Source organism: Aethalodelphis obliquidens, unplaced genomic scaffold (assembly GCF_003676395.1).
Source record: "Aethalodelphis obliquidens isolate GAN/ISIS:26980383/991018 unplaced genomic scaffold, ASM367639v1 scaffold14, whole genome shotgun sequence".
Lineage (NCBI taxonomy): Eukaryota > Metazoa > Chordata > Mammalia > Artiodactyla > Delphinidae > Aethalodelphis > Aethalodelphis obliquidens.
In genome coordinates this window covers 28,345,707-28,489,885 of record NW_020837958.1, presented here as the reverse complement: position 1 = coordinate 28,489,885, position 144,179 = coordinate 28,345,707, and the positions used below count along the sequence as shown (strand labels likewise).

General features: G+C 38.8%; 2 protein-coding genes and 1 pseudogene across 10 annotated transcripts; 1 reads left to right on the top strand and 2 right to left on the bottom strand.

Moving 5' to 3' along the window:
- Positions 1-26,153: 26,153 nt before the first annotated feature.
- On the bottom strand, positions 26,154-29,190 carry RPS13 (ribosomal protein S13). The gene is made up of 6 exons (XM_027115290.1): positions 29,068-29,190; positions 28,875-28,923; positions 28,396-28,474; positions 27,286-27,455; positions 26,861-26,961; positions 26,154-26,233 (listed from the first exon to the last, which is right to left on the bottom strand). Exons 1-6 carry the CDS (start codon positions 29,088-29,090, stop codon positions 26,200-26,202), a joined length of 456 nt encoding a protein of 151 aa, XP_026971091.1. The 5' UTR covers positions 29,091-29,190; the 3' UTR covers positions 26,154-26,199.
- A 6,321-nt stretch (positions 29,191-35,511) lies between these two features.
- PIK3C2A (phosphatidylinositol-4-phosphate 3-kinase catalytic subunit type 2 alpha) lies at positions 35,512-140,564 on the bottom strand. 9 transcript variants are annotated; one of them, XR_003434520.1, is made up of 34 exons: positions 140,238-140,368; positions 109,587-110,726; positions 92,624-92,727; positions 86,763-86,920; positions 85,167-85,287; positions 84,404-84,515; positions 83,173-83,252; positions 82,979-83,042; positions 75,892-76,035; positions 74,023-74,071; positions 73,732-73,942; positions 71,392-71,514; positions 70,135-70,302; positions 64,315-64,426; positions 63,794-63,939; positions 62,023-62,211; positions 61,465-61,558; positions 60,876-60,970; positions 60,338-60,518; positions 56,854-56,958; positions 52,980-53,072; positions 51,581-51,710; positions 48,941-49,077; positions 47,312-47,481; positions 46,357-46,513; positions 45,563-45,672; positions 43,479-43,686; positions 42,162-42,286; positions 41,122-41,239; positions 40,956-41,028; positions 40,512-40,621; positions 40,299-40,424; positions 37,768-37,859; positions 35,512-35,807 (listed from the first exon to the last, which is right to left on the bottom strand). XR_003434520.1 is itself a non-coding variant. In XM_027115283.1 (33 exons), the coding sequence occupies exons 2-33, from the start codon at positions 110,658-110,660 to the stop codon at positions 38,448-38,450; spliced, it is 5,070 nt and encodes a 1,689-aa protein (XP_026971084.1). In that variant the 5' UTR covers positions 110,661-110,726; positions 140,445-140,564; the 3' UTR covers positions 35,512-38,447. The 9 variants fall into 9 exon arrangements, 7 of the variants coding, with proteins under 7 accessions (XP_026971084.1, XP_026971086.1, XP_026971087.1 ...); XR_003434519.1 differs by having other exon boundaries at positions 35,790-35,807; positions 37,768-38,630; positions 140,238-140,367; XM_027115283.1 differs by lacking the exon at positions 140,238-140,368 and adding an exon at positions 140,445-140,564 and having other exon boundaries at positions 35,512-38,630.
- LOC113624958 (phosphatidylethanolamine-binding protein 1 pseudogene) lies at positions 92,985-94,386 on the top strand (annotated as a pseudogene).
- Positions 140,565-144,179: the final 3,615 nt, after the last annotated feature.

Genomic DNA, 144,179 nt, shown 5'->3' with positions numbered 1-144,179 from the left:
TGCAGGCGGGCTTTCTCTAGTTGTGGCAAGTGGGCTTCTTACTGTGGTGGCTCCTCTTGTTGTGGAGCATGGGCTCTAGGTGCATGGGTTTCAGTAGTTGCAGCATGCAGGTTCAGTAGTTGTGGCACACGAGCTTAGTTGCCCCGTGGCATGTGGGATCTTCCCGGACCAGGGATGGAACCCGTGTCCCCTGCATTGGCAGGCAGATTCTTAACGAATGCACCACCAGGGAAGCCCAGAAAAGTGATACTTTTAAACAAATGAAAGAATATTCAACCCCCTCATAATAGGAGGAATGCAGATTAAAATTAAGGTAAGATTTTTAGTATCAGATTGGCAAAAATCACTTTGTAGGGAAAGACATTCTTGTTCATTGTTGGTGGGACTATAAAATAGTTCTCTCACTGAAGGCAATTTGTCAACAGCTATTATAATTTAAATGCATATACCTTTTGACCTAGCAATTCTTCTACGAAATTTATCCTACGTTAATGCTCACACAGGGGCACAAAGACGTGTATACAAGAGTATTCACTGCAACACTGTCAATAGTTACAAAAGACCAGAAACAACCTAAGTGTCTATCCCCCCAAAATGGATTTGTATAGTGACAGATGTTAACTAGATTTATTGTGGTGATGTTTTGCAATATATACAAATATTGAATCATTATGTTGTACGCCTGGAACTAATATAATGTTATATGTCAATTACACCTCAATTTTTTAAAATGGGTTAAATTATGTCATACTCCTACAATGGGTTGCTATGCAGCTGTTAAAAAGAATGAGATAGATCTCTATGTACTGGTATGGAATACTCTCTGAGATATTAAGTGAAATGTAAAACGCAGAACTGTGTATGTGGTATGCTGCTATTAATATATAGGTGCATCATGGCTAAATAAGATACCCTTAATTTGTGTCCTGCCTTCAACAACAAACAATATGGCATCCATCCATGGACAAGAGTGCTTTTATGGGAGCTGTGGGATCCAGCACCATATGCCAAGGGACCCAGGAGGAGTCTCACCCACATATGTTTCAGGCAATAGACGTACAAACCTTGGTCCCAGCTGTGGACCCTGAGGGGCCCACAAACCAACTGCAGCCCCTCTCAGACACAGTCTAGGGGCCGTGGCAAACACTGTCTTAGAAAATCACCCGCAGACAAGAGGGTCTTTGTGGAAGTCCAGGTTTGGTGTAAAGTTCCAGCACACCACTGAAGCAAAAAAATACAAGTTTGGATGCATTGAAAAGGGCAGTTAGTAAAAACTAGAGGAGGAAGCTGCTCTTTCAAATGCAAAGACAGCAACACAAAACTTCAAGGAACATGAAAAATCAGTGAAACATGACACCACCAAAGGATCACAATAATCTTCCAGTTACCAATCCCAAAGACATGGAGATATGCAATTTACCCAGTAAATAATTCAAGACAGCTCTGTTTTGGGACTTCCCTGGTGGCGCAGTGGTCAAGAATCTGCCTGCCAATGCAGGGGACACGGGTTCAAGCCCTGGTCTGGGAAGATCCCACATGCTGAGGAGCAACTAAGCCCATGCACCACAACTACTGAGCCCACGTGCCACAACTACTGAAGCCTGCACACCTAGAGCCCGTGCTCTGCAACAAGATAAGCCACCTCAATGAGAAGCCCACACACTGCAATGAAGAGTAGCCCCTGCTCACCACAACTAGAGAAAGCCCGCATGCAGCAATGAAGACCCAACGCAGCCAAAAATAAGTAAATAAAATAAATAAATTTATTTTAAAAAATAGCCCTGGGCTTCCCTGGTGGCGCAGTGGTTGAGAGTCCGCCTGCCAATGCAGGGGACACGGGTTCGTGCCCTGGTCTGGGAGGATCCCACCGGCTGGGCCCATGAGCCATGGCTGCTGAGCCTGTGCGTCCGGAGCCTGTGCTCCGCAACGGGAGAGGCCACAACAGTGAGAGGCCCGCGTACTGCAAAAAAATAAAAATTAAAATTAAAAATTAAAAAAAATTAAAAATAGCCCTGTTTTAAGGAAACTTAATAAGCTACAAATAATAAATGCTGGAGAGGGTGTGGAGAAAAGGGAACCCTCTTACACTGCTGGAATGTAAATTGGTATAGCCACTATGGAAAACAGTATGTACATTCCTCAAAGAACTAAAAATAGAGTTTACATATGATTCAGCAATCCCACTCCTGGGCATATACCCTGATAAAACTATAATTTGAAAAGATACATGCACCCCTATGTTCATAGCAACACTATTTACAATAGCCAAGACTTCGAAACAACCTAAATGTCCATTGACAGATGAATGGATAAAGATGTGGTGTTTATATATAATGGAATGTTACTCAGCCATTAAAAAGAATGAAATAATGCCATATGCAGCAACATGCATGGACCTAGAGATTATCATACTAAGCAAAGTAAGTAAGAAAGACAAATACCATATGATATCACTTATATGTAGAATCTAAAATAAGACACAAATGAACTAATCTATGAAACAGAAACAGAATCAGGGACATAGAGAACAGACTGGTGGTTGCCAAGGGGGAGGGGGAGAGGATAGGAGTGGGAGTTTGGGATTAGCAGATGCAAACTGGTATATATAGAATGGATAAACAAGGTCCTGCTGTATAGCACAGGGAACTATATTCAATATCCTGTGATAAACCATAATGGAAAAGAATATGAAAAAGAATATATATATGTATAACTGAGTCACTTTGCTATACAGCAGTAATTAACACATTGTAATTCAACTGCACTTCTATAAAAGATAAATTTTAAAAAGAAAATATTCAAAAAAAGTTAAAAATAAAATGCATATGGGGACTTCCCTGGTGGTCCAGCAGTAAAGAATCTGCCTTCCAATGCAAGGGACACAGACTCGATCCCTGATTGGGGAATTAAGATCCCACATGCTGCGGGGCAACTAAGCCCACACACCACAACTACTGAGCTCGCACGCCTCAGTGAGAGAGCCCGCATGCCTCAAACTATAGAGCCCATGCTCTCTGGAGCCTGTGCACCACAACTACAGAGCCCGTGCACCCTGGAGCCCGCACGCCACAACTAGAGAGAGAAAACCCACATGCCACAACTAGAGAGAAGCCCAAGTGCTGCAATGAAGAGACTGGGCGTGCCGCAACAAAAGATCCTGCATGCTGCAACTAAGACCCGACGCAGCCAAAAAAAATAATAATAATACAATAAAATAAAATTCATATGGTACCAAAAAAGACCCTGACTAGCCAAAGTCATCCTGAGAAAGAAGAACAAAGCTAGAGGCATCACACTTTCTGATTTCAAACTATACTACAAAGCTACAGTAATCAAAACAGCATGGTACTGGCATAAAAATAGATATGTAAACCAGTGGAACAGAATAGAGAGCCCAGAAATAAACCCTCACATAAGCTATCAACTGATATTTGACAAGGGAGGCAAGAATACTCAATGGGGAAAGGATGATCTCTTCAATAAATGGGAAAACTGGATGGTCACACCAGAATAATGAAATTGGACCCCTATCTTATACCGCTTACAAAAATTAACTCAAATGGATTAAAGACTTAAACATAAGACCTGAAAACATAAAACTAGAACATAGGAAGAAAGCTCCTTGGGGCAACTAAGCCCACACGCCACAACTATAGAAGCCTGCGCACCTCAGTGAAAGATCCTGCATGCCGCAATGAAGATACCATGTGCCGCAGCTAGACCCGGCACAGCCAAAATAAATAACTATTTAAAAAAAAAAAAAAAAGCCCCTAGAGCTCAGTTGGGATTTCAAATCTCAGTAGGAAGGGCCTGCCAGCAAGGCATCTTCATCTCCAAGGTGATTTCTGACTCTGATGTACACCGAGCAGGACTTCAGAAAGGGGACCAAGTCCTAGATGTAAACAATGTGGATTTCCAAGATAGCAAGCACAGCAAGGCTATTGAGATCCTGAAGACAGCTGGCGAAATCAGCATGCATGTCTGCTGCTTTTCTGTACAATTATCAATATCAAAAAGAGATGACTGTGCATTAGAGCATTGCAGCCCACAGCCCTCCACATGAACCTGCTAGGACAAGCTGGCGAGTCCCCTGCACAGCCACTGGGGAAACTGAACTCTTAGCCCCTCCCTGGCCCAGTAGAGTGGGGAGGATGGGGAGACAGACCACACACTGAGCCAGTCAGCCAACTGCATTACTCAAACTGTGTTGTGCTTTTAATTGCCTAGTTTTCTAGATGACCTTCATTACCTGAAAGGAGAAAGATGATGGTGTCTAGGTACAGCCTAGTCTGTAGAGAACCCTGCTAGAAAAGGCAACTGACATTTATTGAATACCATGTGCTAGGCAATTACATATGTCATATTTTCATTAGATTACAGAAATCAGTAGAAAAAAGAATCTTGGGGGCCTTCTATCTAATCTGCCTGGCCGTCTCATCCCATACTTATACTACTAGTTTCATACACTTTGGAGACTCCAGTGGGACCCTGCTTTCTTCCCCTTACTCCTCCTATCCTCTCCCCCAAAAATAAAATGCAATGTTGAGAGGAAAATATATACGTATATTTATGGATAAAATAATACAGTTCATCAAGAGATCCAATAAGAGATACCATGAAATTATCTCAATAAATGCCAAAAGATGTATTTGAGAAAACCATCACTCATTTTAAAAATTATGTTAGAATCTAAAATGAAAAATAGTGACAATATCAAATGCTGGTGAGTGTGCAGAGAAATTGTCTCTCTCACACATTGCTAGTGGGAATGTGAAATGGTACAGCCATTCTGGAAAAGAGTTGGGCAGTTTCTTACAAAACTTAACATTCACTTACCATATGTCCCAGCATTCCCACTCCTGGACATTCCAGAGAAATGAAACATGTTCCCATAAAAACTTATACGTGATTGTTCATAGCAGCTTTTTGTAATAGCCTCAAACTGGAAACAAACAAAATGTCCTATAGTAGCTGAATGGTTTTAAAAACTGTGGTACATCTATACCATGGAATACACTTGGTAATAAAAAGGAACAGACTGTTGATATATACAACAACTTGAGTGGATCTCAAGGAATTATGCTGAGTGAAAAAAGCCAATCTGAAAAGGTCACATTATATGATTCCGTAACATTCTCAAATTTTAAAAATTACAGAGATGGAGAACTCATCAGTGGTGGCAAGGGGTGAGGGATGGTGATGGGAAGGGGAAAGATGAATAAAAGAGTGGCATGAAGGAGATCTTTGTAGTGATGAAATAGTTCTGTATCTTGATTGCAATGGTGGTTACACAAATCAGTAAAATGACTACAGAATGATATAGTCTGTATTCTGTAAACTATAGAATGAGGTACACATACATTATACCAATGCTAATTTTCTTTTTTCTTTTTTGGCCGCGCCATGTGGGCGTGCGGGATCTTAGTTCTCCAACCCACACCCCCTGCAGTGGAAGAGGGAAGTCAACCACCAGACCGCCAGGGAAGTCCCTGTACCAATGCTAATTTTCTAATTTTGATATGATATTGTCCTGTAGTTATGTAAGATGTAACCATTGGTGAAATGGGTGGAGGGTAAATAGGGACCTCTTTACTGTCTTTGGAAACTTCTGTTTGCAATCTATAATTATCTCAAAAGTTTAAGAAATGTATTAGAAAATTAAAAATAACCAGATGTTTCTTTTGAGAGTATATCTCTCAGACATGCACATTCTTTAACAATGAAACATTTAAAAATATTCTCATTAAAATAAACATTTTTTAAAAAAAGAACAAGCATATCTATAGTGATGCTATTATTTAAGGTTGTTTTAGAAGTTCTTGCCAATACAATCAGACCTGAAACAGAAATAAAAGACTCAAGTATTGGGAAGGAAATAAAATTATCTTCATTTGCAGACAATAAAAATATGGCATAATGCCTTAAAATATGGAGAACCCTAAACTCTTAGAATTAATAAGGAAACTCAGGACCAAGATAATATCACAAAATTAATAGTTTAATAATCAGTTGAACTCTTTCCCCCATAATAGTAGCAGCAAAAATATAAACAATTTAGGAATAACCCTAATGAAAAAATATACAAAACATATGTGTAAAACCTATATGATGAAAACCACAAAGCTTTACTGATAGTCAATGTTATAACAACTTGGTTTCAAATTTAAACCTGTAAATGTAAAAACAATAATAAAAGCAATGCATGCATTCTAATCGTTTTTGTAAGATTTAGAAATTCTTGCAATTACTAGTAACATAATCCAATGAATTACTAGCAAAAATGTTTATATTACCTGGCTCTGCATCACCCCAAACAGCCATTGGCCATGGGAATTATGGCTAGCCTACATTGTCTGAATTGATATGTACTCTAAGTATAAAATATAGAGCAGATTTTGAAGACTTAGTATAAAAAATGTAAAATGCCTCATTCATAACTTTATAATGATTACATGTTGATATAATATTTTGGATACATTAAGTTACATAAAATATATTATTAAAATAGTGGTTACTACCAAATTCAAAACTACATATATTGGCTCACCTTTGCAGCTCACATATTTCAACTGGACAGCTAGTGCTGTTTGAGCATTTTCCTTTTTTTTTCTTCCAGCTTTATTGAGATATAATTGACATATAGCACTGTATAAGTTTAAGCTGTACAGCATAATGATTTGACTTACATACATAATTAAGTAATTATCACAATAAGTTTAGTGAACATCCGTCATCTCATAAAGACACAAAATAAAAGAAATAGAAAAAAAGTATTTCCCTTTGTGATGAGAACTCTTAGGTTTTACTCCCAACTTTCATATATAACATACAGCAGTGTTTATTATCTTTATCATGTTGTACAGTACATCCCTAGTACTTATTTATCTTATAACTGGAAGTTTGTACCTTTTTTTTTTTTTCTGTCCGTGCCACGTGGCTTACAGGATCCTAGTTCCCAGACCAGCGAGCCAACCCGGGCCCTCGGCAGTGAAAGCATGGAGTGCTAACCACTGGAAGTCTGTACCTTTTGATCACCTTCATCCAGTTCCCCTTTGTGCCTCTGGTAAACACAAATCTGATCTCTTTTCTATGAGGCTGTTTCTAAAGTATAATTGACCTACAACACTATGTTAGTTCCTGTTATACAATATAGTGATTCAGTATCTCTATACATTTCAAAATGATCATCACAATAAGTCTAGTTACCGTCTGTCACCATAAAAAGGTATTACATAATTATTGACTATATTCCCCACAATGTACATTTCATACTTGTGACCCATTTATTTTGCAACTGGAAATTTCTACCTGTTAATCTCCCTCACTTACTTCTCTCCTCCCTTGCTCCCCTTCCCTCTGGCAGCCACCTGTTTGTGCTCTGTATTTGTAACTGTTTCTGTTTTGTTATATTTGTTCATTTGTTTTTTAGATTCCACTTATAAAAAAAAATGAAATAAAAAAATGAAATCATATAGGATTTATCTTTCCCTGTCTGACTTACTTCATTTAACTTAATACCCTATAGGTCCATCCATTTTGACAATAATGGCAAGATTTCATTCCTTTTTATGACTGAGTAGCATTCCATTGTGTGTGTATATATATATGTATGTATCATATATATATATATATATATATATATATATATATATATATATATCTCACATCTTCTTTATCCATTCATCTATTGATGGGAACGTAGGTTGCTTCTCGGCTATTATAAATAATGCTACAATGAACATAGGGGTGCATATATCTTTTCTAATTAGTGTTTTCATTGGATAAATACCCAGGAGTGGTATGTACTTATTGCCATTTTGTTAATTTGGGGGTTGTTTTTGTAGTTCTTTTTTGTTCCTTTTTTCTTCTTTTGCTCCCTTCCCTTGTGATTTGATGACTATCTTTAGTGTTATGTTTGGATTCCTTTCTCTTGTGTTTGTGCATATATCCGTTACAGGTTTTTGGTTTGTGGTTACCATGATGTTTATATATAGCAATCTTTATATATACATGATTATTTTAAGTTGCTGATCTCTTAAGTTTTAATGCATTTTTACAACTCTGCATTTTTACTCCATCCCCCCTCCATGTTTACCGTTTCTGACATCACATTTTACATCTTTTTGTTTTGTGGATCCCTTAACCACTTATTGCAGACATAGATGAGTCTATACTTTTGTCTTTTAACCTTCCTCTAGCTTTATACATGGTTGATTACTATCTTTACTGTATATTTGCCTTTACCAATGAGATTTTTCCTTTCATACGTTTCATATTTTTAGTTGTGGCCTTTTCTTTTCTGCTTAGAGAGGTCCCTTTAACATTTCTTATAGAGCTGGTTTCATGGTGCTACATTCTTAGCTTTACCTTGTCTGTCAAACTTTGTGTGATTTTGTGTGCACCCTTTAAGAGTGGAGTCTCTTTCCAAAGACAGCCTCTTCAATAAGTGGTGCTGGGAAGACTGGACAGCTACATGTAAAAGAATGAAATTAGAACACTCCCTAACACCATATACAAAAATAAATTCAAAATGGATTAAAGGCCTAAATGTAAGGCCAGACACTCTAAAACTCTTAGAGGAAAACATAGGCAGAACACTCCATGACATAAATCACAGCAAGATCCTTTTATTGACCCACCTCCTACAGAAATGGAAATAAAAACAAAAATAAACAAATGGGACCTAATGAAACTTCAAAGCTTTTGCACAGCAAAGGAAACCATAAACAAGACCAAAAGACAACCCTCAGAATGGGAGAAAATATTTGCAGATGAAGCAACTGACAAAGGATTAATCTCCAAAATTTACAAGCAGCTCATGCAGCTCAATATCAAAAAAACAAACAACCCAATCCAAACATGGACAGAAGACCTAAATAGACATTTCTCCAAAGAAGATATACAGATTGCCAACAAACACATGAAAGAATGCTCAACATCATTAATCATTAGAGAAATGCAAATCAAACCCACAATGAGGCATCACCTCACACTGGTCAGAATGGCCATCATCAAAATATCTAGAAACAATAAATGCTGGAGAAGGTGTGGAGAAAAGGCAGCACCCCTGCACCGTTGGTGGAAATGTAAATTGGTACAGCCACCATGGAGAACAGTATGGAGGTTCCTTAAAAAAATAAAAATAGAACTATCATACGACCCAGCAATCCACTACTGGGCATATACCCTGAGAAAACCATAATTCAAAAAGAGTCATGTACCACAATGTTCATTGCAGCTCTATTTACAAAAGCCAGGACATGGAAGCACCCTAAGTGTCCATCAACAGATGAATGGATAAAGAAGATGTGGCACATATATACAATGGAATATTACTCAGCCATAAAAAGAAACGAAATTGAGTTATTTGTAGTGAGGTGGATGGACCTAGAGTCTGTCATACAGAGTGAAGTAAGTCAGAAAGAGAAAAACAAATACCGTATGCTAACATATATAATATGGAATCTAAAAAAAAAAAGAGTTCTGAATAACCTAGAGGCAGGACAGGAATAAAGACACAGATGTAGAGAATGGACTTGAGGACACAGGAGGAATAGTAAGCTGGGAAGAAGTGAGAGAGTGGCATGGACATATATACACTACCAAATGTAAAATAGCTAGTGGGAAGCAGCCGCATAGCACAGGGAGTTCAGCTCGGTGCTTTGTGTCCACCTAGAGGGGTGGGATAGGGAGGGTGGGAGGGAGATGCAAGAGGAAGGAGATATGGGGATGTATGTATATGTATAGCTGATTCACTTTGTTATAAAACAGAAACTAACACACCATTGTAAAGCAATTATACTCCAATAAAGATGTTAAAAAAAAAAAAGAGTGGAGTCTCTTTCCTACAGCCCTCTGGCTCTTCTGAAAGCAAGCCCTGCTGGCTTTCAAAGCCAAATGTTCTGGTGTCTTGTCTTCCTGGTGCAAGACCCCCAGTCTGGGGATCCTTATGAGGGGCTCAGACCCCTCACTCCTTAAGAAGAACATGTGCAATTGTAATTATCCTCCTGTTTGGGGGTCACCCACCTGGGGGTCTTGACTGTACTGTGTCACCACCCCTCCTACCCATCTTGTTATGGTTCCTTCTTTATATCTTTGGTTGTAGAAGATCTTTTCTGCTAGACTTTGGGCCTTTCTCATCAATAGTTGCTCTGTAAACAGCTGTAATCTTGCTGTGCATGAGGAAGGAGGTGAGCTCAGGGTCTTCCTACGCTGCCATCTTGGCCACTCCCCCATTTCAGCTTTTCTGTGTCACGCTTTCATGTACCTATAGACCTTACTACCCATTAGAATTACTTGGGAGCTTTAACAAAATGCCTGTGCCCTATCCCAAGTAATACAATTGGTGTTGGTGGCATTGGTATGACCTTAAATCTCCCCAGGTGATTCTAATATACACCCAAGATAAATAAGCACCACTACTGACCCCAAGCTATCAGGCCCTAGAGAATTCTTTTTCACATTTTTCAATTTATATAATTAAGAAAAGGCACTCTGCAGGCTAAGAAGTAACATTTGAATGTGAGTGCAAATATGTGGTGCCAGTTGCATTCTGGATCGATACCTCCTGTGATTGATCAAAACAAGATGGGAATTTTTCCCAGACAATCATTGCCTAGTCACGGCAAATGTTTCAGTTTATAAAAACAAAGTAATGAATTTTTTTTTAAGTTCTACATGATCCTCGGCTGAGTACAATTACAAATATTTGTGCTGGATGGAATTTAAGACACAGAAGTTTTGTGTGCTTTCTCCCCTTTTCTGATCATAGCATCTCTAGGAGGTGGGCAGAGCAAGAGTTTTTATCCCCATTTCTAAAGGAGGACACAGAGACCCACAGAGGGCAAGTGGGTCTCCTAAGATTGTGTGGCTAGTAATGTAACATAGCCTAGGCTCCAACACACCTCTCTATATCTGTCCAAGGCCCTTTCCAACCTAATTATCAGGACAAATCACCACCACCTGTGACAAAAGGCGATTTGTCCAGAGGATCTTCCCCTTGATTGGCCCTGGGGAAGGACTTTAGTTTATACCAGACAGTCCTGCTGAAGTACATGACACTAAGCCATCAACTTAAATGCAAGATAGTTCATGTTCAAAGATGAGCCAAAATATGATTAACTCAACGAAACATGTGCCCAAGAATTTTCAGCTTCCAAGAAACCAATAATGCATTATTCTCCAGTAAAAAGTCTGCTTTACTATCAAGGAGACAGTATGTAGGAGCATGAACTTTGGGGTCTAACAGATCTGCATTTGCCTCCGGGTGCTGCCCCTCACTAAGCTGTGTGAACCTGGGCATCCCACTTCTCTTATTATTGAATGTAATAACTGTCTATCGGCAGTAGGCACTGCAAAGTCCTTGAGCTTCTACAGAACATACATCATGGTCCCTCCCCTCAAGAATTCTCAGTATTTCGGAGAAGTGGGTCTTTAAATACCAGAAAACCAGAGCTGCTCTGAAGCCGCTGGGAGAGCACTGCAGGAGCCTGAAGACCCTGGTGCAGGAAAAAATTATATAGATTTATAGAGAAAGATAAAGCAAATGTGGCAAAAGGTTAACAACTGGTGAATCTAGGTAGTTGGGTATTCATTGTATATTTTGCAACTTTTCTATAGGTTGGAAAATTTTCCAGATAAAAAGTTGGTGGTGTAAGAGTTAAAAAAAATTAAATATTAAAATATTTAGTAATAAACTAGTGAGAAGTATGAAAGTTTATTATGAAGAAAACTCCTAAATATTACTGAGGTTTATAAAACATGACTTGAATAAATAGGAGAGACATGCCTTGGATAGGAAGACTAAATTGGGGGTGGGGACAAGAATAAGAAGTATTATGGACTGAATTGTGTCTCTGTGCCCCAAAATTCATATATAGGAGCCCTAATCCCCAATGTGACTGTATTTGGAGACAGAGCCTTTAAAGAAGTAATTAAGGTTAAATGAGGTCATAAGGGTGGGGCCCTAATCCGGTAGGACTGGTGTCCTTATGAGAAGAGGGAGACCAGAGCTCATTCTCTTTACACCCACAGAGGAAAGACATACGAAGACTCATCAAGAAGACAGCCGTCTGCAAGTAAGGAAGAGAGGCCTCACCAGAAACTAACCCTGTTTGCACTTGGATCTGGGACTTACAGCCTCCAGACTTTAGGAAATAAATTTCTGTTGTTTAAGCCACCCAAGCCTGTGGCACTTTGTTAAGGCAGCCCAAGCCCACTAAGACAAGAAGTAAAGTGCTTCACCCAGGGCCAAGGTCCCACAGTGAGGAAATACTGGAGCCTAGATTTGTACCCGGAGCTATCTGGGCCCTCTCTCCATGAAGTGATTGGGTGAGTCAGGTCAGTGCTTCTCAAATGTTAGTGGGTATCAAAATTGCCTGGGGTGGAAAATCAGGGATTTTTCCTTACCCTGATTCTACGGGGTCTATGTGAAGCCTGAAATTCTGCATTTTAATAAGCGATGTCCCCACCAGGTGATTCTGTTGAAGGTGGTCCCAGACCACATTTTGAGAAATGCTGCTCTAATCTGAGCCTGGAGGTTCAGAAAGATGCAGGAGGGGGCAGATGACCCTCAAGGGACATGCATGTAATATTTCTACAAAGATATGCAGAAAATATTGTTAGCCTCTGAGAAGAAGGCTTATGGGTCTGATATGAGAGTGAGACTTACTTTAAAATTCTTGTTTTGTTTCATATTTTTTAACCTTAAGCATGTGTTCTTTTTCAGTCAAAAAACTAACTTGAGGGACTTCCCTGGTGGCACAGTGGTTGAGAAACCGCCTGCCAATGCAGGGGACATGGGTTCGATCCCTGGTCTGGGAAGATCCCATATGCTGCAGAGCAACTAAGCCTATGTGCCACAACTACTGAGCCTGCGCTCTACAGCCCGCAAGCCACAACTACTGAGCCCACATGCCACAACCACTGAAGCCCACGCTCCTAGAGCCCGTGCTCTGCAACAAGAGAAGCCACCACAATGAGAAGCCTGTACACCGCCAACAAAGAGTAGCCGCCCCTGCTTGCTGCAACTAGAGAAAGCCCGCGTGCAGTATAGAAGACCCATCACAGCTAAAAATAAAAAATAAAAAAACAGTGGGCTTCCCTGGTAGAGCAGTGGTTGAGAATCCGCCTGCCAATGCAGCGGACATGGGTTCGAGCCCTGGTCCGGGAAGATCCCACATGCCGCAGAGCGACTAAGCCCGTACACCACAACTACTGAGCCTGTGCTCTAGAGCCCGCGAGCAACAACTACAGAGCCCGTGCGCCACAGCTACTGAAGCCCACGCACCTGGAGACCGTGCTCCGCAACAAGAGAAGCCACCACGATAAGCCCACGCACCGCAACGAGGAGTGGCCCCCGCTCACCGCAACTAGAGAAAGCTCGCGCACAGCAACGAAGACCCAACGCAGCCAAAAATAAATAAATTAAATAAATTAATTTTAAAAAACCCCAAAAAACTAACTTGAAAAAAGAGATCATAAATTTAAAGAGCTTATTATTAGGGTGCTGCCCAACATATAGTAGGTGCTCAGTAAGTAAAAATTCCTTTCTTGTCTTCCACTCAAAACATTTGCCGTTCCTTCACTTTCCTCCCTTGTCCCTTCCAACAGTATCTCCATTTGTGCATTTGATCAATATATATTAATTTAATGCATATTATATGCCAGACATGGGTCTAAGAGTATAGGTGGTTGCATAAAACAGACACAGTCCCTCCCTGCCTGAAAGGAGTGTCTAGTCCCCATCCTCACCTCTGGCAATCTTTTTTTTTTTTTTTTGCGGTACACGGGCCTCTCACTGTTGTGGCCTCTCCCATTGCGGAGCACAGGCTCCAGATGCGCAGGCTCAGCGGCCATGGCTCACGGGCCCAGCCGCTCCGCGGCATGTGGGATCTTCCCGGACCGGGGCACGAACACGTGTCCCCTGCATCGGCAGGCGGACTCTCAACCACTGCGCCACCAGGGAAGCCCACCTCTGGCAATTTTGACTTCTTAACTCCTGCCTACCTAGCTCTATACAGGCCATCCCTCCACACAAGCCTAAAGTAGCTTTCCCACTCTCTTCCTTCAGAATCTGACCTAAATTCTTCTCCATGGAGCCTCTGGACCCCCAGTGACATTCTCAGCAGAGGGACTCACTGGAGCCTAGGGCCAGCTTCCTGCTGCCCTCTGGTGGGGCTCCCTGGGGCTCACAGTCCCTCTAAATTTCTAGGACCCAGGGCTGGTTTCCACAGCACCCATGCATGGCCTCTGCGTGTGGCCTCTGCTCTCTCACAGCTTGGAGGCTCAGGGTCAGCCTTCCTACCCCGAGCATGAGTGATCCAGGTAACAAGGCCTTTTCTGCCCTAGCTTCAAAAGTCCTAAAGTCACTTTTTTTGAATTCTAATATTGATAAGCAAGTCACAGGCCTGGCAGATTGATAGGGAGGACGATTAGACCCCACCTCTTGAGTGGAGAACAAAAAGAGTTTGATATAGACAATCTCCCACACCCAGGGTGGATCCAGGCACCCCACTTACTGCCCAGCACAGGACAGTGGGCCTGAGCGGAGCCCAGCTAGAAATGGGGTGGAGGTAAGATGGGAGAGAAGGTGGACTCATCTCTCCTCAGACAATTTCACTTGACCATGGCTTCAGGTTCTACTCCTCCCTGAAGATGCTACATCTCCTGCCTAGAGCTTTTTTCTCTGAGCTTCAGACCAGTATGTTCAACTGCCTGTCTGCTTTCCCTTTCTGTGCCTTGGTGTCTTTCGGAAAATGGAGATGCTGATGCTCTCTACTCATAGAGTGACTATCAGAATTAAATGAGATAATACTGATAATGCCCTTAGTGTAATGTCTCACACGTGTAAGTGCTCAGTGTTACTATTATTTGACCTAATTGGATATCTCATAGACAGTTCAAACTCAACATCTCCAAAACTGAACTCATTATGTACAGCCCATACCTGCCCCGCTCCACCCAGTGTTCCGTCTTCATGAATGACTGCCACCCCTGCTTCTGCCCGTGCCAGAGACTGGCAGTCATCTTTCATACCTCTTTCACTCCCCACATCCAACCCAACGCCAAGTCTTAACAGGTTTATGGTCTAGATGTTTCTCTAACTTCTCCACTCTTCTCCACCTCTACCCTGACACCTTAGTCCGAGGTGCAGTCATTTCTCCTTTGGACTCTGGCCTCTCTGGTCTCCCAAATTCACTAGGTCCAGTTCATCTTCCACCCACCCTCATCCATTCTTCACCCAGTGGGCAGCCAGAATATTTAAAAAATGTAAAGCTGATCATGTCACTCGCCTTAATTAAAACCCTATTGCTCTAAAGAAAAGACCGTCCCTTTCAAAGGCCTACAAAGTCCTGTGGGTCTGGCCCCTGCCTCCCTCCCCCACTCACTGGGCTCCCTCTGCCATAAGGCCTTTGTATGGGCCATTTCCTGTGCCTGGAATGCCCACTGCATTTCCCCACTTCACTCCCCCTTACGTCAGACAACAGCTCAAGAGTCACATCCTCAGGGAAGCCTTCTCTACCCACCTTGGTGAGATTCCCCCACCAGACCACCCGACCACCCATAGGCTCTTGTAGCACCAGACCCATCTCCTTTGTAGAACTTGTTACCATTGGCATCTGCATTTGTATGGTGATCGTTTAATTAGCATCTCTCCCCTCCAAAACCCTGTAGGCTCCATGAGGGCAGGGACCGTGTCTAGTTTTGCTCACTATTGTATCTCAAAGCCTAAAATAGCAGCTGACACACAGTCCAATAAACATTTGTTGATTGGATGGATGGATGGATGAGAGAGGAGAGGAGAGGGGCCAGGGCCGTTGTAATAAGCACCTAGAAAATGTTGCTGAATGAAGAAATAAATGGGCAGGTTGGGCAGAGCCCAGGAAATGACTCACAGCCGATTTTCCATCCTTCAGGCACGCCAGAAAGGAATGTTATGATATAAGAAAAAGTGATTTAGTCAGGACTGGAAACACATCCTCCCTGCCCCAGGGCCTCTCTTCTGGAGGTGCTGGAGACTTGAATAGTTTCACCTGCTTCCAGAACTTAGCATGGCATGGGCGGGGCAGGGGGGGGGGGGGGGGAGGTGGCTTCCAGTCTATCTGGTCCAATCTCCTTCTTTTCTAGTAAGGATCAGCCAGGCAGTGAGACTTGCCAAAGTTCACACAGCACCTCTGGGGGCCAGTGCAGGGATGGAGAAAACAGGGCTCAGGCACCGACAGCCTGGGTTCCATTCTGGCTGTGCTATTCACAGATGCCCTGTCCCAGGCTCTTTGCCCAGTGGTAGGAGGGGACCTAAGTCTTATCACCTGAATGGCTAACTGACCACACCCCCAAATCCCAGTTCAGCTTCCTCGGTGACCCTCCTGCCATGCATTCTGGGTGGCATCCCACACCCACCCAAATGACTACTTGACTTTCCTTTCCAGCCCTACCCAATCTTTATCTTGCTTTCAAAGGTCAGAGACCTATCCTGGTCAGACAGTAATCCTTCCACAATGTAGAGTGTGTCACACCCCAAGCTGCTTTGAAAAAATAGGAAGAAATAAGACTTTGTTTCTAAAATCTAGTGTCCAGTCTCTGTGGCCTCATATTGGTCATGTGACCTTGGGCAAGGGATTTTACTTCCAGTTTACAAGAGGAAGCTGAGGCAAAGAGAAGTTTAATAATTTCTGTGGTACAGGGTTGCTGTAAAGGTCCAGTGAGATTACTGAGGCAAAACTGTTTGTGATCCATAAGTTCCTGATCCCGAGTTAGAGGTGGTTAGAGCTTGGGGTGACTTGCACTTTAGTTACTTTAGTGTAGGGCTTTACAGTTACAAAAGGCAATCAGGCCCTTCGAATCTTTGTGAATTTGTTAATAGATAACTGTTCCGAGTAGGCTCTCAAGTAATGTGCCAGACCCTCTAGGAAATGTATGTGTCCAATGATGAGATTTCAGACACTGCAGTAAGTTAGCTGGAGAGATTTAGGGCAAGTGGGGGTGGGGGGGTCTGTCTAATGACCCTCAGAGGGTAAGGTACCAAATCAGTCTTCCATGAAGACCAGTCTGGCCCCAATCTTTGAGCCAAAAGCCATGCTGGTGAGGTGTGAGGGCCAGTGCTGATGGCCCATGCTGAGAGACTCCCAGATCAGTCAAAAGCCCCTTCCCTGGACTAGAAGAGTGGATGGTGGCAGAGCAGAACCCCCAGTGACACAGGACCATCCCATACCTCCAGCACTAGATTGTCTCTGTCCCAAGTCCCCGTTGCATTCCAGGCCCAGTACCATGGCACCCCTCCAGAGGCACCACAAAGGCAACCCAGTACCTCCAACCTCCAGCCTGTTGGTCAGTGCCTGAGTGGAGAAGAGCACAGCCTCAAAGCAGCCCTTCCCCCCTTGGATCCCCCAGCCCGGCTCATCCTCACGCACACTGACTGCCAGAAGCAGAGACAGTGCCCTCACAGATAGCATGCTTTGTGCTTTTCCAAGTTCTTCCTCCTCTTCCATCTCCTCCCCCCTCACCACGGCCCTGTGAAGTAGAGCTCCATGTGAGACCCAGCAACACACGGGGAACTGCTACCCAGCAGTAAAAACCATACTCCTTTTGAGTGATGAGCTTCCCATCCCCGGAGGAGTTCAAGCAGAAACTGAACAGCCACCTGTAATGATCCCAACCCAAAGGAAACAGTAGGTCCTGTGGACTCTACTGTTGTGATCTCCCACCTGCTCTCTCCAGATCCTGTCTGTGACCACCCAAGCTCTATGAGCAACCTGCCACTCTCCTGCCCTCCTGGCCTTACAGCAAATAGCTCTATGTCTCCTACAGAATAGTCTAGCAGCTTGGCCTGGACCTGGGCCCTCTGAGAGTTGATCTAACTTCTTTCCTAGGCTTTTCAGTGCCTACCACTGTGTTCATCAGCCAAACTAGAATACTCACTGGACCCTCACACTGCACACGCTCCTACCTCATACTCTGCGCGTGCTGTTCCCTCTGCAGAGGAGGTCCTTTTCCTGGAGTGCATCCCTCCCCTTTCCCAGAATGCCCTTCAAAATGCAGCTCATCTGCCATCTCCTCTGTGAAGCCCTCCCAAATTCTCTGTGATTTTTCCTTACCACTTTATCTGCACCTCTCTTGTGAAGTTAACTTCAACCTTGTGAGATTAATGACTAATGTGCCCTACCTCACACTAGTCTAAAACTCTTTTTTAAGGTGCAGGATCGGGTGTGGGTCATCTTATTAACATCTGGCATAGCACATGCATGTTGAATGAATTAGTGATGAATCTAGACCCTAAATTGCTGTTCACTGCTGTCTAGAATGCTTGTCACGAAAGTGCTCAATAAATATTTGTGGAGTGAATGAATTGCGTTTATAGCTCTAGACCCTGTAGAGACTTTTAAAATGAATTATGTTGGGCATACAAAAAGACAGAATATAACAAAACCCCTTGTACCTATCACCTAGCTTATGAAATAAAACCTGACAGACGCAGTTGAAACTCTCCGTGCAGCCCTGCCCAATCTTGCCCACCTCCTTCCCCCTGGAGGAATCACTATCTTGATTTGGAGATTCATCATTCCCAAGCTGCTGCTACGCGTCACAGCAACAGGTTTACAGTGTATGAAGCAGTTTGACTGCAGGTGAGACTGGGAGCCGGGAACAGCACTAGCTTAGACCTGAAAGACAACTCTTATCCTTAGCTTAAGAGAACTCTAATTTCTATTCATAGGTAAGAAAACGAGAGGGAGAGAATTCCCTGGCGGTCAGTGATTAGGACTCCGTGCTTTCACTGCAGAGGTTGTGGGTTCACTCCCCGGTCAGGGAATTAAGATCCCGCAAGCCTTGTGGCGCGGCCAAAAAGAAAAGAAAATAAGAGAGAAATAATAGTAAAAACTGCTTATACTGAGATTTCTGAAGATTTAAAATTTTGATTTCTCTAATGGATATATTGTCATATATTAGGCATTAGCTAAAATGTTACTCAATTTTTTAGCTGGTTTGTCTAGAACACGGGTCTTTATTATTTGCACTTCTCTTAAAAAAAAAAAAAAGAACAAAACCTGAGAAAATGGATAAGAGGCATCAGTTGTAGTGACAGGAACACCAGGCATCTGAATGGCCTTAGTTTGAGTTACCTTTTCTGAGCCTCAATTTCCCCATCTTTAAAATGGGGGTAATTTTCTCACATAAATGAATTTATGCCAAACCTCCTTCCAAAAAAATCTAGAATCAACTTTTTGGGAAGTTGTGAAAATCAAAGAAATAACAAATGTGAGAGTACTTTTAAATTATAAGAAGCTGCTGGTATAGGGTACTGTTAGCTTCAGCAACCACACACACACACACACACACACACGCACACGCACACACGCACCTCGCCCCCTAGTGGTAGAAAGAGTAATTGCATCTGGATAGAATTCCATATTGTCTATATACTATACTGTATAGCGAGCATCCCAATTCAGATCCTTACAAGGATTACTGGACATTTGAGGAAAGCTTTTAACATAAAAGACAAACAAACAAAAAAGGATCTCAAAGAAAATATACAATGTAGAGGCAGAAAAAGTTTATCTGTGAAAGAACAGGTTTCTATGAAAAGCAAGTTCAGGGAACAAAGATGAGCTCTGAGCAGTGATGAGCTGGATCTGGCTCATAAGGGCTAACAAAACCCAAATGTTACTTTCTGAGGAATTCTGAAAGCTAGTTAAGCACAGGGCATTACTCAAAATTAAATTATATAAACTCAAAGGTAAATAAATTATTTTTAAAACAATTTAAGAAATAAAGCTCATCACTTCTAATTATTTTACATCATTTTATCATCTATAGTCTTGAAGTCATTTATGTTTACTGTTTCTGTATAGGCAAAATACTATGTACTTGGTCTACTGCCAAGTATCTCTTCCCAGCTCCATCCCACTGGTAGCTTGAAATTGGCCATCATGGGATTTTTTACATCACAGGATAGGTAAACACTACAAATCAGTGCCCAACCCCCCCCCAGAGATTTAAACATTCACCTACATATACGTAAATATTATATATATATATATACACACACACGCCATCCAGCATACATATAACATTTACCAATATACCACTGGCTCTGGGAAATTAAAAATATAAAGGTAGAAATGGAAAAACTTAGTAAGACTGGAAGATAAAGTGGAAACCTCTCAGAAGGAAAAGCAATGGACAATAGTTGGTAAAAGATGAAAAAAAATAGAGGATCAGTCCAGAAATCTAATGTGCAAATAATGAGTTCCAGAAAAAGAACACAGAAAATAGTGTGGAAGAAATATTAAAGGAGTAATTCCAGAAAATTTCCCAGAACTGCAAGACAATTTTGAAACTGAAATAGCTCACTGAGTACCTTGCAGAACAAATGAAAAAAGATAAAACCAAGGCATTATTGCAAATCTCAGAACACTAAGCAACAGAGACAATCCTAAAAGCATCAGGTCAAGAAAAGAAGAAAAAAAAAACCCAAAAGAAAAAAAAAAGGTTATAAACAAAGGAGTGGGATACGGAATGACATCTGACTTCTCAACAACAGTTTTTGTTCGTTTTTAGTTTAAAACAGTAAGCAGTGCTAAAACTCTTTAGGAAAAATTATTTCCAATCTAGAGTCTACTCCCAGTCAAATTCTATCACTCAACAATGAGAGCTGAAAAGACTTTTTCCAAGATCTCAAGTTTTTTCATCTCTGGTGTGCATTCATTTAACCAATATTTGAGAACCTACTATGTGCCAGACACTATTCTAAATTCTAGGGATGCAGCAGTGAACAAACAGGTCCTTGCTCTATGGGGCTTTCTTATAATCTGAAAATATCAACACAGCATGTCAGGTAGCAATCAGTACTCTGAAGAACAGCAGGGCTAGGGGGATGGAGTGCTGAGTGAGAGGGAGCTCTTTCAGACAGGGCCTCTGCTTGAGGTTACAGTTGAACAGAGACCTCAATGAAGGAGCAAGCCATGCAGATGTCTGGGGGAAGAACTTTCCAGGCAGAGGAATGAACAAGGGCAATGGCCCAGGGAGGAGTGTTTGTGAAACCAGGCTGGTGTGACTGGGAAGGGTGGCAGGAGATGAACGCAGAGGCCACACCACAGGGGCCCTTTGAGTTGGATACTTCCCTTTTGTCCCCGCACACCCACTTGCCACCCTGTTCTGCCACCTGGGAAGCTGATGTTTATGGCCCATGTCAACAAGCTCCCCTGACCTCTGGCTTCCTATGAGATTTGGCCAATGGGAGGCACCTGCAAGAAATCAGAGGGCAGGAGTCATCTTTACCCAGACGACCTTCAGCAGCTTGGAGTTCCCCTGTGCACTTCAGGTTGGGGGTGGGTGTCCCTAATGCCTCTCCAGGGTTGCCAGCTCCAGGAAACCAGATAGCATGCCTTGTGGCTTCCCTAAACCCCACTGGCACCTCTGTAAAGAGTTCCTTTAGTACACACTCTCCCAATTCCTCAATTTGAGTGTGACATCCACCTGTTTTCCTGCCAGGATCCTAATACTCCTTTGTAAGGCAAGATAAGGATTTTAATCTTAAGGAGATGGAAACCACTGGAGGTTTTTAAGCATGCGGGACACCGTGTGACTTAGATTTTAAAAGACCACTCTAGATGGATGCAGTAAACTTTGGTGGGGAGTAACAGGTGGTAAAGAATAGTTAGGAGGAGGCTTTTACAATCGTAAGGGTAAGAGAAGGTGACTCAGACTAGGGTGTTTGTAGTAGAGGTGATAAGTGATCAAACGTGGGGATACATTGTTAAGATCAAGCCAAGAGGATGTGGTGACCAAGTGGACATATGGGTGTAAGAGAAAAAAAGGCAAGGCTGATTCAGGTTTTTGGCCCAAGGATGAAATCAAGTTGCCATTTATTAAGACGTAAATGTCTTCGGAGAGAGCAGGTTTGGGCTGCAAAAGTCAAGAGTTCAGTTTGGGAATAAATAAAGTCCACATACGTATTAGAGATCCAAGTGGGGATGTTGAATTGGTGGTTGCATATCTAAGACTGGAGTTCAGAGAAGGTCTGCGCTGGAGATACGAATTTTAGTGTACTTAACATCAAAGAGAGCATTTAAAGCTAGAAACTCGATGAAATTACCTTGGAGTTGGTATAAACAGGGAAGAAATGAGGTTCAAGGATTGAGCTCTTTCTTCAGGAGCTACCAGAGGATGTTTCACCAAAAGGAAGGCGTAAACCAAGAAAGAGGAAGATACATGATATGGAAATCGGGACTCTGACACTGGTGGCAGAAAGAATCCCATATTGATGGCAAAAGGAGACCCCAGAACTATAGGTCTGAAGAGTAATTTACCTGAGTTGGAGCTAGCGGATGAGTGCCCTGGGAGGGATATCACCAAAAAACGAGAACAAAAGTAAACCTGATTGAACATATTGAGATTTAAACTACGGTTCAACAATTGGGGATGAATTAGAGATAGGAACACAAAACACTAAGCAGATGGAAGAACAAGTTAATTACTAACAATTTCTGTAAATATATGTATTTATAGGAAATGTTAAGTATAGAATTATACATATTATATATAAACATTATATGAAAATTCCAGATGAAGAGGTATAAACTAAAAATCAAGAAATCATAGTAGGGAGTTCCCTGGTGGCCTAGTGGTTAGGATTCCGGGTTTTCACTACCATGGCCTGGTTCAATCCCTGGTCAGGGAACTGAGATCCCGCAAACCATGCAGCACTGCCACAAAAAAAAAAAAAAAAAAAAAAATCACAGTATAAGAATGGTGCTTAGAGCAATTCCATATACATCCAAAAGAACTGAAAACAAGTACACGCACATAAACGTTCATAACAGCACTATTCAAAACAGCCAAAAGGTGGAAGCAATCCAAATATCCATCAACTGATGAATGCATAAATTATGGTATATACATACAGTGGGATATTATTCAGCCATAAAAATGAATAACATAGATAAATGCTACGATGTGAACGAGCTCCCAAAACATCATGCCAAGTGAAAACCAGACATTAAAGGCCAGCCATACATAGTATGATTCCATTTATATGAAATATCCAGAATAGGTAAACCCTTAGGAACAGAAAGCAGATTGGTGGTTGCCAGGGGCTGGGGGGAGGGGAAAATGAGGCATAACTACTTTATGAGTAGTGTTTTATTTTGGGGTGATGAAAATGTTTTGGAACTAGATAAGGATGGTGGCTGCACAATGTACTAGATGCCACCGAATTGTTCACTTTTAAATGATGAGTTTTATGTAAATTTCACCTCAATTTTTTAAAAATAATGTTATTTAGAAATAAGAAGGCATATTATATGTCAAAAAAACAGCTGAGTTGCAAGTGGTTGCCCTAGACTTTAGGCTGCAAAACGGAAGGGACTGTTTTTAGTTATAAGCCTCATAAAATAATCACAACTTTTAAAAACCAGATATATGCATAACTTCCAGTTAAAAAATAAGATGAACACCTGTCACTTGAAGAAAAGATGATTATTAAATGAAAAGAACAGTTGTTGAAGGAAACCTTCAGATACTACGAGCACACATATGGGTAGATCTGGACAAATTACATGCATATGCTGCTTCCAACTCCATCAAAATAGATGTTACAAAGAAAAAGCATATGGGAACTTTTATTTGAAAAGAAAGAATAAATGTCTAAGTCTGGAAGACAGATGAAGACAGACCATACTATATTTAACAAAAGGGAGAAGCAGAAAAAAATTTTAAAAATTTAAACAGACTAATCCATTTAAAAAAGAAAAAGATGATTAGGGAAAAACATCAGGGACAGTATCAATAAAGTTCTTAAAACTTCTATAGCAAAAATACCATAAACAAGATCAAAAGACAGAATAAACTGGGGAAAATATTTGTAACACATGATAAAGCATTAATAACAATGTCCCAAGAGAAACAGAGCATAAATAGGCAATTCACAAAAAGTAAACACAAGATACTCATTACTAATCAAAGAGGTAAAGCAGAATATCAGTCTCTTTTAACAAAGATTTATAAACAAAAACAATTTTCAAAGGATGTAAAGAAATGACATTCTCATACACCTTTTGGGTACTTATCAGTACACATTTGAAAGGCAGTTTGGGGACTTCCCTGGCGGTCCAGTGGTTACGACTCTGTGCTCCCAATGCAGGGGGCATGGGTTCAATCCTTGGTTGGGGAACTAAGATCCTGCGTAAGACTTTAGCAGTCCCAAGCCCTGAAAAAAATGAGTGGAAAACACACACACCCCCCACACCCCTTGCCCGTGTGTAATCCAAAATAAAATGTTATTTTTAAAAAAGGCAATTTTACAAAATACAAAATATACACACTGAGAGATCCCATTTCTGGGAATTTATCTCAAGATAACTACAAGGCAAATTAGAGTACAGTCCATGGAATACTAAGTTCCCACAACCTGTAACAAGTAAAGATTATGGGATGATATATGCAGTATATCATCATATAGGCAGCATATAATGCCCATGTGCAAAAAGTGTCGGCAATTATATAAAGTGATCTGGAGAGACTTAAGGTTTTCTCTGAAATGTTTAACTACTGCCGCATATTAAGAACATCATGTGATCCTCACAGTAATTTAGAGAGTCTTGAGATTTGACCCCCAAACCACACGGCCTTTAAGTAGCAGGGCTGTTTCTGAAAGCCAAGTTTGAACCCTCTGCCTAAAGGACTGCAGATGGTTTTTACATTAATATATTATTTTTTAAGGTATTAAAAACCCTCCCAATATGTAGTCCGATTTAGTATTTGCAGTAATTCTGTTGGCTTGATGGCAAAATTATAAATAGGTAAATACTTCTCCTAATTGAAAGAAACCTAGAGATGTTTGGAAACATCAAATGTTCCATGTACTATTGACTAGTTTTTGGTCCAAAATCATCAATACCCAACATTTGCCTAGCTTACCTGGGGTTTGCAAAGATCTTGCTGTTACCTTGTTTTACTTGTTCATCATTCTTGGAGATGTTTGCCTTATTACAGTAAATTTATTTCTTGGTTTATGACAGTTACCCACTTTTAAGACCTGAACATAAAAGCACAGGGATTAGAAACTTACATCTAACACTATGTAAGAATTGGGTAGAATTTCCACACCTGTTTCCCATATTTGTGAGCCCATTAGGATGTGGGGCTGAGTCAGTTTGTACACCCAGCAGGGCACAGAGAGCTGCATACCCAGCAGAGCTGGGGAGGCAAATATACAGTGTCCTGAAGAACAAGGGAAGTGAAGGAGGTGTCTGTGCCCCCAGAGCCCATCATCCCACAGGGACATCAATGCTACTTACGATACTGGTCTCTTGAAAACAAGGGACTTTGCCTGAGAGTGTGATTTCGACCACAACTTTGATTACTGCTTGGGGAAAGCTTAAGTAAAAAGAATAAACATTTATTCAAGTGATAAACACTTAGAAAAAAGGTGGTACATACACATGGCTTGCTTGAATTTTCTGAATTCTGAAGGAGTAAACCAGCCAGACATGCAGCTTCTCATTTACTGGTTTTACAGCCTTGAACACCTCACTCCAGCTGTTCAAGACTTGCCTCTTTCAAACAGGGTTACCCATGTACCTCATTAGGTTTTAAGAATTAATTAAATGAATATTCTGACAACACCCAGCTAAATAAATTTTGTCCTAACCCATCCAAAAGTTGCAAGGCTCAGGGAGCTAAGCTCATCTCATAGTTCCTCCTGTTCCCTGAAGCCCTTCTTCCTCATCTTTAAGCCTCACCCACAGGAATAGGATCAAATATTGCTTCCTAAGTCCCTCCATACTAAAGATGCCCTCCCCTCCAGATGCTTTCAAGTGTATTTCTGATATTTCAATGTAGATAACATCACAGATCTACCTCAAATACATCAAATGTATCAAAATTACTTAGAAACATTTTTGCCATGACATCAAAACAGTAAATCACCACCTCCTAGTCTCTTCCAATACCTACCCACTTTGTACACAGAAATCACCATGAAGTTATAAACTGCCCAACTAGTTTGAGCAGTGAAGGGATGTAACGGATAGATGCTATCTCATTGCTCCCTGTGGAATCACCCAGTTCTAATTCTGCTAACACACGTCCACGTCAAAAAAGATAAACACACAAACCACTGAATTTTTTTAGGGAAAGAAATACAAAACATGTTTCTAGTTAAACAATGATTTTATTGCTTGAGTACAACATACAATTTTATGCAACCAGGGCAGAAGCTGTGGATGACTCGCTGAAAAGGAAAAAAAAGGGGGGGTGGTGAGAAGAGCTAGATTAATAAAAGTCCTCCATATTCATTCCAAGAATCTCCAAAAACTACGAGAGCTATTTCCTAACAGCTAAAATAAACCCCAAATATATAAATGCACCAAACAGCTCAGTTCCTGAATCAGTTCATTATGATCAAGCATAATATGAAGATGATCACTTAGACATCCAAAGAAGAACTGGCCAACATAAGGAAAAACCTTTCTGGTGGAAACTCCGAATGTCTGGAAATTAGTCATTATAGTGAGCAATCTATGCAAAAATTAAGACAGCATAAGCACCTGGGAGCAGAGGTAAGAACTGAAACTTTACCCACAATCTAAAAGCGATTCAAAGGGCTTGCTTGTGTTCTAAATCAGTGGTCTACAGAATTATGGCCCTTTGTCTTTGTAAAAAGTTTCAATGGAACACAGCCACGTCTACCTGTTTATGTATTGTCTATGGCTGGTTTCTTGCTATAATCAGAGTTGAAAGAGTAGTTGACCATAGAGCCACAGTCTAAAACATTTACTGTCAGGCCCTTTACTATAATTATCACTATTTAATATCTGGCCAACTCCTGTTCTTGTTAACAAAAGGGGTCAATACTTACTATTTCCAATTGGGGGGGAGGACTCGTTTGGTCTTGTAATATCGAGCCAATCGGTGAATACGGCTCTCAATCAGAATCAGACGGAATTTGGCATCTTTATCCTAAAAATAAAAATTGACAGAATTCAGGAAAACCACTCAAAACTAAACACTATTTTAACAGTAGAATATATAGACACCATGTACTTTAATGAGAAGTTACCCAGTGTCCCTTAACAGAACCACAGGCTAGGGTTCATATGGCTAGATTAAGTCCTTAAGGGAATTTAGGGAGCCAAAGCTCCCCCTGCAAATCTCTCCCAGTGGAACTTTTATTTCAAAGCAAACAGTGTGATTTGTTTGTGCCCTAACCCACCTTGGATAATCCAAATCACATGCATTATATTTTACTGAAATGAATTAGTACAAGTAGTCCTCTTCTCTTACCTTTCTGTTTCTCTCGAGATGCTTTCGAACAGCAACAGCTTTCTTAATTAAATGATAAAGATCCTCAGGAAGATCAGGAGCAAGTCCTTTGGACTTAAGAATTCTCAAGATTTTATTGCCTGTCACAAAACGTACTTGTGCAACACCGTGTGAGTCTCTCAGGATTACACCTGAAAAGGGAATAATATAAATTCCCACACCAAACATACAAATTGAAGCATGTGACGTCAAGGCTCTGAGATCAAGTCACTTTCCAAGTTTCCTATCTGTAAAACAAGGCTTACTTTTATACATCAAACACCGACATTAGACTACATGCAAAGCTCACTCAGACAGCCAAGGAAGGTTTACCCAACACTAAGGAAAACCCTTCTGGTGGAAACTGCGAATGTTGTTAAGACCATCATCATAGTCAGCTGTTGCATTACAGGCCACCAAAGGAATCAAGGAGATTCTTCAAAACAGCACCATCTGACTACTTGACAGTCTATCATGTATCTCCTATTGTGTGCAATACCTCCACTAGTCTGTAAACTCCAGAAGACTAAGTTGCCCTTTTTTTGATTACTTTATTCTCAGGATCCAGAATCACATAGCAGGCAAACATTCACTGAATGAAGCCATTTGCACAAAGTCACACACAGCTGAGGTTCAAACCACATCTAACTGTGAGAAAGTGATGAGCACTCTGAGGAGCCAATCCCAATTCCTCCATTAACACCTGTGTGATTTGGGGCATGTTACACAGCTGCAATGTGCCTCAGTGCCTCAACTTAACATAAAGAAAACTAGTATTTATTTGAAAGTATGGCTGTCAGAATTAAACAACGTCATTATATGTAAAGTGCTTAGAACCATGCACCTAGGAGAGTGCCTAGCCCAAAGAAAATACTCATTAAATTTTGGAGCACATTTTACTCACTTTACCGCCTTCCAAGTAAGAACCTGAGAGTTCAGCAAATGAAGACTAGGCCTCGGTCATCATCAACAGTAAAGCAAGGAAAACGAGCAAAAGATTTTCAAGCCACGTGTGAGACGTTTGCCCCGAGTCTTCTTCAGCAGGTTACACGAGGGCAAGCGGAAGGGGCTGCATTAAACAAAAATACTCACCTATTTGCGAGGGAGTCAGGCCCTTCTTGGCCAATTTGTAGATCTGCTCCTTCACGTCGTCAGACGTCAGCTTCAGCCACTGTTTATGGTAAAGAAAGCGGCTTTAAGACGAAAAACCAGAGATGGAACCGAAACACAGCGGTCCCCTCCACCTTCAAAACCGCGCTCCTGGGCTTCCCTGGTGTCGCAGTGTTTGGGAGTCCGCCTGCCGGTGCAGGGGACACGGGTTCGTGCCCAGGTCCGGGAGGATTCCGCATACCGCGGAGCGGCTGGGCCCGTAAGCCATGGCCGCTGAGCCTGCGGTTCCGGAGCCTGTGCTCCGCAACGGGAGAGGCCGCAGCAGTGAGAGGCCCGCGTACCGCAAAAAAAAAACAAACCGCGCTCCTCATGCACACGTGGTTCCCATCCCCGCGCCGCTTCCCCCAAGCAACGAATGGCACCCCCTCCCGGCCTCTCCCCGGTCCCCGCGCGCTACTTACAGTGGGGACGCTGCGGCGGTAGGGTAGAGCCGACTGGGACAGGCCCTTCCTGGGGAGAGAAGCAGTCTCGGGGTGAGGAAATCCCTGCCACAGCAGCCCAGAACCTAACCCCCTCGATCCGCTGCCCACAGTCTCTCTTTCCCCCCAATTCCCGGGCCCAGCCCTAGCAACCCGTTCACAAACCCGAGCTTACCCGGGAGCATGCATACGGCCCATGATGGCGGCGGTGCGGTACCAAAAAGGAGGGAGAGGGCGGGAGCGCCGTAGGAAGCCACCCTACACGCCGGAAGTGACCTCACACGTCCTCGCTTCCTCGCCGGCAGGAGGCGGAGCTGCGCTGCGTGTTTCCCGGCGACCGCGTGACTACATATCCCGAAAAGCACTTCAACGTGGACTACACGTCCCGGCATGCATCGGTGTTTGAGGCGGTGCTAGACTAGAGAAGGGGAAAAAGAGTCCGCTTCCAGCCTGGGCTGTGGGCTAGTTAGAAGTGCTGCTTGCGCCGAGGTTGTTCAGGTTCGGATGCCGGACTGGGAGTGCGAATGGAACAGATACAGCTGCAGAGAGGTTGGTAGACTTGGTCCCCGCCCTTAAAGAAGGCCGTTATCTGCGCCCCCGCCGCCCAGCGAATTTGGGCGTCAGAAGTTCAGCCCTACACAATTGTTCATCCACTCACCAGTGCCAGGCCTTGCCTTGGCATTGGATACCTCAGAGTCTGTCCCTGCCCTTAAAACATTCACATGGGGGAATTCCCTGGTGGTCCAGTGGTTAGGACACCGCCCCCTCACTGCCAAGGGCCTGGGTTTGGTACCTGGTCGTGGAACTAAGATCTCACAAGCTGCGCTGCGGAGCCAGAAAATACATACATACCAAAAATTCGCAGGTACAATACCATCGTGATAAGTGCTACATTGGAAGTAATGGTAGTGGCTGCCGCCTAGCCAAGAGTAACATTTCTTATTTCTAATCCTAATCTTTCAGGGGAGGGGTCACTGACTACAGAGAAGTCAGATCCTGGCCTCTGTCATCTCAATGAAGCCCTCCCTGAGGAAAACCATTCCCTTTAAAGTAGTTATTTTCCCTCCCAACACAGTATCCTATTGATTATCCTCATAACATATAGTCTGTCATTTTCCTTTATTTATTTATTTTTAAAATCCCATACTCCTTCCCTCTGCCTTCGCTATTGGTAACCATGTTTGTTTTCATGTCTGTGTTTCTGTTTTGTAAATAAGTTCATTTGTACTATTTTTTAGATTCCACATAAAAGTGATACCATGTAATATTTGTCTTTCTGTCTGACTTAGTATGATAATCTCTGGGTCCACCCATGTTGCTGAAATGGCATTATTTCATTCTTTTTTATGGCTAACATTCGATTGCGTATATAGATATATATATATATAGATATAAAAACATCTTTATCCATTCATCTGTTGATGAACACTTAGGTTGCTTCCATGTCTTGGCTACTGTAAATAGTGCCACTATGAACATTAGGATGCGTGTATCTTTTCAAATTAGAGCTTTTGTCTTTTCCGGATATATGCCCAGGAGTGGGATTGCTGATCATATGGTAACTCTATTTTTAATTTTTTAAGGAAACTCCATCCTGTTTTCCATAGTGGCTGCACCAATTTACATTCCTATCAACAGTGTGGGAGGAATCCCTTTTCTCCGCACCCTCTCCAGCATGTATTATTTGTAGACTTTTTGATGATGGCTATTCTAACCGATGTGAAGTGATACTTAATAGTTTTAATATGCATTTCTTTAATAATTAGCGGTGTTGAGCATCTTTTCATGTGCCTGTTGGCCATCTGTATGTCTTCTTTGGAGAAATGTCTGTTTAGGTCTTCTGCCCATTTTTTGATTGGACTGTTTTCGTTAGAGTTGTATGAGCTGTTTGTATATTTTGGAAATTAAGCCCGTGTCAGCTGCATCATTTGCAAATATTTTCTCCCATAGGTTGTCTTTGGTTGATTTGGTTTATGGTTTCCTTTGCTATGCAAAAGCTTGTTTGATTAGGTCCCATTTGTTTATTTCTATTGCCTTGGGAGACTGACCTAAGAAAATATTGCTATGATTTATGTCAGAGAATGTTTTGCGTATGTTCTCTTCTAGGGAGTTTTATGGTGTCATGTCTGATATTGTCTTTAAGCCATTTTGAGTTTACTTTTGTGTACGGTGTGAGGGTGTATTCTAACTTCATTCATTTACATGCAGCTGTCCAGCTTTCCCAGCACCACTTGCTGAAGAGACTCTTCTCCATTGTATATTCTTCTTTCCTTTGTCGAAGATTAATTGACTGTAGGTGTGTGGGTTTATTTCTGGGCTCTCTGTTCTGTTCCATTGATCTGTATGTTTGTTTTTGTGCTTTCATTTTTCCTTTCTAGTTGTTTGTTTGGTTGTCTGCCTCCAATAAATGTGAACTCTTAGATTGTTCATTGCTTTCACCTCCAGCACCAAGAACAGTGCCTAACTAGGCCGTCAATAATATTTTTAAAGAATGAATCTAAATAAGTAATTTTTTCCTCATGAAGATGTGTAGACTACAAACTTTATTTCAGGAGGCATAATGGGAAGAGTAAGATTTGGCAATCTAGACCTGGATTACCATACATCTGTGTGTGATTTGGATCAAATCACTTTCTTAGTTATACATGAGGTTTTTGAGTACTCAAGCATTGCCAGAATGATTTGCCCTCAGCCCGCTAACTTATCACACTTATGTCTTGTAGTAGAATGATTTGAAGGATATCTGTGATATAACCAATATTAGTATTGGATTGTTTTGAGAATACCACTCTGGTTTAAAAAAAAAATCATTAAAAAAAATCAGTTGTTAAAAAGACCATACAATTTTTCTAATAAGGATATAGGAATGTTGACTCAAATATTTATTCATGGTATAGGAATTATAACTATTGTTTCAGGGTTTTTTGTTTGTTTTAGTCATGTTTAAGCCCTCCACTAGTTTTCAGTTCTTTATCTGGCCATGTTTGTATATTCAGTAATAATAAAGATAAAATATGATGTGTATAAATTTTAATCAAATGATATTTACCTTCTATTGCCTTTAAATGTGTCATGCTTTTTGGAGAACTTGTTAATTAAAACCTGATTTTTCAAAGACAAAAAAGGGGAAATTATAATTTCACTATCTAAAAAAAGTCAGTGTTAACACATTTATTAAAGGCAGAGGTTCCATGATCAAATGGTTTCTAAAAATTGATTGTATGAGCTTCTAAACATTTTATTGAGGTAAAATTCACATACCATAAAATCCACTAGAGTAACCATTTTAAAGTGTATAATCCAGTGCCTTTTAGCACATTTACAGTGTTGTGCAACCATCACCACTAATTCCAGGAATTTTCACTAAAAAGCTTTCTGGGCTTCCCTGGTGGCACAGTGGTTAAGAATCCACCTGCCAATGCAGGGGACGCGAGTTCAAGCCCTGGTCCAGGAAGATCCCACATGCCGCAGAGCAACTAAGCCCGTGCGCCACAACTACTGAGTCTGCACTCTAGAGCCCGTGTGCTACAGCTACTGAAGCCTGCGCACCTAGAGCCTGTGCTCTGCAACGAGAAGCCACTGCAATGAGAAGCCCGCACACCGCAACGAAGAGTAGACCCTGCTCGCTGCAACCAGAGAAGAGCCAGCGCACAGCAACGAAGACCCAACGCAGCCAAAAAATAATAATAATTTTTTTTAAAAAGCTTTCTATTCTAGACAAATACCATATGATATCACTTATATGTGGAATCTAAAATATGACACAAATTAACCTATCTATGAAACAGTCAGGGACACAGAGAATAGACTGGTGGCTGCCAAGGGGGAGGATAGGAGTGGGAGTTCGGGATTAACAGATGCAAACTGGTATATATAGAATGGATAAACAACAAAGTCCTACTGTATAGCACAGGGAACTACAGTCAATATCCTGTGATAAACTATAATGGAAAAGAATATGAAAAAGAATGTATATATATAACTGAGTCACTTTGCTGTACATCAATAACAACATTGTAATTCAACTATACTTCAATAAAAAATAAATCTAAAAAAAGCTTTCTGTTCTTTAAGCAATCACTCTTCAGTATCCCGTCCCCCACAGTCCCTGGCAACCACTAATCTGCTTTGTCTCCTTGGATTTGCCTAGTCTGGAGTTTTCATATAAATTAAATCATACAGTATGTGGCTTTTTATATGTTGTTTCTTCCATTAGCATGTTTTCAAGGTTCATCCATATTGTAGTATGTATCAATGCTCCATATCTTTTAATGGCTGAATAATATTTCATCATATGGATATACCATTTTGTTTTATCCATTCATCAGTTGATGGATATTTGGCTTGTTTCTACTTTTTGACCACTATGAATAATGCTGCTATGAACATTTGTGCACAAGTATTTGAGTACCTGTTTTCAGTTCTCTTGGAGATTACATACCATATGAATTGCTGGGTCATAGGGGTAACTATGTTTGTATGTATGTATGTATGTATGTATTTTTGGCTGCGTTGGGTCTTCGTTGCTGCATGCAGGCTTTCTCTAGTTGCGGCGAGTGGGGGCTACTCTTCCTTGCAGTGCGCAGGCTTCTCATTGCAGTGACTTCTCTTGTGGTAGAGCACGGGCTCTACGCGCGTGGGCTTCAGTAATTGTGGCACGTGGGCTCCAGTAGTTGTAGCTCACGGGCTGTAGAGCACAGGCTCAGTAGTTGTGGCACACGGAATTAGTTGCTCCGCAGCATGTGGGATCTTCCCGGACCAGGGGTCGAAACCGTGTCCCCTGCGTTGGCAGGTGGATTCTTAACCACTGCACCACCGGGGAAGCTATGTTTAACTTTTTGAGAACTACCAGTGTTTTCCACAGCAGCTGGCACCATTTTACATTCCTACCAGCAGTGTACGAGGGCACCAATTTCTCCACATCCTCACAAACACTTAACTTTTTAAATTCTAGCTATCCTAGTGGGTGTGAATTGGTATCTCAATGTAGTTTTGTATTTCCCTAATGACTGAGATATTGAGCATCTTTTCATGTGATTGTCGGCCATTCTGGAAAAACGTCTGTTCAAAAGTCCTTTGCCCATTTAAAAATTGAGTTTGCTTTCTCTTGAATTTTAAGAGTGCTTTATGTATTCCAGATACCAGGTCCTTATCAGGTATATGTGAATATTCTCTCCAATTCTGTGAGTTGTCTTTTTACTTTATTAATAGTGTCCTTGATGCACAGTTTGTAATTTTGATGAAAACCAATCTATTTTTCTTTTGTTGCTTGTGTTTTTTGTGACATAAGAAACCCTGTCTAATTCTAGGTTACAAAGATGTACACTTATGTTTTCTTCTAAGAATTTTATAATTTTAGTTATGTTTAGGTCTTTGATCCATTTTGAATTGATTTTTGTATATGTTGTAAGAGACCTATTTCACTTTTTTGCATGTGGTTATCTAATTGTCTCAGCCCCATTTGTTGAAAAAGAACTATTCTTTCCACACTGATCCTGGCAGTCTTGTGTCTTTTCTGGATCATGATTCAAATAAACAAACAAAAAAAAACCAAATAGAAGTGAAAAATACAATAACCCAAATTAAAAACTCAACGAATGGGTTAAACAGTTGAAGAGAGAAGTAGTAAATTGGAAAAGAAGTCACAATAAATTATTCAGAACTGAAGAAAGTTACTGATCCATAGACTTAAGAATCCTAAATAGAAAAAAATAAAGATATCTACACCTAGGCACATCATCATTAATATAGATCAAACAAAATTAGCCCTAAGGTAATAATTGTTGAAGGTGTGTGACAGGATTCATTCATGGAGTTCATTATACTGTTGTCTAACTTTGTCTAAAATTTTCGTGATAAAGTGTTTCAACACAGTAAGGGTAAAATAAAGTTGTTTTGTTTCTGACACAAACTGAGTTTATCAACCAAAGAAACTGGCTCTAATTAAGTTATTGCTTTTTCATGGTCTCTGGCCCTTTTACATGTTATCTCTAGGATCAGAGAACCACAACCTCACTGGTATCATTCCAGGATGGCGGTATGGTATTAAGAATCTACATTCTCTGTTCTGAAGATAGTATAGTAATAGCCATGCTATAGACATAGTTAATATTTAAGTAAATTACCAAAGGCCAGGGACCGTATTCACAGAAGCATTTCACTTCTATGAAATGGTGATGGGGCTCTAACAAAGTGGCAATCCAGACCTTCCACAAACCACACTTAGAAGTCAGACACTCTATTTGGACATTTTTAGGGGCAGATCACAGGCCAGTTCTGAAATTCAGGATTATCTGAATCTAATAAACTCCTGGGTTGGATGCAAAGAATAGCAACAGTGAGCTCATACCAGATTTTTGAACCAAAAATGTTAATATGTGGATGAGGAAAGAAATCATAGCATGGGGACTTCCCTGGTGGTCCAGTGGTTAAGACTTTGCCTTCCAATGCAGGGGGTGTGGGTTTGATCCCTGGTCAGGGAGCCAAGATCCCACATGGCTCACGGCCAAAAAACCAAAACATAAAACAGAAGCAATAATGTAACAAATTCCGTAAAGACTTTAAAAATGGTCCACATCAAAAAAAAAAATCTTAAAAAAAAGAAATGATAGCAGAGTTCCTTTGTTCCAGAAATATTTTAATACAATTGTAGTACAGTTATGAAGTCACATTCAATCCACTGAATATATTCAAGGTATTAATAAAAATATCATACATCTTTATTAACTACCTTAACATAATTAAAGTATTTGGTTCTTACAGATGAGACTAACTGCCATATTTATTCATATTTGCATTGCTAGTCAAACAGCATGTAAGTAAATCCATGGATTATGGTAGTGGGGCTTGATTCCTTTTTGATCTGAAGTCTAAGTATCAAATTTAATGTTTTCTTTTTTAAATGCCACATGAATCCTAGAAAGAACAGTCAACCAATTTAAGGCAAGATATTGAAACTTTTACACAACATTAATTTGAAAAGATGAAAGAATACTTTATCAAAGATCATACATGCCTTAACATTTAGATACCTACAGATTCTTATAAAGGCAGTAATAAAAACATCAGTGCAAGTTCTACATTGGGTTCCTCAGTAGAGAAAATAATAGGTTCTTCGAGTAAACCATTATTTTCAAATCCCAAAACACTGCGAGGGTAAAAAATTCTTTTGGTGTACGACTTAAGCATAACTATTTTTACTCAGTAAAGATAGGTATAAAACACTGTGATTATACATAAAAATTAGTGTCTTGGCTAGTTTGTTTAAACTTTTGTTTCAGATTTACTTTAATGCAAGCTTTAAAAAGTGTTTAAAAAAACATTTAAAAATTTACTGATAGTAAGTAGTGCAAAGAGGCGCCTCTGTCATTTTTTGTTTGTTTTTGGTAAGGGCTGAAGATTAGCGTTCACAAAGAAATAACTTATATTTAAAATATATTTAACGTGTGTTTTTTTAATGACCAAAGAAGGCACATAATGAGTTAAATTAAGAGAAAGATTACCACTTGTTTTGAACTCTGGTTAACTATACAGAGTGTGTAATATACATTTTTGGTTAAAAAGTCCATATTTCTTGTAATTGAAAAGTGACATCACATTCTCTAACTCTACTATTTGTATAAAAGACACTGCTATAACAGATTGCAAACAGGCAGTATACACTGAGTCCAAGTAACAGTGACCTTTTACCAAGACAGTACTTTTTTTTCTTTTTTTTCTTTTTTTTTTTTAACAGTGGCTAAGTGACAATTCATGGAATGGAATTAGGTCTTAAAAACAAGTGAAAATATCTAGTACTTCTTCACATTTGCAAAGCTACTTACACACTTTAAGGAAATGTTAACTGTATGTGGAAAAAGCAAATAAACAGCGGTGTTTTGATCTGCCTTTTAATTAACTTATTAAATAGACAACACATTTTAATATAAAAAAAGACATTCATATATCATACGGGGTTTCCTACAAGTGGACCATTAGTGTTAGGCACCAAAAATTTCAAGTTTTTTTTTTAACCTGTCCCACTGATACATTCTCAACTCTTCTTTGTCTGCTCTGCAGGTATCACCATTTACATTAAACATTTGCACAGTTAATAAAAATTCTGTTCTGGGCAACTGAATCGGAGATTGTCCTTCCTTTCTTGGTATTTTTCATTGAGTATTTTGTCAGTTATCTCACAGCAACTAGATTGCTACAGTCTCTTACCACTTAAAAGTGAATTCCTATTCTAGCCATGAGAATTAATATTATATATACCTATTTATCCAAACTAAACACAAAATTATGTGTGAAGTTGAATGAATAATAAAAGTGAACCCTGTTCTTAATGGTTACTATAGAATGATTTCAATCATGTCCCTTATGATTCTAAATCTCATTATATTAAGGAAAGTAATTCATGCGAATGTAAAATGTTTACAAAGGTAAGTAAGACAGTGTACAAGACAAACTGTGCCATAAAGGTCTACATTAAAATTTAGTCTGGACCCTAGAGTTCTTGTCCTGGGCCTCTTGTGAAGAGTCTGCCCTACTCATGGAGTTCTTCTACCGAACAGGAATGGACACTTGAGGGAATATTTTCTCTCGTTTAATGAGGGGTGGAGTATAGATAGATGGAGGTAAAATTACCAAACTTCAGTTCACCCTCCTGGGAATAAATGTAGGATTATAATGGAATGATGGAATATAGTGTACATCTATGTTGATTAATCTCATTCAGTTACTGGGCAACGAAAACATAGAACAAATGGCTGATGTTTAAATAACTAATAAGTCACACATCTTAAGTACAGAAAATGATCTATCTGTGGGAAAAGCATTAGTAAATTTACATTAATTTCTTGTCTTTAGTAAAAAGGGAGTCAAAACTACTTACTATTAAGTCAGGAAAAAACTCAGAATGAAGTGCCAGAGAAGCATATGAAGTTAAGGCACCATTATTTACAACTTCAGTGATTGGCACTTATTCTGAAAAAGGTTTTAAAGACGTGAATAATAAAAAGCAATGTTATTTTCCCCTACTTCTATAAACTACTTAGTAGTTCTTAACATAACTATTTATTACTTGTGCTTTGCTTTTCAGCCCTGTGAATAGCAGCTGCATTTTATGGTAACACCCTGCACCTTTCCTCTCCTTTGGTGTTTGTGAACATACACAGTGGTAAAGGCTGTAAAAGGTGCAAAACAGGAAAACAAACATGCTATGTCTGTGTAAGAAACAATGCAAAATAGATGGTTGAACTGACAATACTATCAGACCACACTAAAGCTATTACTCAAGAAAGGATTAACTCCTTCACCAACTCAAAGTCTTTTTCAGGACTTATTATATATTAAGTTTAGGATTTACAGCATTCTATACAATGACTTTAAAACAGCAATGGAGTCAACAAATTCATAAAAGTTAAGTAACTGTTGGTCCAACAGATGTGTTGAAATGCAGCAAGTACATTTACTTTATAATTTCTGTCCAGTATAAAAATATTATACAAAGTTCACGTGTGTCTGCACATGTTTGTAACTATTCTTGCTTCCAAAGCTCAGAAATTCACTAGCTTACAAATAGGTTGCTGCAGTCAGCTGATACCACTTAACTGTCTCTTTGCTTAAGTTGAAATCTTTCAAAGGCAGGGTTATTCCACCCAAGAAAAAATTCTCCCGCAGAGATTCTGCACTGAGTACACTTAGCTGAAGTTCTCTCTGTCTTAGGGTTTCTTTGCTATATCCACTGTACACAAGCTATAGCAAAGGCAAAAAGAAACAGCAGATTACAAATTATTTATTTGTCCGGTTTCTAGGATTATTTTACATAAAAACATAAGTGAGATTATTAGTCAAAGAGTGACTACAACTAAAGACATTGATTATGACATCTGGTAGAATATGTCTCATACTTTAGATGCACATTTTGTATTTCAGGAGTCTTGGATTGTATTATCATTCCTCTGAGTGTCTGACAGGAATGCACAAAGCAGAAAATTATTATTAGCTAAAAACTAAAAACATGGTTTTTCTGAAATGGAGACATGGGGAGGAAAATTACATGGCAGCCTGCCTTAAGATAATTTAATAGATCATCTTTAAAAGAGAAATGGAAGGAAGAGAATGGAAGAAAAAGAGAGTAGAAGGAAGCAAGTTGGGATAGTGTAATCGTAACTATTTTACAGAAAGTGAGGGACTAAAATTTCCTTTTGTTGTCTTTCTTCTGTTGGATTTTATATACCATGAAGTGATAATTTCTGATTATCCATAATTCAGTGCAAAATCACCAATTACAAATGTAGTTTATAGCAAATCTGGAGTGTTGTAAGGTTATTCTCTTTCAAACACTGCATGCAACACAATTTTTTTCTTTTCAAGAAAGCCGCACCATAACTTCTGAGCAACATCTCCTTAATCTAGTTCTCACTGTTTGACTAAAAGAACTAAAAAAATGACCACATTTCAGTTTCTTGAAAGTATAACACTAACTAGAAGAAAAGCCTCTACTACTTTTTGAGAATAATACCAATTGGTCTTCTCCAAACATTTTATATGCTTTTAAAAAGGGCTGAAAGGGTATTCTGTGGTTTTAATAAATTTATAACCTTGATGAAACTTCAGAATTATTTGCTTCCAAATCTCTATCCAGACATTTTTGTGTGGATATAATGTTAATGTACACAAATAATGTGGTTATTATCCCAAACTAGTAGTTGACTAAGGGTTAGCGCATTTTAATAGATTAGTAAATTTATAAGTTGACCATGAGTGGCTCAGCAAAGTCACAGTTCTGCTCCCCACTGTTCAGCTGATGTTTCGCTTACTGCTTTCAGTTCAGATCACTCTATTTTGCAAGAGTTGTTGACAGACTAAGACAAATTAGAAGGAGGATGATTTTGAAACTACCTCCTATCAAACCAAGGTGAAGGTCCTGAAGATGTTTCAACAGAATAAAGAGGAAGGGCATTTGAACTTCAGTTATCTCAAGGGCTGCCATGTAGAAGGAAGAACAGAGCATTTGTGTGGTTTCAAGAGGTACAACTGAGACATACAGGTGCAAACTAGAGGGAGTGAAGATTTCAGCTCAGTAAAGAAAATGATCTAAGAGTTGGAGCTGCCCAAAACAAACTGGATGGCCTGGAAGTATTTCAGCACAGATTAGACATCCACTTTTTGAAAGGGTTTAAGCACTAGAAGGGTAGTTGAATAATGGCCCCTAAGATCTTTTTAAAGCCTAAGGATCTATGATCAAAGGTTCAATTCTGCATCATTTTGTTAAACACCATTGGACTGCTAGTGGTTTGCCTTACTAGTACAATAAATAGTTCAGCTACTGATAGCTAAAAAATTTTAATTTAAAGTGCTTAAAATTAAAAATCTTAAAACAACAAGTCTAGGAAATTTTTAGAAATGATTTTAACTTACCATTTCATTGAATGTCGGATTCCTAGTTTTTCGTGAAATTTTGGTTTTACGTTTGGATGTTTTGTGGGTATCTGGAAGTAGGTATGTCTTGACATATGGATTTGGGTCAGCCCCATCTTCAGTAACCTATAAAGAAAAGCATTCCCTTAACAGTAATGTTTCCTACCAAGGTATAGGTTTCCTCTACAATCATCATTATTTGTAATCACTCACAAGATCTTTGATGTGCATCACCATGATGAAAAGAGTGCCATTTCGGTAAGAGAGAGATAATTTCACTGCTCCTCCTATTTGGCCTGGAGTAGGACTGAAGGAACCTGCATCTGAAAATATAAATATGTTCATCTTTATTTTATGTTGCTTGCAGTGGTTCAAGCTGCAACAAAAGTTTTTGCTCTAATTCCAGGACCATCACATGTTGGAGAAAAGAAGGTAAGAACCTGGTAGAACATTGATACACACTTCTTTAGTAATCACACTCCATTAGGAAAATTATGTTTAGCCAGAAATCAACTGGCTTAGAAAGAATACCCTCCTCTCATTCTCACTGTTTACAGACACTAACCCACTGTCACTCTACCACATCCATCGAGAAGTTACAGACTTGCAGGTCATAGGGAAGTCATGAATTATCAATAAAGAGAAAAATATTCTCACCGGCAGACCTAGCTACTCCTTCAGCTTTCTCATCACGAAGTAAAGGGTGGAAAAATGTACAAACAAGATCACACTAAGGTGGAAGAGGAAAAAAAAAGACTCATTAATTTAAATACTATGCAGCACAGAAAAAAGTATGTTATTATTTTTCAGTTAGGATAGTCACCTCTGCTACATCCGTTGAAGCACTCATCAAACTCTGTAAATAACTGTTTAACTCAATTTTTCTTTTGGCTGCTACATCTTTTATGTGTGTTCTCCCTAGAACCATCCTATTAGGAAAGCTACAAAAGAAAAAAAGGAGTGGAATTTAAATTATTTCATCTTGGAGTATTTATAGAATCAAGTATAATACTTAGAAATATTCTTTTATACACTTAAATACAAAGTGGAGTCTTAATTCACTATAAAGTTATTTTTGGATTTCTTTTCCAAGTACTAGAGACGAAACAGTTCAAGTATATATTATCCTTTTATGACCTTGGTACAAAATGTACATTGCTAATATGCATATGTATTACTTATTTCCTACTTATTTCTACTCAAGATTAATCATTCACAAATTTGCAGACCTTATCCTCCAAAATAATCATTATGCAATCAGCCACAGCTATCATTGATACCAGTAAAATCCACAAATGCCACAGGGCTCAAATCAAGTTCATCTTAACTCTGCTTATTTTGGTGGCAGTGGTGAAATGAGACTGCACATGGAAATAAACTCTGATACCCACTTTGCTGCCTCATTTTCAAAATCTAATCTTGAGAAGAATGGGAGCAATTCAACACAGGACATCTACTGGTCATTAGCTACCTTAAAAATTGAAGGTTTCCAAAGGGTATCAAATACAAACCTAAACACTAACATTTTGATTAGTGATCAGTATCTCAGTTTATTGTTTTTCAGAGGAGCTCAATATGGCCGTAATAGATTATTCCTGCAGTGATTTAGAAAGCTAGAAATTTACACAAACATGTAAACTTAAACATATTTTAAGTTTAAGATCTTAATCATTCATTCAAGAAAAACTCAGTTCCTTATGTCTAGTACTGTGTCAGGCTCTTGTGATACAAAGGAAAATTAGCTGCACACGGTCCATAGTACAGTATCTTACACTAGCTTAACACAAAGCTTTTGACCTAAACTTGGTAATAAAGAAATTGTTTCCTATAAAACAAGATTAATGTACAAGGATGAGAACATACCCTGGTAACTTCCAAAGTGGAAAAATAATACTGAGCTTATTGTGAAGTTCCTGAAACTCGTCAAATGTCCGGAACACAAATGATGGCTCAAGCTGTCCTTCCCTCAAAATTCGGACTACGTAAATCTGAAAAGAAATCACACCCCTGACACATTAGATTTATAATATAACCTTTCTTGATAGACAGTTTTCAGCTTGACCATTATATGTACCAAGTGCTTTTCACTTTGCAATATATATGTCACCAACAGGAAACAGCAAATATAAAAGTCAAGGTATTTATAGCATATCTAACTACATTCTAAGAGTAACCTTAACTATTGTCTAAATAAATAAGAACTGGAATGTGAAAGTCATTCTATTTCTAGGGTTAAATATAAATGTCCTTCCAAATTTGTAAGTGTAGTGCATTTTCAGTGAAAATATTAAGTTAATTCATTTATGAGAGCAAATGAGAAGGCAAAACTTAGGGCGACTGGGAGATGGGGGAAAACATGTCTTACTGGATATTTACACTATCAACATATTATAAAGTACTTAAAGAGTAAAATGCTGGTGCACAGAGAGTCAGCTATATCTGCAGAAGACCAGAAATAAATGCAGGGATACAAACTTACTTTATTTAAAGGTGGCATTATAAATCATTGGGGGGAAAGAATGGACTATTCAGTTAAATGGTAACCTAAAATACTCAGTAAACATAAAAATTTACTAAGAATAGGTAAAAATCAAAATAGTGAAGTCACTTTTAAAATCTAGCAATTTGTCAAAAATTTAAAGGCTGACAGTGCTGTAAAGTTATCCAACAAAAATATTAGCACAAAAATAACAGCAAAAAAGATGATAATGCTATACTATTTGGGGCGGGGGGAGCACACTAAAGATCCTGTTTTTGTTCAAAAAACCCAACTTTATGTGCATGTTTTATAATCATCCCTGGAGAGTGGAATGAGAACTTAGATTTTTACTTTACGTGCTTCTATATTGGTTGAGTTTGTTACACTGAGCAAGGTTTACCTTTGAAATTAAAAACGAAGATAAGGAAGGAGAAAAGCAAAATAGCACCACCCTTTCAGTCTTGTCTCTGAAAAGAAGAGTATCGTTTGTCCTTCATGCTTCTGGAGCAAATTTACCAAGAAATAAACACCAAAAAACAATTAGGGATGCTCCAAGTATACTTATTAATTTTTGGACCATCCATGGAAGAAAGAAGTATGAAAAGAACAAATGCTTGAACTTTAGCAGAATCCGTGAAGTAAGTAGGAAAGGACAAAAATAATGCACGCATGAGTGTCTACAGATACAGAACCAAACTTACATAATGTTTATCTGGGTTGTACTTCTTATGGTAAGTGAAAACAGAGACTTCTTTGATTCGACCATCTTGTCTAAAGGAGTATGTTTTGGGTGAAAATGAAAGGATGGGCTCATCATTGGAAGGAAGACCAGAAAAACGCAACTGAGCAAGGTTGTGAATGAAGAAGTTAAACTTTGTGGCAATGCTTCCCAAACTTGATTCAATCAGCCTACGAGATAATCAGACAATGTGTTAACATTAAAGTTCATAAGAAAACATTCTCAATTATTTTAACAATAAAAGATGAAAAACACTTTTATTCATTTAAAAATATTGAGTAGATTCTCACTTTGTCAAGGAATGAGAATCAAAAAGACAGTCAAAAAGTAAAGGTCAGGGAACCTCACACAAAGATTTTTGCCTTGCTATGGAACTGAATGTTTGTGTCCCTCAAAATTCAAATGTTAAAGCCCCAACCCCACAGGGCCTTTATGGAGTTAGTGTCCTTATAAGAATGACTTTCTTCCTCCGTTTTCTTCTCCTCCCTCCTTCATCTTCAAGCTTGAACCCTCACCAGGAAGCAAATAGGCTGGCACCTTGATCTTGGACTTCCCAGGCTCCAGAACAATGAGAAGACTAATTTCCTTTGTTTAAGCCACCTTGTTTATGGTGTATTGTTATGGCAGGTCAAGCCGACTAATACTTACATGCCTGCTTTATAGTTTTGCCCAGGGGAGCCAACAAATCTCAAAAAAACAAAACAAAACCCATCAATACCTAAATTATCAGGATTAGTTTGGAAGGCTATATAAAAGTCAGCTTCCTTCAATTCAATTCAGCCCAGACTCTTGAGACTAGGGAAGTCCAGTCCAGTGTTTTCTACCTCTTCTCCACTGAGAGGAAGAAGGCAAGAGAAAAAGGAAAGAAAAGAATATGAGCTCATGTGCTCCTCCCTGCTGTGGCGTTTAATGATGTGGTACCACTGGTCTGTGACCAACCTGGTCACCAGACCTTTAGAACATATTTGCCAGGAAGATCTGCTTCTTAAGTAATAATCACAAGTTCAAATGCCACTTGTTGGTACATGTGTTTCAAGTACTACATCATATAACAACAATTTACTACAGCAGTGACCCAGAGTTCACTGTTTTAAGCACTTATGGTATCCATGAAAATTGTTATGGCAGAATCCTGAAAAATACATTAGTAGAGATATCATTTTAGAAAAAAACCTTGTATGTGATACTGTAGAAAATATGTTTTGCAGAAATGATTCATAAATGGGATGTTTAGAATTGAAATCATATACTAAATAAAACTTGAGATCTTTTTTTCCCCCCCCCGGTACGCGGGCCTCTCACTGTTGTGGCCTCTCCCATTGCGGAGCACAGGCTCCGGATGCGCAGGCTCAGAGACCATGACTCACAGGCCCAGCCGCTCCGCGGCATGTGGGATCTTCCCGGACTGGGGCATGAACCCGCGTCCCCTGCATTGGCAGGCGGACTCTCAACCACTGCGCCACCAGCGAAGCCCCAAGATGATTTTTTTTTTTTTTTTTGCGGTACACGGGCCTCTCACTGTTGTGGCCTCTCCCGTTGCGGAGCACAGGCTCCGGACGCGCAGGCTCAGTGGCCATGGCTCACAGGCCCAGCCGCTCCGCGGCATGTGGGATCCTCCCGGACCGGGGCACGAACCTGTGTCCCCTGCATCGGCAGGCGGACTCCCAACCACTGCGGCACCAGGGAAGCCCCCAAGATGATATTTTGAGAGAAGTAAATTTTTTTTTTTTTGGCCGCGCCACACGGCTTGCTGGATCTTAGTTCCCCAACCAGGGATTGAACCCAGGCCACTGCAGTGAAAGCACCGAGTCCTAACCACTGGACTTCCAGGGAATTCCTGAAATAAATGTATTTTTTAAAGTGCTATTGCCGATGCTTCACATTTATTCAGTAAATAAACTTTTGATAAACCTATTTGCTAGTACTGTGAATCACAATTTTTTCCTATAAATCAGAATTTTGATATATAGCATTTGTTTAAACTAAGGAAAACAAATCAAGGTTAAACAGTGTGTGCCTTCTCTAATATACTTAAATATACCTTACCTAGTAAAGAAAATTGTAGCTTCTGCATCTGTAGTTTGGGGTTGAAGTGCATCTCTAACATATTTCAAATCTTGAATACTTGTAAGTTCTGGTAACCCTGAAGGAATCATCTTTAGAAAGGATAAAAGGTTTGTGAGTTAAATTTTTTAAAAGTCTGTTCCTCACCCCTCCCTAAAAGCTGGCCAAGTAATCAGAAATAAAGCAAACAAACCAAAACAATCACAGTTTTAAAGAGTCTGTTAGTGTTTTAGGGACTGATTCTCTCATAAATAAGAAAAATCTTGGCCAAGAAGATCAATTGTTGCAAGTCACAGCCAGTTTATGGAATAAACGCTGTGAAATCCAGGTCTTTTGTGCAGTCCTCTGTTTCTACATCAATTTCAGTCACAATAATCATAGGGGTTTTTTTTGGTTTGTTTTTACTTAATATACAACCAGAAAAGCACGGAAATCTTAAAAGCACAGCTTAATGAATGTCCAAAATTTGAATACATCCAGATTAAGACATAAAACATTTACCAGCATCCCAGATGATACTCTCAGGGTCCCTTCCAGTTACTATTACTGCTCATCCCCAGGGTACCCACTCTATCTAGTGACTTATTTTTTTATTTTATATAAATGGTGTCTGGCATATTTCACATGGCAGCAATTTTAAAATATTTCGGTAATAATATGACACTTGAAACTACAATAGATTATATTCCAAAAATCACAAAATATCTATTTTTAGATACTGAAACACAGAACCATTCATTTAAAATTAATTAAATGCTTGTAAAGAACAGAGTTACCAGTGAAAGCAGGTTAAGAAAGAGGTTTGTTTGCTTTCTTATCAAGTTGTAGGCTTGACAGCAGAGGTCCACAAACAACTGGAAACGAATGGTGGGCTTCTCACCCCCATTAATGACATATGCCATATCAGAGGTCAGCACAAAAGGAGCCCGATCCCTATTTAAAAAGAAAGTACATACAAAATATTATTTACAGAAGATATTCAAATAAGTGCTATTGCTATTACATGGCTATTGAACTAAAGCTATCTGAGCCATAGCAGTTTCTAAGTGGGTAACTTAGTATCAGGCAGTTCTGAATTTGCATAATTCTTAAAAATTCACATTTCCCCAGGAAAGCCATCATATAATCTCATTATTTAGGTAGAATTTATATATATTTCCGAGGTGATATTTATCAATCCACCCACAGCCAAACAGAGATCAAATATTAGTTACAAACAAATATAGAGAAAAAATTTGTACTCGTTGCCGTTATATAAATGGGAACATTTCTAATAGGTACCACTAACTAGATAAAATAAAATACACCTTAACTCATTTCAAAGGTTACACACACATACTCATTCTTTCTGTTACATGGTAAAGTCATCTTTTAGAGCCTTTTTCATCCCTAGTTACGCTCAAAGGGAGCTACAAGGCAAAGAACAGCAAGAAAAAAAGCAAAGTTTGGGGCATTAACTTGGTTTTTTTTGAAGTTGATTTTTTAAAATTGTAGTTGATATACAATATTATATGTTACATGTATAATATAGTGATTCACAATTTTTAAAGATTACACTCCATTTATAGTTATAAAACTGGCTATATTCCCTGTGTTGTATATCCTTGTAGCTTATTTTATATGTGTACAAGTATATCCTTGTAGCTTATTTTATATGTAATAGTTGGGGACATTAACTTGTGAAATAGGAAGTGCCTCTATTTTCTTTAGCAATAATAACAATATTAGTACCTTTTGAAGCTACCAAACATCTGTGCGTGGCCCAAAAACTTTCCAAAGTCAATGTGAAACATGTGTCCTGTGCTTCGAAGCATTATATTGTCATTGTGTCGATCACAGATACCTAAAACATAGGTGGCTACACAGCATCCAGCACAAGAATAGATAAAATTCTCAGAAGCCTATAATAAAGATACAAAATTATCTTAGGAAAAAGATTATTTTTAAAGGAGGCAGGGTAACAAAGATTAAAGTAATTTATCACTCGTTGAAAACACTATTATAATCCACTTTCTCAATAGCTTAAACTGGGTTATGGTAGCAGAAGCCAGTTTTTCAAAAGCAAACACCCTTCTAAAGGTGGTTATTGCCCCTTCTCTCTAGCTTTTGTCTTTCAACAAACAGGTAGAGATCCTGTCAGTCCCTACTTAGGGTACACTCTGCCTTTGACCGTCTTTTAAGCATCATGTTTGTGGAACCCTGCTCTTCACAGACTCTGCTACTTACCACAAGTGGTAACATTGGGACAAAGATTAATCTAAATAAAGGAATATTTTTTCCCCTTTTTTGGCTTGTAGGAATGGCATGTGTAAAGAAAGTAAGCTTATATCTTTAAACATCCAATAATATAATGAATGTGTCTTGCTGTCCATTTAGTGACTCCTTATGTGTCATCTGCAAGTTTCTCAAAGCTGGAAGACCTTCTTTCACTTTAGTCCTGCCTGTCCTGGGGATTAAATTAATAATATAATATCACAAAGAAGGATACAAGTTGCATACAATGAGTATTTGTAAAGCAAATACTACAGCAAATGCATTTAGTTTATTCTCAAGATACTACATTTCTGAACGGAACAGTCATGTGGCTCTACAGGTCCATGTGATTAATTTTATTCCATAACCCCCTAGAAATCTTTAGTGGTGATGATGATGATGACGATAACAGCATATGTTTACATAGTACTTATCACAAAACCAGGCATTGCACTAGTCTCTTTCTACACACACACCAGAGTATATGTGTGTGCGTATGTACATATTAAACTCATTTAAAATGCCACAACAAAACAATGATGTAAATACTATTATTACTGCTATTTTACGTATGAGAGAAACAAAAACAGAAAGATTATTTGCCCAAGATCACATCACTGTTAAGTAGCAGAGCCAAGATTCAAACCCAGGCAATGAGATTCCACTATGTTATATTCCCTCTTATTTAGCAAAGCACACAGAAGAGCCAAGTGCATGAAAGCCATTCAAAGTATGTTACTTGACAATTATTTTGGGTCAAATAACTTATTCAGAATCACAGAGCCAATATTACTGTAAACAAATATTAGCTTCTTTCCCCAAACCACGAAGAATTAAGAAAAGGGAGAGCTCTTAAATAGTGTAAAAGACCAACAAAGAACAAAATTCCTCTACTTTACTTTCATAGGTCAACAGATAGCATTTGTACGTATCTATCTGTAAATACGATACATTAATGATTTGACATAAACTAGGATCTCATTAAAACTGAGAAAAATTCACAACTTAAACTAAATGACTAGTCACCAGAGCTGGAAAATGAAAGCACTTAAGACCTATGTAACACATTTTTGACAGTAATTTAGAATACAGAGACTAGCTAATCACCTTTTCATATTCCTCTTCAGAGGGATTGTATTTCCTCAGCCACTCTGCAAGTGGTTTATCTTTAAAGGATCCAGTCACACCATATTCCACTTGGATTTTCCTGAGGGTATCTGAAGCAGGAACTAGCTCCACCATGCCTTTAAAAACAAAACATTAAGATATATGAAAATGTCTCCCCCCCCAAATTTATAGCTTTTGATGTATGACATAAGATACCAGCTAACAACCAACATTTAAAAAAAAAGTCAACTCTGGCAGCCCATGCTAGAAAATGTGAGAAATCAAAATTATTTTTTATTTTCATAAGTACCCAAGATATAGGGCTTCCCTGGTGGCACAGTGGTTGAGAGTCCGCCTGCTGATGCAGGGGACACGGGCTCGTGCCTCGGTCCGGGAAGATCCCACATACCGTGGAGCAGCTAGGCCCGTGAGCCATGGCCGCTGAGCCTGCGCGTCCAGAGCCTGTGCTCCGCAACGGGAGAGGCCACAACAGTGAGAGGCCCGCATACCACAAAAAAAAAAAAAGTACCCAAGATATAAAACTGAATTTGACTATTTCAGACTTTGTCTGTACATCCATGTGCTACCCACACAAAGAATAAGAATAACAACTTTAATTGCAAACTAGATAATACTGACCTCATCAATAAAGTTACTTACAAGATATATGCTGTCCCATTTTGCACAAAAAGCTTTCTCTAGTCATGTACTTGCGCAATATAAGAGTGTTTCAGAGTACATTAAGCCCTTTCAAAGGGAAGAACAAATGAAGATTGTCTTTGTGATATGTTTGAGTCTCAAGTACATGTTTTGTCTTCCTTACTGAAATGTAAATGCTGTGCTTAGGTAGAAAAATCTCAAAAATATGTTTTTAAAGACAAAATCCACATAGAGAACTGTACCTTTTGTTTAAAAGAAAGTATTATGCATGTTGGAATATATACAAAATAGTCTCAGAAAGGGAATTCCCTGGTGGTCCAGTGGTTAGGACTCTGCATTTCCACTGCAGGGGGCACGGGTTCGATCGCTGGTTGGGGAACTAAGATCCCGTGTGCCGTGTGGTGTGGCCAAAAACAATTTTTAAAAAAGAATAAAAAAATAGTCTCAGAAAGCTATGTAAGCAGTTATATTTTGAGAGCAGGCTGCCTAGGAGGTGTGGGAGAAAACTAAGATTTACATTCCAATTTATTCTATTACATGCTATGTGGATATTTTACTATGTGCATATATTTTTTATATATTTTAAAAATTAGTTTTATATATTTTAACAAATCAAGGAGATGCACTGTTATCAAAATAAAAGATACAGACACAGAGACCTGCTTTGAAGAAAGGACTGGAAATAACCAAGAAGGCCAAGTCCTCCAGGCCATCCCAAAAGAAAGCATGCAGGGTCAGGCTGTAATCCTAGTAGACTGGTCACACATGGCAGAGTGAACTCATTTGGATCCTTTGTGTTGTTTTGGTTACATTATCTGGTTTATAGTTCACGGTGACATCCTTTTTCAATGAATACCTGCATCTTGATTCTATGAGTATGTTTAATCAAATTTTTAATATACAAATTTCTAATTTCATTATCAAACATACACATGTAGAAATTACTGTGTACAAAACAGTGGATAAACGTTCATAAATATACAAAGTACTACCACCCCCTGAGGGAACTTAAAATCAATCCAGCAGAGATGACGCAATGTCTGGTAAGTATTAAAGACAACTGCTGAGTCTGGAGAAGGGAGGATTACTATAGACTAAGGTGTTTGTTAAAAACTTCACAAAGGGGCTTCCCTGGTGGCGCAGTGGTTGGGAGTCCACCTGCCGATGCAGGGGATGCGGGTTTGTGCGCCGGTCCAGGAGGATCCCACATGCCGCGGAGCAGCTGGGCCCGTGGGCCGTGGCTGCTGGGCCTGCGCATCCGGAGCCTGTGCTCCGTGACCAGAGAAGCCACAGCAGTGAGGCCGCGTACCGCAAAAAAAAAAAAACAACTTCACAGAGGATGTGAATGTGATTTTTCATTTGAAAAATAACGACACAGTGAGATAACACGAGTGAAAAGCTTTAGCACAGGGCAAATCACAAAGTAAGCACTCAATCATTAGAAACAACATAAAAAAAAGAGGGAGTTGACTGCCTACAGAGTTACATAGAATTCCATAAGAAGAAAGAAGAGTTCAACTACATGAAATAAGTATAGTGACAGAAAAACTAATCCAGTGAAATGGTAGGCTCTTGTTGATGAATGAGGAATCTTGCTTGATAAAGTGACTTCCATCTTATAAAACTTATTGTCATGCAAGCATTTATTAGGGCTACTCATTGAGTTACTATATAAAACCAGCAAGAATTCTTAAACTGACTTGATTTCCCTTTTTTGGCCATACCGCGCGGCACACAGAACTTCCCCGACGAGGGACGTATCCTATGCCCCCTGCAGTGGAAGCCTGGAATCTTAACCACTGCACCACCAGGGAAGTCCCTGACCTGATTTCGTTTTGACAAGATAAAGTCTGCACATCCTTACCTATGAAAGGAAAGTGATAAGGCTGAGATCATAGTGTACCAGCACCAGGACCCTTAGAGCAGGTGCACTCTGAGCTAAATTCAAGGAATAAAATAAGACATAGCTAACATATTTACCTCGATCTCTGCCAGTTGAGAGACATTTGAAAATTACCATCCTCAGATCTAGCCCTTCTTTAAGCCAGATCTTGTCCATAATCTTTATCATTTGTAAAGCTAACATATCTTGCCGAAGATCTTCACCAACCTTGAAATCAAGGAAACAAAATGAAACTTGTACATTTCCAAAAGACTTAATAGGTGACATATAATAAAAGGGGGGTGGTGGGGAAGAGGGAATAGTGAAAAGAGTAAAGAAAGAATAAGATGAACAGAACCACATTTTTATTCTTCTGCAGCATTCTAGAGAAAGTTACTTAACCTCTTCATGTCTCAGTTTCCTGATCTGTACACTTTAAAAGGCTGGGTTTTATGGTATGTGAATTATGTTCAATTTTTTAAAAGGGCAATATGGAAGATCTTTGTGTTGATCGAAATATTTCATATCTTGACTGTATCAATGTCAACATCCTAACTGCAATATTGTAGAACAGTTTTGCAAGATGTTACCATTGGGGGAAACTGAGTAAAGGGTATATAGGATTTCTGTGTAATTTCTTAAAATGAACTACAGTGAACTGCAAACTTCAGTATACAATGATCTCAAATTAAAAGTTTACTTAAAAAAAAGTTAGCTCTCCCCAAATGAATTCTAACTGGATCACATCAAGTTTTCATTTTCTTTTTAAATTGGATAAGTTTAAAACACATAATGATGAATACATTTTTGAGACTGGCCAAGAAAATTATGGAAAAAAAGAGGTGATTTGCCTTAACAAATATTACAACATATAAAATTACTGTATTCAAACAGATGATACTGTTTTAGGAAAAGGCAAATACATCAACACAATAAAATGGAATCTAAAACCAGATCTGAGTATATGGGAACTTGCTATAGACATATCAAAGGTGGTTCAAGAGAAGCTATCTTGATGAACCTCCACTAAATGAACTCACTGAATTAACTAAAACTCTCCATTCTTTCTTAAAAGTAATACTAATTGTGATCACAACACACAGAACTTTGACTGGTAATAGATTACTCTAAAGTACTCTACTCCTGCTGCTTCCCACAGGTAAGTTACACGTTTCCAAAAAGAGTGCCCCTCTCATAGTTTTGCAATATTGCCCTGCACGTCTCTAGGGCATACCATTTCACCTCCAGGTGAAAGGCATTACCTAGAGCTATGATGTACTAACACTTAACTAGCATGGCCATATACAGCAGCTCTAGCCCAGAGTTGCATTTATTACCAAATCCATTTGGGAACAGTTTATCTCAGTAATAATTTTTCACAGTTATTCAATTTAATTAAATTCTAAATAAACAAAATTACTGTTGCAATTTTGAAAAAGGAATTTGAGAAAAGAATTTTTAAATTACCAAAAAACAAAATCACCTTTCTCTGCTCACCTTAAACATGACATTAATTTCTTCCCCCATTGGATCAGCATTCACCATTGTGACTTTCAGGGGCACAGCATTAGAACTGAAGAAGGAACATGACTACAAATACAATATGTTAAGCATTAGAATGATAACACTGAAATAAAAACTTAAAAAAAATTTTTTTTTGTCCAAGGCATTTCTCCTTTCATTTTTTCCTTTGAATTAGGGCAAATGAAATAACGCACGTGAGCTGCTTCTTAGATTATCTGGCAGATAAGAGGTATATAAAGATACTTTTTGAAACTTAAACATAACACATTGTCTAAGCAGAGAAGCAATACCTTAAAAACTTGAGACAAAAACCATTAAAAATTTGAAATATTATGACACTTTAAAAGTGTTATAATCCTTCAACAAAGCACAAAATTTTGTATATGCTTACCTTTCCTCTAAATCAGTAAGATTTGGAATGAGATCTCTACTTCTATTCATGGTACTAGTAAAATTGATAATTAGCCATGGGATCAAATAGTGACACTAAATTGAACAATTTCATTAGCAAAGATCAAGTCTAATATTAAAATTAAACTGGCTAAAAAACTAATTTAAGAGAGCGAGAGCAATTTAAAGGAAACAGCAAACAAAATCCAAGGGGTAAATGTAACCCCCCACCACCTCCAGTGACAGAATTATACAGCTCAAGCACCCACTCTTATATTGAGTTGGCCAAAAAGTTCCTTCGGTTTTTTTGTTTGTTTTTTAATGAGAATGAGCTACTTGCTGATTTTTTTTTTAATTAATTTATTTATTTTGGGCTGTGTTGGGTCTTCATTTCTGTGCGAGTGCCCTCTCTAGTTGTGGCAAGTGGGGGACACTCTTCATCGGGATGCGCGGGCCTCTCACTATCGCGGCCTCTTTTGTTGCGGAGCACAGGCTCCAGACGCGCAGGCTCAGTAGTTGTGGCTCACGGGCCCAGCTGCTCCGCGGCATGTGGGATCTTCCCAGACCAAGGCTCAAACCCGTGTCCCCTGCATTAGCAGGCAGACTCTCAACCACTGCGCCACCAGGGAAGCCCTCCTTCGGTTTTTAAGTAAAGACAAAAGACACATTTTTCATTTTCACCAAGAACTTTTTGAACAACACATTCACCATTTTGTTCCACCACCTTCTGCCATTTTTCAGGCAACTATATAATTCCATCTCCCCAAAACTTTTTATCTTCTTGAGCAAAGAACTGTTCCAGGTGCCTTTTTTTAATACAATATTTTTTAAATATAAATTTATTTATTTTATTTTTGGCTGCGTTGTGCGCAGGCTTTCTCTACTTGCAGTGAGTGGGGGCTACTCTTCGTTGTAGTGCGTGGGCTTCTCACTGCGGTGGCTTCTCTTGTTGCGGAGCACAGGCTCAACGCACCGGCTTCAGTAGTTGTGGCACTCGGGCTCAGTAGTTGTGGATTGCGGGTTCTAGAGCACAAGCTCAGTAGTTGTAGCACACGGGCTTAGTTGCTCTGTGGCATGTGGGATCTTCCCAAACCAGGGCTCAAACCTGTGTCCCCTGTATTGGCAGGCGGATTCTAAACCACTGTGCCACCAGGGAAGCCCCCAGGTGCCTTTTACAGTCTTCCAGGGAATTGAAATTTTTTCCACTCAGAGAATTTTGTAAAGACTGAAATAAATGGAAATCTGAAGGTGCAATGTCTGGTGAATATGGCGGATGAGTGCGAACTTCCCAGCCAAGCTGTAACAGTTTTTGCCTGGTCATCAAAGAAACATGCGGTCTTGTATAATCCTGATGGAAGATTATGCATTTTCTGTTGACTAATTCTGGATGCTTTTCGTCGAGTACCACTTTCAGTTGGTCTAATTGGGAGTAGTACTTACTGGAATTAATCATTTGGTTTTCCAGAAGGAGCTCATAACAGAGGACTCCCTTCCAATCCCACCATATATACAACATCACCTTCTTTGGATGAAGACTGGCCCTTGGTGTGGTTTGTGGTGGTTCATTTTGCTTACCCCACAATCTCTTCCATTCCACATTATTGTACAGTATCCACTTTTCATCTCCTGTCACAATTTGTTTTCAAAAAACAAATTGGGAAATGGGGATTGACATATATACACTAATATGTATAAAACAGATAATAAGAACCTACTGTGTAAAAATAAATTAATTTAATTAAAGTTTTAAAAAAGTAAGTTACAAAATAGTTCATATAGTAAGGGCTTATTTTTATAAAAACATAGTTCATGTAACTAGAAAAAGCCTGAAAGCATATAAACCAAAGTGTATCCAGTCATTTTATGTGCATGGGGAGGTTATAAATGATTTTTTTGTCAGGAAAAAAAAAAAGAAACATTTTCATTACGTTTAAGCAGAGAATTGCATGCGGAAATACAGTCAGGGATTTTTTTCGGACTTCCCTGGTGGCACAGTGGTTAAGAATCTGCCTGCCAATGCAGGGAACACAGGTTCGAACCCTGGTCCAGGAAGATCCCACATGCTGCGGAGCAACTAAGCCCGTGCACCACAACTACTGAGCCTGTGCTCTAGAGCCCACAAGCCACAACTACTGAGTCCGCGCACCTAGAGCCCGTGCTCTGCAACAAGAGAAGCCACTGCAACAAGAAGCTGCACACCACAACGAAGAGCAGCCCCTGCTCACCACAACTAGAGAAAGCCCACGTGCAGCAACGAAGATCCAATGCAGCCAAAAAAAAGTAAATAAATAAATGCATCTACTAAAAAAAAGAAGATTTTTTTCACTTAACTTAGGTGGAACCCAAACATCAAAGCAATGAACATAACCAGGCTGGTGCAAATGATTTTCAACGCTTGATTTGGATATTTTGAGTATGTCGGCTATCTCCCACGTGGTAGAACGTTGATTGTTCTCAATTACAGTCTTGATTTGATCGCTATCGACTTCAACTGGTCTACCCGACCATGTAGCATCATCCAGCGAGAATCTCTAGCACGAAACTTTACAAACCACTTTTGACACGTTCTATCAGTCACAGCACCTTCTCCATACGCCACATAAATCTCTTTTTGCATTTCAGTTGTGTTTTTACCTTTCTTGAAATAATAAAGCATAATATGCCAAAAATGTTGTTTTTCTTCCATCTTCAATATTAAAATGGCTACACAAAAATTCACCAATTTTGATGTTTTTTTTTTAAATGCTCGCTGATATGACAGCTGTCACAATACAATCTAAGAAAATTGTTTCACATGAAGTTAAAGACAACTAAGTGCTACTAGAGCCATCGTACGGAAAAAAACCAAATGAACTTTTTGGCCAACCCAGTATTTCAATGAAGAGTAGCCATATGTCAATTTAAAAAAATTAAATGTAAGACTCCTTTATGGATAGTTGTACCCTAGACTTTCAAAATCACAGACACTAATGGATGAATTAATTGGCTGCTTTTGCTGAACTCATGTTAGAGAAAAATCCACTATTTGTGTTACTATTAGCCCAATTAAAAATATAGTTAACTCAATTTTGATGATTACAACTACTTTTTGATGACTCTAAGAAGTGTTATAAACCTTGGAAGACTCCACCTGGCCATTCACAAGAGAGGAAAAAAACTGCCTACCTGTGACTGGGTACTTTTACCACTGGAATTACAACATATGCAGCTATTACACCATAGCAAAAAATAATTTCAAGGCAGTAAATAATTTTACACTGCTTTTTCTTTCAGGAATGGTGATTAGATAAGAATATACTGAGATAAATATGGATCTTACACAAACATACATCCATAAGTACTTATAACCAACCTATGCAGATATTATCTGCATTTGCCTTAAGCATACCTGCCCATTTGCCTTCTTCCTACACATTATTTGAAAATATAATATGAACTTATAAGCATTCTATGTCACCTTAATATTTAATTCTTTTGCCACAAGACTTGGATTGAGAGGGAGACGGCATTTATTTCTTAGAAAAAAGGACTGTACTCGTTCCATACTCCTTTGGAGGACAACCTATGAAAAGAAACCGATACTGTTAAGTACATAATGAAAATGAAGACCTTTTTATATGACAACATAAATATGATATGGACCCCATTTTTTAAATGCCCAATTGTCAAATGGTCAAAAAAGTTGCTAAAGAGAGTTTATTTTTACTATAATAATTAAAATTATAGCAAAGGCTATAAACATAGGGGGGAATTACATAGGGTCATATTTAACATATTAGTTAATACTCACTAACAAATAGAAATTAAGCAATAACGAGACGCCAATTTTTATCTAAGAGACAAAAAATTTAAGATAACATCCAGTGCTGGCAACAAGGTGGGAAACAGATACTTTCATAATCTACTGGTGGGGAGGGAGGTGTATACTGGTAAGTTTTGTTTTGTTATTGCAATCTAATATAAACTATTATAACTAAAAATATACAAAGCTCTTGATTCAATTATTTCATCTGTAGGAATATCCTATGAAGAAATACTAGCACTAGTGGGAAGCAGCTGCATAGCACAGGGAGATCAGCACAGTGCTTTGTGACCACCTAGAGGGGTGGGATAGGGAGGGTGGGAGGGAGACGCAAGAGGGAGGGGATATGGGGATATATGTATATGTATAGCTGATTCACTCTGTTATACAGCAGAAACTAACACAGCAATGTAAAGCAATTATACTCCAATAAAGATGTTTTAAAAAAAAGGAAAAAAAATACTAGCAAAGGGGCAAACACTTATATATTAAAATTCATCACAGAACTGTCTGGGAAAAGAAAAATGTATAAACAACCTACATAGAGGTAATAGTTCATAATTTATGCTAAGATACCTTGTAATACCATGTAATACCATGTACTCATTAAGAAACATGAAGTGTAACTATATGTACTTACATGAATTCTCCAACATAAAGTAAAAAAGAAAAAAGCAATTTACAAAAAAAAAATCATTGCTGAAAGAAATTAAAGATCTAAATAAATGAAAAGATATCCCATGTTCATGAACTGTAAGACTTAATATTATTAAGACTGCAACATTTCCCAAATCGATCTACAGATTCAACACAATCTTTATCAAAACTCCAACTGCCTTTATTGCAGAAATGGGCAGGCTGATACTAAAATTCACATAGAATTGTAAGGGACTTCCAAACAGCCAAAACAATCTTGAAAAAGTAGAAGTTGGAGGACTCAAATTCCTGATTTCAAAACCTACTACAAAGCTATGGTAATGAAAACAGTATAGCATAAGGAGGGGCATACAAATCAATGGAATAGAATTCAGAGTCCAGAAATAAACCCATATAACTATGGTCAACTGATTTTCAACTAGGGTGCCAAGATCATTCAACAGGAAAGAATAGTCTCTTCAGCAAATGGTGCAGCAACAACTGGATAACCACATGTAAAAGAATGAAGTTGGACCCTTAACTCATAGAATATTAAAAAAAAAAAAGAAACTCAAAATGGATCAAACACTTTTTAAGAGTGAACCTATAAAACTCCTAGAAGAAAACAAAGGTGTACCTCATTGTGACCTTCTATTTGACAACAAATTCTTGGACACGCTAGTAAAAGCACAAGCAACAACAACAAAAAAATAAGTTAGACCATAAAATGTAAAAGTTTTGTGCATCAAAGGACATTATGAAGGAAATAGAAAGATGATACACAGAATGGGAGAAAATATTTGCAAACAGTACATCTGATAGGGGTCTAGTATCTAGAATACATAAAGAACTCCAACAATTCAACAACAAAAAGACAAACCAATTAAAAAGGACTTAGAAAAGAAATTTCTCCAAAGAAGATATACAAATGGCCAACAAACACATGAAAATGTGCCCCAAATCATTAGTCATTAGGGAAATGCAAATCAAAACCACCATGAGATACTACAGATACTACTTCACATCCACTAGGATGACTACAGTTTAAAAAAATGGAAAATAACAAATTTTGGTGGTGATACGGAGAAACTGGAATCCTCATACATTACTAGTATTATACTGGAATTATAAAATGGTGCAGCTACTTCGGGTAACAGTTTCAAAAAACATAGAATTACTATATGATACACTAATTCTACTCCTAGGTAAAGTGAAAACATGTTCAAACAAAAACTTATACACAAAAATTTATAGCAGCACTATTCATTAGTGGTCAAATAATAGAAACAAGCCCAATGTCCACCAACTGATGAATGGATAAACAAAATATGGTATTATCTATACAATGGGACATTGTTCAGCCATAAATACACATGCTAAAATATGGATGAACCTTGAAAACATTAGGTTAAGTGAAATCAGACACAAAAGGCCACATGTTGCATGATTCCATTTATATGAAATGTCCAGAATAGGTAAGTCCATAGAGACAGAAAGCAGATTAGTTCTCACCAGGACCTGGGAGGAGAGGGGAATAAGAAGTAAAGGGTTAGTGGGTGCAGGATTGCTTTCTGTTGTGATGAAAATATTCTGGAATTAGACAGTGATGGTGGTTGCACAACACTGTGAATGTACTATCAATAACAGCCAATGGACTGTACTCCTTAAAGTGGTTAAAATAATGAAGTCTAGTTAAAAAATAACATACGTTTCTATAAAAAATTTTTTTTAACTCCAAACATTTGTATATATACATGTATATATGTGTAAAGTCATATAAAATGACCAAGCAGGACATAAAGCAAACTGTGAACAAGATACCTACAGGGAGAAAATGAAACTGGAAAAGTCCTAATTTTTTAATCCATAAACTTATTCATTTGGACTTCTTAAACATTAGCATCAATTCATACTTCTATTACCTTTACAATTACAAAAATGTTAAAAAGCAAAATCGTGAAAAAGAAACTCAAGAGAACAATTTTGATCAGAAAGGAATTAATAAGCATGGAAATGAAAGGGAACTGAGTTAGGATATAAAATCTTTTCCGACATGTTTTAAGCAACTGTTGAATTCAATCTGCCCAAAACAGCATAAGTGTGTTAGAGTTCTATTGGATGTCTATTGAAAAAGAATAACAACCGGGACTTCCCTGGTGGCGCACAGTGGTTAAGACTCCAGGCTCCCAATGCAGGGGGCCTGGGTTCGATCCCTGCTCAGGGAACTAGATCCCACACCCATGCCGCAACTAAAAGTTCGCATACTGCAACTAAGGAGCCTGTGCGCCACAACTAAGGAGCTGGTGAGCTGCAACTAAGAAGCCAGCTTGCCATAACTAAGGAGCCCACGTGCCGCAACTACGGAGCCCACGAACCACAACTAAGACCCGGCACAACCAACCAAATAAATAAACAAATATTAAAAAAAAAACAACAACAACTTGTCAGCACTGTAAAGATCCTTTAACATCAAAATATTTATGTTCCCTCTATGGGTACATACCTGTCTGGCTGATCCACTAGCCTGCCTTACTTTTTCTGCCACTCCTCCTAAAAGCTGTACAAGTTTTGCCTGCTTCAGAAGTTCTTCTCTGAGTCCTTTTCCTCCTACTGAGAGGAGAGCACCCAAAACATGTTCATATCGGGCACCAAACTGTGCATCATGCAGGGCATCCTTGAGGAGCCTAATACAGCAAAATATTGATGTCAGCCACTTCTGAGAAACAGATTAATGTCTCTCAAAATCAATTTAACAAGTTCAATTTTTGGTATCCAGGAATTAATTTTAAGCTATATAAGCAAGTAAAAACTCAGTCATTATTATAGAGCTCTAACATGCCAAATAATTTTGTAATAGAGGGTTTTGTTATTTTCTGGTTTTATTTCTAAAGACATAAAAATTTAGCTTCTTTATAATAATGACTTCAATGAAACAGCTGGTATCAACAGTAAATAGTCCGAGCATACAGTTTAGACTTTGAGTGTCATCTCTGTAAATAACAGAGACAGAAATAAAGTACTTAAGAAAATTTAAATCTTACCAATATAAATTGTGTGCTATCTGTATATTTCCCAATGCCCTGGACAGAAGGAAGCGCACTAATGAACTGTTCAAGTAAATTTCATATTTCAAAGCCTACATGCAAAGAAAAATAAGAATCACTAGTGGTCAAACCCATACTACGTTGTTAGGATAAAATTATCAAAAGATAAACTATATAAATCAAGGATGAAAGGTGATACTGATAAAAATGAAACAGATGAATTAACTTAGGTGAAATTAATGAAATCAAGCAGAAAAGTACAGACCTGGGAATAACATTCATTAGCTATGTTTAAAAGGCCAATTAAAAAAAAAAAAAATCAAAGAAAAGTTCAAGTCTGGTTTGTTCTGAGAATTAAAACCCGAGAATTAAAAATCCAGGTATATATATATATAGTTAGTATTTTAGTAGGGCAGCTGATAATAGTGGAAAAAATTCACACTAAATCCAAATGCAATACACCTCAACATTCCCACACAACAAAAGTACTTTTAATCAAAACAGAAAGGGGATCCCTTAGCAAAGTCCCTACTCATACAAACTGGGGAGAGGGTAAGGAGGGTAGGTAACCTCGTAAAAAACTCACCTGCACAAACTGTGGAAGAAGATCTGTTAGCTCATCATCACTAATAGCCTCAATCCAGGTCACAGCTAGGGACCTCACTTCCTGATCAGCAAATCTAGAAGCATACCACAAAAATCAAGATTTGACAGCGATTTCTTTCTAATGCAGCTGTTTTTCCTGAAAACACAATCTCAATCTATTCCTGACAAAGAATACTCAAATAGCTATTCAAAAGCAATGCGTTTCTTCTCTTTTTCTAGGAAGAAAATCTTATTGTCCTATACACAAATCCAATTTTGTGACTGTTTAGAAACCTTATGAAAATTAATTCTGACCTACATCATAAAAATATAACAAAGTATTCAAAATTTACAACCTCTCTAGATTAGTTTTAAATGATATGATATCCCTTTTTAATAACCTCAACACAAAAGATGTGTTTATAGAAATATGCATTTACACATTTATACTGAATCGAATTGCTTTCATGTTAAAACAAAGGGAACTAATCCTGCAACATAATATCTTACTGGAAAAACAATAAAACAGAGCAAATAAATTCAGCCACAGTTAACTTACTTTGAATCAAGAAGCTCCAACGCAGTCAGTGGGTGCAATGGAGGCCACTGCCGAAGCAATGAGTAAGTTCTGGCAAGATTAACCCATTTCCAGTTTGGGGCACTTGCTAGTACTTTAGGAAGACAATTTGGGTGTTTGAGGCAATAATAACGTTTCTCCCACAGAAAGGCTTTATCTTCTTTAGAAAGTCTGAATATGTAACAGAATTACATCATTTCTTAGTGATATCATAATGACAGTTATAATCTCAATGATTAAAAATACAAAGAAGAAATTTATTCCTTTTAGGACAGCCACTTCTTGGTAGAATCATTAATACTAATTTGGAATAGAAAAATGCAATGTACAGCAAACACCACTAATTTACCCTAATTTGGGGGATGGAAAGAAATCATTCTGCCTTGATAAAAGAGTCTTAGTTAAGAAAAAGAAGGATAATTCAGCACAATAAAATTTATTGAGCTCCAACCAGATGCCAGGCACTGGAAATCAGAGTTGGCTACGCAGAAGCTACCCTAAGAGACAGCAAGGATTTCATCATTTTATGAAAGTAAAATCAAATGTCATGCCAAAAACAAATGCTATTACAAAATTTTAGAAGATGACTATATAGCTCATTTGAGGAATATTCAAAATAAAAAGAACTTGTCTTGGAAATTCTAATTTACTGTTAATGACAGATGTTTATGTGAATGAAATATTTCATTACTCATCTATCTACCCTTGTGTATATAATCCATGCATTGAATTGAAATGTATTTCACATGGAATACTAAAAAACAAATCAAGTATTGCAAAAAGGTACACAATTAAGTTTCTCCTTCCAATTCCCCTCCCAGTGGCAACTGCCTAAGCTCGTATATTCTTCCAGAGGTAGTCTATTCATATAGAAGCATACACAAAGGTGTATGTAGATTCTTTTTTTCCTATATGTTAATGGTAACACACTATACACACTATCCTGCTACTTATTTTCTTCATTTAACATCTTACATATTAGTACATATAGCTATAACTTCATTCTTAATAGTTACATAGTACTGTTGGATAAATGTACCATAATTTAACCCATTAATGAACATTCCCTATCAGTTTTATAATAACCCAAATAAACACTGCAATGAATATTCTTGTCTCCACAAGCAAATATAAAAGGGTTTTCTCTAAAATACACTATAACTAACTGGAAGTGGAATTGTTAGGTCAGACTATGGACACTGTGACCTTTATAGATTTTGCCTAATTGCTCTCCAAAAGCTTTTAGAGTCCTGCCAACAGTATAATTCCCATTTTCTGTATCCCATCAATACCTTATATAATGAGACATTTTAATTTTCAACAATCTGATGTGTGAAATGGTATCTTGTATTAACTTATAATTCCTTGATTATTGAGAGGTTGAACATATTTTTTCAGATGTTTAAAAGGTACTGTATTTCTTTTCCAAAGAATTACCTATTCATATTCTTGTCTACCACTGTGTTGTCCGTTTTTCTACTTATATGAAAAGGTCCTTCATATATTAAGGATACAGATTATAGTTCCCAATCTATCGTTTGCCTTTTGATTATGTAAAAAAATTGACCTGTACAAATTTCTAAATTTTATGTAGTCATATAGTCTTTTTATACAATTAAAAAAAGAAAAAAAAAAACTTTCCATATCAGGAACATTGCTAAATCATGAACTAAATCAGGGCATTTAATAAACCATTAACTTGAACTTTACATTGTAAGAGATACCCAGGCAAAACAGAATCAAAGGAATGTACCCAAGTGATGAGTCTCTGTGAAGAATATCAAGAAGTTTCCCTTTTACATCATTCTCCAATGTTTCTAAGTTGTGTTGCTGTATAATGCTTCTGTCAACTTGAGGAGCGGTATAAATGATATCAAATGTAGGAGAAGGAAAATCAACCTTAAAAATTAACAGAAGATTAAATTATAGCTGAAAAGTCCACATATTTGCTACATTAACTTGTTTTTGATTGTTCTTAGCCAACAGGGTGATAATACCAAATATTAAATTAATGCTTCTGTCCTTTTATTAAAAGTGATTACCATTACTGGTAATTCTCAATAGCACGTGTACTACTTGGGATTGGTGTAAGTGCATCTTTTACTGTTTCTCAGAAATAGGAAGTGGTTTATTGACATTTAAATTAAATATAGATTCTAAGATCGAAACAAGATCAATTAGGCTTCTTTAGTAACAACCCAGATCATGGTACACATATACTTTTCATAAAGAATTCAAATTTGAACCTTTCCACGTGTCAGGAAGTATCATTACCTGTAACACTATTCTTTCCATCACATATCCTTTTTTGGGGACTGTTCCAGGAACAAGATTTGTATGTGATGAAGTCCAAAGATACAGAAGTTTAGTTCCACATGTTAAAAACCTTCATGAATGTAAACAGAAGAATACTGTGGATTTCATCTTAAAAATTACTTCAAAACTCACAACACACGGTAATGAATTTGAAATGTTAATAATCAAATATTTATTAAGCATCCTCTATATAAAGAGAACATATCAGAAGGAGTCACTCTCCATAGTGTACTTTCACTTCAGTATTTAGGTACTGAAGTATGGGAGTTAGAACAAAAGGAGGGAAGATGAAGCAACATTATCTTGGGAGAATCGGGGCTCAGGATAGAAGACAAGATGGGTAAAGTCTCAGAGTCACCTGTCCCCAAAACAACTTCTATAAATAGGAAGGTGAAGGATAGTCTTTGAAGATCATCTACAGAGGAACACATCTCAAGATGGTGGTTTGGATTTCATAACTGCTCCTTGACTTTTACCATAACAACAAAAACGCATGCCAAGAAAACCAGTATCTACTTTGTGCCAAAGCACTAATCATTTGAGATGAGAAGTTTCATCTGTTTGTGACCAGGGGTCAGCAAATTTTTCTGTAACGGGCCAGACAGCAAATATTTGTGGCTTTCTGGGCTATACAATCTCTGTCAGAGACTCAACTCTGCTAGTATAGTGCCAAAGCAGCCATGAACAATACATTTCAAAAAATGTGTGCTGTGTTCTAACAAAACTGTATTTACAAAAAACAGGCAGTGGTCCGGAGTATGCTGACCCTTGCCCTAGACTACCAATTTACTGTCTACTGAAACTAAAAACATTTACCAATAAAGATACTGATATATCTTTACACAGAAGAAATTTCTGAAAAATAACATGAGACATAAAAGCAGGAAACTATAAACTTCATCACACTTTGCTCATTTTATTCAAACAGCAAATATCCTTTCCAAAACTAGACTCCAGTCTTAATGTTTTCTCTAGCAGGTTAACAGCCTTTGAATCTTTGGCACAGGAATTCCCTGGCAATCCAGTGGTTAGGACTCCGCGCTTCCACTGCAGGGGGCCTGGGTTCAATCTCGGAGAACTGAGATCCTGCAAGCTGCGCGAGGTGGCCAAAAAAAAAAAAAAATCTTTGACACATACATTCTGTCTACTTTAGAACCACCCTCACCCTCAACTAGATTATTTGAAGGCAAATTCTGATATTATTTTATCTGCAAATACTTTTATGTATCTCTAAATGATAAACACTTTAATTTAAACATAATTGCAACAGAAACTTCCCTGGTGGCCCAGTGGCTAAGACTCCGCACTCCCAATGCTGGGGGCCCGGGTTCAATCCCTGGTCAGGGAACTAGATCCCACGTGCCACAACTAAGAGTTCGCATGCTGCAACTAAAGATCCTGCATGCCGCAACTAAAAGATACCGTGTGCCACAACTAAGACCTGGCGCAGCCAAATAAATATTTAAACATAATTACAACAGAATAATTAAAAATAATTACTCAAAGTTATTAGCTATCTAGTCAGCACTCAAATTTCTCTGATTGTCTCTAAAAAAAAAAATTTTTAACAGTTGGTTTGTTTGAATAAGGATACAAGCAAGATCCAACATGTGCATTGGTTGATATGTCGTTTAAAGTATCTTTCAAATCAAGGGTCAACAAACTCCAGACTGTCACCTTGTTTTGTAAATAAACTTTTACTAAAATAAAGCCACACTCATTCATTTACATATTGCCTATCTATCACTGCTTTTGCCTTTGCTTTTACATTTGTGACAGAGACTACATGACCTACAAAGCCTCAACTACTTCTATCTGGTCCTCTTAACAAAGTTTGCCAACTCTTGTTTTAATCCATACATTCTTCTTTTTTATCCCCCGTTATCTGTTGAAGAATCCAGGTCTTCCGTTCTGAGAATTTTCTACATCCTGGATTTTACTGATTGCATTCCTCTGGTATCATTTAGCATGTCCCTTTATCTCCTATATTTTCTGTAATAGATCTAAAGGTTTGATCTGATTCAGGGTTAGTTATGTGGCAAGAATACTTAATACTTTGTAGGTGGTATTGTATACCACTAGTTCCTGATGCATCAAATAAAGAAGCACACATTGATATATCTCTCCTTCTGTGATGTGAAGATAATCGGTTTGTTCAAGTGCTATCAGTCTAAATCATCCATTATAAAGTTCCAGAAAACTTAATCACAATGGTTTTAAACAAGCATTAATAAATCACTGCTTAAATCAATGTCAACCAAGAATGCTTTTGACCACAGTGGATATTTGGCAATGTCTGGAGACTTTTTTGTTGGCAACTAGGGGGTACTACTGGCATTTAGTGGGCAGAAGCCAAGGATGCCACCAAACATCCCACAGTGTACAGGACAGTCTCCCACAGCAAAGAATTACCTGGCCCAAAATGTCAACAGTGCCAAGACTGAGATTTCCTGGCCTAAATCTATTATTTCAGTAGGGGCTGCAAAACTGTAATATTCTGTCATTCCTTCTGCATCTATTAGCTGGAATTTTTCTGTAAAAAACTTTCTCACGTCAACTATTTGGTAATCCTGAGACACAACTATAAAGGAACAGCAGCTTAAATGCTTGATTCAGTTTATTTAAAAATGAGTTAAGAACTCATTTATCATTGAGGTTGACTGAAATGCCTGTAAATCATTTGGCTTTCATGATAGTAACTTCATCAGGCTGTATGCAGGTTATACCTTAAACATAAATTAATTTTAAAAGAATTTCAAGACCAGGACTTCTGATCACTGTACTACAGTACGTTAACAGACTAAATCATTAACACTTTCTCTATATGTATTAATATAAAATCATCTCCCCTCTTAATTTCTGAGCATTTTTTGAATGTTAAATCCTAACATTACCTAGATTGACTACACTACTTGCCAAAGTCTCAAGATTAACGGCATCAGCTCACTGTTTTAAACAGTAGAGTGCTGGATGCAACTATTTAATTGTCTAACAAAAGTCGGGGCTTCCCTGGTGGCGCAGTGGTTGGGATTCCGCCTGCCGATACGGGGGGCGTGGGTTCTTGTCCCAGTCTGGGAGGATCCCGCATGCCGCGGAGCAGCTGGGCTCGTGGGCCGTGGCCGCTGGGCCTGCGCATCCGGAGCCTGTGCTCAGCAGCGGGAGGGGCCGTGGCAGTGGGAGGGCAGCATACCGCATAAAAAAAAAAAAAGTCAACTGCCCTTCCCCTTACTCTTTTGAATTTTGAAAGAATGTCATTCATCCAATAAGAAACATTTATTAATAGTCAAAAAAAAGTTGCAAAAAATGATAGTACTTCTCAAATGAAGTAAAGACTCCTGGTGCTTTCAAGAGCACGAAGGTTTTCAAAACTGACTCATTTATAAAAATTAATGATAATGATATAATTACATTTAATTTTCTCACATAACTATTCCCTGACACTAATTTATCAAAGACAACTGAGGACTTCCCTGGTGGAGCCCTGGTTAAGAATCCGCCTGCCAATGCAGGGGACACAGGTTTGACCCCTGGTCTGGGAAGATCCCACATGCCACGGAGCAACTAAGCCCGTGTGCCACAACTTCTGAGCCTGTGCTCTAGAGCCCGCAACCCACAAATACTGAGCCCGAGTCCCACAACTACTGAAGCCCACAATCCTAGAGCCTATACTCCGCAACAAGAGAAGCCACCGCGTTGAGAAGCCCGTGCACCGTAACGAAGAACAGCTCCTGCTCATTGCAACTAGAGAAAGCCCACGCACCGCAACGAAGACCCAATGCAGCCATAAATAAATAAATAAATTTATAGGGGTGGGGGGGAAAGACAATTGAGAACACAATTCTCCTCCTTTATGGGGCCAATACTCTGTTTTAGAGTAGTCATGGATTATATTTAGCAAACGGTTCTAAATATACATCATTAATAGCAATTTCTTTTTTTAAAATTTTTTAATTTTTTGGCCGTGTTGGGTCTTGGTTGCAGTGTGCGGGCTTTCTCTAGTTGCGGTGAGCAGGGGCTACTCTTCGTTGCGGTGCGTGGACTTCTCATTGCAGTGGCTTCTCTTGTTGCGAAACACGGGCTCTAGGCGCACGGGCTTCAGTAGTTGTGGCATGTGGGCTCAGTAGTTGTGGCTCGCGGGCTCTAGAGCACAGGCTCAGTAGTTGTGACGCATGGGCTTAGCTGCTCTGTGGCATGTGGGATCTTCCTGGACCAGGGCTCAAACCCAGGTCCCCCTGCATTGGCAAGTGGATTCTTAACCACTGTGCCACCAGGGAAGTCCTAATAGCAATTTCTTCAACTGCTTTTATCTAGCCTTTGGCAGTTCAGAATTATGTCAGGTGTCAAATAAAATTTGAGCCCAAAAGAAGTTATAGAATAAAAAAATCTTAAACTGCCTCCTCACATATAGGGGGAGTGACTATAAGAAAAGAAAAATGTGTGAATAAATGCTATATTTAAGTACATAAGAAAAGAATATTTCAAAAACAAAACTTATGAAGTCAGTGTTTCAAACACCACATGATTTTTAAAATGATTACTGGAAATTCAAACTGTGTTTGTCATTTAAGAGGAAAAAGGAAGTAGAACTAGATTAGCAGAATTTTTTAACTCATTTTTTAATTGTTTTATTGTAGGTTAAATAGATCAGTTATTAAGTCATTTCCCCAAAACTGTCCCATGGGACACAATGTTTTAAAAGATGTATTCTAGAACAAAAAAAGTACTATGGTATCAAATAAGTCTGAGAATGGTAATATAGGATAATGTTAAGAACACAAACCCTGGGGCCAAACTGCCTATATTCAAATCCCACTTCTGCCACTTACTAGCTAAGCGCCCAAGGGCAAGGCACTTTGATTCTCCCCTCTGTAAAAAGGGATAATAATAATACCTACCTTCATAGGGTTGTTGTGGGGTATATAAGGCTATGTATACAGCACTCAGACTAATACCCAGCATACAGTAAATGCTATGCATTTATAATTACAGTAATATTATTATTAAACACAGTAGGCTTCTTGACTGCAGAACTTTAGAGATTCTTTAATATGCTAATGTCCTTTATCATGCTCCAAAGTGTTATCACGTGCTATATCAAACATTCCAAACTTATTCAATTAAATTTTTTTTTCATTTAGGAAAACACTTGACGGTCTCATGGAACATATTATTACTTAAAACATAATCAAAATAGCTGAAAGGCCAGCTACATTATCCCAATGGCTATTAGTAGACACAAAGTTCAAAAGGAATTCCTTTAACCCTAAGGATCAATTAATTTTGCATACATGTGGGACTTTTGAAGATTAAAGGCCAGGGGTCCATAGCAGTAAGGGTAGATCAGTTAGGTAAAGGGAATAATATGCAGTTGTAGACTCTCTTAAACTGGAGAAGGATGGGGAAGAGATGCGAAGAGGGAATTCGCATTGTGGGTTTTTTTTAAATGTATCAAAGGAACTTGTAAGACCACGAGTATTATGTCATAACATAATGCTTTCCATAAATTACAATTAAAGAATGAATTGGCTGCTGCTTTTCTTCTGGAATAGTGAGTGGCAAACAATCCTTTGAATACCCATATAGATATGTTCAAACTATAGCAGTACAACTTTGGTTTCCTCTGTGTCTCTGAAATGACCTCCTTTAATCACATCAGAAAAAATGAGGCAACTCATTATCTCATCACGTACGTCACTGTTCCCCACTCCACTCTCTACCCAATTCTCATGCTGCAGGTGTGTCCACAGTAACTCACCATTACAACTCAGTAACACTTACCGTTTAAAGTCAAAAAGAGGTAAAGAAACTTTGCCCAAAGCTTCTGGCCCCTTTCTCTGCTTATTAGAATCAGGGGAACTTCCACTGCTCTGATTTAAAATTCCAAAAAGAGTAAGGTGAAGTAGTGATTCTAATGGCAATTGTGATATCTGGATGGGAAAAATGATTCTATGGGGGGAAAATGTATTAATAGAAAAAACAAATTAGACTGAATATGAAGTTTAATGCTTTAACGAGACTGACAATCTTAGGTATTTTATTTGACTCATCAAATAATCTTTAATCCTGAGTAACCTTTACTTAAGCAGTAAGCTTCGCTAACAAATACTATAAAAATCTTAAATAAATTTCATTATAATTTCAAACACATAACATTTCTCTCTTCAAAAATTTGTTAATACCTTTACTTAAGACTGGCAATGTCAATTTCTAGGCAAAATAATAATCATTTTTATTTCCTTTAGGAAAAGCTAGATGAATGTTTGAGTATTTCTGATTCGAGATTTACGTGTGCACATACATACACAGACAGACATATATGTTTACCAGTGTTTTGTTTTTGTTTTTTTTAAATCTGAAAGGACACATAAGGCCAATAGTGGTCACTCTGAGGAGCGATGAGATGGTTAAGAGTGAAAAATAAAGTGACACTTTCCACCCCACATGCATTTTTGTATTATTTGATTGCTTTCACAGACATGTGCTATTTTTATAATTAAAAAAATAAAAGAAAAATAGGAAACCATTAAATAAATGCAGAAAAAAAGTAAAAAGTTCTGCAATTGCCTCCTTGTCTAAATAATGAAAGCATTCCCTTAGTTTGAAGACAATATTTTAAAAATATTAACAGTGCAAAATATCATCTTGTACATGGATTTAAGATAATTTTAAAAATCTGTTAACCAAGAACTAGGCTTCCTATATACAGTGTTACAGAATAAATACTGAGCTAAAGCAATGTTATAAAAAACCATCTTTGTAGAATTATACGTAACTTTAACTTGACAAAGCCCAGTAAGAATTGATGGCACCTTCTGCAATTTAACAATATGAAGATTTAAAAGAATATTTCAGAGTTTTAAATGAGAATTTCAGTCCATTCGATAGAATTGTATCTAGAAGAGACTTTAAGATATCAGTAAGAATTTAATGAATTTTAATGGAACTTATAATTAAAACTGAAAGCTGTATGCATAAATGAATAAAAGTAAAGAACACGGCATACTGAAAGAATAAAAAGCCAGAAATTTCACTTACAGTTCATCCCATTTAATAAGATAGAAGAAATTCTTATAAGTGCCAACCTTCTTTGATTGAATAGGTTTAAAAAGATCCTTTCCATTGTAAGTCAGGGAACATATCAAGAAGTATTTTTCATAACTGAGAAAAGAGATTAATTTAATTTTTATTTGATAATACAAATTAGTTAACTAATCAAATATGTATCATTAGCCATTCTTACCTAAAAGTGACTATTATCTGAAATAATTTGGTTACCATTCACTTGAATTTATGGAAAAACATCTAAAATTTAACTATTGCAAATCCTACAAAAATAGAGGCATAGCAAAGGCATAGTTCCGAAGGGAACATATATCACTAGGTGCCAGTCTAAAGGAGCCGTATTGATACCAGCTGGAGAATTTATCTCAATTTTGTGCTCAGTTAGTTACTAGCTTTAGATTTTAGTTAAATGACACTGAATAATTCTTCATTTCTAGGTAAATTCTAGGAAGTAATAGTACAAACATTTATCTCCCCTAGGTGCTATTTTCCTTTGCTAAGCCACTGAAATAGAGTCGGTTTAGCATATTAATGGTGCATGGGCCTGACTTGCACTGAGCCAGTCTTCCTACTCTATTAGGAGGCTTCCATCCAAGGGGACAGATGCTATTGCATTCTTTCACTGGACAGCAATGATTTAGCCCCTAACTGCTACAAGTACAAAGCCGGGTAATACAGTCAGGCAATCTTGTAGAGCAGGAGTTTTAGGTTCAATAAAACTGTATTCTACTAGTACTCTAACCTACTGCTAGGCTTACCCATTAACCATTTTGTTCATACAATCTGTTAATCATTCTAAATATATTTCAAATCTAATCTCACTGGTTCACATAGCTAACTATTTAATTGCTTTTCTCAACCTTCTCCTTTTTTTTTTTTTTTTGGCCACGCTGCTCGGCTTGCATCATCTTAGTTCCCCAACAAGGAATTGAACCCATGCCCTGGGCAGTGCAAGCACGGAATCCTAACCACTGGAACCACCAGGGAATTCCCTCAACCTCTTTTTAAATCAGCATTGTATTGGGAGTTCCCTGGTGGGCTAGTGGTTAGGATTCCAAGCTTTCATTACTGTGGCCCAGGTTCAATCCCTGGTCAGGGAACTGAGATCCCGCAAGCTGTGCGGAGTGGCCAAAAAAAAAAATCAGCATTGTATTAACTTTCTTTCCATCTTAATTATCACTGTGTTGTTTTCTACTGAGTATTTGTTCTCCTCATTAGTGTCGCTAAATTTAATTGTGTGTATACATGGTTTTGTATGGAGGATGTGGAGGGTATTATCTCTGTAACTATTTAAAAGAATGAAATACCTTTAGACACCAATAGTACCCATTTAAATGCAAGTTCCAAGAGGGCAAAGATTTTTTGCTGCCTTGTTTACTGCTGAATCCCTAGTACTAAGAATACTGCCCACAGATGGTGCTCAGTAAATATTTACTGAATGAATTAATATACACTTTCAAGTCATTATATTATATATTACCTAATGCTCAGTTTATGTTCTAAAGCAGAATTTATGTTTGGTATCTATAACTAGGCTTTATTTTATAGCTATTATATATATATATAGCTATTATAAAACAATTTCATTAAAAATATTCAATTTGGGGGCTTCCCTGGTGGCACAGTGGTTGAGAGTCCGCCTGCCGATGCAGGGGACACGGGTTCGTGCCCCAGTCCAGGAGGATCCCACATGCCGTGGAGCGGCTGGGCCCGTGAGCCATGGCTGCTGGGCCTGCACGTCCGGAGCCTGTGCTCTGCAACAGGAGTGGCCACAACAGTGAGAAGCCCGCGTACCGCAAAAAAGAAAAAAAAATTCAATTTGGGCTTTTCAGTTTATACTAGTCTTTTCCTAATAAGTTGAAGGTGGCAAACTTTTTGGCACTGACAAAAAAATCAAAAAGGAAAAACCCATATTAAAAATTCAATAGAAGAAATATGCTCTTGCATACTTCAAAGTCTAGCAAAGAGTAAATTGTAAACTACTAAAGAGGGACAAAAATGTGCTATAGTCCCATTACCCTGGTTCTAAAGGAAAGGCAGAAACAGCAGTCATAAATTGACTAATTTATTAACTAGCATTTGCCCTTGTAAGTTTAAACATATTTTCCTGCCTTTTCTGTACGTAGTGGGGGTGATATATTTTATTAGAACAGCATCAAACATCTCTGTAATTTTTAGGAAAACCACAAAGGTATCTGGTGGATCACGTATCATCCATTTAAATGCCAAGGTAACAGTGGATGCTGACATTTTTCAAGATTAGATTAGCTTCTAGGTGAAGCTATACATATCTCCTTTTAAATAGTTACTTACTTTGATACCCAGTTACTCGAAATTCCATGTGCAGCAAAAATTGTAAACTGGAGCTGTTCCATTGTGGTCCATGCTTCCTTGATGTTCCTGTTACTGTGGGCACAGTCTACAGAACCCCTACCAGAATTTGCATGGAGTCTGAGAAGATCATAAATTGCTGCAGTTAACTGGTCCATGCTTACTTGAACAGGATTTTCAGGATTCAGTGAGCCTAGGTTTAAAGAAATTGTTAATATAATTCTCTGAAAAAGCAACAATTAGTCCTAAAATTTAAGGAACTTCAATACATACCTCTAGTTGAACTCTTGCTAGTGTCTCCTCCTCCAGACACTGAAGTCACCTGCTTACATACATACAAATTAGTGAGAAAATCACCCATGAGGTAATATAAAATGTTTACCTTTTATCTCAATACATTCATTAAATTCTATATCAAAGAAATCCTTCATAGGAGAAACTTCCCAAGTGTCTGCAGAATAAAACAATAAAAAAAGACTGCAAAAAGAAAATGAATATCCCAAATCAAATAAAGAGATGATTTTTTTTTCTTTGCGGTACGCGGGCCTCTCACTGCTGCAGCCTCTCCCGTTGCGGAGCACAGGCTCCAGACGCACAGGCTCAGCGGCCACAGCTCATGGGCCCGGCTGCTCCGTGGCATGTGGGATCTTCCCGGACCAGGGCACGAACCCGTGTCCCCTGCATCAGCAGGTGGACTCTCAACCACTGCGCCACTAGGAAGCCCAGAGATGACTTTTAATATGAAGAAAATGCATTTCCATTACTTGCTCTACTATTAGCATGATAAGCATATCCTTAAAGAAACTAGACTCTACTTATTACCCTTTAGTGTCTCAAAAAAAGCTCTTATAATTATTCGAATTGAGCTCTCCTACTCTCTGCTCCTTTATCCAGCAAATGAATATAATGAGTAGAAGCCTCAGACAACATTAGGACCATGGCAGTTTATCACCTCCAAGTGATTTCAGACATATTTTTTAATTTATAAAAACAAGCACATAATAAGAAAGGAAAAAACAAACAAACAAAACACGAGAGATCCAAATTTCTATATACCATAAGAATAGGCTCTCTGTGAGAATGAATGGATTAAGCTAGCTCCTAAACATTTGTTGAGGAACATGCCAACAATATAACTTTTCCTTTCTTTAAATTTATCATGTCTTGTGATCCTTCTCTCATCCTTCCAATCAAAGCTATGAACATCCCTCTGAAAATAGTTAATTAAATCCCGGTGGAAACATCATGGGGAGAACTTTTACTAAATGCAACAGTATGATGTCAAGTGAGGGCTCCTAACCTGGTTGCCTCTGAGGCAATTTAAGTCACTATTACTGAGGCTCCTGGGTCTTTCCAATAGGAAGGAGGTATAGTCCAAAGTAGAACTTCCCCGTTGACAATCATGAACACTTCCATCCAGAGGGAGGGAAATGTTAGCTATTACTATCCAGGTCCTTCAAGCGTAGTATTACCTTAAAACCCCAAACCAACTCATTTTTGCCAGAGTTACTCTCTACACACAAAAAGTTCAGTTGGGCATCCACCTATTCAGTGTCAACTCTCACAAAGTTCTTCAAGGCAGTCCATCTCCTCTTAGGAATTCTCCACCTTACCAAGTAAGTGACCAAATCAGCTCAAAAGTAAAAGCCAAAGTTAAAACGGTAACACTTGGGCTTCCCTGATGGCACAGTGGTTAAGAATCTGCCTGCCAATGCAGGAGACATGAGTTCAAGCCCTGGTCCGGTTAGATCCCACATGCCGCAGAGCAACTAAGCTCGTGTGCCACAACTACTGAGCCTGCACTCTAGAGCCCACGAGCCACTACTACTGAAGCCTGTGCGCCTAGGGCCCATGCTCTGTAACAAGAGAAACCACCGCAATGAGAAGCCTGCGCACCACAACGAAGAGTAGCCCCCACTCGCCGCAACTAGAGAAAGCCCGCACGAAGCAAGGAAGACCCGACGCAGCCAATACATACATACATATATACATAAATAAATAAAATTTATTTTAAAACTAAACAAAAAAAAAAAGGTTAACACTTTGTCTAGCAGTAGCAAGAATCTCCCAGTTTAAGTGATAGATGCTCACTTAAGTACATATTTGCGCGTGATAAAATGCTAATTACTAAAAAATACTCACTTCAGCACTTTTACTCCTTGGAAGATTAACTGCTCTCTTTAGCTTCTTTACTGATTCTGTAATGGCAGGAGTCTCCACACCATCTAAAGCACTGCAGATTTTTCTTACAGCTTTAATTACTTGATCTACCACTCTATGTTGGTTCTTTAAAAATAAAAAGTAAAATAAACATAAGCATATGAAATTTAAAGGATCTATTTCAGAGATGAAGTAAAAAACCAGACATTTCAGATGTGCCTAAGAATAGATATCCTTTACTCTTTTGTGATGAAAAAGAAAAGAAACAAGATAGCTTTTCAATTACATAAGTTACTTTGAAATAGGAAAAAAGCAGGCCTGGTTAATTTTCACTCTGCCTGTACAATTATTCATATGCAAATGCCTTTTATTTCTTATTAGAATCAGAAGCAAAAGCAATAAATCACTAACAAATTATGAAATCACTTAAAAAAGCTAGAGTTCTTTTTAATTTTCATTTTGTGAATAATTTCCACATTAAAAACATCAACACTTCTCGCTCTCCTGCAAAAATCTGGTATCAAAAACCAGGTTGTTCAGAGACTGGTCACAAATTAATAACACTGGGCAACAGTTACTAAAAGTGAGTCAACTTTTCAGCATCATTTGCATCTATACAACCAACACTTTCTAAGTCTTGTCTGATGAAAAAACTTCTGTGAGGACAATCCCTCCTTACTATTCAACCACAGATCATTTCACCATGTAAGTATACATGTACAAATATATTATAAAATAATTTTCCTGATGAGGATGATTCAAAAATCCTTCTCCACTCCCCCATCATCGTTTTAAAGTACATATCTCATTAAGAAACAAAAACATTCTTATATAATGGATTAATTCATCAAATATTTACACCAAACTTAAATGCCAAGTACTGTTAGAATGGGCTGAAACTCAGTACTGTTCCATCCCTTAAACATTTAAAATTTTCCACCTTTGAGGCTTGGCTACCATAAACCAAATGTTCTCTTCATCTTCACGTGTAAATGAAACCACCTCATTTTCTCAAATACCCAATTACCTTGCAGTCCTCAGATCCCGAAGGTCCCAATTTTTGCTTACTTGACTTGTATTTCTTATTTTTGCTCTTCCACCTTCATGCAAAAACCTTTCCAGTTTTGAGGCTCATGCCATTCTCCTATACTATTCTCCATCATTTTTTATATGCCAGTTATCAATTTATTGTCTATCAGTTCCAAATCCACCCTTCTTTGCTCTACTCTGTGATACAAGAACTTGACCTTACAAACATTTCTCCTTTGCCAGCTAGCACAATGTTAGGTTTTGTCAATAGAGGGCACTGAAAGGACACTCAAAGGCAATAACAGCAGGAAGGTACTTCTCATCAGGGTTCCAGTCCTCTATTTTTAAATTCAGTATGGAAGCCCAGTGGTCCTCAACTACCCGCTCCAGCTGTACCCTCAAGCCATGCTCCTCCAATCTGACAGCTCTACCAAATTTCTTTGCCATAGGCAACCTGTGTGCTCCTGTGATAGCCATACCCTCTTCAAAGAGGCCAAATTTCAGCCTGGGGCTGAGGGAGAGGCTCTATCATAAGTCCTCAAAGTTCCTTCACTATCCACATTACTCCTCAACGTAGAATTGATAATTGCGCTTCTTTGCACCTGTTACTTCTGGACCCCTCAGAGCAAGGCTGGCACTTTTTTAAGGCCTGACAGCAAATGTTTTAGGCTCTGTGGGTCAAATAGTGTGTCACAATTCAACTCTGCATGAAAACAGACACAGATAACATAAATGAATGAGTAAGGCTGTGTTCCAATAAAACTTTATTTACAAAAACGGGCCAGATTTGTCATGTGAGCCATAATGTGCCAACTCCTGCTTCAGTCCTCTTTTACCCCTTATAGTAATTAATTACCTTTTACTAATTAACAATTCTTTAAATTTCCCTGTTCAAAAAACTACACTATAGTTTCTGTTGCCTGACTTGGCCCCTGACTGACTGATCTGCCTTGCCACTGACATGTGGTCACTTCCCCTACTACATGCCTTATTTTTGCTCTGGACGTTTATCTCTATATTCTATAAGAAGCCTCAGTTACACAAATGTCCATGTGGGGCTTCCCTGGTGGTGCAGTGGTTGGGAGTCCACCTGCCAACGCAGGGGACATGGGTTCAGGCCCTGGTCTGGGAAGATCCCACATGCCACAGAGCAACTAAGCCGTGAGCCACAACTACTGAGCCCTCGTGCTACAACTACTGAAGCCCGTGCTCTGCAACAGGAGAGGCCACCGCCGTGAGAGGCCCGTGCACGGCAACGAAGAGTGGTCCCCTGCTCGCCGCAACTGTAGAGGGCCCACACGCAGCAACAAAGACCCAACACAGCCAAAAAAACCTGTCAATGTTGAAAAATTCACAGCATCTTCAACCCCATAATTGTACCCTATCAGAATCTTAACCACAATACCATATTCTGATCATAATCTCCTTTGCTTCCAGCCCTCACACCCTCATTCTGACCAAACCTGTTCTCTGAGCTCAGAGACTTCTCTGCTTCTTCTACCAGGCAGCTAGTTCTTCTAAAGAAAATCTCACAACCATAAAGATCCAACAGTCTCCAATTTCAGCAGGCATCTGCATGCCATTTAACGTTCCTTTTACAAGCCCTGGTCAGCTCTCTTTCCCATTCCCCTTAGAAGATGAAGCCAACCATTATTCCTTGCCTCAAAACCCCTACTTGCCACCCTAACTTCATTTTAGTGAAATAAATTAACATCTTATCCCTAGAAAACTAAGACCAGGAGGGATCAGAACTTTTCAACTTCCTGACCTCTCCCATAAACCTACCTAAGAGAAATCAAGACATACATCCACACAAAGACTTATACATGAATGTTTATAGCAGCATTATTCATAATAATCAAAAACTACAAACATTCAAAATGTCAGTTATTGGGTAACTGGATAAATAAAATGTGGTATATCCATACAATGGAAGTATTCAGCAATAAAAAAAAAAATTGTGGATACATACTACATGGACAGAGCTTAAGAACAGTATGGTATGTGAAAGAAATCACATGTAAAAGATTACATAAGGTATGATTCCATTTACAGGAAACCTCCATTAAAGGCAAACCTACTGAGACGGGAACCAGATCAGTAGTGGTTTGGAGCTGAGGATGGGAATGGGGAATGACTGGAAAGTAGTACACGGAAACTTCTGGGAGTGATGAAAATATCCTAAAAGTGGACTGTAGTGACAATTATACAACTCTATGCATTTGCTAAAAGAATCATTGAATTGTACACATCCAATGGGTAAATTTTACAGTATATAAATTATACCTCAATAAAGCTATACAGAGTCACTATTATTTCTGATAAGATGGTCAGTGAAGAGCTCTCTGATTAGACAACATTTGAGCACAGACGTTAATAAACTGACAGGGTAAGTCATGCAAGTATCTGGGGAAAGAGCATTAAAAGAAGGGATAAGCACAAGGGTCCCAGCTGGGGAGCATACCTGCAGATCAGCTAGAACAAAGGAAGAAAGGGGAAGGAAGCCAGATCAGAGAGGTAGTGGGTCAGAATGTGTAGGGCCTTGAAGCAACAATTAGGGATTTGAATTTTACTGACTGAGGTGGTAAACAGTATTTTGAACAAAAGAGTGGCATGATTTAATATTTTTAAGGGTTTACAAATTTTATTAATTTTTTCAAAGAACCATCTTTTGGCTTTGATTTTCTCTTATTTTACATTTGCTTTCTGTGATTATATTCATTTTTTTAAATTTTTTTTTATTTTGGAACAATTTTAGATTTACAGAAAAGTTGCAAGAATAGTAAAGAGAGTTCTCATTCAACATTAAAGGAAAATGGGTTAAGTAACTTCTTACATAACCATGTTAAATTTGTCAAAACTAAGACATTAACACTCATTAAATTACTATTACCTAAACTGCAGGCTTTCTTCAGATTTCACCAGTTTTTCCAGTAATGTATTTTTCCTCTTCTAAGATACAATCCAGGATACCACATTGCATTTAGTGATATATTTTTAAAAGATAATTTTGGTTGCCTATTGAAGACAGGCTATAGAAGGACACGTAGAAGCTGGAAGACCAGTAAGGAACTGCTGTTAACTACTATAGCTGACTAGGAGTATAGTTTTGGTAGTGATGAAGGGTGGTCACATTCTGAATGTATTTTCGAGGCAGAGCTGACAGGAATGGGACTGCATATGGGATGTGAAATATCTTTTTCTTGAGAAATAAAATATGACTACAAGGTTTTGGCCTGAGCAAATGGAAGGACAGAGTTGCCATTTATTAAGAAGGGGAAGACTGATGAATAGATATGAAGGATAGCATAAAAATTCAGTTTCATATATCTTAAATTTGAGATGTCAGACATTCATATAAAAATATCAAGTAATAGACACTTGAATCTGAAGTGATGATCAACATATGTAGGGTATTTAAGGACATGAGATTAAACGAGATCACCTACGATGTGAATACAGAGAGAAGAAGAGGTCCTAGAGCTGAGCACCCCGGGCATTCTAATGTTCTGGAGGTCAGGAAGATAAGGAGATGATAAGGAGCTTCGAAGCCACAAGTAAGAGTGAACACAGAGCAGACACTGGAAGTAGGAGAACCAAGAATGTGGTATCCCAGAAGCCATGTGAGTGTTTCAAGAAGGAAGAAACGATCAACTCTATCAAACACGATAGAAAAGTTGAGAAAAAGAAAGACTAAGAACTTATTACTGGAATCCTGATCATTGAAGTCCTTGATGATCTTAAGTGCAGTTTCAGAGAACCGTTGAGAATGAAAGCCTGGTTGGAGTGGGTTCATAAGAGAGTGAGAAGAGAGGAAGTATAAGCAGAAAAAACAGATTAACTTTCAAGTTTTGTTATAAGGAGAACAGAGAAGTAGGGTGATTGCTGCAGGGGGATGTGGATTTTTTGTTTTATTATAAGATGGGAGTATACCCATGGCTCCATCCTTGAACTTTTTTTTTTTTCTCTACCTGCAGTGGTTTTCTTGGTGATCTCATCCAGTTTTATGGCTGCAAAATATTTATATTCTGATGATTCCCCAGTTTCTTATCTCCAGCCTGGATCTCCTCCATTAAATTCCACACTCATATCCAACTGCCTACTCAATATCACTACTTGGATGAATAACAGTCATCTCAAACAAAATGTCCAAAACTGAGTTCAGGTCTTCCCCACAAACCTGTTCTTCTCTCAGTTTTCTACATCTCACTAAAAGCAACTCCAAATTTCCAAATGCTCAGGTAGAAAACCTTGGAATTATGCTTCTCTCTCTCTCTCATGCTCCACATCCAATCTATTGGTAAATCCTCCTAGCATTAACTTCAAAATTGTCACAGAATTCAACCCCGTCTCATCACTTCTGGTCCAAGCCATCATTCTCTCTCCTGTGACTAAAAAAAAATCTTCCTCATTCGTTTCCACTATTGCCCCCTTCCTCACTCTATTCTAGCCTAGCAGACCTTATACATACCAGGCACACTTCTCCCCCAGATAACCAGGTAGCTTCTTCCTCTCCTTCTCCAGTTCTTTACTCAAGTTCATTTTCTCAATGAGGCCTTCTCTGGTTACCTTATTTGAAATTGCAACATTACCCTCCTCTATGTTTCTCTAATAGCACTTACCACCTGATATAACATATACCTTGCTAGTTTATTTTACTCTGTTTCCTCTAACTAGAATGTAAATTCTCTAAAGAGCAAGGATTACAGTTTCTTTTGTCCCCTGCCACATCCTCAGCACCTACAACAGTGCCTTGAGAGAGGAGATACTCAGTAATATTTGTTGGATAAATCAACATAATTATATATTGATAAAAAGTATAACAGTAGCTAGAAATCTGGAGGTCATCCTACACTATTTCTTCTTCTCTTACATCTCATTACCTATCAAAATCTAACCAATTTTATCAACTAAATATTGTTAATCAGTCCCTCCTCTTTACCTGTACCACACTCACTGTCTTTTACCTGGACTACTATCAAAAACTTTCCTCTTTTACCTGGACTACTATCAAAAACTTTCCTAAGTAGTCTCCCTGAAACCAATCCTGCCAAGTTTAAATTTAACTTCCACAATTTGGCCAGAGTGACTTCAGAGCTCAAGACTAAACAAGTCACCCACCCCACCCCACTCCACTTCCTACCCTCTGCTTAAAACACCTTGAATGGCTACAGGAGGGGTCAACAAACTCTTCCTGTAAAATGAAAATAGTAAATAGTTCAGGCTTTGCAGGACATATGGTCTCTGTCCCAAATACTCAACTTTAGTATTAGAGCACAAATGCAGTCATAGAAAATATGTAAACAAATGGATGTGGCTGTGTCCCCCAAATTTTTCTTTACAAGAATGGGAAGTGGACTGGATATGGCCCCCGATCTGGAGAATAAAGTAAAACTCCTTCACATGAATTATATGGTGGTAATTTATATCTGGCTATTTCCAATTTCATCTTTCAACCTTCACTTCACACTTTGTATCAGAGAAGTGCTTACACTTCCACATATGTATCGCACCTATGTACTTTTGTTCACATGCCCTTCCCAACTATCTTCTAGCTAACTCATACTGTTTAAGACTTGGCTCCGGCAGCATCCCTTCTTAGAGGCCTTCCTTGAACCTTCAAGTTGGGAGAAGTGCCCCTCATCAATCTCTCAAAGGACGCCAAAACATACCTCTATTCTACATTTACTATGCTGAAATTCTGTTTAAATCTTTCATGGCTAGTTTTAAGTTCCTGGTAGGTGGGGATTAGGTCATTCATTCTCATAACTCCAGCATCTAGCATATAGCAAGTATTCAATAAATGCTTTTTGAATTGAAGTGAAGGTTCCTCCTAGTAATAAAGCTCAGGTAACTCAAGCACTACTGAGAATTTTTGTTAATATGTTGGGTCAGAAAACAAGTTATCAAATATCAACTTCAAGAATATAGTTTAAATAGTCCTTCTAAAATATTTAATCTAATTCCAACATTAGTATTTAAGAGTGTACAGAGAAAAGAATCTTTAAATCATCAAGCCAAAATGTGAATTAAGACTTACTTCAATTTGAAGAGCCAGTTCCACTTGGTTGTGATAAGAATCTAAAAGTTCTTCAACAGGATGTCTGAAATAAAGAAGTTATTGTGGCTGAAAGATACCATATGCAAAAATGATTGTTTTATTCACCAAAATAAGTGCATTCACATCCAAAAGTAACGTCTGAAAACCTGAAATTAATGTTTTAGATGCCACACCTTGTCGTGACTTCTTTATAAGGTTTTTCTATTTGATGCAGGTGTTTGTTTAAATCCACAGGTGTTTCATCATCTTCTGCCTAAATAAACATACAGACAAATGTTTACCAAATAATGAAATCCATTCTTTGGTCTTTCTATTGCCAAATTAAGTAAGGTTAAGCGTATGATAAATTCTTGAAATGAAAGTGACTTTTGAGAACCGAGGCCTCTGCTATAGAGAGAGAATGGAGAGCTAAAAGCACTTTTAAAGATGGCGGACAGCCAAATGAAGGTGGGGTGGGAACCAGATGAGAAGAGATCATCTGAATTTCTGCATTTTTTATAATGATAACCAAATTTCCTTCTACCTTACCTTCAATAAATAAGGCACTGGTCTCTTCAACCATAACCCTTATTATTCAAAATACTCAAAAACATCATGCCTTAAGAAACTGAAAAGAGAAGTTACTAATGATTGTTAAAATGTACTGAGTTTTGTGAAATAGTTTCCACCCAAGTGAAATAAATTCTACCTAACATAGGAGCAAAACCTAGGAAAATAAAGAAAAGAGAAAGTAGAAATGATTGATATTTTTCCTCCTAAAATTCTACCAAATGAATGATTCTCTTTAGAGGTTAAAAGTCATCAAGTGTTTATACAGTAATAAAATGGCCTAATTTCTTGCATTCTATTTTGCTTTAACCTCAAAAGAAAGTACTATAGTTTTAAAACAGAGAATTAGTTTTCATTTTGTGAAAAATAATATATTTTTCTCAGTTTGGTGCAAAGGTCAATGTGGATCTTTTTCTCCCCAAAACCATATTTAGCATTCAAAATCTTTCTTCTTCCTCATTTCTCCTTGACTGACCCTGATGTTTTCATTGTGTAACTTGTGTAAAACTATTACAAGCCAAACTTTTATAATTCCTCCACTTTGATTTTCAAACATGCCTCCAACTCTGAGTAGTATGCTACCTAAACCTCCATGATTGAAAGTCTCCCCCCGGTCTGCTAAAACTCTCCCCACATCTGCTTTATCCTGTAGGGGATAAAGCGTGCCTCACTCCCAGTCAAACCCAAAACTCTCAGAGCACGTACACATTGCAAATTGGCTGATTAGCAATTATTTAGAATTACATATTAATCCAAACTAATATTAATCTAAAATTAATATTTAATAATATCTAAATTAATCTAAAATTATTTAGATTCAACCAAATGCCATTCAGTTACAGGGTACACACTCACTGTTCGGGCCAGATTTTGGCACATTGCGCTGAAGGTCAAAAGTTGTAGTTTAATCTCCGTGTCCCATTTTCGACAGTTTTGAATATGTTCATGACTTCCAAGACAATGATTACTGTTAAAATATATCAATTATTCGTCAATGTTATTCTCCTCAAACTAGAAATTATACAGGTGAGAGTAAAATGTAAATTTTACTCATCAGGAATTGAAGAGAATGGTAAAATACAGAGACTTTTTTAACCAAGTGTGAGCATTTAAATAGAGAAATAATTCTACATGAGAAGAGTTAAAGCAAAGAAGAAAGAAGATGAAGACAAACAAGGAAAAAAAACAGGGACAGAGCATTTCTAGTAGGTTCAGAAAAAGATTCATATAATGATTATTTCAGGCAACTAAAAGGAAATCACAACTAAACACTGTGTATAAAGTAATACTGCATGCTACAAAGGGAAAATGGAGTCCCTAATGATGTAACTATTTGCCTCTCTGCAGAAAGAAAAACAACTTTAAATTCACTTGTCAACCAATTGCCCACCATTCTTCCCATCTAAGACTATCAGCTTCTTAAGGGCAAGATCCTCTACTGTCTTAGACACAATGTCTTGGACAACGTATATCTTAATATAAGTTAACTGATCCAATACACCAATTCACTAGGACCCAATGTGGTTTTAGATTATAAATTTAACTTGAAATTTTTCTAATTTAATCCATTAAAATGAAATTTCCAAAAATGTTGCTCAATAATTAAATGAATACTTACTTCTGTAGCACTTCCTCTTGACCACAAACTTTAAGAACATAGCTGCCAACATCTACTTGATTCAAGTCATCATGTACCCAGCAAAGGGCTTGCATTATTATGATTTCTACAGTAGAACTCACTGTAAAAGAGTTAGTCATCATTTTCATTGTATACATTCAACACTAAGTATATACCTATTCAGACTGTATGTCTTACAATCTAAAACAGCACTATATAAGAGAACTATAATGCAGGTCACATATGTAATTTAAAATTTTCTAGTAGCCATGTTGAAGAAAGTAAAAAGAAACAGATGAATCTAATTTCAATAATATATTTTATTTAACCTAATATATCCAAAATATCATTTCAATATATAATTAGTATTTCAAAATTACTAATGGGATATCTTACATTCTCTTTTCAAAGTAAGTCTTTGAATTCCAGTGTGTATTTTACACTTATAGCACATCTCAATCTATATTAGCCATATTTCAAGTAATCAATAGTCACATGTAGCTAGTGGTTATCGTATTAGACAGGGCAGATCTAAGCTAAGAAAGCCACCTCTGTTTTACAGACTCCTCCAAAAAGGATGACATTTAGCAGTGTCTAGCAAACAATTATTTAAACCAAATCATAAGGAAAAAGAATCACCATTTTAAACATTTGACATTTGCCTGGTGAATTATCCAATGAAGAATAAAAATATAGAAAGTAGGAAGTATTATTCAATTATCATTCTTCACAATAGCTGGATACTAAGATTACAAACCATTAAAAACTAAAGTAACCTATTTCTATACTTAGAGCTTTTATGTTCAACTTAGAAGACAGTGACTACATTCAGAATTCATGAAAATTAACAGCTTGGCAGAAAAGGCCATAAAACCTCTATCTAATACAATAGCTACATTTCTGAACACATTTATATGTATCATAACAGTTATTATTTAAACACACAAAGCACTTCTACTATAAAATGGTTACATTTCTTAAAAGAGATGTACACTATAAATGTGCACATTTATGAAGCATCAAACAATAGGCATTTGATATATTTTTAAATGAATCAGATCTTGATATATCAAGTCAAAATTTGATACAAATCAAAACATTTGCTATCAATGCTTATCCATGCTTATTTCAATCAAGAAGCTTATTGACCTTACTTTCCTTCAATTTTAGTATTAATTCTTACTGCATACGATTCCCCAAACCAAAATTTAAGGTATGTTTAAAGAGAATAAGTCTTCCTTTAGAATATAAAGAATAGGACTATAATTAGCCTTGCTAGCTAATGCTTTTGGGCTTTGGCCAAGAGCCACTGATTAACCAAATTACTCAGCATCTTTCAGAGAAATATGTAGTTATAAAAGTAAACTGTTTTTTCTCTAACCCAAACCACAGAACTATCCATATGAACGCCAATTTCTAGAAAGGGATAACTAATGCATGTTAAGTATTTTACCCCCCCCCCAACACACACAGAGATTTTTAAAGAATACCTAATGATAACTGAGTCAGTTTATTAAAAGAATGATAACATTAACATTTTAAACATTTTCTCCCTAATCAGAGCAAAACAAGATCGTTGGGGAACTATGAACCTACCATCGCATGTAAAGGTAACTGGTAGCTGAAATCCTTCAATTTCAATGGAGACCTTCACGCTAGCATTTTCTCCACATATGTTTCTTTGCACTGTGACTGGACTTAACAAATAGCCTGGATTTGTGCAGTGATTGGTATATGGAAAACTGGTCTTCAATCTATTCACAAAAAACAAGAAATTAAATTCTTTTTTTGAAAGCTGCATTTGAGAGCTCTGAACAAGGCTTTGCATGCTTATAGCCATTCAATTCTGTGTTACTGTCCAATTCTAGAGCAGCTCAGGAGAAATGCAATGAATGGACCCCTGTCAAAACTCCAAAACACCGGCATTTGCCTTTTAAAAAACAGAATCCAAGGAAAGAGATTAAGTACTGCCAGGACCGCTTTGGTAACACTATCAACATCAACAAAACACACACTGGATACACAGCATTAAATGAGGTTCTCTGCTTCAGATTTTTGGCTAAACAGTATAATTTCACAAAATGTACATTTTTAATGAACCACTGACAATACAGGTGATAGACCTAAATTGTAATTGCCAGAGGGATGAAAAGTTTGTTGTCTTTTTAAAATCTTTTTTTCTGACATCCTTTTTCCTACACAGTTTTTGGTTGTTAGCATGATAGAAAAACATAGACAATGGGTTTTTACAGTGCTATGAGGCCTTTATTCCCTCAAAGTGATTTCTAAGACTTAGGGAATGGCAAAAAAATTGCCTGTGAAGTGTTCTTGGTATTCATAGTAGCAAAATAGTTTAAATTTAAATATATAAGGCAGGTGTATGGCTCATCTCCAGATAGCACTTCTATTATCTGAAGACAAAGGAGGATTTGATGCCTTCTTTAAGCCTGTGGGCTTCCCTTAACTGACTTTTTTCTGGAAGTTAGAAGACAAACTCCACTTCTCCCATCTGCTTTTCACAGGGCTATAAACGGAATGAATGCTGGAAGTTTTATCTATTCGCTTCTGTAGAGATTAAAATAATCAAGTTATAGGAACAGAATAAAATAGTTTGAGTTGACAATAAGAAATGTTCTGGAGAGGCAGGCAGCAAGTGTAACTATTTGTGCACTACTGCTAGAGTCAGACTTCCCAAGTTTAAATCCTGTTTGTACTACTTACTAGCTGTGTAATCTTAGGCAAGTTATTCAATCTCCTTGTTGCTTCAGTTTCCTCTTCTATAAAATGGGGATAATACTACTACTAACTTCATGGGGTTGTTGTGAGAATTATGTGAATTAAGTTTATAAGGACACTCAGAACAGTGTCTAGTACATGGTAAGCGTTATAAGCATCTCGTCAAATAAATGAATAAATGAATAAATCTGGTTTCTGCACTGTGATCTTAAGTGCCACAAAGGATCCAATATTAAAAAGAAATGTAATTGAAAAAAAAGGTAATAGAAAGTAATAAACTTAAATTGATGTTGGAAATGCACCTTTAGATATGGACACATTACCTTCAAATATTTGATTGCTGCCAAGCTTACCCCTCTGTAACACAATGACAAGACCTTCACAGGACCCAGCCTAAGATTTTTTATTGTTTCTCACATACTTGGTATTCTTGTTTCCTATGAAACAAGAAATACCACATGAAATAAGATACTCACAGCAAATCACGTAGCTAACTAATATATAAAACGGTAAAGAACTTTATCTATATCCAAGGAAGCCTTCAATTTTCAGAAATCCTTAAGGATGATAAAAGGAAAATCAGAAATTCCTGATGACAGTTCAGAAAACAAGAATTTACTGGACAAAAATTCTAGTGATAAAAAGTTACATATAAAAATGAGGGTTTGGGGCTTCCCTGGTGGCACAGTGGTTAAGAATCCACCGGCCAATGCAGGGGATGTGGGTTCGAGCCCTGGCCCGGGGAAGATCCCACATGCCACGGAGCAACTAAGCCCCTGAGCCACAACTACTGAGCCTGTGCTCTAGAGCCCGCGAGCCACAGCTACTGAGCCTGCGTGCCACACAACTACTGAAGCCCGTGCACCTAGAGCCCATGCTCCGCAACAAGAGAAGCCACGGCAATGAGAAGGCTGCGCACTGCAACAAAGAGTAGCCCCTGCTCACCACAACTAGAGAAACCCCACACACAGCAACAAAGACCCAACGCAGCCAAAAATAAATTAAAAATAAAAATAAATTTATTTTAAAAAATGAGGGTTTTTAATTGAATTAACACTACTTTATAAGAAACTTGAGTCAGCGTCATTTAGAATAAAATTAACTAAATGCAGAGGTGAAAACCTACAGGGAATCCTTGGGATCAAGACATTTTTGTAGAATATAAATATTAGATTGGAACCATATATGAGGAAAGGAAATTAAAGGCTATTCAGAATGACAAGTGTAAAGTGTAGTTTTTCATCTTACCCTAGGGGACCACAAATGAAGCAGAAAAAATTTCCACTGGTATCTAACATTCCTCTGAGAACTTTCTCTGGACCTATGTAACTAGTAGATACAGCAAGTTTTGTCAATTATGATGAGTGTGAAAGGAAAGAAATAAAAGAAATAAAAACAAGAAAAATGCAGTAATAATTAAATGTCCCGATTCAAAGTATTTTACAGAACTTTAAACTGAAAGTGACCCTTGAGATCACTAGTGCAACTCCCTGATTTCACAGAAGCAAAAAAAAAACAAGGCCTAGAAGTAGGCTTAACTGTAAACAAATATCATCCTGACAATCTTACACTAATGTCATAGCTGAATTAAAATAATGAAATTAATCATTTTAGGAGATTTCAAAAAATGAGGCATTTACTAAGAGTATAAACACTTGTTTTTAAAATCTGCACACTGGAAAAAATAGAAAGTGACATTAATTTCTTCAAGACATCAAGACTTCTCCTGACTCCAATCTCCAAGGTCAGAGGGGAATGAAAGAATTTTCTAGAACATGGCTTCAAAAACACCTCTCCCTCTTACTTCTCTGAAACATTTGTTGCAATCCCACTCTAACAGAAATAAATTACAAAAAGAATTCATTGTCTCTAGTTCATCTGAGGTTTTAATATTACAGAAGCCATTTGTGTGTGTGTGCGCGCGCGTGTGCACACATAAATAAAAATGATCATTTTAGCTTAGTGGCAGAGTTTGTGTAAATAACACTAAGATTCAAATGCAGAAAAAAAGGCAGATCACAGAGAGCCTAATTTCTCAACATGCAAAGCTTAAATGCAATAGTCACTCAACACAGTCTAATAGACAAGGTTTGTTTGGAAAGAAAATTTTAAAAACTCGATGAACACATATCAGATTAATACCAAACCATTAAGATAAAACACATACCAGATTAATACCAAACCATTAAGATAAAAGATTATTTCTAAACTGTTAACCACACATACATAATGGTATAATGGAATAAAGGCACAGGTAATTTCTAACACATGCAATTTGCATTCTCAGTCACCTAAATGTCTCTTCTATTTTAAACGTCTACTGAAAAATATGAGTTTTAAAAACACAGTTAAGAGTAACCTTTGGGCTTCCCTGGTGGCGCAGTGGTTGAGAGTCCACCTGCCAATGCAGGGGACGCGGGTTCGTGCCCCGGTCCGGGAAGATCCCACATGCCGCGGAGCGGCTGGGCCCGTGAGCCATGGCTGCTGAGCCTGCGCGTCCGGAGCCTGTGCTCCGCAACGGGAGAGGCCACAGCAGTGAGAGGCCTGCGTACCGCAAAAAAAAAAAAAAAAGAGTAACCTTTTCAGGAAAGAAAAAGTGACTCTACTGATATTTTTCTTCTTTTTTTTCCCTAAGGTATCCTGAAGAAAAGGAATGCTGGTTAAAAGGTGACACACAGGAAGATAGAATTTTAATGAAATGTTACCAATAGTCTAGAAAATCTAGTTAAATATAATAAGTCCCATATCATAAAAATGATGAATATACTCGAAAATGATCTGGGAACCCCCAAACTCTGCTTTGCTTAAACCACACTGGGGAAAATACTGGATTCAGAATAAATCTCCTAGTAGTGATCTACTTTTCCTTCTTTTTTAAAAAAATAAATTTATTTATTTGTTTGTTTTTGGCTGCATTGGGTCTTTGTTGCTGCGCACGGGCTCTCTCTAGTTGCCGTGAGTGGGGGCTACTCTTTGTTGCGGTGGGTAGGCTTCTCATTGCGGTGGCTTCTCTTGCTGCGGAGCACGGGCTCTAGGTGTGTGAGCTTCAGTAGTTGTGGCATGCAGGCTCACTAGTTGTGGCTCACGGATTAGTTGCTCCGTGGCATGTGGGATCTTCCCGGACTAGGGATCGAACCTGTGTTCCCTACATTGGCAGGCGGATTCTTAACCACTGTACCACCAAGGAAGTCCCTACTTTTCCTTCTTTTGATAACAGATCTCATCCAGTTGGCCACAATGTTTGTTGTTCCACTCCCTTCTTCCGTGGGATTTTTCTATCTGGTGCTGACTGAAAGGACTCTCTCCTGTCTGTTAACAAGACCATTAGAATATCAAAGTCTAAGCTATCGGTGGTTATATTCCCTGCCTTCAAAACTCCATCTCTAGTAGAAGCCAACATGCATGGTGAAAGGGCCCAGGGAGAAAAGGGAGGAAGAAGAAGAGTCCAAAGGGAGTAGGGATCAATTACAGTGTGTGAATTCCTGGATCTTGCTGTCACTGAGCTCTGCCCCATCCTCCCTCTTTCTGCTATACGGGTTTGTGAACCAATACATAACCTTCCTTGATTTATGCTAGTTTAAGATGGGTTTCTTGCACTCATAACAGAAGTCCTCACTAATACAGTGAAATGATGGAAAGAAAACACACCAAACCAGAGGTAATGGAGACCTCGCTCTGTTACAGACTAGCTGAGTAAACTTTGGTAGGTAACTTCTCTGAGTCTCAGTTTCTCCATGTATTAAGAACACTGGACACATTTAGGATTAAAAGAACATTTTAGAAATGCATTTTTCTAACCTTCAGAAAATATATTTGCTCCTCTAATCTTGCTTGTTATATCATCTCTTAATTCTAAGTAGGACAATATTTTGAATGCTAGAAAGTTTATGGCAAAACTAAGTCTCCCTATAAAGGCAAAAAAGGCAGGGACTTCCCTGGTGGTCCAGTGGTTAAGAATCCGCCTGCCAACGCAGGGGATACGGGTTTGATCCCTGGTCCACGAAGATCTCACATGCCATGGAGCAACTAAGCCCGCACGCCACAACTACTGAAGCCTGTGCGCTGTAGGGCCCACGCACCACAACTACTGAGCCTGTGCACCTAGAACCCGTGCTCCGCAATAAGAGAAGCCACTGCAGTGAGAAGCCCACGCACCTCAACGTGTGCAGCAATGAAGATCCAGCACAGCCATAAAAAAAAAAAAAAAGGCATTTTCTGGGCTTCCCTGGTGGCGCAGTGGTTGAGAGTCCACCTGCTGATGCAGGGGACACGGGTTCATGCCCTGGTCCGGGAAGATTCCACATGCCGCAGAACGGCTGGGCCCAGTGAGCCATGGCCGCTGAGCCTATGCGTCTGGAGCCTGTGCTCCGCAATGGGAGAGGCCACAACAGTGAGAGGGCTGCGTACCGCAAAAAAAAAAAAAAAAGGCATTTTCTAATTCTAATGAAACTTCTATGTTTAAGCCATATTCTCCCTCGGTAATAGACTATCAGAAATCTACTGTCTGACCTCAATTTTTTCTTCTAAATACTCAGAACACTAACAGGTTCAACTGTAGTTTGTGTTAATGTACCAATTAACTGATTGTTTTGACATTTTAGCCACAGGGAGAAAATAGTTAAAACTTAAAAAATTTTATAATTAGTAGCACTAAGCTGGTTAAGATAAATTTTTAAAAATTACTTAATAAAAAATAATCTTTATAAAGAAAAATTCCTTACTTTGTAATGGATTGACAAAAAGCTGCCACTTCCTCATTCTGTACTTCAATTTCTTGTAGAAGAGAACTTTCAGCTGGCAAAGTACTGGTCCCATTTGGGCCTTTCTGTAATGAAAAAGAGTGTTTTTATTTTAAAAGTAAAAGATCCCCCAAACGCTAAATAGCATATAGCACAAACACATTTTTATAAAAACATGTACAAAAATATGGAGGTAAAATAAATCATATCAGTAACAAAGTTTTAAAGTATGGATTTCTATCTTTGTAAAAGTAATGCCAACTAAGTCTTTTTTTTTTTTTTAATTTTGGCCAGGCCGCATGTCATGTGGCATCTTAGCTCCCTGACCAGGGATTACCCTGCGCCCCCTGCATTGGAAGCGCAATCTTTAACCACTGGACTGCCAGGAAAGTCCCAAGCCTTATTTTAAAGTTCATTGGTTTTACTTGCTCAGAAGTAGAAATAGGCCTGGGAGTCTGGACTACTACCCTGCACCAAGTCCTCCCGCTGCTTTCCCTGCTGTCCGCCCCCCTTGGCTCCGTGATGCTCGTGGACCTCAACAAGCAGTCTGGGCCTTTGAGCCTGCAGGAAGTGGATGAGAGGCCGCAGCACCCACTGCAGGTCAAATACGGCGGGGCAGAGGTTGACGAGCTGGGTAAAGTGCTGACAACCACGCAGGTGAAGAACTGGCCCACCAGCATTGCATGGGATGGCCTTCATCCAGGTAAACTGTATATTTTGGTCTTGACAGACCCGGATGCTCCCAGCAGGAAGGACCCCAAATACAGGGAATGGCACCATTTCCTAGTGGTCAACATGAAGGGGAACGACATCAGCAGTGGCACAGTCCTCTCCGATTATGTGGGCTCTGGGCCTCCCAAGGGCACAGGCCTTCACTACTACATCTGGCTGGTTTATGAGCAGGACAGGCCACTGAAGTGTGATGAGCCCATTCTCAGCAACCGATCTGGAGACCACGGTGGCAGATTCAAGGTGGCGAATTTCTGCAAAAAGTATGAGCTCGGGGCTCCAGGGGCCGGCACATGTTACCAGGCCAAATGGGATGACTATGTGCCCAAACTCTACGAGCAGCTGTCTGGGAAGCAGAGGAAAGCCAGGAGATGGACATCGTCCCAGAGTTCCCAAGCAGTGTTTCAGTTTAGTGATGCATGTAGATTTCTTCTCTTCCCCCTGCCCTGAGGCCTGAGCAGTAAGATTTAGGTTTAGGGTGTCTTTTCCTTCTGCCTGTCCTCTATAATTCTAGGGGGTTTATGTTTTGATCAAATTTGAACTCCGTTTTGGTGGGGGATACTTTGGTACTAGGATGGGGTCATCAAAATGTTAATATAACAACCCAGACGTTAAAGAGGAAAAAAATTCTGGTAAAAAGACGAGGTCTGCAGTATTAGAACAGAGCATCAAAGAATCTTTAAGGGAGGTTGAAAAAACGAAAAGATTGATTGCCTCTGCCTTTGTGAGCCCGAGCCCAGGGCTGTGTGTGATGGCATCTTCTGGCATTTGTTTTCAGGGCCCTGTCTCTCACTAAGACAACCAGGGGCTGGCATGTCCACTAGCCCCCAACGTGATACATCTCAGGCTGGTTATTGGCTGTCAGTGTCCCGCTCTGGTTCCTTTAAAGAGCAATACTGGAAAAAGCAATAGGGAGAGAGTCACTTTGCTGTTAAAGCTTGGCCATCCAGATGAGCTGCGGGGCTGAGTGAGAGGTCATCAGAAATCCGAAAGTCTGTACGTGTTAAATTGATCACTCGTCGGTGTAAGAAAAGCTGGTCTGGAGTTGCTGAATGTTGTGTTAATTCTGCTACTTGCTTATAGTTGAATAAAAATAAAAACATGTGTAGATGGAAAAAAAAAGTAGAAATAGGCTGTACTTTGTATCAGTCAATAAGAATGGAACGCTAAAGACATTTCCATTCAAAATCTTCCAGAAATGAACACTTCAGAAAGTTAACAGCTGAATGAAATTAAAGGACTAGGCTCTGTTTTAAGAAAATGAAGATATCAAGTCCATTTGGGACTCCTCTAATAAACCAGGAATTCTATATATTCAACTTAGGTCTCAAATTCCAAGAAAGCATCTGGTTCTTTATATAAGAGAATGAGTTTTAGGAGTTAGTGGGCATTTTCTACGTTAATAAACTTGTACAAACACCCTGACATTCCTTCAAAAGTTAAGTTTATGTCTGATCAAAATTTGTGTGCAACATTTAGGAAGATAAATTCACTACCCAAGCACAGCCAAGCAGCAGAGTCCATTTAGAGGTGTTTTGACTTACTACGTAAAAATGCTTGATTTAGCACAAATTCCAAATGTAAATTTCCTTTAAAATTAAAATGGGAACATTCTCAATTAAAACTTGAGTGAATGAGAACATAGTGTATAAATTTCAAGAGTTGTAATGGATTTCCATAACCATGACAAACAAGAAGGTTTTGTCAGAAAATTAAACTGAAAATTCAGGACAACAACTCCTTTATTAATTTACTGCTTTTATAATGTGGCAGAGCCCCTTCTGCTAGAATGTGATATGTACATGGGGAAGTGGCCAGCCCTGAGTTCTAGAAAAATCGCTACTACAAATAACAGAGCTCATGGGAAAAACAGAGTTAAGGCAGACTACTCAAAAATCGGTGTAATCGGGCTTCCCTGGTGGTGCAGTGGTTGAGAGTCCACCTGCCGATTCAGGGGGCACGGGTTCGTGCCCTGGTCCAGGAAGATCCCACATGCCGCAGAGCGGCTAGGCCCGTGAGCCATGGCCACTGAGCCTGTGCGTCCGGAGCCTGTGCTCCGCAACAGGAGAGGCCACAACAGTGAGAGGCCCGCGTACCACAAAAAAAAAAAAAAAAAAAAAAAAAAAAAAAAGTGTAATCAAAGCCCTAACTAAAACAATAAGTCTTTACAGAAACACTAGTGCAGTTAAATCTCCACTTGAATTTGCACCTTGAATTATGGTCTTTGATCCTCTGAAGCCTCCTTAAACCCTGGAGCTCCTGCTTCCTAATTTGTTATATGGATTCTGAAGGGCATTTGCTTCTAGCGAAGACCAATTTCAATGAAGTTAAAAATATACCCCAGGATGTACACTTCTTCACCAAAGTTCTTAATGCAAACAGAAATGTCTTCTCAGCTTCTCTGTCTGCACTTACTGTTTCATCAGAATGCTTAACCCTGTGGAATGTGGAACTGTTCTTGTAGCCACCATTTTCACTTCTGCAGAACTTTCAGTGTTTTCCTAATATTTTCCTGCATTACTAAGATATTCCCTTTAACTATGAGAGTTTGTTCTAGATTGCTTTGAAATGTTGATATGCTGGGAAAGATTATTTTTGAACGAATGCTACCTCCCCATTATACTGACATCAATCCCATATTTACCAATTACAGAAGTTAATCTGTGTTACATAAACAAGTATCGTAGCAAATAGACCATACTACCTGAAAAATGGATTTTTATATTTCTAAAGAAATCCTCTGGTTTGCCACTCCAAGTTTGCCACAATCTAATCCAATAGTATTTCCCAGAACTTCCCAAGTGAATATTATGTCCAAGTTAGTTTGACTCATATCCTGTTCCTATGAAACACAAACTGAACTATCTTGCCTCTGAATCTGTTTGTCTTCAATGTCTTCCTCCTAACCTTCCCTCACAACACAAGTCAAAGATCTATTAATTTTTTAAGGCCCAATGGAATGCCACTTCATCTACAATGTCTTCTATGAATATTCAGTATGAAGAATTTCTTCCCTCCTAGAATTTCTAAGTACTTAGTCTGAACCAAACACCAGTATCATTACATCCTGTTTTATATTTGTCCTAATGTGAAAGCTCCTTGAAGACAAGAATCAAATTTAACTGAATTTCATATTTTTGTAAAACTTTATATCCAGTTCATAAGGAACCCAACCATTGGTTCAATTTGTTAAATGTTCTGCTCCCTCTAAAAACAAGTTAAAATTTACTTCCATAGAACCAATGAATTTGCCATAGCAATCATAAAACAATGAAAAAATATAAGGCACTATGTAGTTCCTTCAACTGTCTCCTAAAAAGAACAGCAGTAATTTTCATAATTAATATCTGATTCTATAAAATAAGTATTTTTCTAATTATTATTATTATTAAAAATAGTATCTAAATTACAGTGAGATACCACCTCACACTCACTAGGATAGCTACTATTAAAAACAAAAAACAGGGCTTCCCTGGTGGCGCAGTGGTTGAGAGTCCGCCTGCCGATGCAGGGGACACGGGTTCGTGCCCCGGTTCGGGAAGATCCCACATGCGGAGCGGCTGGGGCCGTGAGCCATGGCCGCTGAGCCTGCGCGTCCGGAGCCTGTGCTCCACAACGGGAGAGGCCACAACAGTGAGAGGCCCGCGTACCGCAAAAAAAAAAACACAAAAAAACAAAAAACAGGACTTCCCTGGTGGCGCAGTGGTTGGGAGTCCGCCTGCCGATGCAGGGGACATAGGTTCGTGCCCCGGAGCGGCTGGGCCTGTGGGCCATGGCCGCTAAGCCTGCGCGTCCGGAGCCTGTGCTCCACGGCGAGAGAGGCCACAATGGTGAGAGGCCCGCGTACCCCAAAAACAAACAAACAAACAAACAAACAAAAAAACAGAAAACAACAAATGTTGGCAAGGATGTGGAGACACTGGAACCCTTGGGCACTGTTGGTAGTAATGTAAAATGGTGTAGCCTCTGTGTAAAACGATGTGGTGGTTTCTCAAACAATTAAAAATAGAATTACCATATGACCCAGCAATTCTACTTCTGGGTCTATACCCAAAAGAATTGAAAGCAGGTATCAAAGAGATATTTTTACACCCATGTTCATAGCAGCATTATTCACAATAGCTAAAACATGGAAGCAATCCAAGTATAAACCAACAGATGAATGGAAAAGCAAGCAAACTGAGGTATACAGTGGAATATTATTCAGCCTTAAAAATAAAGAAAATTTTACAATATGCTACAATATGGATGAAACTTGAGGACATTATAAGTGTATAAGACTGTCACAAAATGACAAATATTATATGATTCCACTTATATGAGGTACTTAAGAGTATTCAAAATCATAAAGACAGAAAGAATGGTGGTTGCCAGGGGCCAGGGGGAGGGGAGAATGGAGAGTTACTACTTAATGGGTATAGAGTTTCAGTTTTACAAGATGAAAAGTTATGGGGATGGTTGGTGGTGATGGTTGCACAACAATGTGAATATATTTAATACCACTGAACTGTACACCTTAAAATGGTTAATCTGGTAATTTTGTTATATGTATTTTACCACACAAAAATATATCTAGCAATTACTGAGCATTTCTTACATGTAAGGTTCTGCTGTAAGAAATTTAGTCATGTATGTATGTGTGTGTGTGTGTATATATATATGTATGTATATATTATTTATTTCTCACAAAGCTCTAGTAGGTGGGTAACATTACTATTATCCCCATTTTACAGATTAAAAAATGAGGCACAGAGAAGTTAATGAGGCACATGAGGTCACATGACTAATATAATCAGAGTTAGGATTTCAACCCAGGCAACCTAACTTATTCACTATGCCATTCTAGTACCTCACAACAAAGTCTCCTGAAAAAAAAACCTTTAAAACACGAGAGAAAAACAGCATTGTGACCTTTGCAGGAGCAATGCTATAAAAAATTCGTATTTTTGTTGACCTAGTAACCATCTTTCCTTCTTTAACTCTGTTTTTCATGTTCCGCTTATTAATAGATTTTGAATCTCCTTAGTGGCATTTCTAGATGCTTTTTTTTTAAAATCAAAAAAGTATTTTTTACAGTGCCTTTCATGTATTAGGTCCTTCCTTTCAAGCAAGTTATAAGTTTCAATTGATGGTGACAGAAATAGATTATAATAACTAATTATCTAGTCATACATCAAGGTAATAATAGAATCTGGAAAATTAACACAAATGTTCTGCTCACAAAGTAAAAAACAGCTGGGCTGCCAATGATTTCATCTTTACATTAACATTAGCATTTTTTTTTTTTTCCCACTCTTTCTGGAACCAAAAACAATTTTTTTAAAAATTTCACACCTATTCCCTCAACTCTTGCTCCTGATCCCTTCCTCAAACTCCAAACAACTTAAGCATCAAATCATCTCTTTCCTCCACTGATCTTGCACAAACTTTTATGCAGCACTCCCGGCTTTCTATTACATACTGCAGTTATATGCACATACATTTTGTCTCCCCCTTCTAACCCGAGTTCTTTAAGGATGAGGTCTGTGAATGGTTAATATTTGTAGCCCACACATTTTGTCCTCAAATTTTTTTTTAATTTTTTTAAATAAGAGTCTTTCTTTTTTTTAAATATTTAAACATTTATTTAATACTTATTTAAGACCCAGCTTTGCCGGGTCTTAGTTGTGGCATGCAGGATGCTCATTATAGCACACGGGATCTTTTAGTTGCAGCATGTGGGCTTCTTAGTTGTGGCATGCGGACTTCTTAGTTGCAGCATACAAACTATTAGTTGCGGCATGTATTCAGGATCTAGTTCCCCAACCAGGGCCCCCTGCATTGAAAGTGCAGAATCTTACCCACTGGACCACCAGGGAAGTCCCCTCAAATATTTTTCAATGAATGAAAGAGGCAAATGATAATAAGAAAAAATCACTAATGTCATTATCCAATATATGAAACAAAGAGGTTTGTGGGGGAAGATACTGAGTTCTCTAGTAAATATTTTGGGTTTGGAAATCCATGGAGATGTTTGGTCATCATCTAGAAATACTCTATTACAAAATTCTATTCCAGAGCTAAAGACAAAGAACTGGGAATCATCCAATTTCTGCACTTTTCTACAGGGAAATTTCTCTCTGCTAATTGTTGTCAGCATCTATATGGATCACTGACAGAGCAATATCCCAACCAAACGGACTTTGGGTCCAAGTTCCATCAAAAGGAAAGTCTCTTCAGGAGGCTGAGGAATACCTAAGGGACTGCACCTACTGGACATCAAGCTGGGACATCTCTTTATACACATATGAATGGAGAGAGAGAGATTTATTATAAGAAATTGGCTCATGTGATTATAAAGGATGCCAAGTCTCAAGACCTGCAGTCAGCAAACAGGAGACCCAAGAGAGCTGATGTTATAGTTCTAAGTCTGAGTATGGCAGGCTCAAGACCCAGGAAAAGCCAATGTTTCAGTTTGAGTCCAAAGTCAGGGAAAAAACCCCAATGTTCCAACTCAAAGGCAGTCAAGTTGAAGGAATTCCCCTTTTTTGGTGGTAGGGTCAGCCCTTTTGTTCTATTCAAGCCTTCAACTGTTAGGGTGAGGCCCACCACTTTAGGGAGAGCAATCTGCCTTTACTCAGTCTACAAATTCAAATATTAATTTCATCCAGAAGCATCATTACAGACATACCCAGAATAATGTTTGACCAAATGTCAGAGCACCCCATAGCCCAGTCAAACTGACACATAAAATTAATCATCACTGCATCTCAACCATAGACAGCCAAGGAGTCTAGATCAGTAGCTTTCAAACTCTATCTCAGAGCCTCAAGAATAAAGCACTGACCGAGAGAGAACAGATATATTAAAAACAACCAAAAACAAAACCTTGGGGGAGTGCCTATATTTAGAAACTAGACAAGGAAAACGATTCAAAGATTACAGGAGGAAAACTAGGAAGTAGATTTAACTACGGCAATACAAGAGAAGTTTCAAGAAAGGAACATGGTCAATTGTTGCAAATGAAGCAATAAGGATGGACAGTGAGTATGGTCACTAGATTGGCAATTAGTATTCATACTACCAGAAACAAGTTTCTGCAATATAGTAGGAACAAGAGAGGATGTTGAGGGACTGGAAAAGCAGTAAGTACAAATTCCACTTTGAAGAATAATCGTAAAAAATACTTTGGGGAGACAGGAACAAGAAAAGAGGTGAAAGAGTTAAGTTTGAGAAAAGAGAAGGAATATCTCTTCCCTGCAAACCAGAAAGGAGAGGCAAATAAATCTGAGGTGGGCAAGTGCATACAAAGAATAACCATAACTTCACTATTTAAAAAAAAAAAAAAAAAAAGGTAACTGGAAGTCCTAGCCAGAGCAATCAGACAAGAAAAAGAAGAGGAATCCAAATTGGAAAGGAAGAAGTAAAATTGTCACTGTTTGCATATGACATATGATACAGAGAAAATCCTAAAGATGCCACCAAAAAACTGTTAGACCTAATAAATGAATTCAGTAGGATACAAAATTAATATATAGAAATCTGTTGTATTTCTATACACTAACAAGAACTGGCAGAAGGAGAAATTAAGAAAACAATCCCATTTACAGTTGTGTCAAAAATATTATAATAAAATACCTAGGAATAAATCTAACCAATACAGGTAAAAGAACTGTACTCGGGAAACTATAAGATACCGATGAAAGAAAGTGAAGATGACACAAGTGGAAATATATACTGTATTCATGGATTGGAAGAATTAATATTGTTAAAATGGCCATAATACCCAAAGCAATCTACAGATTCAATACAATCCTTAACAAAATACCAATGGCAGGACTTCCCTGGCAGTCCAGTGGTTAAGACTCTGCGCTTCCACTGCAGGTGGCACAGATTCGATCCCTGCTCAGGGAACTAAGATCCCGCATGCTGTGCAGCACAGTCAAAAAAAAAAAAAAAAACCAAAGGCATTCTTTACAGAACTAGAACAAACAATTCTAAAATGTGTGTGGAAACACAAAAGACCCCCCCAATAGTCAAAACAATCCTGAGAAAGAAGAACAAAACTGGAGGTATCATGCTCCCTGATTTCAAACTACCCTACAAAGCTACAGTAATCAAAACAGTATGGTACCAGCACAAAACCAGAAACATCAATTAATGGACCAGAACAGACAGCCCAGAAATAAACCCACACTTACGTGGTGAATTAACCTATGACAAAGGAGGCAAGAATATATAATGGGGAAAAGGATAGCCTCTTCAATAAATGGTGCTGGGAAAACTGGACAGCTACATGAAAAAGGATCAAACTGGACTTTCTCTCACCATATACACAATTAAATTCAAAATAAATTAAAGACTTAAATGTAAGACCTGAAACCATAAAACTTTTGGAACAAATCAGGCAGTATGCTCTTTGACATCAATCTTAGCAATATTTTTTTGAATATGTCTCCTTAGGCAAGGGAAACAAAAGCAAAAATAAATAAATGGTACTACACCAAACTAAAAAGCTTTTGTACAGCAAAGCAAACATCAACAAAATGAGCAGGTGGTCTACTGAACCGGAGAAGATATTTGTAAAGGATACAGCTGATAAGGGGTTAATATTCAAAATATACAAAGAACTCATACAACTCAATATCAAAAAAACAATTTGATTTAAAAAATGGCATTTTTCAAAAGAAGGTATAGTGGCCAACAGACACATGAAAAGATGCTTAACATCACTAACCAGCAGGGAAATGCAAATTAAAACCACAATGAAGTATCACCTCACACCTGTCAGAATGGCTATTGTCAAAGAGACAACAAATAACAAGTGCTGGTGAGGATGTGGAGAAAAGGGTACCCTAGTGCACTGCTGGTAGGATGTAAATTGATACAGCCACTATGGAAAACAGTATTTTTTTCTGCAAAAAATTAAAAATAGAACTACCATATGATCCAGCAATTCCACTTTTGGGTATTTTTGTGAAGAAAACGGAAACAGTAATTTGACAAGATACATGCACCCCTATGTTCACTGCAGCATTATTTACAACAGCCAAGATATGGAAGCAACCTAAGTGTCTACTGACAGATGAATGGATAAAGATGTGGTATATACATACAATGGAATATTACTCAACCATTAAAAAAAGAAAAGAAATCTCACCATTTGGGACAACATGGATGGACCTAGAGGTTATTATACTAACTGAAATAAGTCAGAGAAATACCGTATGATTTCATTTATATGTGAAACCTAAGAAGCAATACAAATGAATAAATATAACAAAACAGAAACAGGTTCACAGATATAAAGAACAGAGGGGAGGGACTTCCCTGGTAGTCCAGTGGGTAAGACTCCATGCTCCCAGTGCAGGGGGCCCAGGTTCGATCCCTGGTCGGGGAACTAGATCCTGCATGCATGCTGCAACTAACACTTCGTATGCCACAACTAAGAAGTCCACATGCCACAACTAAGTCCCAGCACAGCCTAAATAAATAAATCTTTTTTTAAAAAAAAGAAGAAGAAAAAGAACAGAGGGGAGGTCAGGGGCGGGGGTTGGGAGTGGGGGAATGAAACAGGTGAAGGAAATTAAGTGGTACAAACTTCCAATTACTAAATAAATGAGTCAGGAGGATAAATGTAAAGCATGAGGAATACTGTCAATAATATTGTAATAACTTTGCATAGTGACAAATGGTAACTAAACTTATCATGGTGATCATTTTGTAATGTATAGAAATGCCAAGTCACTAAATTATGTTGTGCACCTGGAACTAACAGTGTTGTAGGTCAATTATAATTCAATTTTTTAAAAAGGTAGTGAGGTCAAGGAGAGGTGGAAAGGGTAAATTAAGGGTTTAAGGAAAGTGATGCAGGTTTGCAATAATTCACAAAAACTTATCAGTGCATACTCTATAAAGCAGTTATAAGAATATGGGAGGGCCTTCCCTGGTGGCACAGTGGTTGAGAATCTGCCTGCTAATGCAGGGGACACGGGTTCGAGCCCTGGTCTGGGAGGATCCTCCCACATGCTGCAGAGCATTTAGGCCCGTGAGCCACAACTACTGAGCCCTGCGCGTCTGGAGCTTGTGCTCCGCAACTAGAGAGGCTGCGAAAGAGAGAGGCCCGCGCACCGCGATGAAGAGTGGCCCCCGCTTGCCGCAACTAGAGAAAGCCCTCGCACAGAAATGAAGACCCAACCCAGCCAAAAATTAATTAATTAAAAAAAAAATGAAACCATGTCCAAAAAAAAAAAGAATATGGGAAAGCTTTACACCTAAACAACTCCCAGGTTCATGCCATCTTACCCCAGAAATTAGATGGAACACCAAGTTTTCAATAAATGTATTTTAAGCATTAAATATAAACATATCAGCTGCTTTTCAGAACAAAGTTGGTTACTTCGTTACCAAAATTTTATAGAGACTTCAGTAATCTACTCAACTAATGTACTATATTCAGCTAGACAATGAAAAACCACATTTTATTCAACTTTACCTCTTCTTTAAAATTAACGTTAGACATTGTGCTAATGGGGATATACATGTTTATAGTGTTAATATAATCAACTTTTAGAAAAAGTCAATAGCCACAGAACTTTGCAAAACCATTTCTATGAAAATAATTTCATTCACTACTAAAATCTTTGGGATCTATTCAAAGTAGCTAAATTATAGCTATTAACTAAAAGTGTGTTTTAAACTTAAATTGCCAGAAGACAGTTTTAAGTACTATGCCTTTTCCTGGTTTTGAAAACAAAAATTTGAACTAAAGTATTTAGATTATTATGGACAAAAGACACTAGAAGGAAATAGGAAGTAAGACTGCTGAGTGAGAAGAAAAATACCCTTCAGAGTTTTTACCACAAAGCATAAAATTCTTACAGGAAATGAACACTTAAGTATGTAAAGTAATTATAAAGAATAGGCATTGCAATCTTATTTCCCAACAAAAAATATGAACCTCAGGGAAAAGTTTTTAAATAGAGATGAATGGTGTGTGAAAAATTAAAAGTTCCACGCCAATGTTTGTGTCACAGACTTCTTAAATCAGCCTATTATTAGTGTTCTGTTTACCTCCCCCTTTTGGTCTAAATCAAACCAAACTTTATCTTCTTGTACACAAACAAAATGATGAAATTTTAGTGTTAATAAAAGGGCTTAGAACTTTTCTTTGAAAATAAAAATCCTTTTATAGCATTTGTAACAAGTGCACACTAAACCTCTGATTAAAGACCTCCAATAACTATGCACTGACCACCTGAGAGGAACCATTACCAAATGGCTATTTATAAGTTCCTTTATTGATATTTAACTGTATATCTGCCTCTTTGAGTTTTATTCCCCATTGGTCCTTGTTCTACTTTTTGGGACAGTGAATTTTAAAACTAAGTTACTAAACTGAATTTCTCAATTCATAGAGAAAAATATAAACAACTAGGACTTGCGTAATTTTAAGCTTTCTATGAAAGGTTATTTTAACTTTTACACCTGCTACCACTTGTCTATTAAAATCTAGCACAGGGCTTCCCTGGTGGCACAGTGGTTAAGAATCCGCCTGCCAATGCAGGGGACACGGGTTCGAGCCCTGGTCCGGGAAGATCCCACATGCCACGGAGCAACTAAGCCCATGTGCCACAACTACTGAGCCTGCACTCTAGAGCCTGCGAGCCACAACTACTGAGCCTGCGTGCCTAGAGCTCATGCTCTGCAACAAAAGAAACCACCGCAATGAGAAGCCTGCGCACCACAATGAAGAGTAGCCCCCGCTAGCCGCAACCAGAGAAAGCCCGCGCACAGCAGCGAAGACCCAACGCAGCTAAAAATAAATAAATAAATTTATTAAAAAATAAAAAAAATAAAAGAGCAGAGTATAACAGAATGATCAACAACTACATACCTCCTCAGCCATGCCACAGTTAAACTCCTTTAAGGAGCCTAAGCCACCTCAATTCAGACACTGTGCCATTTAGTAAAGCTACTCATGTACACTGTAGTAATCTAGCTCCCGTCTCTGATTGATCAGCTGATCAAGTCATGTTATTTTTGCTTACCTGGCTTTGACTCATGTCTCTCGCAACCAATTTGATTACTCCTTGATCCTTCCCCCTGTACTTTAAACAAAATCTAAGAACATGTTTCTGCTAAAACTTGCCTAGAAGCCTAATTCCTAGAGTTTGAACAAGCAGTAATTCTCTGCAACTCCCATGTGATCTGATTTCCCAGATCTTGTTAGGGGAATTCTTTTCTTATCTTTAGGAAACTACCTATCCTCATCAGTCCTGCAAGATGATTTCTGAAAGTACCCCAAATAGGGAAAATATCAAGATGATACTGTGACAAATATTAAAAATGAGTAGGAAAAGATGTATGCAGAGAGACAATGAAAGGGATATAAATGAGTATCACAGCCCTGCCCCCACCAAAGGAAGGGGTGGAGAAAACATCGGTTGAACCAGAAGTGACCAGTCTAAACTATAGAGGGCAACAGGGAAAGGAAGCAAGTGTTTTGCAGCAAAAGCACTGGCAATCTATGCCACAGGTTTTAAGTTACAAAGAAACTGAAGAAGAAAATATTAATTGGAGATAAGTCACCCTCTGGATCTAAGTTTCTTCATTCATGAAATAAAGTTGGTTAGACTAGATAACTGTGGTTATCATCTTAAATATCTCTAAAATACGAGTTCATTTAACTAATTACAATACCATTATTACATGAAAAAATTAATAATTCCTTAACTTCTTCACATTTCAGTTTCTTCAACTGTGAAATAGGTATGGGTCACTCTGATCTCATAGGATTCTTAGGAACTCTCTATTGTCTCAGTGATTATTAAAAAAAAGAGTTCAGTTTGAACATTTACAGCACAGATAAAAAGCATGAAGCTCTTAGGTTCTGAGTCCAGTCTTGGATCATTGATAGCAAGTAATTCTGGTAGACCCAGAAACCTCAACTAGTTTAAGATGATAACCAGAGTTCACCTGGAATGGTAATTTCAGCTCATCTGGAATAATCTATTTCCCTTAGTGAATAAATGAATTTCCACTGCTGGGAAAGTTAGAATTAGAGATCCAGAGATAATGAAATAAACCAAAGTCATTTATAAATATTTTATTAAATTCAAGATAACCTATGTATTGTGGCTACAATGCATATATTGTAGAGGTGCAAATGCATACCCATGAAGGTGTGATGCAAGGAGCAGGAGTATTATTTGAAAGTGACCTGGATGCTCACTCTGGGTTGCCTGGACAATCAGGGGCTCTGCCTTCTACCAGTGGGAGGGCTGAGCCTAAACTCAGCTCCCTTTAGGACCAGGGGCTTCTTTTTCCCTGATAGCAGAGACTGCAACTTTCCCTAGCTCCTGAGATCTCCAGTTACTGGCAGCTGCCCTTCCCAAACTACTTCTGCTACCCCTAATCCAGACTACACAGTGTCAAACACCATGCCTTCATGCTAAATCCATAAAAAGGAGATCCACAGTTAGAGAGGGATCTCTCTATTGGAACACTGACCCAAATGTGAATCCGGCAGTAACCTGGCCTGAGCAAGATGGGAGGATCAGGGGGACCAGTGTCTTCCTTTAAAAAAAAAAAAAAAAAAAAAAATGAGGTAAAGTTCATAGAACATAAAAACTGCCATATTAACCATTTAAAAATGTACAATTTGTTGGCTCACAGTACATTCATAATGGTATGTGACCATCACCACTATGGTAAGAACACTGAAATGTTCTAATTCCAGAACACTTTCATCACCCCCCCCCAAAAAGATCCCTGTACCCATTAAGCAACCATTCCCCATTCCCTCTTTCCTCCAACCCCCCCAACAAACACTAATCTGCTTTCTTTCTCTATGGATTTGCCTTTTCTGGACATATCATATAAATTGAATCATACATGTTTTTTTGTGTCTGGCTTCTTTCACTTACAATGTTTTCAAGGTTCATCCATGTTGCAGCATATATCAGGGCTTCATTCCTTTGTATGGGTGAATAATATTCCATTGTACAGACATACCGCTTTTGCTTTTACCCATTCATCAGCTGATGGACATTTTGGGTTGTTTCACTTTTTGGCTATTATGAATAAAGCTATGAACAACCCAATTTTTAAAATGGGCAAATGACAAATAGACATTTCTTCGAAAAAGATACAGAAGTGGCCAATAATCATATGAAAAGATACTCAACACTACTAGTCAACAGAGAAATCAAAATCAAAATCACAATGAGATATCACTTCACATCCATCAGGATGGCTATAATCCAAAAAACTGTCAAATAACAAGTGTTGGCAAGCATGTGAAGAAATGGAACTCTCATACATTGCTGGGGGGAATGTAAAATGATGCAGCCACTATGGAAAAGAGTTTGCTGGTTCCTCAAAAAGCTAAGCACAGAATAACCAGCAGCTCCACTACTAGGTATAAGCCCCCCGCCCACACTTCCTGATTTGGCTTAAAGTTTTCCCTTCTCCTTTCAAATACTTTAGGAAATGACTGTTATTTGTAAATACAAAGACAAAAATCATGACAAGATGACATAGAATATTAAGAGTAAATAATATAACATTAGAATAAATATTTATGATTCCAATTTAAGCTGTGAAATTAACCTGTGACTTTTAAATTGAAAGGTGTTAAGAAATTCTGTTACTAAATTTGTAAACAGTACTGAAAAGCTTAAGAGACCTTAATAACAGGTATTTCTTAGTGGGGAGCGGTAGTCAAAATACATTTGGAAAACACTGCACTGGTTAAGATTTTTCTGGGTTCTGATTGTGTTATCCAAAGAAATCCTCATCCTTTTTTCTTAACCTTCTTAACATCTGCTTTTTTCTCCCAAGACATCTAAAATGGTTTTTAAGAATCAACAATTCAACATAAACCCATCCAAATCATGCAAAATTTGCTTATCCTCCCCTAAATGCTAGTTGAATCTCAGTGCCTAAACAGTAGCCAAATGCTGATCTAATTAGCTGAATGATATGATTCACATTAAGGTAAGAATGAGGCTTAAACATTCCTAGAATCCACAGATACCATAAGAGCAAAATACAAATCTTCAGTGGTATACTATCTATGGAAAGGAAAAGTCTAAACCCTGCTGCCTCTCTTCTAAGAGAAGACATCCTGTCCCAGGCACCCTTAACTAATTTTTCCAGACAGTAAGACTATATGAACTCAGCAACTATGCTATATAGACTACAGTTCTTTTCTTCACTTATATCAATACAGGTGTTTAAAGAGAGTCCTTTAAATGGCTTTTCTCCCATCTCTCTGGGGCCTTCCTTCCTTCCTTCCTTCCTCCCTCCCTCACTTCCTTCCTTCCCTCCTCCCTCCCTCTCTTTCTTCTACTCATTCATTCATTCATGGTTAAAAACAACAAAACAATATACATGAGAATTTCTATAACGGGGTTAAAAACCAAAATTCCTTATTAACCCTGAAAAATAAAGACAATAAGGAAAAGAAAGTAGGACCACATATAATGAATGGACAAGGAGAGACAGATAAAAATTATTTTTAATGCCTATGAGTGAAAGCCAGATCCTTGATTATAGGTTTTCAAAATCCACAATCCTAGAAAAGATAATATTAATAGTAAGCAATTTTTCAATCTACCTGGGACTTCCCTGGTGGCGCAGTGGTTAAGAATCTGCAGGGGACACGGGTTCAATCCCAGGTCTGGGAAGATCCCACATGCCGCAGAGCAACTATGCCCACAAGACACAACTACTGAACCCTCGTGCCGCAACTACTGAAGCCTGCACGCCCTAGAGCCTGCGCACCACAACTACTTAGCCCATGAGCCGCAACTACCGAAGCCCGTGCACTCTAGGGCCCACATGCCACAACTACTGAGCCCACACCCACACATTGCAACTACTGAAGCCTGCGTGCCTAGAGCCCATGCTCTGCAACAAGAGAAGCCATCACAATGAGAAGCCTGTGCACTGTGACAAAGAGTAGTCCCTGCTCACCGCAACTAGAGAAAGCCCACATGCAGCAACAAAGACCCACCACAGCCAAAATTTTTTTTTTAATTTTTAATTTAAAAAAATTTTTTTCAATTTGCCTAAACACATTTAATCCTTTTCCACACAATCTAACATTCACAGTATACTTAAGAAAACAAGATTCAACATAAAAAATATTTCTTTTACCAAATAAATTATGTACACAAATATGAATTCTCTGTTACACTAAGTTTGAGAAGTGAGTAAGAAAAGACTATACCTGAGATATTTGGCCCTGGACTTTTGTAGGCTGAGTTGTTCGAATATTTAAAGACTGGCTTCTTGTTACTGTTGCCCCAGAAAGAGATTTTCCATTCACCTTTCTTTCAAGGTGACAACTTGCTGGTGATCTCTCTTCAAGAAGAACAGCATCCCAAGGATCGTCTGCTAGCAAACCTGGTATATTTTTCTCTTCTTCATGGTCCAATACCTCTACACTGTCCACCTTAGGCTTACTTAGAGGATCCAAGTCTAACCAGTCAAACTTACTGATATCTTCAGACTTTGGAGACACCTGTAGATTGCTGATAGTAGCTTTTGAATTTGTTATCTCCAAATCAGTCCTTGCTTTTCCATTTTTTAAAAATTCTGATGTACTAGCTATTTTGTCAAACAGCTTTGCCATGTCAGGACTGACTACTGGACGATAGATAGGTAAGCTTCCTTGTGGATGAAAGGGTGTGGTGGGTGTCAAAGGATATGAAAAATATGGAGACTGCCCTGGAAGTCTTAAATATATAGGTTCTGTGGATGGAAAAGTAGGCATTCTTGGATTGAAGCCATTTTGGAATACAGTCTGTTTACTACTGTAAGTTGACTGGTAAACAGAAGGTAAAGAGTAACTGGAAGGCCCAGATAATCCAGGTGGCCACTGTCCTCTCTGAATAGCAGGTCTAAGATACAGCTGTGCTGAAAATGAAGGGCTCAGAACAGGAGTAACTGGCAATACAGGTGTTCTTCTAGTCTCGAAACTGTCATCCAGCAATAGTTTCTCAAGTTCAGCTTGGGTAAGCTTTTCTACATCAATATCTACTGCTCTTTTTTGGGTATCTGATTCAGGAAACACCATGAGATCATAATCCTGTTTGCTATAAACTTGTGCTTTTTGTCTGGTGCTGCTTGACCACTCACAGCCTCTCTGGTTATCGGTCACCCGTCTATCCTTTTGCAGTTTTGCTAAAGCCTCTGCTTCCATCTGTAATGCTTCTTCTTTGCCCACATCTTTTGTTCTTGTTGGTTCCAGATGTGAAGATGAACACTGCTTAAACCCATTGTTGTTGGATATCTGAGCCATGTCCACTTAAAAGACCAAACCTTCTCCAATCTATTTTTTTTCTTGTAGCTTCCAAAATAGCAAGACCTGCACGTAAAAATAAATATAACACTCGATTAGATTTTTAAAACACGAATTTGTTTTGTTTGTAATCTACCACATATGATTTAGGATTTAATGCCACTTACAAACATACCACGAAATGAAATGAAATAGGGAAAATCTTGGTGAAGGAACACTTTTAAAACACCTTATATACACTGTTGGGTTAAGAGACATGTTTAGACATACATGACTTTATCCCATTCCCTGACCTAACAGGAAAGCTAACACAGTAAATGAACTCAAGAAGCTGTCACTTCAGTTGTCACACTGGCTGCCATTAACCAGTTGCACTTCTGGCAGAATTCTCGGCATAAAATGGCTTAAGTGCTAGTCACAAATTTTCAAGAGTTCAGACACAGTTTACTGTTATGCAAATAGCAAGTCAAAATGGTTTCAATCTTTTACTATTTGTAAAATTGCTCAAAAGCCAATTAGCAATAAAAGTATTCAACACCTAGTAAATAAAATCAAGTAACTATTATTTTATCAAATCATCGTATAAAAAATTTAGGGCTTATAATATTCTAGAAATTTTAAAAATGTATACTGTAACATAGATTAGAATAATATGATAAGTGTTAAGGCTATAAGAAACTGTAATACTGCACTCAAAGGTTAAATTATGGCTGAATCTGTCACATAGTTCTGATCACACTTCTAATTATCTGCAGTTAAATCAATAGTTATGATACTAAAATTTCTCCTTTTCCAATTGCTAAAGTATCTATTCATAAACTAGAAGATAGTTTAGTAAACTTTCTCATGATCAGTTAATAAACATTTATAGTCCTCTATTTAAAATAAACACTTAATTCAGATCAAGACTACCCTATGAAGCAAAATGACCAATTAAAGGGTTAGTTATCTACTGTGCAACAGAGGGCATATTTCCTACTTCTAATCAATAAGATACAGGGATTAAATGTGGGTTCTGGAGTCATATCACCTTTATTTATGATGCTGTAAGGCCTTGGGCAAGTGATAACTTTTCCACATGCCTAGTTTCCTAACTTTTAAAATATGAGAAAGTATCTATTTCCCAAATTACAAAGAATTAAAAATGAAACAATGCAACTAAAAGTGTCTATCATAGGCCTTAAGCATAAGCATTAAATAAATGGCATCTACTGTTAATCTGATCTGATTTGAGATACACCTAGTTTGAATATAAAGCAAGAGAGCTCCTGTTTACATCCTTTTTCTAGTACAGTGCTTATCTACAATATGTGCTCAATAAATGCTTAATGAAAGTATGTAGGGAAATTCCAAAGTGAATTCAAATTAATGTAACACAAATGAAAATCCTAAGTGTTGAGGTATACTAAATGAAAAAGTTATTAGTGATGACATGAAGAAAGGCAGTCAAGAAAGACATCATCTGCAATTCTTTTATACAACTACAGTTGAGTTTCTGAGGCATTTCACTGAAAAGCTATTCCAAATTTTTCCCTTCCCTGGCAGGCTGCAAAACTAGGTATGATGTACACTTAAAGTCTGTACACGTCACTGTATATAAATGTTTTGTGAAAAGAAAAAACTGAATACTGACTTGCTAAATATGCATGAAGTACTTAGAGAAAAGTACTAACATCTACAATTTATTTTGAAATGCATCAAAAATAAGATAAATTGATAGAGGGATGATACATGGATAAATAATGATAAAGCAAGTATAGGAAAATGTTAATAGTAGAATCTAGGTGGTAGATATGTGGGTATTCACTTTGAAATTCTTTCAGCTTGGCCTCATGATTGAAAGTTTTCACAATAAAATGTTGGGTGGGGGGGAATGGGTACAAATTCTTCCCATTCCCGTATATACAGCCGCTCTGCAATGCAACTTTGTTGTTCCTCCCATAAAAAGGTGGGGTCTATTTCTCTACTTGATCTCAGTCGGCCTTGTGACTTGCTTTGACCAACAGAATGTGAAAGAATTGACGTTGTGAGAGTTCTAAGCCTATCATAAGAAGCCCAACTGCTTCAGCTCTTCCTTACCTGAGTGCAGCCACTGCCATGTAAATGCTCACATAGGATGAGAGAGCACAAAGAGAAAGAGATCCAGCCAACAGCCAGCATCAACCACCAAGCATGTGAGTGCAGACACCATCTTAGACCATCTGTCCACAGTTGAGATGACCACAGCCACCTGAGTGACCCAAGGCAAGACCAGCAGAAGAAACCACCCAGCTTGAGTTCAAGTCAAACTGCTAACCCACAAAATCATTTTGGAATGGGTAGATAACATACACCTTTTCTTCTTACTTTTAGAAAACAAAACTGAAGTCACTTATATATTTAATAGAAAATTTCTGTTTTAACCTCCACAGCTACCACTACTACCTTCCTTCACACATCCTCAGAGAATGAACAGCCCCTTTTCCTTTCTAAGGATGCCTCCTCCACTTATATCCTTAATCCTATTGAATTCCCCTTCTTTATCAATGACTGCCTCCTTTGTATTATCAATCTCTCCTTTACTTGCTTCTGCTCCTCTACCACAAAAATGCTCAAGTTTTCTCCATACTGAGGATAAAAAATCTAACATTCCCCTTTAGACTCCAGTAGCTTTCAATTTAATTTTCTCCTTTCACTGCCAAACTTCTTGAATGAGTGACCCAGAAAGTCCTTTCTTTACTTACTCTGCCTTAGAAAAATTCTACTTGTCCTTTAGGGCCCAATTCAAAATACAGTCTCCTGTCTGAGGCTTTACTTAAGCAGCTCCTACCAGAATTTATCTTTTGAGCTCAACTAAAAATTTTTATCTTTACTTTGTATGCTGTTTTTGCATGCTCAGCATCCTTTCTTCTGGTAGTAGAATCTATAACTTTTGGACACCACTTATCTTTCTTTTGTTTCATCTACTTTGAATTAAGCTGGACTATCCTTACTCCCGCTCAACCCTACCCCAACTCCAGAAGATCCAAGTCTGGCCAGAGCTAACTACAGAATTTCTGGAACTATTTGGAAAAGAAGCTTATCACTGAGGTTGCTAAGCTGATAGGATGTAAGGCTGGAGCTGTTTTGGCCATCTTTGCCACCGCTTGAGGAGATATTACCTGAGAATGAACCCAAGCCAGAAGAAAGCTGAGCTAAGATAAATTAGATAAATTCTAGCTATTACATTAAACATCTGGATCCAACCCATGTCTAAGGCCAGTCTTTTCATTTATGTAAGCCAATAAATCCCTCTCCTTGCGTAAGCCCGTTTAAAATTACTTTTTTCCATGATAACCAAAAGTATTTTGATTAACACAGAAATCTCTACCCAGACAGACTAAAATAAGCTTCTTAAGCAGGGAAGCCTAGTTTGTTCATTTTTTTTTTCCCCACTACATTTAAAAGCACCTTGCTTAATAAACATGGAACTTAATTTAATTAACATGTGTTTTAACAGGAGGGAATGAAGGCTATTGGAGTCTTGGAGAAGGGATTTCAGGTGGCACAAGTGTATGGATATATGACAAGAGAAATGAGTCATTTCATTTGTGGTGTTTTTATACAATTGGTGATATTTTTATACATCACCAATACATTTGCTTGCTCTATCCCTAGCTCCAACTCAAAGTAGTATATGCTAAAGTAAATACAACTCTAAGTAGCCAGTAACAGCTGTCTGTTAGCAGCTAAATACCATATTTTAAAGTTTTGGGCCTTAAAAAAATACCGTATTTTAGTTTCCCAAAAGATTATTATGCATATATACTCAGATAATAATAAAGGACTTAAACGGTTGTCCAAAAGTAACCTTGTGCCTCAGCTATTTTTCTAAGGCTGCTGCACTGACATGCTCCATTAATTTTTTGAAAATAAAACTTCACTTGATGACAAACATTTAGCAGGAAATAACTTCCAACATGCTCATTCAAAATGAAATGTTCCATGCTAATGTTCACCCAATTCAAGCAGGGAAAGACAATATAACTTGTTTTTGAATGATGATTGTATACCATCTGCCAAAAATTTCCCAACATAAAGTAACTCAGTGCAGATCACAAGGCTGTAGCTGCTTTAAAATTCTTCAAAAGAGGTCAATTAAACTATTCAGTTAAACTTTTGGATACCATTTGCAGACCCAAGTGAATTAATTTAAAAGCTCTTGGCTTCTTCTAACATTCATTTACAATTTAAATTTAAATCTCAGACAAAAATAAAACAAGTCAGTCCTGCTACCCATCTAAATGCTTTCTGATCTTAAAATTCAAGAACCTAAGAAAATGGAAAAACAATTATTTGAGTTCAACAATATTCTCCTTTAAAATGAAAATGAATCTCAAAGAAAAATAAATTATGGTACCTCCATGGATTGAATATTATGCCACTACTAAAAATAAAATTATGAAGACTGCAGTTAAATGTTTGTTAAAACTCTAGAAAATATCTACAGCTATCTATACATAGACCTGTGTTTGGAGATATATAGATACTATATGCCAAAAATTGCATATATTTTGCAAAAATTTGCAAAAATTGCATATATTTTCAAAAATTGCAAAATATTTTAACTAATTTAATCCTCACAAATTCTATTAAGTAGCTACTATTATTATCCCTAGTATACAAACATATAATCTGCCCAAGCTCATAGCAGCTAGCAAGTGGTGAAATTAGGACCCAAATCCAGGCAGTGCTAATTCACTACAATATATTTTTATGTTAACAGTTATGTGGAATCAATAAGTGTCTAGACACATCTTATCCTTTATAAATACCAACTTTCTTCCTCAATCCTAGGGTTATTTCTGTCTGCATTAATAAATTTTCTTTTAATTCTATCATGAAGTAGTTAATACTGCTATTTAGCTATAATATGTATCAATTTATCAGTTAATTATCACCAGATGACTAGCAAATTTAAAATTTCATTGCAGGCATGAATTCTTATTTTATTGCATCAATGACTAGAGAACTTAAGACACCATTTCTTTTATCAGAGAAACTAAACTCTGAAACAGACTGAAAGAACTCATTTATTAATAATTCAACTAAAACTGAAAAATCACGTGGTTGAGTTTAGAATAAACTAGTGGTGGGACTTCCCTGGTGGTCCAGTGGTTAAGAATCCACCTTCCAGTGCAGGGGACGAGGGTTCGATACCTGGTCGAGGAAATAAGATCCCACATGCCGCGGAGCAACTAAGCCTGCGTGCTCTAAAGCCCGCTTGCCACAGCTAGAGAGCCCGCATGCCTCAACTACTGAGCCCATGCACCACAACTAGAGAGCCCATGCACTGCAACTACTGAGCCCACATGCCACAATGAAAGATCCTGAATGCCGCGACGAAGATCTCATGTGCTGCAACTAAGACCCAACACAGCCAAATAAATACCTAAAAAAACAAACAAACAAGAAGTGGGAGAAAATTATCTTGAAAACTAGGAGGGAGAGAGGTGGCAACAGAAAAGTAAAAATAGGAGAGAGGGGCTCCATCTGTGCTTAAAAACAAACAGACAGACAAACTGCATTAGAAAAGCATATTCTATCTCTAATTGATTCATGGAGGGGGAAAGAACTCACATGACCAAAATAATAATAATAATAATAATCAAGTACATTGTTATTAGACACTATACAAATCTGTCAAAAAGACAAAAAAGAAGAATGTCCAGGTTTTGGATGAGATAAGGTTAGAGTAGCATTGTTCAACAGAAATAGAATGCAAGTCACATAGAAATTTAAATTTTTTTATAGCTACATTAATAGAAACAGATGAAATTAATTTTAATAATAAACTTTGTTTAATCCAATATATCCAAAATATTATAAAGAGGTAATCAATGTAAAAAAATGAATGGGATACTGTACTTTCACTTTTTTATACTAAGTCTTCAAAATCTGGTATATATTTTACACTAACCACATTTCAACTTAGACTAGCCACACACCAAGTGCTCAACACAAAGGTGGCTAGTGGACAACACAAGGTTAGACTTTATGAGGAAAGAAACAAAAAGCACGGTGAACAAGCATCATTACTTTCTGGATGGTAAGGAAAAGTTTATTTTACCAAAAGTTGCCCCTTCCCTCAAGTCAATAACATATCTCAATTGCCCATTAGTTATCTTTCAGGAGAAGAAAATTTTTATTTCTTTATGCCCCATAGATAACACACAACCTTTTAACAAAGGCCTTATCATCCCTTGTAACTTTTGTATTTTTAAAGTACATAATTTCCAATTAATCTTTTTAAAACATTTATTTATTTGGCTGTGCCAGGTCTTAGCTGCACCAGGTCTTAGCTGCACCATGCAGGATCTTCGTTGCAGCAGGCGGGATCTTCAGTTGTGGCATGCGGGATCTTTTAGTTGTTGCACACGGGATCTTTAGTTGTGGCATGCAAACTCTTAATTGTGGCATGCGGGATCTAGTTCCCTGACCAAGGATTGAACCCGGGGCCCCTTGCATTGGGAATGCAGAGTCTTAGCCACTGGACCACCAGGGAAGTCCCTCCAATTAATCTTTTTACAATTAGAAAACTGTTAACATTTCATAGAGAAATGTTTCACAATCGACCACACAGGATAAATTACAAAGAGATTAAATATTTAACTGTTAAAAAAAGAATCATAAAACCAAAGAAACAGAGAATTCCTACATAACACCAGCATAAAAAAGGCTGCTGTAATGTGATTCAAAAACCTAGAAGCCATAAGAGAATTCAAGTACATAAACATTTTAAAAAATAGCTTTTGTTTGGCAAACAAGCACCACTGAATTTATTCATTTCCTCAGTAAATATTCATTGGGTGTATATTATGAATCAGGCACTGTTCTAGGTGCTGAAAAGTAAAATAAAAATAACTTGACTATTAAAAATGTCAATGAAAAAACAAACTGGGGAAAAACATTTGCTACTCATATCACAGAGAAAGAACTTATTTTAGTAATATATAACATAAAGCCCATAAAGGAAAACAACCCTATGGAAAGATGGACAAAGAGTTTGAATAAGCAATTCACAAAAGAGTAAAGACACTTACCTTTACTCATGTTGAGGCAATAGCAATTTAAAAGTTATACTAAACCTAATTTTATACTAAACTGATAATAAACACACAGATAAAGGAAAAAAATATTCATCATACCAAAATTTGCTGGATACATGCAACAGTAGATAAAGGAAAATTTAGAGTTTTAAATGATGCTAGAAAACTGGAAAGGTTGAAAACTTAATGAACTAAGCATCCATCTCATGAAAGTAGAAAAGTAACACCAAAATAAAAGTAGAAAGGGAATAAAGACCACAGAAGAAATTAAGTGGCATAAAAAATATACAAAAAATATATAAATATACAACAGAGGGATTCCCTGGCAGTCCAGTGGTTAGGACTCCAAGCTTCCACTGCAGGAGGCCCCAAGTTTGGGGAACTAAGATTCTGTAAGCCATGTGGTGCAGCAAAAAAAAAAAAACAAACAAACAACAACCCCAAAGCAAAGCAAAACAAAACAAAACAAAACACCAAAAATATACAACAGAGAAGATCAACAAAACTGAAAGTTGGTTCTTTTGAAAACACTAAGAAGATATCTTGTGATGCTGATCAAGAAGAAAATAAGACAGGAATAAACAATATCAAGGGACTTCCCTGGTGTCACAATGGTTAAGAATCCACCTGCCAATGCAGGCGAAACAGGTTCGAGCCCTGGTCCAGGAAGATCCCACATGCCACAGAGCAACTAAGCCCCTGTGCCACAACTACTGAGCCCATGTGCCACAACTACTGAAGCTCGTGCGCCTAGAGCCCGTGCTCTGCAACGAGAAGCCACTGCAGTGAGAAGCCTGCACACCGCAAGAGTACTCGCTGCAACTAGAGAAAGCCCACACACAGCAACAAAGACCCAATGCAACCAAAAAATAAATAAATAAATAAATTTATTTTTTTAAAAAAAACAATATCAAGAATAAAAAAGGGACATCCAACACATGCAGCAGACATTAGAAAGATAACGAGGATATTATTAAGTTTAACCAAATAAATTTTAAAATGTAGACAAATTCCTAGAGGACAGTAACTTACTGAAACTGACTCAAATAGAAAATATAAAGTTGAATAATCTTATAACCATTAAAGAAATTGAATTAGTTGCCAAAAATTTTTTCATCAAAGAAAACTGCAAGGCCAGATGTCTTCACTGGCTTCATATAATAAACAATAACAACCTTTCACAAACCCTTCCAGAGAACAGACAAGAGGGTATGTTCCCCAAACATTTTATAAAATTACTCTAACTTTGATAACAAAACCAGGCAAGGATGAGACAAGAAAATTATAAACCAATCTTACTCATGAACATAAACACAAAAAGTTCTAAACAAAATAACAGCAAACCGGGCTTCCCTGGTGGCGCAGTGGTTGAGAGTCCGCCTGCCGATGCAGGGGACATAGGTTCGTGCCCCGGTCCGGGAGGATCCCACATGCCGCACAGCGGCTGGGCCCGTGAGCCATGGCCGCTGGGCCTGCACGTCCGGAGCCTGTGCTCCGCAATGGGAGAGGCCACAACAGTGAGAGGCCCGCATACCGCAAAAAAATAAAATAAAATAAAATAAACAAAAATAACAGCAAACCAAACTTAGTAGTAAATACAAAATGCAATTTACCACATCAATAATTAAAGAATTAAATTAGGAAAAGCATATATTCACCTCAACAGATATTCTTAGCCAACTATGAACAGAAGGGAAGTTCCTTATTTGGTAAGTATCAACAAAAATCACAATTAATTGTAAAACCTTTAAAGCTTTCCCTCTATGAACAAAAACCAGGATGCCCACCACCATTTTTATTCAACATTTTATAGACTCCTAGACAGCACAGAAATGCAAGAAAAAGAAATAAGAGCTAGGATCACGTAGGAAGAAACAACATTACATACAGATAAAGTAAAAACTCCAAAGAATATGCAGATAATTAACAGAATTACATGCCAGAGTTCAGCAAGATTGCTGGATATGATACAGAAATCAATTATATTTCCATATACCCACAAGGAATAGTTAGAAAAAGCAGTCTTCAAAAAAGCAATATTTACACTAACACATTCAAACAAATGAAATCCACCAACTAATAATACATGTAATAAAAAATTCTGGGGTTTCCCTGGTGGCGCAGTGGTCGGGAGTCCACCTGCCAAAGCAGGAGACACAGGTTCGAGCCCTGGTCCGGGAAGATCCCACATGCCACAAAGCAACTAAGCCCGTGTACCACAACTACTGAGCCTGTGCTCTAGAGCCCGCGAGCCACAACTACTGAGCCCGCACTCCTATAGCCCGTGCTCCACAGCAAGAGAAGCCACCGCAATGAGAAGCCCACACACTGCAACGAAGAGTGGCCCCCACTCGCCGCAACTAGAGAAGGCCCACGTGCAGCAACGAAGACCCAACGCAGACAAAAATAAAAATAAACAAAATAAATTTTTTAAAAAAACCACAGTAAGATACCACAACACACATATAACCCTGGGGAAAAAAATTAAATCTTATAATACTAAGTGATAAGAATATGAAACAATGGGAAAATCTAAGTTGGTACAACTGTTTCAGAAAACACAGATCAAGGACTTCCCTGGTTGTCCAGTGATTAAGAATCCGCCTTCCAATTCAGGGGATGCAGGTTTAATCCCTGGTATGGGAACTAAGATTCCCACATGCCGCGGGGCAATTAAGCATGCTTGTTGCAACTACTGAACCCATGTGTTCTGGAGCCAGCTTGCCACAACTAGAGAGAATCCCGCATGCCGCGACGAAGAGCCCACATGCCACAACAAAGGATCCCACATACCACAACTAAGACTTGACACAGCCAAAAATAATAAATAAATAAATATTAAAAAAAGAAAGAGGGGCTTCCCTGGTGGCACAGTGATTGAGAGTCTGCCTGCCAATGCAGGGGACACGGGTTCGAGCCCTGGTCTGGGAAGATCCCACATGCAGCAGAGCGACTAGGCCCGTGAGCCACAACTACTGAGCTTGCGCATCTGGAGCCTGTGCTCCGCAGCAAGAGAGGCCGTGATAGTGAGAGGCCCGCGCACCACGATGAAGAGTGGCCCCTGCTTGCCGCAACTAGAGAAAGCCCTCGCACAGAAACGAAGACCCAACACAGCCAAAAATGAATAAATAAATAAATAAATATTTTTTTAAAAAAAGAAAGAAAACGGATCATATATAGAAAAATTGAAGATACCCTTACTTTATGGCCCAGCAATTACATTCCATTGTATATACCCTAGAGAAATTCATGCATATGTGCACAAAATATGTACATAAGAACCTTCAAATAACATTGCACATATTACCCCAAATAGGAAATAACCCTAATCTTCACCTGTCCGAACACGGATGAAGGAGAATACGTTGATGGTCTGTTTCTACACACATCACTTCTGACACCAAATGTACGGGTTTTTCCACACCAACAACCAGTTCTCCAACTCTCCCAGACACCAAATGGATGTTCACAATTCAATTCAATTCAGACACTACCCAGAGTTAATGTCAGACTCCACAGGTTAACAGGCACAGTCCCGCAAGACTGCTCTCATTGCAGATGCCAGTCTCAAGTACTGGATACCCAGGTTACCCACACTTCTGTCCAACTTGGGTTCAAATCAGGGGCTCCCAGGATCCCACCTCAGGTTTGATAATTCGCTAGTAAGGTTCACAGAACACGTGAAAATAGCTTACTTACCATTACCAGTTTATTATAGAGTAAACAAGTCAGGAACAACCAATGGAAGAAATGTATAGGGCAAAGTTGGGGGTGGGAAAATGCTCGGAGGTTCCATGGCTTCTCTGAAGCACCCCAGTGTGTTCACTAACCTGGAAGCTCCCTGAAACCCATCATTTAAGAGTTTTTACAGAGATTTTATTATATAGGCATGGTTGATTAAAACACTAGTCATTGATTAAAAAGAATGAAATAATGCCATTTGCAGTAACATGGATGGCCCTAGAAATTGTCATACTGAGTGAAGTAAGTCAGAGAGAGAAATAGAAATATCACATATCCTTATATGTGGAATCTAAAAAGAAATGATACAAATGAACTTATTTATAAAACAGAAACAGACTCATTGACCTAGAGAACAAACTTATGGTTACCGGGGGGAAGGGTGGAGGGAAAGTTAGGGAGTTTGGCATCAACTGTATACTCTCCTGTATTTAAAATGGATAACCAACAAGGACCTACTGTATAGCACAGGGAACTCTGCTCAATGTTATGTGGCAGCCTGGATGCGAGAGCAGTTTGGGAGAGAATGGATACATGTATACGTATGGCTGAGGCGCTCTGCTGTGCACTGAAACTATCATTGTTAATCGGCTATATTCCAGGGACTTCCCTGGTGGTCCAGTGGTTAAGACTCCACGCTCCCAATGCAGGGAGCCCGGGTTCAATCCCTGGTCAGGGAACGAGGATCCCACATGAGGCAACTAAGAGTTCACATACCACAACTAAAGATCCTGCATGCCACAACTAAGACAGGGTGCAGCTAAATAAATATTTTTTAAAAATCAGCTATATTCAAATATAAAATAACAAGTTTTTTTTTCCTTAAAAAGCTACAAATAGAACTACCATATGACCCAGCAATCCCACTACTGGGCATATACCCTGAGAAAACCATAATTCAAAAAGAGTCATGTACCAAAATGTTCATTGCAGCTCTATTTACAATAGCCCAGAGATGGAAACAACCTAAGTGTCCATTATCGGATGAATGGATAAAGAAGATGTGGCACATATATACAATGGAATATTACTCAGCCATAAAAAGAGACGAAATTGAGCTATTTGTAATGAGGTGGATAGACCTAGAGTCTGTCATACAGAGTGAAGTAAGTCAGAAAGAGAGAGACAAATACCGTATGCTAACACATATATATGGAATTTAAAAAAAAAAATGTCATGAAAAACCTAGGGGTGAAACAGGAATAAAGACACAGACTTACTAGAGAATGGACTTGAGGCTATGGGGAGGGGGAAGTGTAAACGGTGACAAAGCGATAAAGAGGCATGGACATATATACACTACCAAACGTAAGGTAGATAGCTAGTGGGAAGCAGCCGCATAGCACAGGGAGATCAGCTCGGTGCTTTGTGACCGCCTGGAGGGGTGGGATAGGGAGGGTGGGAGGGAGGGAGACGCAAGCGGGAAGAGATATGGGAATATATGTATATATATAACTGATTCATTTTGTTGTGAAGCTGAAACTAACATACCATTGTAAAGCAATTATACTCCAATAAAGATGTTAAAAAAAAAAAAAAAAAAGAGTTTTTACGGAGATTTTATTACATAGGTATGGCTGATTAAATCACTGGTCATTGATTAGCTCAATCTCTAGCTCCTCTCTCTTCCCCAGAGGTCAGGGGGTAGGGTTCAAAGTTCCAAACCTGCAGTCACACCTTGGTCTTTCTGGCAACCAGCCCTCATCCAGAAACTATCCAGGGATCCCAGACAACAGTCATCTTATTAACATACAAAAAGACAATGGTCTGGAGATTCCAAGAGTTTTAGGAGTTGTATGACAGGAACCAGGGACAAAGACCAAATGTTTATTTATTACATTGTAGTTCATTCAATGGAATTCTGTACATCAATGCCAATGAACGAATTAGAACCATAAAAAATGGCTAAAACTTAGAAACATAATGTTAAGCAAATGGAGAGACAAAAATACATACAACGATTCCATTCACATAAAGTTCAAAAACATGAAAAACTAAACTACATTGTTTAAGAATGCTTACATAACGGTATAACTTCAAAGAAAAGGAAAGGATTATCAAAAGTTAGAATAGTGGTTACTCATGGAGGGAGGAGAGATTTATGGTAAGGGAGAAGTACACTGGGGACTTCTGGAATACCAGCAACATTCTAGTTTCTAACGTTGCAACTGGTTACACAAGTGTTGGTTTTACAATTATTTGTTAAACAATCATATACGATTTATGCACTTTTTTCTGTTATTTCACAATATAAAAGAATCCACTCCCCACATATTTTAAATACATTTTCATGTCTATATTATACATGGTATGTGAAAAATAAAGAACACCTGCATTACGAATAGTATGTTGGGATTTTTCTTACCCACACGTGGCAAATTATGTGAACACAAGAAGTTCAACTTTTTAGTGATGCCGTAAAAAAATACAAGAGCTATACTGTCCTTTGTCATTTGCCAATCTATAGGCTAAATTAAGGACACTGCCCTAACTCATTAAGGGATATGGGGAAAGCGTTAAGACTGTAAAAGAAAACAACAAACTATAAAATATGGTTTTTCAAGTTTTCACCATCTGTGAATCACTTAATGGGCATTGCACATAACATGATCAATTTATGTAAAAAAATATACATTGCATTTAAAAACACAAGTAAAACATTTAAAAATGAATAGTAAGATATTCCTATCACTGAGATAGATGACTGCACACTCTCACCATTGTATGTATACCCAGTTTATTTATTTTGCTTATTTGAATTAAATTAGAAAATCTTAATTCAATTATAGCTTGTCAGGAAGGCAGCAATGTTTGGTAGTGGCTCTATGACAGCGGTCCCCAACCTTTTTGGCACCAGGGACCACTTTCCTGGAAGACAATTTTTCCATGGATGGGGGTGGGGCGATGGGGGGGTAGGGAATGGTTCAGGCGGTAATGTGAGTGATGGGGAGTGATGGGGAGCAATGCAGAGCGGCAGATGAAGCTTCGCTCCCTCACCCACCACTCACCTCCTGCTGTGCAGCCCGGTTCTTAACAGGCCACGGACCGGTACTAGTCCGCGGCCTGGGGGTTGGGCACCTCTGCTCTATGAGATAGTTACGGATATGTACATAAAATCTTAGAGGCGTTACCTTCAAATATTTCTGAATTTGAGCATTTCTTCATTGTATTCCTGCTACCACCCTAGACCAACCATCATCTCTTGCCTGGATTAGTGAAATAGCCTCCCAATCTGTCTCCAGCACCCCTCCATCCTGCCCCTTCACACTATTCTCAACACAGCAGCCAGAGTGATATTGAAAAAGATCATCTCACCCCTATGCTCAGAACTTGCAACAGCTCCTATCTCAGAGAAAAGATAAAATCTTTACAATAGTCCACGAGGCACTCTAATATCTGGTCCCCTATTTCTTCTCTCCTATAACTCTCCTCTCTGCTACTGTCACATGAGCCTCCTTGTTCCTCAAATACATCATGTTTCTCACTCAGAGGCTTTGCTCTTCTGTTTTCTCTGACTGGACTGTTCTTCCCCTGGATAGCTGAATGACTCGCTTTCTCACCTCCTTCAAGTCTTTATTGAGAAGGTAACATATGAGTAAAGTCCTCCCTGATAACCTAGTTATAACCACAACTTTCTCTGACTCAACTGCCTATGCACTTTACTTATTTTCTTCTTAGCATGCAGTACCATCCAAAATACTGTATATTTTAGTTATTTATTTTATTGTCTATGTTTCCCCACTAGACTATAAAATTCATGAAGCTGGGATTTATCTGTTGGGTTCACCCTTGTATCCCCAAGCACCTAGAACAGTCCTGGAACAAGGAGGAAGCAGTTCTTCACTGTGGAGTGTCTTCGGTATTCTGTAACATACTCAAGAGTACACAAAAATAGACTCAAAATTAATATTTTAACCTAAGAGATACAACAGATTTTTAATCCACTCTTGTTCCATTCATTTTCATTTAAAGTACTTAGAAATCATCTTAAATGTGCCAAATAATAAACCATTAATTTCATTCTCTGAGGGAAGAAAATCATGTGTATATATTTTCAGAACGGTTCTTCAGAGCCCCATGTTTTTTAGACAGACTGAAACACATTACCATTTTAAGTACTTGTGGGAAATACAGTTCATCTCTACTTGCTAATTTAAGATACTGGCCTTGGTGGCTCAGTGATTGAGAGTCCGCCTGCCAATGCAGGGGACACGGGTTCATGCCCCGGTCCGGGAAGATCCCACATGCCGCAGAGCGGCTGGGCCCGTGAGCCATGGCCACTGAGCCTGTGCGTCCCCGCAACGGGAGAGGTCACAACAGTGAGAGGCCCGCGTACTGGAATGAATAAATAAATAAATAAAATACTGGCGTTGGGCTCAACAGAGCGATTTGGCTAGAGATGAACCTTCTTATCTATGCAAAACTAAAGAACTGAATAAAGTCATAAAAGTAGAGACTGAACTGGGATAATGCATAGAGCAAAGAGAGAAAAAAAGAAATCATGAGGGCCACAAATACTTAAACAGGAAACAAAAGGTCAAAGGAAAACAACAGATAAGTATAAAGACTGGTAACAGAAATAAGGAAATAGGATGTCCTAAAATGGAGATGTCACTATTGTCAGAAACTACAGAGATGACACAGGATGAGGACTGAAAAAACTCTAGATTTAAGACCTCATTTGTGATTATTTTAATAACTTTACTGAGATCTAATTAACTTATTATAAATTCATCCACTTAAAGCATACAATTTAGTTGTTTTTGGAATATTCAGAATTGTGTGACCACTACCAGATTTCAGAACATTCTCATCACCCCCGAAAGTAACTCTACCCATTAGCAGTCACTCCTCATTCCCCACCCCCAGATCCTCATTAGTGATTTAGATAAGTATAGAAAACTGAAAAAGTAAGGAATTAGAAGTAAAAAGGGCATATTCTTTGACAGTAAAAGGAACTAGGTAGACAGGAGGAGGTGTCAGGAATGGCTGTTTAAAATGGGAAAGGATTTCAACGTGTGGTAGGTTGAAGAGAAGGATTCAGGGCACAAAGATTGAAAGGCACAAGAGACAGGAGATAAATACTAGCTCAGATACTGGGTAGTGTTGAAAAAGAGAATCAGAAGCATAGTTGGAAGGGTCTGACTTGCAAAGGAAGAGAAACCTTAGGAGACTGAGGTGATAGAGGTAAGAAACTACTAAGTCAATAACTAAAAAGGGAGGACTGGGAAGAGCCAATGATGGAAAGCAGATTTACCTTTTTTTTAATATAAATTTATTTATTTATCTATTTATTTTTGGCTGCGTTGGGTTTTTTTTGCTATGCGCGGGCTTTCTCTAGTTGCGGCGAGCGGGGGCTACTCTTCGTTGTTGTGCATGGGCTCTAGGCGTGCAGGCTTCAGTAGTTGTGGCACGTGGGCTCCGTTGTTGTGGCCTGTGGGCTCTAGAGCCCAGGCTCAGTAGTTGTGGCGCATGGGCTTAGCTGCTCCGTGACATGTGGGATCTTGCCGGACCAGGGCTCGAACCCGTGTCCCCTGCATTGGCAGGTGGATTCTTTACCACTGCACCACCAGGGAAGCCCAGATTTACTTTTCACTATCTAAACTTTGGTAGAGTTTTAAATATTTCATCATTTGCAGGCTATTTTAAAACAAAGGTGATAAATATGTAATAGAGGGTTTTTCTCTTACTAGGATATACAAAGTGGCAAGAGACTGTCACTCTCATGCCAACAATAAAAAACAATCTAAATAAGCTAAAAAAAAATAGTTTTAAGACATCAGAGAGTAGAGGACATTAAAAAAACAAATAAATTAAATTCCAGAAAGTGATAAACCCTTCACAGGAGAAGCAGTCCCATCACTACTCTCAACCCTGATACAGCAGGAGGAGGAGGAATGCACTGTAGACAGGAATAAGGAGAAATAAGCCAGACTTTTAACAGTCACATGTAGGCTAGCATGACAGATTACCATTCTGAGAAGAGATAGAGGCAAGTCTGAGTGGTCTAAAACACTAGATTAAGAATTATAAGGGCTTCCCTGGTGGCGCAGTGGTTGAGAGTCCGTCTGCCGATGCAGGGGACACGGGTTCGTGCCCCGGTCTGGGAAGATCCCACATGCCGCGGAGCGGCTGGGCCCGTGAACAAGTCTGTACCCACCCACCAAATCTTTTCCATGGGTCTTCACTAAAGGCACAGCTAGCATAGTGAAAGCTGGGGACATGGCAGAAGAGCTGAAAGAGATCCCCTGTGAGGTTCGTGGGCCTCCCTGAAGTACAAGGCAGCCACCTGCCCCTAAAAAAGACCGGGGAGGTGAGCAGGGAGAAATCCATCATAGCACTCCAAGCTCTCAGCTACCAGTGGCTCAGGACATAGCAGGAGAGCTGAGAAAAAGCCCCCCAAGGCATTCCAGGCCTTTAAGACTGTAAGACAGCTGCCCTCCAGAGGCTGGGGTAATGGAAGCAAGACAGAGATCTCATGAGACACAGAAAGCAGGACTAGAGAACAAAGAAACTTGCCAGCAACCTAAAAAGCTGGCAGCTAGGCTGCAGAACAAATCTCTGGAATCAAGTCAATGCTCAGATCCCAAATCCTGCTAAAGAGAAAGTTATAATTCTGCCCCAAAGTATTTCAATGTAGTGGTGAATCGAATCAAATTAAAGCTGCAACAGAGCACGGACCCATTTTACTTATAAATCAAACTTTCTCAATTTAATGGCCTGACAGAATACAGGGCATTTTGGAGGCAAATATTAAGTAAATAATAAGTAAACTTCAGTATCTACTCTTGTTTTATATAAGTTGTCTGGCATATAATCAAAGATTATAAGACAAACAAGAAAATGTGGCCCATGGTATTAGAAACAGTCAAAATAAGCAGACACAGAGATGGCCCAAATGCTGAAATTGTCAAATAGGAATTTTAAAGTAATTAGCATGAAAATGCTAAATTTAGCACAAGAGGTAGATGATGTACATGAAGCAGAGGAGGATTACAGCAGAGTAATACAAATTATTTAAAGAATGAAAAAGAAATATCAGAAAGGAAAAATATATCAGAAATGAAGAATTAATTAGATGGACTTAACAACAAAGAAAAGACTGGTAAACTCAGAAACAAATCAAAAGAAAATATTCAAACTAAAAGAGAAAAAAAGAGGGGGAGAGGTAAAATAGCATGCCTGAGTTCTATGGGACAATTTCAAATGGTGTAACATACATGTATTTGGAGTCCCAGGAGAGGATAGAGAGACTGAACAGAAGAAATATTTGAAGAGAAAATGGCCACAAACTTTCTATAAGTGAAGAGAGACATCACCAAGCAAATCTCAAGTTGTGAAGACAAAATAAGATAAAAATATACCAGACAATTAACCTAGTGGGGTTGCAGAGTAATACGATTAAACAACTACCTGAAAGAAACGGCTTCAGGTTTTACTAACATTGGTGGAGTTAAGGTCAAATCAATATAATATCTAGGGACTTCCCTGGTGGCACACTGGTTAAAAATCCACCTGCCAATGTGGAGGACACGGGTTGGAGCCCTGGTCCAGGAAGATCCCACATGCCGTGGAGCAACTAAGCCCATGTGCCACAACTACTGAGCCTGTGCTATAGAGCCCACAAGCCACAACTACTGAGCCCGCATGCCACAACTACTGAAGCCCATGCATCTAGAGCCCCTGCTCCACAAGAGAAGCCACCGCAATGAGAAGCCCGCACACCACAACGAAGAGTAGCCCCCACTCGCCACAACTAGAGAAAGCCTGCACGCAGCAATAAAGACCCAATGCAGCCAAAATAAATAAATAAAAATTTTTTAAATATACATATAATATCTAGAGAGTCTGTTCCTAAAGAACCAGGGAGGTTTCTATAATAATTTCACTTGTACAATTTAATCATTTTTTTCCAAATTTAGATACGTTAAATGTGCAGAGTTATATTTCTATGTTTAGGGTTATGCCACAGTAAAACTTCCTTACTTCAACCTAATTTTAGTGGAATTTTAGTGAAATGTTTTTTGACAAGAATCAAGAATAAGTTAAACCACCAAGCTCTATTATCCAAAATCAAAAATCTTCTCTCAAAAAAATAATAATCCTAAAACCTCCATCTATCAATATGAACTTTTATAATTAAACTTAATATACCTCCAAGGAGGGGAAAACTAGCATATTCAATTATTAGGCGTAATAGGAAGCCAAAGGTGTGTTTTATGCAAAGACATTTATGTGATTTGCGTTGTTCAAAGATCTCTATTTGCTCTATGGAAAACAGATGTAAGAAAAACAAAAATGGAAACCAGGAGACCAATTAACAAATAACTGAAATGGTACAGGAAAGAACCAGTAATAACTTGAATTAGGATGACAGCAATGGAAATGTTAAGTGGCTTGATTTAAACAAGCAAACAAAAAAGATAAGTTTAGACAGTAAATAAAATGTGGGGAAAAAAGTAATAGAGAATGATTTAGATGGGGGGTAATATTTTTAATAGTAGAATGAGAGAAAAGATGAAATTGGAACCATAACCTGGACATAAGAAAAGAGTGAAGTCATGGGAAAAGCTAAGAAAAGAGACTTCCCAAGGTTCTTCACAAGTTTAAAGATGTATGAGCTGAGCCTGGCTCTCGCATTCTTTAACCTCTATACCACACTTACAATTATGCTTTGCCCAATATTATAAGCAATTAATAAAGGGCTTAATTCTCCCATTTTGACAAAAATCAACAGCTACGCTGTAGTCCAATAAGCAACTAGCAGTCATTATACCACCTTCAGCTCTCACGAGCAGCATTCTACACATAAGGGGTTCACAACCAGAGCATTCATCCAGAACAACTTTCTATATCTGCTTATGCGTATCACTGTATGTGGCTGGGAATGGGACAAAGGTGGGGATACTGTCACAGCAAGAGGTTCCTGTTCAAAGACATTTTACTGACAAAGCAGTTTTCAATCTAACCCAGAATCCCAACAGTAGTATTGTTTTGTGAAGATAATTACTGAACTTTGGACTACTTTATTGTTCATTCATTTAACATGAATCATTAAATATATCCTGACATTACCCCAATTTCAACATGGCAAATAACAGTAAGCTTCTGTGCTGTTATGGTATATGCCTCCATTTCCAACATGGCTTAAGGTAGGAGAAAATAAAACTGGATTGCAACTGAGAATCACCAAATGGGGAATAATAATGAAAAACTGACATGAATACTGCTGGAATTTTTCTCCTAAACTCCATCAATTTCTATGGCTAACAAAATTCTATTTTCACATGACATCAAATGCATGAAATTACTAGTTTTATAGAACAACAGTGATAACAAAGAGAAGAAAATGAAGTAGCAGCAAGACCCAAGCTCAAATATCAGACCTTCCTCTTACTGTATATTCCTAAACAATTTACTTAATCTGCCTTTGTCTTAATTTTCTCATCTGTAAAACACAGGTATCTTACAGCGTAGTCAGGGTTAAATAAAATAATATACATATGCTCTTAGTATATAACAGGCATAAAAAAATACATGTATTACGGGACTTCCCTGGTGGTGCAGTGGATAAGACTCTGCACTCCCAATGCAGAGGGCCCGGGTTCGATCCCTGGTAAGGTAACTAGACCCCACACGCATGCTGCAACTAAGAGTTTGCATGACAAAACTAAGGAGCCCGCATGCTGCAACTAAGGAGCTGGCAAACCGCACTAAGGAACCCTGGTGTCACAACTAAGGAGCTCACCTGACACAACTAAGGAGCCCATGTGCTGCAACTAAGGAGCCCACCTGCTGCAACTAAGACCCCATGCAACCAAATAAATAAATATTTTCAAGAGACATGCATTACACCTGTTCAACTATTGGAACAACCATCAGTACATTCCTACCTTTTTTTTTTGCGGGGGGGGACTGCATTGGGTCTTCATTGTTGCATGTGGGCTTTCTCTAGTTGCAGCGAGCAGGGGCTACTCTTCCTGCGGTGCACGGGCTTCTCACTGTGGTGGATTCTCTTGTTGCGGAGCACAGGCTCTAGGCGCGCAGGCTTCAGTAGTTGTGGCTCACAGGCTCTAGAGCACAGGCTCAGTAGTTGTGGCACATGGGCTTAGTTGCTCTGCGGCATGTGGGATCTTCCCAGACCAGGGCTCAAACCTGTGTCCCCTGCATTGGCAGGCAGATTCTTAACCACTGCGCCACCAGGGAAGTCCCATTTTTTAAAAATATTTATTTATTTATTTTTGGCTGCGTGGGATCTTAGTTTCGGCATGCGGGATCTTTCAGTGCAGTGTGTAGGTTCCAGAGTGTGTGGGCTCAGTAGTTGCGGCGTGTGGGCTTAGCTGCCCTGCGGCACGTGGAATCTTAGTTCCCCAGCCAGGGATCGAACCCGCATCCCCTGCATTGGAAGGTGGATTCTTAACCACTGGACCACCAGGCAAGTCCCTGTTCCTACCATTTAAAAAGGCAGCTTAGGGACTTCCCTGGCGGTCCAGTGGTTAAGACTCTGCACTTCCACTGCAGGGGGCGCAGGTTTGATCCCTGGCTGGGGAACTAAGATCCCACAAGCCTCGTGGCATGGCCAAAAAAAACCAGGCAGCTTACTGCCAATAAGCACATGAAAAGATGCTCAACGTTATTACTCATTAGGGAAACGCAAATCAAAACCACAATGAGATACCACTTCACGCCTACTAGAATGACTATAATTTTTAAAAAGGATAGGGACTTCTTCCCTGGTGGCGCAGTGTAAGAATCTGCCTGCCAATGCAGTGGACAGGGGTTTAAGCCCTGGCCTGGGAAGATCTCACATGCCACGGAGCAACTAAGTCCGTGCACCACAACTACTGAGCCTGTGCTCTACAGCCTGCGTGCCACAACTACTGAAGCCCGCATGCCTAGAGCCAGTGCTCCGCAACAAGAGAAGCCACCGCAGGGAGAAACCCACACACCGCAACAAAGGGTAGCCCCACTCGCCACAACTAGAGAAAGCCTACGTGCAGCAACAAAGACCCAATGCAGGCAAAATAAATAAATAAATTAGTTTAATTTTAAATAAATAAATTAATTAAATAATTTTTGGCCACGCCACACAGCTTGTTGGATCTTAGTTCCCCGACCAGGGATTGAACTCGGGCCCTCAGCAGTGAGAGTGTGGAGTCCCAACCACTGGACCACCAGGGAATTCCCCACAATTTTTAAAGGTTACATTCCATTTATAGTTATTATAGACTACTGACTATATTCCCTGTATTGTGCAATATATCCTTATAGCTTATTTTATACATAATAGTTTGTACCTCTTAATCCCCTACCCCTATATTGCCCCTCTCCCCTTCCCTCTCCCCACTGGTAACCACTAATTTATTCTCTATATCTGTGAGTTTGTTTCTTTTTTTGTTATATTCATTAGTTTATTGTATTTTTAGATTCCACATTTAAGTGATATCATATAATATTTGTCTTTCTCTGTCTGACTTATTTCACCTAGCATAATATCCTCCAAGTGCACCCATATTGTTGCAAATGGCAAAATTTCCTTCTTTTTATGGCTCAGTAGTATTCCACTGTGTGTGTGTGTGTGTGTGTGTGTGTGTGTGTATACACTACATCTCTACCAATTCATCTGTTGATGGACACTTAGCTTGCTTCCATATCTTGGCAATTAAGTAGAGTTATACAGACAGAAAGTAGATTAGCAATTACCAGGAGCTAGGACGAAGGGGAATGGGTAGTTACTGCTTAATGGGTACAGAGTTTCTGTTTGGAGTGATGAAAAATTTTGGAAATAGTGGTGATGGTTGCATAACATTGTACATATGTCACTGAATTAACTGTACACTTAAAATTGGTTAAATGACAAATTTTGTTATATATAATTTACAATAAAAGTCATTAGAAAGTCATCATGACAGAAACCTTCACACAATTTCCACACAAAAAACTTAATTCTAGAATCTTGTGTTTTTAACAATTAGCAAATATAGTTTACAAACATAAAAAAAACAATAAGGGAAGCCAGGTCCAGAGTTTATGGGAATTCTCTGTACTATCTTAACAATTTTTCTGTAGTCTAAAACTGTTCTAAAAATTAGTTTGGTTTCTTTCTTTTAAAGGGTTTATTGAATCTCAAAACATTATGCTAAGTGAAAGAAGCCAGACTTAGAAGGCTATAGGTACCGTAGGATGCCAATTTACATGACATTCCTGGAAGGCAAAACTATATAAATGAGGGGGCTTCCCTGGTGGCGCAGTGGTTGAGAATCTGCCTGCTAATGCAGGGAACACGGGTTCGAGCCCTGGTCTGGGAGGATCCCACATGCTGCGGAGCAACTAGGCCCGTGAGCCACAACTACTGAGCCTGCGCGTCTGGAGCCTGTGCTCCGCAACAAGAGAGGCCGCGATAGTGAGAGGCCTGCGCACCGCGATGAAGAGTGGCCCCCGCTTGCCACAACTAGAGAAAGCCCTCGCACAGAAACGAAGACCCAACACAGCAAAAATAAATAAATTAACAAACTCCTACCCCCAACAACTTAAAAAAAAAAACAAACTATAGAAATGAAAAAGAAAAATCAGTTGTTGCCAGAGACTGGAGGGTGAGTGGGAGGAAACAATTACAAGGGGCAAAAGGACACTTTCTAAAGCGGCTGAATTATTCCATATCTTAATTGTGGTGGTGGCAGTTACACACTGTCACTATTTCTCAAAATTTATAGAGCTGTACACCTAAAACAGATACATTTTACTATAAGTAAATTATATATCAATAAATCTGAGTTAAACAAACAAAAACATGACATGACACTGTAACTGTTCAGGTTTTTTTTTTTTTTTTTTGGCTGCGTTGGGTCTTTGTTGCTGAGCGCGGGCTTTCTCTAGTTGCAGTGAGCGCAGGCTACATTTCGTTGCGGTGCGCGGGCTTCTCACTGCTGTGGCTTCTCTTGTTGTGGAGCACAGGCTCTAGGTGCGCGGGCTTCAGTAGTTGTGGCACACGGGCTCAGCAGTTGTGGTGCACGGGCTTAGCTGCTCTGCGGCATGTGGGATCTTCCCTGACCAGGGCTTGAACCCGTGTCCCCTGCATTGGCAGGCGGATTCTCAACCACTGCGCCACCAGAGAAGCTCCCATGTCATGTATTTTAATACAGGCAGAATTCCAGTCTGATAAATGTCATCATGAGATCCAGTCAGATGAAACCAGGCTATAGTCTCGAGACAAAGAGCACATTTCCCAACTCAGCGCTATAGTCTAAAAAACACTTACACACTAAACTAAAAAGAAGGGACTTCCCTGGTGGTACAGCGGTTAAAAATCCTCCTGCCAATGCAGGGGACATGGGTTCGAGCCCTGGTCTGGGAAGGTATCACATGCCACGGAGCAACTAAGCTCGTGCGCCACAACTATTGAGCCCGCGTGCCACAACTTGCCACAACTCCTGAAGCCCACATGCCTAGAGCCCGAGCTCCGCAACAAACAGAAGCCACTGCAATGAGAAGCCGGAGCACTGCAACCAAGAGTAGCCCTCGCTGGCCACAACTAGAGAAAGCCCACGCTCAGCAACGAAGACCCAACGCAGCCAAAAATAAATTAAAAAGAAACAACAACTAAAAAGAAGAGTCAGAACAGTTATAAATTACATTATGAACACATATAAAGTGACTTAATAAATCAATCTGGTTATGGCTACTCACAGCACTATGGTTTTGTTTACAGGTAATTAGGTCTCCTTTAGAGTTTACGGGGGGTGGGGGATACCTGCTTTGCATAATTTCCAAAACTGCAAATAAAACATTTGAAAAAGTGTTTTCCTGGTCCCTAATTAGGCAGGTATTTAAGTGCACGTATCTCTCCCATCAACATCCATGTTCTTTTCCCACCTCACCAGAAGGTAAGTACCTCTTACCTTTGATTTCATTCTACTGTCTCCTCTCATATTCCCCACCCCTTTATCTAGAAGGACTGCCTTTGCTTTTTCCCCACATTCCACAGTAGAACTTTAACAATATTTAACGTCTTCCTGCTTCTACTAGTATTTTCTGAAAGTAAACTGCCAATTTCAGTTTTTATAGGAAAATACTCTTTTAAAAAATGACCTGTTTCAATTAGAATTACCCATATTGAAAATTTTTTAACCGATTTTCCTTTATGAACACTGCCTATTCTTTTCTCATAGTAAAATTCTTATCAAATCCCTACTCATTTAACAGGAACTCACATTACTCTACTGCTCATTATAGTCAACAACCTCTCTTTCCGTACTCTTAGCCACGTCTTCCACACTACTCAAGCCTCAACAAGTTCACAGCACGTGCTAAGATTTCCTGAATCATCCAAATAATATAAAAGTTCTGACCACTGGCCTCTAAATTTATATTGCAGATGTCTATTCTCATTTCCTACTTCACCTCTGTCTTGCCTTTATCTTTTTAAATAAACTTTGCAAATCCTTCCTTAAAGCTATACTTTCTCTCTTATCTAAGTTTTTCCCCAAGTTGTTCCCGGTACACTGAAATAATTCTGTCCTTAACACTTCATCACCTTCTTCCTACAGTAACAGTTTAAGATCTAAACCCTCTACTCAAAAATCAAACATCTTGCCTGGTTAACTCATCTATTTTAAATGTAACTATACTATCCCTTACATTTTTTCTTTCCCATTAATAATTTTTAATAACGAAATTACTTTCTGCTATATGTATTGTAGTTGGTCTCTCCAAGTTGGAATATAAATTCCTTAAAGGCAGGAAGTACCCATTAATACACACTCCAAAATCTGTTAAGTGCTATGTATCTAAACACTGAAGTACTACAGAAGAGATGCAATGAAAAGAACTCTAGGCTTAGCATTGTAAGACACTGTAAATTCAAGCAATACCGCTAATGTGTTATTCTAAACAAGTCACAACTTCACTGGGTCTCATTTTCCTCTTCAAGAAAATGAGAAAATACCTGCCCCATTTATTTCAGAGAATAAGGTTTGGGGGAGAGGGGAGCATTACTTACTCTATAATCATTAATCAATACAAATGTAAGGATATAATTTATCATTTTTAAAAATTTTTTAATTTAATTTAATTTATTTATTTTTGGCTGCATTGGGTCTTTGTTGCTGTGCGCAAGCTTTCTCTAGTTGCAGCGAGCGGGGGCTACTCTTGGTTGCGGTGCTTGGGCTTCTCATTGCAGTGGCTTCTCTTGTTGCAGAGCACGGGCTCTAGGTATGTGGGCCTTAGTAGTTGTGGCTTCAGTAGTTGTGGCTCGCGGGCTCTAGAGCACAGGCTCAGTAGTTGTGGTTTATGGGCTTAGCTGCTCCACAGCATGTGGGATCTTCCTGGACCAGGGCTTGAACCCGTGTACCCTGCACTGCCAGGCGGATTCTGAACCACTGTGACCAGGGAAGCCCACTTTATCATTGTTAGTCATAGTTATCATGACTAAAATAAGCCTCTGTTTTTTTTTTTAAACCAAACTCAATGCACAACAAATTAAGTGAATCAGCACTGTACATCATTTATCAATAATGTAACTTTTGTACTGTAAGACTAACAGAAAACCATATGTTTAACAGTAGGGATGTTCATTTTATAGTATCTTAATTCATTCTCAAGGTTAAAAGATAAATACACTGCTAAACCAATAATAACTGCCTTCTAATCTATTAAAATCAAGAGTGTTTAAAAACCCCATTCACTTTTGTACCCAAATAGCTGAAATAAAAATTTTAAGAAATCCAAAATGTAGTTTAAAATTGTACAAATCTCCATTTTTAACTGCCTAAAATGTCCATGTGCACTATCTCACTGTATTTTGAATCCATCACATGTTATAAATAACAGACTGCAGTGACAAGGAGAGATACAAAGTATATATAAAAACACAAAATAAAGATATTTCAAAATGTGACTGCACCAGACACAGGGAAAACAAAGTTTCTTCTAGTCCCAACCAAAACCCTATGAACAACCTGAAAAATCTCCTACAGCAACATCATTTTCAAGTATGACTATAATTCCAATCAAAAGAACATCATATATGACTACTATCAAAATGACTAGAAATTATAAATTACTACATTTATACATTTCTCATAGGAGTTGCTTTTCCTTTTCAAGCAGGAATCCAAGACAGAAAAGCAGAATTTTCATATGCTAGATCTGCATTGTCTAAGATGGTATGTACTAACCACAAACACCTATTGAGTGCTTGACAAGTAGCTAGTCCAACGTAAGATATGTTTTAAGTGTAAAATGTTCACCAGATTTCATGATTTACCAAGAAAATGTACAATATCTTACATACGTGGCTGTCATTTAATATTTCTACTGGACATCATTGATTTAGATGTAGTCCAACTCTCAAATGAAAAAAACAAGGTACCAGAGGTATTAAACAGTAGCAGGGTCTGGAAGCTGATAACCTCTATCCTGCCCTCATTAATAAAAGGAATTCACCCTTTGAGACTCAATTTGAGCATCTCTGTCCTCATGAGATGCACTCATTCCCTCTCCATCTCTCAGCCCAGGTGATCACATCCTTTTTAGTGTTTTGGATCCACAACCCTTATATGCCCTTATAACCATACTGTTATAATTTGTGTTTGTCTCCCCCAGATGGACTAGAGAACTTACTGGGGACAAGCACTATCTCATTCATTTTTCTATTACTAGAACCACTGCTGTACCAGACACCCCTATAGGCCCTCTGAAAACAAGATCTTCCATACGGTCAATTCTTAGCCTTACTCAGGTACAACTAACTAATCACATCGTGTACTGTGTGAATGAACTGCACTAAAACATTCACCTTTATCATTTACCTGTCTTAAATTATTTTTGGAATACAGCAAATACAATAAAAATGGATAATTTATATTATCAAAGAAACACAAGTTACAAAACATTAAAAAAAAAAGTGCTTCACCCTGTTGCTCTGAAAAGTTTGCTCTGATGCTCTGATAAGAACTCTGAACTCTTGGGAAATTCAATACTCTTGGTTAGGTATAAGTTCATTTATTTAATGTGCTTACTAAGTGCAAAAGCATTGGGCTAGATAAAGAAGGATTCCTGGACATGGAAACTGATGCAGCAATCTCCAATTAATTGAAAATTTTAGAACCATTTACAGAAGAGAAAAACAAAGAATCATATGCTTAACATACAACTAATTACATAAAGTTATAGTTTCTAGAATGCAAGCATGCCAACTTTTATATTCCGTGAAATAGAAAAAGTTGTGAAACCTATGGACGGAAACACTATATTGCTTGCCAAGAAAAACTGCAAGCAACACTGCATACAGAACACAAATCACAACAGAGATTTTCGTAAAAAAAAATTGTTTTAGAATCTATTAATTTAGGCAAAATTACTTCAAGCCTATGTAAAATCACTCATGAATTAGGTTTGAGTTAAGTAATTCAGTCAAAATGCTTTTCAGTACTCAAAGACTGGTAATATTCAACAAGCAGTTATCTTCGACGGTACAGACCTCAACCAACGCACTTCGGTCTAATTTGCTACTACGAATAAGAGCATCAGCCCCAGCCCTGGCAGAGTTGCTGAGAGGTGTCTTATGTGGAAACTTAATCACAAGCCAAGGAGGCAAAGGTACAAAGTCTCTCCTGGAATCAGTGTTCCTGGAGCCCCCTATGGCCGTCCCTCTTTTTATACTACGTCTTCACCACTCTTCTAAGAATAGCTTTCTTTTTTCTGCATCTCTTCTAATCTGTGGCTTTGCTGCTCCAGTATGTTACACAATTTTCCCAACAGAACTTTTCTGCCTGACACCCACCTGGAAAGATTTTAGGGTACCTCTCTAAGAAGTAATCTTGTTCACAGAGAAAGGCCTCCTTCCTTACACCCAATTCAACACCCACTGTTCAAAATAAAAATATAATTACAACCTGAACTTCCATCAGGCTAATACAGGGAAAGAACCACCACAGGCTCTCTCTTCCACGTTCTGTATCTCCAGACTTTATTCCTCACTTACTTTTCTCCTTCCTCATTTCCCTCCTCAATCCCTGCTCCCCCCAGAAAAAATTCCACAGCTGGAGAATCTCGTTCTTAAAGCCAAACCATTTAGTGAGGAAAATAAGCATGCGCTTTTTTCCCTTCAATTATTTATTGTTCCTCCGTCATTCAGGAAGAGTTAAGCAAATATTTTTAATCTGATCGCCCTCCCAGAAAGATGATGCACACACTGAAATAATACTGTCTTCCCCGAAGCAAGTGGATTCGCGGCAAAAAAAAAAAAAAAAAAAAAGGAAGGGGGGGGGGGGGGGGTTGGAGAAAAAGGATCGTTCGCCCCCAAAGCCGGAGATGGGACAAGGAGGAGAAAAGCAGCGGGGGTGGGGGGATGCGGGTCACAGCTGAGAAGTGCAGCACACACAGTCGCCAGAATCCAACAATTCGACCAGAGGGTAGGACCGGCCATCGCGGCTCCGGCCGGGTCCCGAGAACCAGGGGGTGGCTTCTCCTCCCCCCTTGGGACAAAACTAACTCCCAGGCGCGACCCCCTCCGCCCCCGACGATAGGGTCCTGGTGGGACGCAAGCACCTTCGGAGGGGCAGCTGGCAACGGCCTGGATGGAAACAAGGCCCGGAGGGAGGTAAGTCGATTAGGTCAGCGCCGAGAGTACGGGATGGAGGGTCAGAAGCGGGCACTCGGGGGACTCGGGGCCGCGGCAAGAGACCCTCCCAAGACCCCCGGGGCCCTTCGCCGCATTTGCAGAGCAGGGTCCCAGGTTCCGGCCCCCGCCGCACCTACCGCTCCTCACCTCACGCTGCCTGAGCCTCTGCCTCCACCGCAACCCAAGCCTCCACAGCCACCACGGTCCGAGCCATTTTCCACTCGGCCGCCTCAGCTGCTGCCGAAAGCATCGGCGGAGTCTGGGGCCAGCCAAGCAGATACGTCACTTCCGGCCGGTTAAGCACCGCCTTCCGTGCCCAGGCTTCTCGTGGATTGGCTGGTGTGGACGGCCTACCTGAGGAGTGGGCGGGGCTTGGGCGCGTCGCGTGAGGCGCTAGCTGGGGGAGCGTGGGGGTGACTCCGGCTCCCCGGGAGGAGTGCCGTGCGGGTTCAGGACGTCTCTCTGTGCAGCCCCAGAACAGTGGAGGGGGTCTCCGGGGACCCCAGTCGGCCACCTCTCAGGCCCGGCGTCCAATGTCCCCCCCCCAACCACCGAACTGTTCTATTGTTCCCGTGCCCTCTCCTGGGACTCTGCACTCGCCTGCATCCGGGCTGCAGCTCCCAGATTCGTGGTTTTGGCCCCAGGCCCGAGGAGATTAGTTTGTGATTGGAGGACTGAAGGGAACAGGCAAGATATAAAATCGTTCACTCCAACCAGCGTTTACCGAGTCCTCACAGTGGATCAGGTGCTGCGGGGTGTGTAATTAGTAGTCAGCCCATCACGTGGATCGTTTAAAGTGCTTTCACATCAGTGTCTCATCTAATCTCACAACAGCCAGGTGAAGAAGATGGCCTAATAATAACTCACAGCCAGACGGCTCTTTTCTACATTACAAAATATCTTCACATACAATCTCCATAATAACACTTTCCTCATGAGAATTGAATGAGATTATGCTTGTAAAGTTTTAGCCCTCAAATGTTAGATTAAAAAAATTACATGAACATGTTAAGCAGATAGGAAAATTAAACCCATTTACAGATGGTGAAGCTGGGGGCATGATTCAAACTCAGTTCTGACTCTAATCCATAGTATTTTTGTCCCTTAAACAGTAAGAGAAGAGCTCCTTCCAGAGGTTCCCAGTCTAATGTGATAGACTAGTATGGGCTGCAATTCTCCGACAGAAAAAAAAAAAAGTGAGAAAGCTGTAAGAGAAGTAAAAACTCACTTCCAACAAGTAGTGGAATATAAATCCGATTTTTCTTTCGTCTTTTTTTTTTTTGGAGGGAGGATTTGAAGTGGATGAAGCCCTCTAATCACTGTAATAAACATGCCTATGCCTCCCAGGAAATGAGAGTGGCTGGAGTTGCTACTCTATGAAGTCTAGAAGCAACTATATGATTATTCCTTGTGTCTGTGGCTACCAGCTCTTGTTCCACCCACCCTTCCTACTCCTGGTTTTCCACCAACTCCCCTCCTCCCCCCATGTACACACACTTCCAGGCAGGCTTTACACACTCTCGAAGAATGTCCCTTAGGAATCTGCTTAGTGCTACAGCATTGTTCTGCTTTATCTTCTGATCAAAGGAGGAATTTCTAGAATTGGCAGCTCTTTCAGGAGATTAAAAGGGGAGGGGAAAACCAATTGTCTCGGGCTCGTTTCCTATCTTCTGCCCCAGAATTGAGTGTGCCTTCCTTCAGAAAAGAAGGACGGGGACTTGAGAGAACACTGTGTCTTGAGGGAAGATTATCTGTTTGACTTTTTTGTATCCTTCTTACATTTTTCTTAGGAGAAATATTTTCTCTGGTTCCCAGCAGCAGAGGGCCCTTGCTTGAGTGAGTTCCTTGTTGCAGTTCAGACTTCATTATTTTATTACTGTTTTATTATGGCTCTTGAATGGCCAATACTTCATAGTCTTTGATCAATCAGAAGGGTCCCAATAAGAAGAGGAAGAAAGGGAGCTTGATGGTTCTCTGGATTCCAAAAAAGCAGCATTCACAAACTACCAGGTGTCAAGAATCTGAAATGGTAGCTCTTGCTTAGCTTATCTCATCTCTCTGGCAATAGGCATATGAAGATGCACGTGTGGACAATAGAAACACAAACTTCTAGGAGAAAGTGCAAACTGGTGCTGCTGTCATTTGGAACCAAATAGAACATACCTGGCAGCTGTTTCTCCTCTTTCCCTTCTCCCACTGGCTTCAATATTAAGGTTTAAAGGTAGAGAAAAGAATTGAGGAGAAGGCATTATACTTTTAAGTGTTCCAATCCTAACCTCCCACAGGGAACTTCACAGCACCACAAATATTCCCAAACTTCTTCCAGTACCAAATGAGAAATGGGCAACCTTGTTTTACCACAGATAAAAATAGTAGCTGACATTTATTGAGCATTTGCTAAGGCCAGTCCTTGTTCTTAGTGCTTTACAAGTCATGGAGAGGAATTTACAAGAATCCCTCCAACAACCTCATAAAACGGTACCATTATGATATCCTCATTTTATAGCTGAGGAATTTGAGGAACAGAGAACATGAGTAATTTGCCCACAGTCACACAGCTACTAAGTACTGTAGCTGGGATCCAAAGCTGGGTGGGACTGCATGCCTCATGCTCTTTTAACTTCACACTGCCCCCAACAGGCCAAAGAGATATTAACAGCAATAAAGTAGCTACAAAAGGCCGTTAATAAGTAAACCTATTCTCTTTCCTTTCCCAAAGCTGTATCCCCACCTCAGTAGGAGAACTCTGCTGGGTCCTATATGATACAACTTAAAAGCTGTGATCTCTACCTCTCAGAAGTCATTACCTAAGGTAGATAACACTGTCATAGAGGAATGACACTCAGAAGGTTAAATGTGTAGATGATGAAAAGATTTGAAGAAGGAATAGGAAATGTTTGTCCTGTGTTTCATTTAGCAAAAAAGAAAAAGAAAAAAAAGTATTGAGCCCTTATTTTCAATATGTCAGGCACTATGGTCTGTGCTGGGGATAAAGTAGTGAACAAGACAAGGTGTCCCCTCCCTAACAGAGCTTAGAGTCCACCAGGGGAGACAAATATTAAACACCTAATTAAACAATCACTTAATCTCAATTGTGATAAGTGGTATGAAAGAAAACTATAGGGGTCTTTGATTTAGAATGGAAAGCAGAAAGGCATTCCCTGAGGAAATGACATTGAATCTAAAGGATGAGTAGAAATTGAGTAAGGAGGAGGGGAAAAACATCCCAGGCAGAGGGAACAGTGTGAGCAAAGACAGTGAGGGAGGAAGGGGAATGGTTCAGCTGAGGAAATGAAAAACCAGTGTTGCTGTTGTGCTGGGAACAAAGCGGAAGTGGCTTTATATGTGGTGATGGGGCAGGCAGACCATGCCAGGCCTGGGAGGCTGTATTAAAAATTTAGGTCTTTATCCTAAGAATGAGGAGAAGGATTTTAAGCTCTCAAATAACCCAAGTTGCATTTTAAAAAGGTTTCTTAGGGCTGGGTAGAGAATGGATCAGAGAGAGGCTAGAGGGGATTTGGGCAGCCCAATTTGGAGGTTATTGCAAAAATCTAGGGAAGTGATGATGTTCTAGCTTGAACTTTGCGTAAGACATGGTAAATATAAAGCTAACTGGGCCAGGATTCCTGTCCTTGGAGATAGTCAAGTAGGGGAAAGAGACTTAGAAACAAGTATGATACAGTGTTCTAAAAGCATTACTAGAGATATCTCTAAGTAACTTGGGAAGCTCTGGAAAAAGAGGAGGAAAGGATGAAGGTATATTAGTTATCTATTTGTGCATATCAAATTATCCCAAAGCTTAACGGTTTACAGCAAAAAAATTTGCTATCTCACAGTTTCTTTGGTCGGGAAAACAAGAATGGCTTAGGTGGGTACTTTCGCCTCAAGGCTTTTCTCATGAGGTTACAGTCAAGCTATCTGTTAAAGGAAAAAGCCAGGCTGCAAATAATCTGTGGAATGCTAGTATTTATGTTTTAAAAAACAGAGTGTGTAAGGGCTTCCCTGGTAGCACAGTGGTTAAGAATCTGCCTGCCAATGCAGGGAACACAGGTTTGAGACCTGGTCTGCGAAGATCCCACGTGCCGCAGA

Bases quoted from the DNA above. Each gene is read 5' to 3' on its own strand.
- RPS13 (XM_027115290.1), bottom strand. From the start codon at position 29,090: ATGGGCCGTATGCATGCTCCCGG. The intron at 27,456-28,395 runs GTGAGTATTTTT...TTCCCTTTTCAG, and splicing joins CCTGACTCCCTCGCAAATAG to GTGTAATCCTGAGAGACTCA. The intron at 26,234-26,860 runs GTAAGTATTGAC...TTTCCTTTTCAG, and splicing joins CTCCCCCCCAATTGGAAATA to CGAGTCATCCACAGCTTCTG.
- PIK3C2A (XM_027115283.1), bottom strand. From the start codon at position 110,660: ATGGCTCAGATATCCAACAACAATGGGTTTAAGCAGTGTTCATCTTCA. The intron at 83,253-84,403 runs GTGAGTGTGTAC...ATGTTTATTTAG, and splicing joins GCCAAAATCTGGCCCGAACA to GCAGAAGATGATGAAACACC. The intron at 56,959-60,337 runs GTATGTACCCAT...TTCTTTTCATAG, and splicing joins CTAGTGGATCAGCCAGACAG to GTTGTCCTCCAAAGGAGTAT.